At 39.5% G+C, this 138,915-nt stretch overlaps 7 protein-coding genes and 2 long non-coding RNA genes across 37 annotated transcripts; 6 read left to right on the forward strand and 3 right to left on the reverse strand.

Annotated features, from left to right (window-relative positions):
• Window positions 1-417: 417 nt before the first annotated feature.
• On the forward strand, window positions 418-12,257 carry LOC148677601 (uncharacterized). 15 transcript variants are annotated; one of them, XM_088599728.1, is made up of 33 exons: window positions 418-514; window positions 897-965; window positions 1,854-1,886; window positions 2,181-2,231; window positions 3,651-3,815; window positions 4,751-4,786; window positions 5,040-5,078; window positions 5,166-5,216; window positions 5,326-5,382; window positions 6,018-6,083; window positions 6,169-6,234; window positions 6,331-6,384; window positions 6,546-6,611; window positions 6,698-6,766; window positions 6,863-6,919; window positions 7,020-7,076; window positions 7,174-7,224; window positions 7,331-7,387; window positions 7,486-7,536; window positions 7,629-7,685; window positions 7,775-7,828; window positions 7,929-7,985; window positions 8,083-8,133; window positions 8,231-8,293; window positions 8,666-8,731; window positions 8,832-8,900; window positions 9,214-9,270; window positions 9,367-9,432; window positions 9,634-9,699; window positions 10,068-10,109; window positions 10,652-10,699; window positions 10,822-10,869; window positions 11,005-12,257. In XM_088599728.1, exons 2-33 carry the CDS (start codon window positions 912-914, stop codon window positions 11,878-11,880), a joined length of 2,700 nt encoding a protein of 899 aa, XP_088455854.1. In that variant the 5' UTR covers window positions 418-514; window positions 897-911; the 3' UTR covers window positions 11,881-12,257. The 15 variants fall into 15 exon arrangements, with proteins under 15 accessions (XP_088455854.1, XP_088455932.1, XP_088456182.1 ...); XM_088599806.1 differs by having other exon boundaries at window positions 10,655-10,699; XM_088600056.1 differs by lacking the exon at window positions 9,214-9,270.
• Window positions 12,258-15,285: 3,028 nt separating this feature from the next.
• On the forward strand, window positions 15,286-17,453 carry LOC148677602 (uncharacterized). The gene is made up of 5 exons (XR_015935652.1): window positions 15,286-15,429; window positions 15,772-15,819; window positions 16,221-16,265; window positions 16,713-16,763; window positions 17,096-17,453. It is a non-coding gene; the product is annotated as an uncharacterized LOC148677602 (long non-coding RNA).
• Window positions 17,454-19,518: 2,065 nt separating this feature from the next.
• On the forward strand, window positions 19,519-29,095 carry LOC148677603 (uncharacterized). Of its 2 annotated transcripts, XM_088600960.1 has the most exons (8): window positions 19,519-19,674; window positions 20,487-20,559; window positions 20,651-20,710; window positions 22,596-22,646; window positions 25,391-25,426; window positions 25,999-26,049; window positions 26,698-26,721; window positions 27,834-29,095. In XM_088600960.1, exons 2-8 carry the CDS (start codon window positions 20,509-20,511, stop codon window positions 27,996-27,998), a joined length of 438 nt encoding a protein of 145 aa, XP_088457086.1. In that variant the 5' UTR covers window positions 19,519-19,674; window positions 20,487-20,508; the 3' UTR covers window positions 27,999-29,095. The 2 variants fall into 2 exon arrangements, with proteins under 2 accessions (XP_088457086.1, XP_088457168.1); XM_088601042.1 differs by lacking the exon at window positions 26,698-26,721 and having other exon boundaries at window positions 19,520-19,674.
• A 2,826-nt stretch (window positions 29,096-31,921) lies between these two features.
• On the forward strand, window positions 31,922-49,553 carry LOC148677604 (uncharacterized). The gene is made up of 14 exons (XM_088601727.1): window positions 31,922-32,070; window positions 33,321-33,391; window positions 37,708-37,758; window positions 38,722-38,778; window positions 39,038-39,088; window positions 39,410-40,264; window positions 41,339-41,590; window positions 41,977-42,085; window positions 42,444-42,562; window positions 44,332-44,437; window positions 45,921-46,057; window positions 46,307-46,455; window positions 47,092-47,240; window positions 47,620-49,553. Exons 2-14 carry the CDS (start codon window positions 33,338-33,340, stop codon window positions 47,643-47,645), a joined length of 2,115 nt encoding a protein of 704 aa, XP_088457853.1. The 5' UTR covers window positions 31,922-32,070; window positions 33,321-33,337; the 3' UTR covers window positions 47,646-49,553.
• Window positions 49,554-51,826: 2,273 nt separating this feature from the next.
• On the reverse strand, window positions 51,827-81,924 carry uso1 (USO1 vesicle transport factor). 6 transcript variants are annotated; one of them, XM_088601344.1, is made up of 27 exons: window positions 81,678-81,924; window positions 79,119-79,205; window positions 74,806-74,870; window positions 74,615-74,691; window positions 74,128-74,139; window positions 73,145-73,195; window positions 70,870-70,970; window positions 70,275-70,377; window positions 69,854-69,909; window positions 69,612-69,732; window positions 68,872-69,050; window positions 68,421-68,561; window positions 66,606-66,694; window positions 66,055-66,209; window positions 65,046-65,251; window positions 62,213-62,233; window positions 59,047-59,157; window positions 58,792-58,910; window positions 57,483-57,664; window positions 56,487-56,608; window positions 55,910-56,048; window positions 55,464-55,630; window positions 55,166-55,234; window positions 54,986-55,072; window positions 54,127-54,243; window positions 53,366-53,581; window positions 51,827-52,829 (listed from the first exon to the last, which is right to left on the reverse strand). In XM_088601344.1, exons 1-27 carry the CDS (start codon window positions 81,741-81,743, stop codon window positions 52,746-52,748), a joined length of 2,943 nt encoding a protein of 980 aa, XP_088457470.1. In that variant the 5' UTR covers window positions 81,744-81,924; the 3' UTR covers window positions 51,827-52,745. The 6 variants fall into 6 exon arrangements, with proteins under 6 accessions (XP_088457470.1, XP_088457296.1, XP_088457387.1 ...); XM_088601170.1 differs by having other exon boundaries at window positions 54,971-55,072; XM_088601261.1 differs by lacking the exon at window positions 74,128-74,139 and having other exon boundaries at window positions 54,971-55,072.
• Window positions 81,925-86,042: 4,118 nt separating this feature from the next.
• Window positions 86,043-101,178, forward strand: g3bp2a (G3BP stress granule assembly factor 2a). 8 transcript variants are annotated; one of them, XM_088602093.1, is made up of 13 exons: window positions 86,046-86,304; window positions 88,442-88,552; window positions 88,798-88,879; window positions 89,946-90,119; window positions 90,412-90,502; window positions 92,850-92,955; window positions 93,268-93,448; window positions 94,263-94,364; window positions 95,112-95,214; window positions 95,859-95,918; window positions 96,094-96,222; window positions 97,103-97,230; window positions 97,806-101,178. In XM_088602093.1, the coding sequence occupies exons 2-13, from the start codon at window positions 88,458-88,460 to the stop codon at window positions 98,076-98,078; spliced, it is 1,524 nt and encodes a 507-aa protein (XP_088458219.1). In that variant the 5' UTR covers window positions 86,046-86,304; window positions 88,442-88,457; the 3' UTR covers window positions 98,079-101,178. The 8 variants fall into 8 exon arrangements, with proteins under 8 accessions (XP_088458683.1, XP_088458600.1, XP_088458440.1 ...); XM_088602270.1 differs by having other exon boundaries at window positions 86,048-86,304; window positions 97,103-97,221; XM_088602180.1 differs by lacking the exon at window positions 86,046-86,304 and adding an exon at window positions 86,550-87,400.
• Window positions 101,179-102,047: 869 nt separating this feature from the next.
• LOC148677607 (cyclin-dependent kinase-like 2) lies at window positions 102,048-117,891 on the forward strand. Of its 2 annotated transcripts, none has more exons than XM_088601950.1 (13): window positions 102,048-103,725; window positions 104,176-104,361; window positions 108,987-109,181; window positions 110,046-110,224; window positions 110,746-110,858; window positions 111,277-111,416; window positions 112,053-112,141; window positions 112,737-112,866; window positions 113,406-113,731; window positions 114,202-114,295; window positions 115,173-115,317; window positions 115,747-115,850; window positions 117,415-117,891. In XM_088601950.1, the coding sequence occupies exons 2-13, from the start codon at window positions 104,194-104,196 to the stop codon at window positions 117,472-117,474; spliced, it is 1,743 nt and encodes a 580-aa protein (XP_088458076.1). In that variant the 5' UTR covers window positions 102,048-103,725; window positions 104,176-104,193; the 3' UTR covers window positions 117,475-117,891. The 2 variants fall into 2 exon arrangements, with proteins under 2 accessions (XP_088458076.1, XP_088457984.1); XM_088601858.1 differs by having other exon boundaries at window positions 102,051-103,725; window positions 115,173-115,323.
• Window positions 117,892-118,486: 595 nt separating this feature from the next.
• LOC148677608 (uncharacterized) lies at window positions 118,487-120,778 on the reverse strand (the record flags this gene model as incomplete). Its single annotated transcript, XM_088621661.1, has 2 exons — window positions 118,487-120,056; window positions 120,661-120,778. Coding segments are annotated over 2 exons (1,002 nt in total), but the record flags the coding sequence as incomplete, so codon positions are not given.
• Window positions 120,779-126,888: 6,110 nt separating this feature from the next.
• On the reverse strand, window positions 126,889-130,711 carry LOC148677609 (uncharacterized). Its single transcript, XR_015925916.1, has 3 exons — window positions 130,291-130,711; window positions 129,757-129,792; window positions 126,889-128,469 (listed from the first exon to the last, which is right to left on the reverse strand). It is a non-coding gene; the product is annotated as an uncharacterized LOC148677609 (long non-coding RNA).
• Between the last annotated feature and the right edge of the window lie 8,204 nt (window positions 130,712-138,915).

Consider the following 138,915-nt stretch of genomic DNA (forward strand, 5'->3'; position numbering starts at 1 on the left):
AACGACTCTTATTGTTTTATTTTTATAATTTAGAGCATAAAAATTGTTTTAAATATATACAATGTTGGAGAGTATTCAAACTTTCAATTTTAATTTCATTAAAAGAAGATATAATTGATAAAACATGTAAAATAAGGAAACATCTCTTATCCATCAACTTGCAAAATATTAAACACACACTGTATGTCTGTATCTGGTAGAGCTTGTCCAATAAGCAGAATCTTATACTGTATAATTATACATAATGGAGTAATTTACATGTTTAATCCTTAGCTGAGTTCTCAGGAGTAATGAAATGTTAACAAAACTACAATTTGAACTGTGTCACAGCCTGTAAGCTAAACTGTGATTGGTTCCTTCCGAAACAGAACAGGGTTTAAATTCTGCCCTTCTCAGATAACTCCAATGCAAGCAGAAGAGCATAAGAGACTCTAAATCTATTTTATTTATTTTATGTAAACCCTCATTGATCTGTTTCCTGCTCTCGGACAGGCTTCGTATTCAACAAGGCAAGGTAATATCTAATTATACTGATCAGAAACCTTATGATTCACCTTCATGGTAACAGCTTTGGTTTTGTCATAAAGTATACTGAAACCATTAAGTTATGATATTAAAATTATTTCAAGTGTCAGTCGCACACATACTGTACATATGGCTTGAGTTAAACTAATTTGTTTTCAAAAGTCTAAATGTTTAAGTTAGTTCTGTAATTTCTTACTGTAAAATGTTTTATTTTAAACGAACAAGAAACCTGGCCAACAAGAAAGTAAAATTCTTAACTTTTAGTTTTATACACATGCATGGCCAGTATTATTATTTCTGTACTCAAAATCTTACCACCCTTACCAGAAGAAAATGGCACTTAATCAGGATCACAATGTTTTTCTTTTCAGGTGCAATTTTGCAGGATGAAGATTGCGTTATTGGTCCTGTGCTTTCTGGGCACATCGCTGGCCTTTCCAGTAAGTCTCACAATTGGTTATCCTTAGGTCATCTTTGTGAAACAATTTCTAAACAAGCTAACATATTAATCAATGAGGATGGGGTAAATAACAACTGAGCATCTGTCTATATAACACGCATACAAATAAGTGGCAAGGGATATCCTTTAGACCTGGAAACAAATCACTCAATTACAAGACAGGAATGGGCACTGGCTCAGGAGAGAAGAACGTTATACAGTGTTTACTGATGCTCACAGCCTTGTTTGAGGGGTAAAATATTTTTAGATTCTAAAACAATGCAATCTAATCTATATACTGTATATACCTGTATATATTTATATACTTACCCCCACCACATGTGTTCCTAAAGTATATTAGGAACACCTACTAAGAAAATTAGAGGTTCACACCTCTATCTCTTTTCCTTGCCAGACATTAGTGTAAACCTACATATGTTCTATTCAATATTATGTTGTTTACTATGCTCACTGCTTATATCATTGAGCTGCATACTTGGACAGGCTTCCAAGCAATAATTGGAATAGTAGTTTGCAATAATTTACACTTATAATTTATAATTTGAACAGGCATCTCAAACTGAAAGGTTTATGCAATAAAATGTGCTTCTTCACAGATCAGTCTGAGAATTCTTGAATTCTTTTCAGTGTTTTTTAGAACAGTAGGAACCATGGTTTTGAGCGTAGAGCTTCACACGGAAATGTCAAATAATTTTTCAAATATGCAAATCACAGTGTGTGGTGTAATCTCCTTTAAGTGTCAAAAAGAAGCCAAAACATCCTTCAAGTTTTATTAGCACTATAAGCATTTGGTAAATATGTCTGGATGACATACTGTAATTGGCAAAAGCATTACTTTTTGAAAACTAACTCTTTTTATGTTTAACAGATTGTTCCTGGTGCTTTTAGTGATAGTCATGAGGTAAACCTTGAAACTCTTTTTCATGCTAGTAACCCATTCTAAATTCCCAAATACCACTTATTTAAATGGAAAATACCTTTATATGGATAGAGCAATCAAATCTACAGAATTTATGCCTAAATCAACGCATTGCAGATGCTAAAGCTATCCGTAGCTATTAGCATTCTTTAAGAAGAAACATTACACATGCAATTTAAATGCTGGGTGGATTCGTGTTTTAACTGCAATTAAGGGGCTCCCCATTTTTGGCACACCACATTTTCCAGAGTGATGAAAGAAAGATTTCTTCTGCAGGCAAAGATGCAGCAATACAGATGGTACGGAGCACCTCAGCAACAGAGACAAGTGAGTACTTTCTCTGAGAGTGAGTAAGATACGGGAGAGTATTGTGGGAATGTCTTATGTGTATTGTGTAGTGTGGTGTGTGTCCTTGGGAAAAGCGTAGAAGTGGGTGGAGCTGATATGTTATGGGATCAAGTCCCTGCTCCAGACTCTGCTGTTGTACCCTTAAGCGAGGTACTTTATTCCAGTTGCTCCTACCCACCCAGCTTCTAAGTGAGAACCAGCATTGTTTGAGGTAGATATTCTGATGGACCGGAATCCCATTCAAGAGATGACTCATTCGCTCCCAGTGTGCTTAACACTACAGTAACTAGTTTAACCTCAGATTCAATGAATCACTGTACTCTAGTATGGACCAGATATGATATAGGTCCCAAATATGGACCATTATGGACTATTGTGCCGTTAATGTTTTTATGTATTTATTTTTCTACTTAAAATACATATGTGTTACAAATGCAAAGCCTACCACTAGCTTATGATAGAATAATTTTGAAATGCTGAACATAAAATATTTTATTTTACATGCTCTCACTTTTGTACAATACCAACACATCCTGAAGAAATATACAGAGGTACACTAAAAATAAACAAATGTGTCTAGGAAACAATGGCATTTGTTGTACGTATTATATCTATCAGTACATATCTATTAAGTAAAATCTGTTAAATGGCCTTGCCAAAGTAACAAAGTCTCTACTTCCTTAGAAGAATAAGAAGATTTTAGAATAAAATTTAAAACGTTCCTCCAATTGTGTGGATTTCAGTAACCCCACACCCCAAATATGTCTCTATTTTAATTAAATTTCATTTGGTATTGCATTTTAACAGTGACTTTCCTTTAATGAAATCAATCTGTTCTTTGACATGGGTCAGCAGGTCTACAACCCTGGAGATATTGTCAATATTGTTTTTAAAAGATCATATCACCACAAAAGCTTGTGAACACCCATTATCTTTAGGTACAGGGGATTAAATGAGGACACAAAAAAGAACCATTCTGTACTTCACAATAGAAAGATATCACAAGAAATATTTTATCTTTTATCTCACCACACAGTGACATACTTAGATCACAGCAAGCTTGCCCTCGTTTCTCGTCGCAGATTATGCAGCTCGCTGCTCAGCACATTCGATTTGAACTTTTGTCAACTCCAAACACTGCTCTGCTGTTTTATTGCCTTTCTCTCACCCGTGTACCCGAAGCCTCGCTTGCCAGGCTTGCTTGTTTTTTTTTTTGTTCGGCAGACTGGAAAGGACACAGAGTGTGGGCATTGGCGGCAGTTTTGTCAGTACGAAAGTCCGTCAGCAGTGTCGGACGGGGCGGGGCGGGGCGGGTACTGGTGCACGCCTTGTCCGTGTCGATCTACAGTAGATTGCTCCTGCTCAAGCTCCGGCTTCACAGTGTTATAAATATTGCAGATTTACCAAACCTCCCTGCCTGCACATCCATGGCTACAAGTTCTGTCACAGAAACGGGTCGCACAGCCCAGCCTACCGCAGCTGAAACAGCCCCTTTTGCAGCAGCCATCTCTGAAACAATTCTTCCGATCTCAGCCATATCTGCATGTGCCTCAGCATCCACAGGTAGAATCTGATTTGTGACAAAGAGCCCAGGTTGAGAAACAGTAGCTCTTACTTCATACTCTAGTTTTTTTATTATTATTATTATTTAAACATTAATGGCAGCAGTGATTATTCTTTCACCATTAATGGTGACAGTGTAGTACTCCTCCTAATATCTTAGGATTTCATTGCTAATAACAAAGTCTCAGGCATGTTTTCCAAGCTTTGTAAACAGCTAGTGTTTCATTGCACTGACGAATTAAGAACCTCATTTGAAACACAAAGTCAGTGCACAGCATCTAAACAAAGCAGTTTAACCATTCCACTGCTCATTTAGAAAGGAGTTTCAGAATATACAAAATGGCAATTGTATATTTCTGTGTGATCAGATGTCTTGGAGGTTATTTCCATCTAAATTAGAATGGAAAAAAAATGGAAACAAACATTCAAAACTGTTCTACGACCATAGCTAACTGAAATTGTTTACTGTAACAGTAAGCTTTGAAACACACCCTGAGCACAAATTAGATGTTAAGATATACTTTTATTAAGAACCTAAGAAGGGCTTACACATCATAAAGAACACGAGCTCAGCACGAGAATCATTTTGCATGTCCTGAATTTCTGCTATCTCAGCTATGTCTCAGCAACTTTGTGTCTGCAACCTGCCTAAAGCTCGCTTTGCAAATGCTTTATTTTTTTTTCTTAGCCCTACAGTGGAAAGGTACTTGTTCAAATTGCAAGGTTTGGTAAGAGAATATTTCATCCAAACAAGTGATTTATTATTTGAAAATGCTCTCTGCCCCAGGCATCGTATTTTTTCAAATGTGCCAACTTAACATTTGTTTTCTATATTATCCAATTCGCTGCTTTGCATATTAACACAGCACTAGTGTAGAGTAGCTTTAGACCTCATTTCCATGGACAGCAGTACATGAATAATTCCTGTTTTCCAGCAACAATATCCATTTGGAATTTCACCACAGCAATGGGTAAGCAGTGAAATGACCTACAGGAGCTACGTTTTCACTAAGTTCCAAGTGTTGTTTTAATCTCATTAACAAACACGATCAAGCAATATTTACTGAACGTAACACATCTTTACTAACATCACTAGTCCTATTATTCCGCATAAAAGACTCCCTGGGAATATTTGATTTCTGGTACCGCTCTGTTTTAGCCTTGTTTTTAAGTTGCTCCCCCCATCAGTATGCTTTTCTAAGCGTTGACTTATCTGTCACACAGGGAATTCCCTCATACGGAAATGCGCCTCAGATGATGCCAGTAAGTCCCTGCCTCAGCACAGTTTCCCATTTACTCTAGGAGCGTGCTTTCTCCAATGTTTAATTCACTCTTTCCCTCATTCCTCAGTTCTTCCCATTCGGATTCCCACAACGTCAAGCGGCTGTGCAGAGCTTCGAGGTGAGAGCCCTGTGGTCCTTACGATCCCCCCTTTCCTCCTTAACACCCCCCCACCGGACTCGGTTTCTCGTCCCAGCACCTCATCCCTGATCTATAACCTTCAATACAGGAAGAAGACTCGCCCCGTCAACCAAGACCACAGGCACCCCCGCAGCAGACCCCTCAGGTTACGACAGCTTTACTCAGTTGCTTGCCAGTGTAAAATTGACGGGATAAGGTTTTTGCACCAAAAAATAAAAAAAGAGAAATCTCAGGGTTTTCTGAGATTCGGCCATAAACGGATACCACTTCAAAAGCTTGACTAGAACTCCGGCCGAGTATAGGAGTCCTCCCTGTCACTTGCACTCTGTCTGCGCTCACTCTGCATGCAGTAGTTGGGATATGAAGCTTGCAGGAGGCTTAGAGTCTAAGAGGTGTAAACAGTAGCCCCGCCCTTAATAAACTGTGCCTGGTTTCATCTTTACACTGTCTCTGATGCAATCAAGACAGAAGGGGTCTCATTCCCAATGCGAATGTTTTTTTTTCCCTCTGCTGTTAACTCACATTGCTGTTACAATAGATACAATATATGAGCACGCAGAAGTAGCTCCATACTTATGACGAGTTATTTCGACGTATTTTGACAATGCTTTAAAATAGGGCATCGAAGCTTTCAACGGCGTATCGAACTAATTGTACTCACAGGCAGACCAATAGCTAGATACAGAAGTAGATACATAGATGTGTACATAAACTAACATAGATAATCAATCTTTCAGTCTTCCTGTTGCTTATAGCCTGTGTTCACCATATCCACTACAGATGTTCCCTCCATTTGGAAATGTGCCCCAGATGATACCGCAGGTCCCTGTTCAGAAGAGTCCAAATGTAAGGCACTCTCTCCAAAATAGATTTTTTTCAGTTTCACACAGCAAGTCTCCAGATCCAGGCCTGACATGTATTATCTCTTCAGGGAGTTCCCACTAGTGGAAATGTGCCACAGGAGCAACCACAGAGACCCGGTCTGCAAGGTCCTCCGGTAAGGGTAGTCATTCCTCCTCTACTGCTTCAGTCTTAACCATTTCTGTTTCGCTGTAATAAGTCATGTTTTGCTTTAACGCTTATTTTTGCTCAGGAACATTCTCCCATCCCCAATGTCCCTCAGCTCCCAGAACAGCCAAATCAAAATGTAAGTAAATTCATTTGATATATAAATACTAAATCCCACAGTGAAGTACTGATGGAGTGTGAACTTGCTTCATATCTAGGACCCTAGTGCCCCGCGCTTGAAGAGACTCTAAAAGCAAAGCTGTAATGAAAGATTGTAATGAAATGTTTCCTTTCACACAGGAGAGCCCTATCCTTGATAAAAGGCCACAAGCAACAACACCGAAGCCTGCAGAGTCACATCCCAATGTACATATCTTGCGAGCCTGTTTGTATTATTTGTTCTAATACTGTCAAACTGCAGTATGAATAACGTCAACCTTGCCTCCTTCCAGATGAAGCCATCCTACGGTAAAGTGCCACCGAAGAGGCCTCAGCAGCCCCCCCAACAACCTCGTACCGAAGTACTTGTGGCGCCTTCATCCTTTCGCCTTAAAACTGCGATTTCTTTATGTAACCGCTTTTTCTCTCGGTGCTGACCTTCCTATTTCGGCCAACAGGTCAGTCCTCCTCACGGTACCGCACCGGAGACACAGTCCCAGCAGCCTCGCCCCGAGGTAGTTGCCTCGCCACGCCCTGCTCGTTTAAAAATTCCAACATCTTTTCCGAGCTGTTTTTGCTTCCTTTCCTTAGCGCTAACTAAGTCTTCTCCCACAGTCCAGACCTTCTTACGGCCCGGCTCCTGAGTCAAAGCCTCAACAGCCTCGCTGGGAGGTAGCTGCGGCCCTGATTTCTATTTTTTCAATCTCGAATTTCCTAAAATATGCTCCCCCCCCCCCTCTTTGTGCTGACTTGTGTTTTTGTTTCACAGTTCAATCCCTATGGCAACGCTCCGGAGATGAAGCCACAACCTCGCCCTGAGGTAGCTGCTGTTCTAGCTTCAGCTCATTTGACTCGACCGATTCTCAAGATCGGCAGTGTTTTGTTGTTTTTTTTCCTTGAGGCTGACGGTTGTTTTATTTCCACAGTTCAGACCTCCTTTTGGTTCTGTCCCAGAGACAAGGCCTCAGCCACCTCGTCCTGAGGTAGTGGCAGCTCTTCATCCTGTCGCTTAAAACTAACGCCTTCTTAATATATTACGCTTACTCCCCTCTGGTCTTAACTTGTTTTTTCTGTTCCATAGTTCAATCCTTATGGTAACGTTCCTGAGACAAGACCACAGCCTCGCCTGGAGGTAGTTTCCTGTTTATGGGCCTACTTTGCAGACCTAAAGTTATTTTAATCTACATTTTATTTCCGTTACTGACATATATTTTTGTCCTGCAGTTCAGACCTCCTTTTGGTCCTGTCCCAGAAACAAGGCCTCAACAGCCTCGACCTGAGGTAGTGGAGCTCCTGTGTTCGTTTCCTATGTACCTTTTCCACAAAATATACTTTTTTTCATCCATACCGACTTGTTTTTCACCCCACAGTTCAATCCTTATGGTAGTATCCCAGAGTCAAGACCTCAGCAGCCTCGCCCTGAGGTAGCTGCTCCTCTAACCTTTGATTCATTTGGCTTCTGCCATTCTTAAAATTCATGACTGTTCTCTCCAAACTGACATATATATTTTTTTTATTTCACAGTTCAGACCTTCTTATGGCTCTGTCCCAGAGACAAGGCCTCAGCCGCCTCACCCTGAGGTAGTTGTGGAACTTCGTTGTGTTCGTTCCTAAATCTCGGTTTCTTAAAATGTACGTGGCTTTTTCCAAACCAATTTGTTTTGTTTTTTCCCAACAGTTCAATCCTTATGGTAATGTCCCTCAGGCAAGGCCTCAGCTTCGTCCAGAGGTAGGTGCTGGCCTGCTTTCATTTTATATTCATTAATCAAAAAGCTTTTTAAAATATATTTTTTCCCTATAACGAGACTTATTTTATTCACATTTAGTTTGGTCCTTCATATGGTGAACCACAATCAAGGCCTCAACAGCCACTACCACCAAGCCAAGATGTAAGCCCCATTTCTTGCAGTCCTTTAACTTTTAAACTTAAAAACTTTTGTTTTTTTATTATAAATAGTAAAAAAAATAGTAAAATAAATGCCAGAAATTGAGCACAGTACTGCTTCTAGTAACAGAATACTGCATAGCACGTAGTGCTGTTATCTGTTCTTATTACTGTATCTTAAGCATGAATTCTGAATTATACAGTACCTTTAAAATTAATTTGTAACTAACATATTTTCTCAGATTCTCTCTTTAATTAAGTTAAACAGGTCTGGGGACTAAACGGCAAGAGGAGAATGGTGTCCTGAAAGTTGCATGGGTAAACATGGGAAAAAGGAATACAGTGCTGAGATATCTCATGTCTGAATCTCACACAGGTTTATCCTTCAAACGGCAACATCCCTCACATGAGACAAGACCCCCCACAGCAGCCCAGCCCAGATGTAAGCAACAAACAGCTCCGCCGCTCTGTGTGACTCTAGTGTGACTCCAGGTGCTACAGATCTCTACAGTTTTGGCAGTAACAAACATTCTCCTCCACAGATTGTTCCCTCTTGGCCCAACTCAGGTCTGGCGAGACGAACGCCGCAGCAGCCACAGTTCATTCCAAATGTATGTTGTTTTCTTTCCATGGCTATCTTTTCTCATTAGCGTTTCTACAACCCTTTCCCCCTCCATGTTTATAAGCTCTCTGCACCATATTGTACAGTGGAAAACTGCAAAAGCCCGAATGCTGTTGTAGAGCGTTCTTTTTTTCGATGGCCCACTGCGCAGGTCACAGGTGTTACACAGGTGAAAACCTGGGGAGGGCGTTCTCCCCAACCAAGCCCGCCTTTTTAAATCACCGGGACCCCTGCCTTTTAGTCAGGCTTTCGTTTTTTACATGGTGTCAAAGTAAAATGACCAATGGTTATGTTTTGCACAGGTAAGACCATCCTACAGTAACGCACCCCAGCCCAGAACTCAGCAGCCAAGCCAAGATGTATGTTGTGAACTGCAGATCCTGCCTTAAACTGATCATTATAATTTCACTGTTGTCCATGCTGAATATGTCTAATGATTTATGTTTGTGACTCAGGTTGTCCCTCAATATGTCCCCATACCTCAGGCCAAGCCCCAGCCACCTATGCACCCAAGTCCCGAGGTAGGTTAATCATTTAAAACGCTTCCTTAGAAACTAAGAGCCAGATGTATTCAGGATACATTTAAGGATTCAAACTGTAAAAACCCCTTTAGCTTCTCCCCATTTATCTCAATCCTCTTTCCTAGGGTTTAGCACCTAAGCTGGAGAAAGCAGTTTAAAAACGAACTACATTAAAAAAATCTCTTGGTTTGAAAAAAACAGGTGAATCCAGCCATTGGAAATACACCCAGGCAGACACAGTACCCAAGACAGCAGCAACCACCACAGGTGTGTTCAGTGTGATATACATGAACTTTACTATCATGGATTTTTTTTTGTTACAGCTGTAGCTATCATTGGAATGGAATTGCTATTTTTATAATAATAGTTACTGCTTATTGATAACAGCCAAGATTCCCATTTCTTGAAGACTTTGTAATTAACTAAGTAAGCAAGCCACAGGTTAAGCACAGTTTATGAAAGGGTATGAGCTCTTATAGTTCCACAAGTTCTGAGTGAGATCATCAAAAGTATCTTCTGGCTTCCTTAATGGATCACGTTTAGCACAACAGACGACAAACCGGAGCTTAGCGGTGCCTTGGGTATTTCTCTCTTGTACATGAATCCTAAAGAAAGACAATTTGTTTGCTTTACAGTTCCCTCCCTTCGCATTTCAGCCACAGGCAGGACAGCAGCAGGTGAGTCAGTTACGTCTGAGAAAAGTAAGAGATGCATTGCAGTTCTGTAGCTTTGTGGTGTTGCCAGTTATTTCAATACCCGAGCATTTAAAAACCTTTCAGTCTTTTTCTTAATATAGACTTTTATTCCGAGTCTCTTTAACACTCTCATTTGTTAAGGATGAGAAATGCATTCAATGCAGTCCCTACTCTTGTAAATCAGTGGTACACCACTCCAAGGAGACCCTGTGTTTTTAAGACTGTTTCACCTCAACTCTCAACAAGCTAATTCAACCCAATATAGGCTGAAATGAAGCAATTACTGTAGCTGCACCCAGTTCTTTAGATGCTTAGGAGATGCCTTAAAAACCTGAAGGGGCACAGCTCTTCGCAACTGAAGAAATACACCCCTGATGAAAGGGACTTCTGAGGTGTTTTATTGTAGAAGTATATTAACTTTGCTGTCTCATTCTGGTCGAGACAACACAAGGATTTAAATTACTAATAATATAATTTGAGGTGAAGTACACAAATTAACATTCCCCAAATTTCTTTCAATTTAGCAGGATTTTCCGAAAGTCGTGTACGTGCATCTTCCACCAATGGCTGGGGTAAGCGCATACCAAACTGCTTCCCTTGCAGCCGAAATCGATCTGCGCATACACTCCAAATCAATCTATTTCGCTTTCGTACTTCGCCGTCTGTCTAAAATGACTTTTTAACTTTTTTTCAGATGGGCCCTAACACAGCAGCCCCCGCAGAGTCAGAGGAGGCAGGAGCGGTAATATTTTGAGTTTTATTTCAATGCGGTCAGAATATTTCAGTCGTGCCATATTTCCCCCCCTCCCCCTTAAGTGTTGATCAGGAACCGGATGATGTTCAGAACCTCTCTGAACCCGCCTCCCCTCTGTTCCAGCCTCAGTACGGTGGCTACGTACCATCCTTTTACGGCTACGGCCCCTTCGGATTCGGGAATTTCGGACGTCGCGCCCCCCTCTCTGAGGAAATAAACGAAGTCAACGAGAAGGAGTCAGAATCCCCTGGGAAGCCAGAAGCACCCGCGGCCACAGAGGCACCCAAGGCCGAAGACTTGCCCCCTACCCCCGGCGGAGTGCCCACCAACACGGAAGGGGCAGGAGCGGCGGCCAGCGCCAACGGCACCGCTGCCAACGGCGCCGGCAATCAGCCGGCCGCTGAGGGCGGCCCCAACACCCCGGGAAGCTCTCCGCCCAAGCCCGAGGGCGCCCCCGCAGGACCAGGCGGCAACACCCCGGCCGTGGGCCCCAACCTCCCCGGCAGGGGCGACAGCGGGCCGAACGCCGGCCCGAGCTCCCCTGGGGTTGCCGGCGGCTTCCCCGTCCCGGGAACGAACCCCCTGTATCCCAACCTCGATCCCTTCGCCGGGGTGATGTGGCCGGCTGGCGTGCGCAAGGTCACCCCCTCTCCCAGCGCGGGCGCCACCCAGGGCTTCGCGGAACCGGGCGGGGAAGACGCCACCACCCCGGCGCCCATGGGGAAGGGCAGTCCGGCCCTCAACATCCCCTTCTTCCCTTCCGAGGGGGCGAAGAGGAACCCTTCAGGGATCAGGAAACCCCCTGTCCAGGTGCCGTGTAACAAGGGGCCCCACGGGCCCTACGGCAACGGTGAGCAGCCCGGATTTGTCGATCCCATGAATCCGGACGCGGAGGGCATCATTCTAGCCGCAGCCGACGCCATTCACGGCGACAGCCGCGTGCCCTGTGTCGTACACGACAGCCCGGCTCAGGCCGAGGAGAATCACTACTATTACTAATGAAGAAGAGCGGGAGAGATGGAGATTTTGATCCGTCGCCACAGCGGTTTTTAAATAAATAAATACAAAACAACCTTAAAAAATTAAACGGCAACGTTTTTTAAGTGTGTCTATAATTTAAGTCATCGTGATGAAAATCTTCCTTTGCAATTAGCTTAAAGCGAAGACAAAGTTATTTTGCATGTTTTGTTGCGATTTTGATTTCTTGCTGTTTTTTGTTACTTTTTTTTGGTCTATTCTACCCTTCTTGGAATCAATATGTTTACTACAACATTACTGTTCATTTTTTAAATTGTTTAAAACAGCAATATTTTGTATTATTTTCTAAATGCATTGTAGTTATTCTGAATTAATAAAGATGTAAAACTTCATAAATACATCTGTTCTCATCCTTTTTTTTTTAAACAACAAACGTTATTGTGAAATTGTTTTTATTGGGTCTGCTTTATGATATATTTTTGAGCACAATGTTCTAAAAAATCATTTTTATAGAAAAAGTAAATAAAGAGCAAACAATTTCCTGACAACTTATATAAAAAATTGGATTTGGATGTTTTCAACATGTTTTAATCTGGAAAAGTTTGTGTTTCATGTTCAACATGTAAATAATGTACTTACTATTTACAACTTTTACAGTTTTACATGAACACATGAATGACAAATGCCATAAACTAGCATTCTCTAGCATGTCTCTTCACATAACTAGCGTTTTCAGAAGGTTCACAACATTTCTGGTATTATATTACAGAACACATTGAGAGACTATAGAACGGGCATTTTCATTGTGGTTTCCATCAATTAAAATGCTCAGCCCCTCCCCACTCTTCTGCGTCTCTCCAGAAAACAACTGGGACCTCCTTCACACCGTCAGCCACTGTCACACTGCTGTCTGATCGGTGGCTTTCCTTCTGTACCGTAATCAGTCAGTCCTCACAAGCATATTGTTCACCACTCACTGGGTATCATTTTCAGTGCCTGTCTCACCGTTCCTTGTATTTTTTGTTTACTTAACTTTTCTCCATACTTGAATTATTTTATATACAGTGTTTTTGCAATACATTTACTTTGTGTATAATTGTCGGTCTTGTAAGTCGTCCTGATTAAAGGCATTTTCTTAGCAAAACAATTATAAGGCCATTAATTATTATGTTAAATCCATAATGACGCATATTAAGGCTCAAATATGTTTCTATTAATCATCTTTGTCAGTTGCATTGCTCATTTTGCATGCCTTTAGGTATTTGTCAGACGAAAGGTGTTGAAACCTCTGCAGGTTAATTTGTCAGATACCGGACTGCACGTCCTCTAGTCATTGACTTAACCAGAGATACACACATAAATTACATTCTTTCTAAAACACATAATTGTTCTAAAGCACGATCCACAAGCTAGACACACTTGTTTGTTTACTTTTTGTAAGTATATTTAACCTAAGAACATTCACCCTTTCAAAATGCAATCATACTTCGTTAATGCTGCGTCTTTTCAAGGTATTAAAGATAACGGTCAGGGAAAGGGTACTAACATAATGTTTTACTATCGTATGTCCATTTTGGATTGTTGTTTTTTTCCGCTGAAAAGGTCACTACAGTCAAACACACAATAGAGGTGCCTTTAGTCCTTTGTCTTTGAATATTCTTAGGAAAATTAAAATATTGAACAACAACATGTATTCTGTGAAACAGGCATTAAAAGAAAACACATTAAATGTTGTATGTACATAATCCTGTCATTATTTTGTAATGCATTGATTAGCTTTCGAACACAGAAATATAGACGGTCAATTCAAGGAAATTCACAATTCAATGAAATTCAAATCAATAAGCTTATGATTCATTATTAAAGTTTTGCAATGTCAGTATGAAGGCTCATAAGGAGTAAAACTGAGATTTGTTTGGATTATTCCGACAACTGCCTGTTTTGTCTCGTCTCCGAGGTGCGACCTGTAACATATCATTAAATTCAGTCATAGTCACTGCCGGATGTTTGCTCACATTAAGGAATGAAGGAGTTTACATGTTGTAAATATAGCGTGGAAATGAATTGTATTGACAAGATCAGAACTTTCTTGTGTGATGACTTCATCTCATCTACGACTACAACTGTATATAAGCAGGATAAACAGCTAAAGAATCAGAGAAGAACGGCACAATTTCCAGATTGTTTCTAGAACCTGGATTTTTTTCTTCATTACAGATCAGAAGACAGGTAAGAGCTGTAGAAAAAAATGAACAATTTGGTTTTGATTTAATATTTTCACATTAGTGTGCTACATTATGTGAAAACATACAGCACTTAAAATTCAAATTAATCCAAATCATTCATTACCATAAAGAAGACAGTAGGATTTTGGTAATTTAACACTTATTTTTTATTATTATGTCCTAATAATTAACATTATGGCTTTGCACTAAACCTTTCTAATAATTACAGGTACTAATTTAATGTTCTGCACCTTATGTATCTAATCAGACATGTCTTCACATTTCAGACTTTAACCTCAGTTTTCATATTTGTGTCTTGTGGAAAACATGATAATTCTATCCTTGTGATCACTTATTTTCAACAAAAGTAAAAAGGACTTTAAATACCTAATTAATTACCTTATGTTCCTTGTCTGAACACATTACATTCACAGGAGAAGCAGGGCGACTTGTGCCACCAACAAGTGTGACATTTGAGATACTTTCCAAACTGCAAAGTGAGTGGGTGTTCAGTAAATGATAACCTGCCAGCTAACCTTAAAAAATAATCAAATTTCTATACTAAACTGAGAGGCTACATTACACAGAAATTTACATAAGAATAAAATATAATGAATACATTTTTCTAGATTTTGTCTATAATATAATAAAGTTGTACAACTTTCTATATTTGTCTGTGATTTCAGTTGCTTTTCTTCTGAATGTTGTGAACTTTGGAAATTTATTGACTACTTAACCTATTACTTAACCTATTAGAATTTATAAATCAATGCAAGGAAAACTGTTAGATTTTGATGCTGTGAAAACCAACAGTTTATCTAATGATTTACCATAAAGCCAGATTAAGAATTTAGAATACAAAACATGCTAGGAAGACTGATATTCTATATTTTAAATACATCCAAACATCCAGTTACAGTATGTTTTGCCTTTTACAATAATATAATTGATCTCAAAGCACCTAAATCTTATGTTAGAAATTAGGAATGTAAACCTTTTAGAAATGTATACAAAAAAATCTTATTCATATTTTAAACATCCAATGCCAAATCCATGATGTAAAATTTCTATTGGTCAAAGTTGTTAAAATAAAACCAAAAGTTTGGTGTGCTGATTATGAAAAAGGTGTTTTGTAAAAAGTTTTGTCTTCATTGAATTCAAAGTAATTTTCAATAAGTTACATATCTGGAGCTATGCATTGGCTAATTATTTCTGAGATTGTTGATGTATCGTTTGTGAAAAATGTCAAATTTATTGACATTGAAAACCTTCATCCACAGGCCTAAAGATGATTAAAGTACTGGTTCTGCTTTCTGCCCTTCTGTGTGCAGTAAGCTGTCTTCCTGTAAGTCTTCACATTTCTAAAGCAGCTCTTATTACTTGGGCCAGTAATATTGATTATATGGCTAACTAGCAAACAAGCCACATGACTAATTCTCTCACAATCAATTGGTTTTAACTACAGTATATCAAAATTAAGAGAAAAAACATGCAATTATTAACTTGAGATTAATAAATTGGATAATATGTAGGAAAATTGCATTGTTACTCCTGTTAATCCTGTGCATATTAGGTACACTTATAGTATATTCCTGTCATGGTTTTTTTTAAATCACTATTAATTGTTCTAAGAAGTGAATCCATGAAGTGAAACTAAACATGCTGTGTTCATCTTCGTCTGGTACAGATGTTCGACATTCTGCACCCTCAGAGACACTTGGCAAGCAGCAAGAAGGTAAGAAAATATTTTAAAAGAAATTTAACTTACATTTTGGGAGTATTTAAATAACTCATATGCAAAAAAAGAGTATGTTACATTTACTAAGTTCTAAAATATGTGTTTAGGAAAATAATTGCATATTCTAAGCATACCATTAAAATGAAAGAAACTTACACAATTGAGCTTTCAAAGTTTTGTTTTTATTGGGAACCACTTGATATTTCAAACATCTGCTCTAAAGAAAATGAAAAGTAATGTTCTACTGCATTATGATGCCTACACTCCATTACTTGAGTAAACAGTACACATTACATGTACACAGTATTAAACTAGGCTTCTTTTTATCTGTATAGAAGTTTGAATCTAAATTTTCAGTGTGCATTTTACCATTAATCTCCACATTTCTTTCCTCTAAGATTTCCTACATTCACCCTGTTCATGAGAAAACACTACACAATCACGTAAGTTGGCTATTTTGTGGGTCACAGAGGATTCTAAACAACAGGTAACAAAGTGACAGCACAGACAATTATGCAGCACAAATTTGATGAACCTCATTAAAAACATCTGCCAACACCTCTAGAAGCCTGGCTAAGAAAGAATTAATGAAGACACACAGGTCACCTAAACATGTTAATCAGACTCAGAAATATCAATAGGCTTATTTTTATTCATTTTTAAAATGACTGCACAGATAGCAAATACACCACATAGTAATTATCTCAGCAGTAGAAGGCATAGAACAAGCAATGAGCATAAATATTTATATCAGAAGTAGTTATTCAGTATCAATAGCTATTTGAAAAATAGGAAAATTGCTTATTAGTTATATTTTCATTACTTACATAATCTTGAATTTCGATCACACATTTCTTCAATGAGAAACATCTGCTTTATTTCTCCTTTAGTTTAGGCCTAAACACCATTTTAACAGACATTGGTCAACTTTAGGAGGCTGGGTGAGTTTTTCTTTTTTTAGGATTTTATAAAGCTCATTCCTGAAACTCTGTATTTAGTGTAGATCAAAGTTTTCTTTACACTATGTGACAAATCATCAAATAAACAGACAATACCTTAAAAATAAGGAGTTTCAAGAGAATCATGAAAGATAAATGAAGGTGATACACAAGGTTAAATTTGTCAGTTTATTATGAAATTAAAGCAGAAGAAAAAGTCAAAGTGAAAGAAAGTCAAAGTGAGAGTGTAACTTTAAAGTTGACTTTTTTAATTACAAAACAATAATATGTAACTGAGTGCTGTAATTGAAAACTTTTCCATTTTCTGTTTCCAGGAGATAATTCGTCGTCCTTTCCACCCATGTGTAAGCATGTTCTCTTTTACAGCAAAATGCTTAATAATATTTAGAACTCAAAATAACAATAATGATAATAAAATTGAGGGATGTGGAAACTCAAATGAAATTGTGGTTAACTGTATTCAGTCGTTGCTAATTTGATTTACTCCCATGGAAAGTAACTGGATGCCATGCAGATTTGCACTGCTGGTTCACTTTATAATATCTCATAGAGGGGAAGGAGAATGCCAAGATACTTAGATATCAGATAAAATTACCTTAAGTAGGCACTTCATGCTCCTAAACCCGTGGATAATATAACACTGCCGCAAGAATTAAAATAGATCATTTTGGTTACTGTGAGTGTGCGAGACAGAAAATATTTTTATTCAAACCATATAGTTTTGAGGTGAAATGTATCTGAACAAAGAGAACAAGTGTCTTTTAACTTTTGTATCTTTTATTAATTCTTCTTTCGATAGATCATATATATGGTATATATAATGTGCAGTATACGTCCGGTGGTGAAGTATTATGGAATTAGCACAACTGAAGAAAGGGGTGACATCTAAAACAACCTCAAAGTGCCAAAGAAGGTTTTGGAAATAATTCTTCATCTTTTATATTTGGGGGAGATGTCTGCACATGGCTTCTCTTTCCAAAGACAGGGCTGTCATTTCCTGATTAAAAGTGCAGAAAAATGTCGCGTTTTAACAAATGTTCGCTTCTTCCTCTTGGTTGACATTGTTGGAGCATCTGAAACATGTGCTGTATTCAGAGAGTGGTCAGGTGTATTGACTCACAAATACCGCACAGTTTTTCTTAGTATTTAAAATTGTTTTTGCCACGGGCTAACACTTTATTTTTATATGTTTTTATTAAATATACTTTTTAAAATATTAAATATTTGTCCTGGCTTCATTATAACCCATGCCTATGTACCTTTTCTACAAATATTGAGAGCACAGCAACTAGTAAAAACTATATTATGTACTGTAGAAGCTTTGAAAGCAATTGTCAAAAGGTGCTGGGCAATACATGAAAAGGATTGGACACAAAAACGAACATTAAAAAGCTGAAAACAAATACAGAAGATAAAACAAGCACAAAAAGCCAGTTTTCTGGCTATAAACAAAAGCACCCAATAGGTATGAATCCCTGATATGTTCACATCAGCTAGAGGCAATCAGAAGTCGATACAAGACGCCCAAGACAGAAGTGGTGTGACCTGCCGAAGCTAAGGTTCTGAAAATTCTGTAGCTTGTGAAGCGCAGTTTTACAGACTACTGCAAACAGAGGACTGCAACCGTCAATCCTCAGAAAAACAAACGTGTGAACCAGTTTTTCTGTTACAAACACAGACTGTATAAGATGCACCCTGGAAATATTTCTAATATAGAAATGTGTTTTACTCTTTTATTTATTTTTATTTACCTTCTTCATTTTGGAATTACAATAAACATGTAAAGTAAGTGTCCCCAGTCCTGGTCTTGAGGGGCTGGTGTTCTTACAGTGAAATGTTCTGTCAGGTGCGCTTACAATGAAAAATGGTATTTTAGCTCCCAGTTAGTAACACAGGAGGGCTAGTGGATACTTTCATTGCCATTGCTTAGTATTGTGTACACAACTCCACTGTCACTGTTAGAAATGCACTGACCAAATCTGGCTTTCAAAATTATTTTTTTTTCTCACTGAGCATTATAAGCCATAGAGAAAGAATCAACAAGTCTTAGACAGGAAAAAAAAATAGTAGCCAAATCACACACTTTATGCTGGTGACCAATACAATCCTTCTTTTGACCGCAATCACGAAGGGTATTTAGTTTTTACCATGATGTGGCTGAACTAAATATTCTTTCCTGTTTAACATGTTGGTTGTTTTTAAAATTAAATCCTTTATTTTCTGATTGAACTGTCCTTTAAATATCTCGTTCTTTGTCTCCTTAATGGAATACCCTTCATATGTTAGAGACAAAAAATACAAATGCTGATAATCAGAATTGATCTGGTTCTAAACTGCACTGCAAAACAATGTTCGACCTATTGATCAAAAAGTAATATTAAAATAACCAGTTTAACAATTAACTAATACACAGATTGACAATTATATTATTCTGTACGTAGGTTAAAAAGGCAGCAAATACTCTAGCCTGTGTGTGTTTAATATACAGTATACAGTATGTGTGCATACATGTCAAAATACTTGTGACACCTTTGCTAATATGAATCCCAATATGACTGATCTTTCACAGATTAAATGGTTGAGGTGACTGCTGTATATAAGACTCACTAAGACCAACCACAAGGAAAATCAGACTTCAGTGGTATTCCCCTTGGCTCTGCTAAAAAAAACAACAGAATGAAGCTTCCTTGGGAGATGGGAAATGATTCAGCTAATGAAATCATACCTATCTTTAACAAAGCATCACCCCCTGTTTCACACTCAGAAAACAGTCAGTTGAATGGCAGACTCCAGCCAGTAAGGACAAGGACAATATTCTGTAGCACTGGAAACCAATTTCAAGCATTGCAGCTGAGACACAGATACTAAAGGAACTGCACAGTCTTACATCCAGGTAATTCAGCACTGACACTTCCATTTTAATGTTTGTTTTAATTTCGGACTCAGAAATCTATTAGTCATCAATTGATTTTGTTTTTTTATCTCTGCATACAATAGTTAGGAACAGTTTACTGGTACTACAGAGTATTTATAAACAACTGTTTAAATGATACAGCTGATCAAACCAATCACAATTTTCTGAAATACTGGTTCAGCTTTGAAGTATAGATGTGCTTTAAACTTATAGCGCCTTCCAATATAATGGTTGGGTTTTGTTGTTTTGTTTCAACCAAGTCAATAAAAGGTCCAATACCAGTACAATTTGGATTAAAATGCTAAATAAATAATCAATTGATTTTCTTGTCTGATTCTTGTCCAGAATAATTCATTAAATAAACAAATGATGTGTAAATTCTGGAAAATATTATGGATCTAAGCTTGTTAAAGAGGAACATACAGCAATTATGTACAAGTGCAGACGTGCTTTAATTACATAGGAATTTCATCGTAATGTCTGTGTGAGACCAAAAAAACAGAAAAGCACGAACAGTATCTACAACTTTTGCCAAGAACGCAAACCGTAGATTATTGCATTTTCAGTATCCATTTGTACATAGAAGAATTTCTGCTGATTAGATATTCATTGTGTTTTTGTAGATTAAGCAGCAATAGAACATGTGTGATTTTATACTGCATACTGTACACATACAGTATGTTCAGAAGAGGCTGTTGTCATAATACTGGAATCTTGTGTGCTTCCTGTAAAATACAGATACACAATACAGATATGTCTTTCTGATTGTCGTGTGTTGTTTTTTCTTTTAGGGAGCTTTGTTGAGAAAACACAATGAATATTTTTTTCTTATCCAGTCTTTTGACCATAGCCTGTTCTTATCCAGTAAGTTCAACTTTTAAATATATCAGCTTCTTAACAGAAATGCCAGACAAACGGTGATGCGATGCATTTCATCATACATGGTTTTTTTTAGATCTTCAAGGGGCAGCAGAACAAAAGACTAGTGAAAAGAGACCATTCTGCAAGCCATGAGGTAACAAAGTTTATTTTGTGAATTTTTATTAACTTTTTGTCTATTGTGAACCTGCATACAGAGCATCTCCATAGTGATTTATTTAACCATATTAAAAGCAGCTCTAAGGAAATGTATTACTTTTGACATGAGATATGGTCTGTTCAAAGACACAAAACATTTAATAAATATCCGATACAAACACTCCTCAATAGTTCTAGAAGGTGAAAGTGCAATTATAAGCATAAAATATAGCTCTCTTTACCTAGCCTGCAAAATTCCCCTGTAGACTTTAAAGAAAAGTCTTTAAAGTCTACAGGAGCACTGTAGTCTACAGGATCAATAAAGTATCTATCTAAAATATAATGCATCACTATCAGCAAGACTTCAGTTTTAAACACAGTGTTAAAACTATTGGACCTAATTTATAATAGAATAACTAGGCCAATTATTTAGCCAAGCCGGAATCAAAACAAACTTACTTTTCAAAACAAAAGACGTGGGTTATTTAAACTCAACAAAGTACACTTAGCACGCATTGAGCTTAGAGAAACCATGAATTCAAGCGCTCACCTTGTGCTGTTCGTGCTTTCCAAGATAACGCAAGCTGTTTTAGGGCATGTCTTTCGCAGGGCTGTGACACGGTGAGGGTTTTTTTTCCAATTATCAGGCGACTGCCACCTTGTGGTAAATGGTATCATGGCTTTGTGGTACATAAAAACACCGTAAATAGACGAACCTTCTTTGCGAAGGTTCTTTGGATATGCAGCAAGTGCGAAAATTGTGGATTTAAATAAGTATTTTTTTCAGGGAGAACGTGTCCTCAAATGTGATACCTTTTAAGTAAGAAAAGTTTATTAAAATGTCTCTTACGCTCCAGTTCAGGCTAGCGTACCTACTGTAATTGAACACCATTTGCAGTTATGACAGAGGTGTAAATTTCTTGCTAATGGATTTTCTTCGTCTTTCCAACGGCCATAGGTCCTTCTATACAAAATATGTTATTAGGACCTTTTTAAGACACCTAAAGTTGTTGTTGTTGTTGTTGTTGTTGTTGTTGTTGTTGTTGTTGTTGTTGTTGTTGTTAAAATCATAATTTATTGTCAAAGTGATTATATATGTATTTTTAAATCATCCTAATTTTCATCTGACTTGATTTCGGCCAGCTGCTTAGATTCAAGGAAAGTTGCTACAGAAAATGTTAACGTGTTAGAATGTGTACCAGTTTCCTACACTAGGATAGATGGTTGTTTTTTTTTTGCCCTTTCATATGCAGTAAGAAGAGTCTTTATCAGTGCTAAGAAATATATTTTGTTGTTTGCCAACTATATGATTCTTGTCTGTTGAGTCCCAGCTTCATTACCCAGTCATTTAAATGCTCTGGTGCCTTCTGTAGCTGACCATCCGCCTTTATCTACTGTACCTTCATCCTTTACCTTCCTGTCCCTCACCAAAAGGTGGATTTGCATCCACACGACTGCAGCGCCAGCCGTTCGCTTTTCTTTCTAGCGCTGACGTTAATTGTAATCATTTTGCAAATTGCGCCCATTTCGTCTCATCACCCTGCATTTCTGTAAATCCGCTTGGATAACGGGGTCTGACAAATGCACGTATAATGATGATAATAGCCGTGTTAACGATTGCGTGTTTTCTCGGCGCACAAGCTCAGCGCAATACGGAGCAAATTGACCGTTTCCCCTCTGTACGCCAGCCGCTCCACATCAGAGTCAGACAGGTCTGTGTGTCATGTGTGAGATGAGCTCAAGCTTCTTGGTCCTACAGCCGGGCTTTCTGACAAACCGTAACACAATAAAAAAAAACATTTCTGTAGTGTTCTGATGTTTTTATTTGTTTGTTAATGTGTGTGCTTGAGGAAATAATGAGGTCCGCTTCTTTCCCTCTTAAGGTGGCCTATCTGTATCAGCTTTATCCCGGCGGACTACAAAGCCAGCGCCAAGTGAGTTAACCACCCCGTCTTTACAAGTAACGCAGATGGCTTTGGCCTTTTAATGTGTGTGTTTCTGAGCATTCATAACCATATTTAAATTAACCGAGTTTTGGGATTGCGAGACAAAGTTGTTAACAATGATTTTCTCCATTAATAATGTCCTTATGTATTTTAGAACAATATGACTTTTGTTGAGAGCAACTGTCTTAGCACACTTGGTTTTTGGTATGTAATTGTTCCAGGGATCTAAGAATCATGCAAGAATAATATTTAACAGAGAACAGCTCCTTCCAGGTTATTAACATTATATTAATGTGCTATTAATCTATTACAGGTCATAATGTACAGTATGAATGGCATTTGAAAACAAAAATTAAACCAAAAAAAACAGTTGTTGCTGTAAAATACATTTCATACACAGTATATAAGAATATAGGTGTATATAACCAACCAGTAATAACAGGAGCAGTGATCTCTGTTCACTCACTGTCAGATCCACACCCCTTTCTTCCCTTCTTCAATCTGAGCCAGCGCTGGTTTTAATATGATTTAAGAATAAGAATAATCGTTATTTTTTTATAGCCACTTTAAAAGTAGCTCAAAACTGAAAATCAAGGGTTTACAATGCCGAAGAAGATGCAAGGGACAAGCTGCTCTGAAGAAGAAGGGTTTGAGTCAGGGTTTGAAAGTGCTCAGGGACTCTAAAACCTCTTTAAACAAACCTACCTATCTTGACCAGGCATTGTGACGCTGCATTCTAAAAAGAGTTTTAAAAAAAGATCAGGATAAATGCAACTCCATGCTCTCATAGCTTGTTCCTAGCCGTGAGGTGGAGATTGCATAATAACAACAGACTCGCACTGTGTGTAAAGATGCACAGGCTAGACAGCACCAGGCACAGTTTATTATGGGTAATTCTATTCATTCATTATGAGTAATTGTATTCATTTTACATTGTAGTGTACAAAGCACAACTCTAAGCCTCCTGCAAGCTTGCAAATCTTAAACTATATATCTACAGGAGCCAACAAGTACATCATCGACAGTGGAACAACAGTAAAATTAACGGTTGTTTGATTTTTTTTATATGATTTTTGGATGAATCTGCCCATCGTTTATCAAGTCTCAATATAACCATTAGACAAACTTAAATCACAGTTCGCTCTGCTGTGATTTCTTTCAATCACCATATGTGAAAGTTTTTTTTTTTAATTTAACAGTTGCCATCTCTATTTCCATATTCATACAACAGGAGATTAAAAAGGTTGCAGTTCAAGGTGTTCTTAATGTTTCAGAATGATGGACAAGCAAAGCCTTTTTAAAACCTTATTATATACAGTAATGTGATAATGGAAGAGAGTGGCCTTTGGTGACCATCAAATTAAGTTTTTATTGCATTTTAATTTTTGAAACGGGAAAATTCACACTCATCCGTTCCTTGGGGGTATCTCCGGGCAGGGATGGCAAAAATAAAATGTTCCAAACCAGCTGAAGCTTTCTTCTATTTGCTTATTTTATTGAGTGAGTATTCATTATCCTCTGTCAAGGTTTTTTTTTCTTTTTTGTAAAAAAAAACACATTTAGATTTTTTCAATCATAAAATACACACTAGGGGGAGAGCAATCCTTTCCCCTCAAAAAAGCCTCTTACCCAGTTAACCCATCTTCCACAGTGTCTCCTCCTCCAGGTTTCTGTCCAGTACAGTACAGTATCTGTGAAATACAGACAGCCCCAGTGGAATCCAGTGCAATGTGGCTTTTTTGACACTAAAACCTCCACTGTCTCCCCGTCTTTCAAAAATATTCTTCAGATGAGCTTTCTGGCATCTCCACTGGAAGCAGAAATCTTGTGAAACTCTTGGATCCCTTTTTGTGTAGACTCTTATGATACAGCTGACTATTTCAAGTCAACAGCTGGCCTTAATTTCAGCAGTTTCTACCTACTGTACTTCCCAGCATCTACCCAGATCAGTGGTTTTTTCTCTCTGCAGATTCCGTTTGTCTCAGTAGAGGGGAGCACATTCAGCCTGTTTTAAATGTTTGTCAATATTTCCAAGGATACTCGGGAACTAGATGACAAAATAGATTTAATCTGGTTTAGCAACTGGTAAGAAGAGAAGAATTATTGAAGGAAATACCTGATACATAAAACAACTTGTGTTTTAGTGAAGTACTTCTTAACAAAAAAGACAATAATAAATAAGAAATAAAAGTTTTTTTTTAAATTAGTTAATGCTTGAATAAATGTACTGCAATTTTCTTATAACATACCAGTGAAATTAAAATGTTTTTTCTTTCTTTCTGCAGAATAATGTTTCTGTCTATTGCAATTTATGTATATACTTGTAACAATCAGTCTTTACGTCGATCTACAGTATTTGTGCCAATATAAGTCAACCATTGAATGTATTCATTACATTTTATTAAAACATTTATTAAACGTGTATGAATGTAATGAATGGAATTTCAAAATATCTATGTCATCGTAATTTGTAATTTCCTTGAAATAAAGGAGAATGCTCTATTTCTTAGACCAAAACAAAGTAACATTTTAAACAGAACTCTGCATTCTTTTATTTACAGCACGTGATATCGGTCTTATTGTTAAACCTTGTTCATGGTAAAATCACGCCTTGGTTTTGCATCATTTATAGTTTTTTTAATTACAGTTGGACAATAATAATTAGAGAATGTAAATATTTATCAATAATAAAAAGGTTTATTGGTTTGCTTTCTCTTTTTAACTACTCTCAGGTCCAGCCACTTGCCTCAATTGCTGGAGTAACACAAGTAAGTTTTATAAAAATGACAAATTATTATAAAAACATGATGAAACGTGTATACAGACAGTACAGTGTATAATATTTGACCACAGTTCCTTTAAAGAGACATACATTTACACAGCCATCTCAAATATGACATTTAGGTTTTAGGAGTTATTAACAGTACTGAGGAAGATTAAATTTCACTACAGACTATTTTTTAAAGAGATAAAAACGTCATCATGCTCCAGCTCATGTAGGAAACACGATATTTTATCTTACTTTCGGGTAATAGTCTTTTATTGTAATCCTACTCTGTAATCCCTTTCGTTTTTGGGGAATGAAAAATCTAACATCTTTATAATAAAATATATAAAAGATTTAAACAATGTTAAATGTGCTTGAGCACATTTAAACCTATTTATTTAACTTTAAATTATTAATAATGATTAGATTCTACCACTTTAAAGAACCTTAGTACAGTATAGTTAGATGCTAGTGTCATTCTAATTACAAGGAAAGGTGTTTGTTTTAATATTTTAGTATTCCAACAACATATGAATAACAAACAACTTTAATTTCTCTTTTGTTTTATTCTAGGCAGTGAGAATTTATTATCCTTATGGATATGTTCAGCTACACCCCAGAGTGGTAATTCTGATTTATTTTATAAAAGTAGTACTTCAGCAAAGAATAATATCTAAGGAGAATTCAAAGCAATTAATGAAATTAATAAATTCCAAAAAAAATAAATTCAAATAAGAAATGGTGCTCCGCTGAAAGACAAATGTTTTCCAGTACTGACTTATTTTCTATTACTTTTTTTGATATCTCATAATAGATGCTAAATTAGAATAACTTAGAATAACTTAGTTAAATACTGGAAGTATTTAGCTGTGGAGTTTTTCTTGGGTACCTGCGATCATACTCAGATACATTACTGTGTATTGTATTGTAATTTTCTTATGCTATTTTAATAATATATAAATATGCTGGAAACAATACTAATTTCAATCTTTCTCCTAATTTTAAAACCACCTCTGTCCCCAAAACTATACATTTATAATTAAATCTATGCAGGTGCAAAGCAGCAAATTACAGTAGGCTAAACATTTTTTACTAAAAAGTATTTATAAGCTAAGATCCAAAAGGTTTTAAAGACCTCTTTGAATTTTGAAATACTGTGTTTTTTCAATGAAATTTGAAAGTGGTTTGAAACTTAACAAATCATAAAAAAGCTGGTACTTTTTAAAGATGTCTTATGTTGTAGTGTTATAATAGGAATTTATTTTGTTGCAGGTCTATGGGTTATATCAACTTTATGTAAGTGTACATAATTGCAGTTGTGGCCAAATGAAACATTTATGCTGGCTGTATTATGTGGTTGCACAATTAGGTGAAACAAAATACTACCAAAAGTATTAAGATGTTTAAAATGTTTTGTGCAAAGGATGTAAAGGGATTAGTAAAGTCAAAACCAACATTTGACTCATTTGTCACAGTGTTAAAGCTGCGCTACCTTTACATGTACAGTACAGTATTTAACACAAAGTGTGGAAGAACAGACAGACGAAGGCAGTGAAGTCACCTAACCTCTTAGCACCTATCACAGCTGAGAAATCCAATCTCTCATTTCAGTTCATATACTGTAGATGGAAATTCACAGACAACTGTGGAGAAACGTTTTCATTTTCCCCCATGCAGAATCCAATACAGTACAGTTACTCATTATGACATTTTAGCTTCCATGAGGAGAAACATCCTGTGAATTGTTTTCACATAACTTTTATGAATTTAATGGGATTATGTTAAAGTAACGGTGCTAAAATGTATTTTCTTTAGACAGTTTTCATTTTTTTTAAACTGGGACGATGAATGTCTTTACGGAATAATTTATTACAACATAATATAGTATAGACTTCTTTATAACTGTTTTCTCACCCGTATTGTATATCTCCAATATTTCCTTGTGAATCTGATGGAATACAAATGAGAGATTGTGAACAAAATCAGAAATGATCAGAAAAATGTTTGTGTGTCTCCTATCGGTTCTGGTTGCTTGGGTGCTCACCCAGTGGAAGATGGAAGCTTTTGGAATGAGCGGCACTGCTAAGAAAACAAAGCAAAATCGGAGCTTCCTGCTGCTCAGACCGAAGACACGTCTTGCTTTGCTCGGGTTTCGCTTTGTTACACTTTGCATAGAATACAGGAGGGATTTCGTGTTGCACTGGATGACAAAATATGCTTCTGTTTTATTCACCTGATATGCATGTGTACAGGAAGGAAACGTTTCCTGAGGCAGACCTAGAGAAGCATGGTGTGCTTACATAATGGCAGAGACTGTTCAATTGCTCTTAAGAGACTGCATCTTTAGAAATGAAGCAGAACCATATACTTTCCAATGCCCCTGACTTCTTTTCTTTTACCCTTTATAGATCATACCTATAAGACCTGTTAGGCCCCCGATACATACAACTACCCCCCGGCCTCCAACCCCTACAACAACCGCAAAGCCAATACTGACTGTCAGACCACCAGCTCCACCTGAACGCACTACTGCAGCTCCGCGAACGACCGCCGTTCCAAGAGGGGACGTCTGAGCACATGTTGGACAGAAGACCACACAGGAAACCCTTCTGCTGGAACTGAACTTCTTTCTCTGAAAGTACAGATTTTCGTAAATACCTTTTCGGAAATATCTTTTCCAGATTACTTTGTTTTTCCGTCAGCACTGTCATTTTTTTCCTAAATCTTACGAATTTAGCTTGAAATATAATCAGTGTAATCTAACTAATATAAGTACTTAGTAAATCATATGAACTATTACTGGGTAATTTCGAAGGCACTAGCATTAGTACTATCCCATCTGACTAGTTAGTCCTGGATTACAGGTAATAAGGATCTGTGAAAACCTGGATAATTTAATAGATTGTTTGTTTAACAGATTCAAAGCTGTACATTGAAATTATGTTGTCCTGTATATGCCACCTATTACTAAATGACCTTAATAGATTTTTTAAAATGTTAATAAATCAATACAGCAATACAGCATCCTAATACTGTACGTAAAATTAGTTAATTAAATTTATGTTATGATCGTTCAAAATGGGATTACACCACAGTGTTATGTAAATGCAGTGTATATATTTATAAAGTGTACAATATTTTCTTACACAATATGTCTGGGAAGCTTGTTCCATATTTTCATAACCTTTTGGGTAAAAATGTGCCTCCTCTGTTATCTGTTTTAGTTAAGTTTCCACATAATTCCACTTGTGTACGCTGTAGTTTGTGCTCCTGCAGAGAACCACTGGGGTGATTCTGACACTGTCTCTGAGAATTTTGATCACTTGTATCACGTCCCACTATCATCATCTCTACTGAAGACTACAGTGGCTCAATTCCTTCAGCCTGTCAGTTTCAACCTGACAGTCCTCTGAAGTCCTCTAATTCCTTTCAGAAATGCACTTCTCTGAATTGATTCCAGAGAAACAACATTGTTTTTGAAATCTGTAGACCATAAACATAAAAAAATTCTAAAATGGGTATTTAGTGCATTTTACAATTTTAATATATCATCCCGTGATTTAAATCTTACCTATATATCCTAACATATTTGTTTGCATTTTTCATTGCTTCTCTGTATTGTCTAGAAGATGTAAATGATGTATCAAAATAAAAACGTTCATAAATGCTACCTGCTAGCTCAGTGCTTCCCACTTTCTATTTATAAGTTATGTTTTTGCCAGCTGTCCTTCTCTATATTAAACATTATCTGCCAGGTGTTTGCCTAGTCTTGAATTTTATCTAAATCTTTCAGAATTTCATTCACTGTTTCTGCAGTGTTTGCCAATCTTCCTATTATGTTATCATCTGCAAACTTTACTAGTTTAGTAACCATACTATAATGCAAACCATTGATATAAATTAGGAAGAACAGAGGTCCTAGGACAGATCCCTGTGGTACACCATTATTATCAACACCCCAGTTGGAACCTTCACTCTTATCTTTTATATTCACTAACCATGCATTTCCCCATGTGGCTAGGAAAGTATATAGGAATTCATAACAAAATGAAAATATGGATAAACTGTAAATCTCTAGGTGCCACACAATGACAGAGGGATCAGTGACATTGGTAAATACCTTAAGATTTGTAGTTGCTGCACTGGCACAACTATGAAAGGGTCAAGTCACAAAGAGGTCACCATCACAGTCTGGAAGCTTTCAAGTGGTTCAATTGGCTCACATTTAGAGAACAAAACTCAAACTCATTCAAAGTAAAGCAATGGAAATGAATGAATGGGTGCTGCCTGTAATTTACACAAAGCAGTAAAATGAATTAACAAAACCAGCAATGAGCACACCTACACTCTTCTCACCAAGTCTCCATCTACTCCCTGCACGGAGACTGGGACACAATGGAACAGATCATATGCCAGTAATGGCCTATAGCTCCATAGAACAGGACTGCTGATGTTTTGTCATTATTATTTTTTACACAGATGTGAGTACAGTGTTGTCTTGTATCAGACCTGCACCACAAAATTTGAACTACGCCCTTCATTAGCACGTTATGTGGCTTTGGGATAAACTAAATGTTTTTTTCCACCCCAAATTTGGGGGACTACTAAGTCATAGTGTATTTCAGGGTATATGCTCAAAAGCTTTGCTAAAAAAATAAATGAATGTTATGGCAGGCCTGCAAACCTTTAACGTAAGGTGAGTTAAAGGAGCCTGTTAATATGAAAACACAGTCAATATCATGAGAAACACAGCTTTATACTGACATAAAGATGCTTAACATGACCATCAAATAACAGGGGCCAAGGGATAGGTGATGCCTATTTTTCTCTACAGAAAATGTCCGACCATCCATCCACTCTTATTATTCCATTCAGGGTCATGGGGGAGCCGGACCTGTCCCAGCTAGCAATGGGCACAAGGCGGAGTACATCCCTGGATGGGACGCCAGTCCACCACAAGGCACACACTCACACAAACGCACACACACTCACACCAGGGCCAGTTTCCCCTGCAGCCAATTACCCCACCAGTATGTCTTTGAACTCCAGGAGGAAACAGGAGCACCCAGAGGAAACCCACGCAAACACAAGGAAAACAGAGGACACTCCAGGTCCAAGATTGAACCCAGGGTCCTAGTGCTGTGAGGGAGCAATGCTAAACACTGCACTACCATGCTGCCCCTAGAAAACATACATTATACATACATTATAATTCCCTTAACAGCACATAATAAAACAGAAGACATTCAAACTGAGACCTCCTGGGAAAAACTAAGGTTGCTGCTGGAAGAGGCGTTAGTGGGGCCAGCAGGGGGCGCTAACCCTGCGGCTCATGTGGGTCCTAATGCCCCAGTGTAGTGACGGGGACACTATACTGTAAACAGGCGCTGTCCTTCGGATGAGACGTAAAACCGACGTCCTGACTCTCTGTGGTCATTAAAAATCCCAGGGTGTTTCTCGAAAAGAGTAGGGGTGTAACCCCGGCGTCCTGGCCAAATTTCCCATCGGCCTTTATCAATCATGGCCTCCTAACAATCCCCCTCTATAAATTGGCTTCATTACTCTGCTCTCCTCCCCACTGATAGCTGGTGTGTGGTGAGCGTTCTGGTGCACTATGGCTGCCGTCGCATCACCCAGGTGGATGCTACACATTGGTGGTGGTGGAGGGGAGTCCCCATTACCTGTAAAGCGCTTTGAGTGGAGTGTCCAGAAAAGCACTATATAAATGTAAGCAATTATTATTATTATTATTATTATTATTATTATTATTATTATTATTATTATTATTATTACCCAATATCAATAGCCAGCTATAGCTCATTCCAGCAAAGGCTCTAGGAGGAGCTCTGCTCATTTTACAACCAAAGCAAAAGGACCTGAGGGACACGGTCATCACCATACATATGTTTCATCAAGGAAGAAGCAGTCTCTTTGTCACTCTAGATCTCTTCTTCACTCTAGAGATATGAAAATCGCACGATTCCCTACTTAAGAGAATAGAATACCTTCTTGAAAGTCCAAAAAAGGAACATGCATCACAAACCAATGTAAACGGTCGCAATTATTTTTTTCTCTTTTCTTAACAGAAAACACTTGAAACTCCTAACATTTGAAGCCTTATTTACTTCAATTTAAAGAACATTTAAGACATGATCACTTTTTGTTCATGCATTTCAAGCAACATTATGTTTTTTCTGTCTCCAGTTTTTTCCTAGGACGTCTTTGTCTTCACAGACAATCACATTTATGTCCTGTACAAATCTGGGCAGATTTTTTAGGAATGTTTAGCTGTATAAATTATACTATGCAAACCAGGCTGAGACTGGTTCTTGGTTCAAACATTAAACAGCTTAGTAGGCTTGACATTTATAATGGCTCGTGTGGTTTGCTCAGGCTACCAGTTATAATTAGGAGTAAATACCAGTTGTTCAGTTAATGGAAGTGTGGGAGTTTCTAAGCTAAATGGGAAACGTTAACACCTCCTGACATCACCAACCAAGCTTAATAAACATTAATTCTGTCTTGGGCTGCTTGTGGAAAAAAAAAAACAGAAGGGGATAATCTGCCTGAAGACAGGGAACTGGGGAATTCACCTTGGTTTTCAGGAATTGCACTTGAGTGGAAATTTTCCTTTTTGTCCCCACTGTAAGTAGTATTTACATTTTTCCTCATATTTCCCTTTTATCTTTTTTAAAAACAAAACCTGTATTTAGTGGTAGCATCTCAGAAAGGGTCCTAGGTGCGTTTGTGTAGCTGCATAGTTTCATTTCTCCTGTTGCATGTGGAGTTTACAGTGTGGCAAGCAATGCTTTGTACTGGGGTTGTTACTGCTTGGGCGTTGTGATGAAGTTTCAAGTTTCCTGAGGCTTTCGGTTTGGTTTCGTTATTCTTTATCATGATGTTCATTTCGTTAAAATTTGAAAAAAAAGTCACGTTTCTGGCATGCTTTGTGAACTGTGTGAAATATTTTTTTATTGGATTTAAGTGCAATCTGTGGCTCCACATTAATACAATAAATATTGAATTCATATTTACTGAATACAGTAACGGTTTAACACTCCTTTTCTTTTCCTATGTTCTGGAATTTCTGTTCCATTTAATCATTTGTCATATTTGTCATACAATTCCTGACAACTTAAGTTTCTAGAATTCAGAAAATAACACAACATTTTTCAGATGCTATGCTGGCAATCTTATATATATGGGAATCTTGAAAATCTTGAGCAGATGCTCTTATTCTATAATACAAAGCCAAACACTTAATACAGACTTTAGAATGGGATTCTGCAAATATTTTGGTAACAAAACTCTTTTCAAGGAAATAATGCAGATACTGCACAAACGAAAGGTGTACTTTGCCATGTAACTATTTTGACGTATTTAAAAAGATATATAATCACATTTTAATAATGAACGTATAATACGTACTATATACACTGCAGATACAAGAATGACAATGAGTGGATATGCTGTGATAACATCCCTTTGATGTTAATATTTGCGTTTTGTGTTCAGTCAGAAGAACTAAGGAGAGCTAACATTAAACACGGAGCACAATGTTGCACTACTTTCTTTGCTCATTGACCTCAGATTTGTGAGGTCTCCAGGCCCTGACAGTAAAGTGTGGCTGACTGAGCTGTATCCAAGATATCAACATTAAAAATAAATAAATAAAACAAATCACACTAGTTCAGTCCTTCTCACCAATGGGAATGGTCTCATACAAAAACAGATGAAGAGACAGCTATCCAACACATCTGTGATGCTAAAATATTAAGAGCCCTATATACAAACTACATTTAGAGAAAAACAAAAAAACATAAAAGCCGATTCATCTGTCTGTGTTAAATGACCATTAAGCACTTACAGTAAGTAGCATTTGAAACGTATTTCAGGGATTGACGCTGGAAGGATGAAGATGTTGGTCTTATGTCTTCTTCTCCTATCACCTCATCTCTCTTCTTCTGTAAGTATCATTTCTTTTTTACAAAGGACATGAAAGTGTTTAATGAATATTGTGTGTCTCACCTTTAGTATCAAGTGGGTAACTCACTGGGAGAAGTGTTTCGTTTTAGCAGTATACAATTATCCATTAAACAACATTCTGCATAATATCATGCTGTTCTCAATCACCAATATTAAAATAAGTTCTTTGTTGTAATGTATTTTCATCAAATTGAGTATTGGCACAAGCTACTTATTAACAATAGGGATATGATATTTTAATATGAATTAAGCAAATCAATAATAGCTTCAACCTCTGTGGTTTAACATTTACATTCCAAGGTAATAAAGTCCCATAAAATACAATCAGAGAACAGATTAAAGATTTTATAAAATGTAATAATGTATATGCCATTTAGTCTGTGCTGATTGTTATAATCCAAAAATGACCTTCAGGTGATATTCTTTATATTAGTCATATTGTGTAGCATTAATTATCATTGTCCTCTATAGTACTATGTGAATACATGTTGAATTGTATTGATTTTGGGAAACTTTTCAGTTACATTGTGGCTAGAATTTGGTGAAGGCTTCAAGGTGCTTTACTGACACAGACAGAAAAGGACTTTGGAAAAATAAGATCATCCCAATAAAACTGGAATTCATTATCTTCAATTTATTAGCAGATTTGTCAAAAGAATAACAATTAACTGTAGTGATAAAGTATCTGTCATCACAATTTGTAGATAAAATATGTAAATTGCACAAACATAAATATTTTTGCAAACATTGCATAAGTAGTAAAAGAAATGAAAAAATTCCTAAATGCTTTTCAGATATCTGCCAAGCAAACTTAATATACACAAATATTCAGGTGTTTATGTTGATTTACAACTATCTTCATCAGGTTAGGCATGGGATCAGTAAGAAAGCCTTCAGTGCTCAAACCTCAAAGATTTTGGTTTGTTAAGAAACAATCCAATGGTGAAGGCAGGTTTTAACTTGTTCATTCTGTTCTCTTCTCCTGCTTTCCTACTCAAATCGTCTTCGCATATTCTCTTCTTACTTTCTGTCTCCATACCTACACCACAAAATTGAATTAAACTACCTTTGCTTCCTGGACATTTCTGGAAAAACACAGTCTCACAAATCTAACCTCTAGCTCATTTGCGATCTGGTATCAGACATTTCAGATTTCAGACATTATGACTCCTAGGAGACCCTATTCTCTTCAAAAGATAAGCCATTGATGAATATAAAGGTAAACATATTCTTAAGATCATTGGACCCATAACAAAATCAAAGTAATTTGAAATTATGCAAGGCACCAGAAAGGCCTGGCAGGCTTTGGTCATTACTTTCAAAACTGTTCAAATAACTGTTCAAATGAATTGTACCTGAATATGTCTTAATGTAATTTTACACAGACACAGGTTAGATATTTCAGATCTCTTTAGTCCTAACAGACAGTTATGGATTTGGTTCAATTTTTTAAGATCCTGAAAAACCTTTGGACAAGCAGGACAAGCACGACAATGAAATGAAGGCTGCTCGGCTGTGATCACACTGGGAGGTATTTGCTGGTGTCCTGTTATACAGCAACAGCACCATAACTGTCAGGTCTTCGGATGTCAGCAGATGAGCTAATCTAGTCAATACAGGCAGACCTAAAGCACTCCAGTTCAATATGGTAATATTCCACATAATATCATCGAAAGATACTGAAGGCAACCTAAGCACTACATTGGAGCTTAAGGGAATTGATTTTATTCCAGTTCTAATATACAGATTCAAACTCTGTGATTCAAACTGTAGTCAACAGTACCGATACGAGAGGTCAGTTTGGAAGCTTTAGGCTCTGCAGTGTTTTTAGGTTGTTCTGAAATTCACTTTTAACAGAAATCACCCATTTACAATAACTGCCTCTGTCAGTTGGTACAAGTGCACTCCGTTCAGCAGATTGTATTGTCATGGCAGTATTGAAGTAAGCAAAAAAGTATAACTTTCAAAGAAACTACCTTCCGTTGAGTCTCAGTGCTCCCCTTGTAGGCAATGTACAGTAAATGTACTGTATGTACCGCAGGTAAAATCATTCCACTAGCAATATTAGTAGTGGAAGATGGATGGAGGAAACAATCCTCCTGATAAACAGTTTTCAGACGAAAGTCCAATTCTTTCAAAACCTTGACTCACAGAGGAAAACAGTCATTAGAGCTTACTTGTGCTGGCATTAGGAGAGAACTGTTGTGAAACTCATACACATCTAAACATGCTCAAGTTTATTCACAGATCATACCCCATAGCACCGTGTATCAGCCTCTGCAAAGCTAACCATCCTGCCCAAGTGGGCCCTCAGAAACAGTTTGACTCGTGTGTGTGTCATCAAGAAGCACCTCGCTTCAAAACCACTCCAAAGCACTGCGTGTGAAGAACATTGGCACCAGTCAACCACAGCACCTCTAGTTTGCATAACTACAGGCTGCACCAGCAGTCTGTGGCGAACACAGAACAGACAAGGGCAGAAGCAGAGGTTAATTGCATGTGCAGACATCAGGGTTGGATATCCTACAGAAAAAGAATGTGCAGCTCATTACCTTCGACTGATAAAGAGATTTATGACAATTTTTCATACTTATTTTAGTACCTATCTTTTCAGCACATCCCAAAATGATTTAGACCTACAGTTTTGGACTAACCTGTTGTTGCTAAAAACTGCCTGTAATTGCACAAATAAAAATCAAGCATACCTCATGAGCTGTCTGTCCACCCCAGTTACAGCGTATGTCAGATAATGGAGTATGATCTTGCAAATACTATAGTTAAATCAACCCAGTACTGAATATTACAAAAAATATCAGAGGTTCTATTTGACCAGGTTGTGGTATTTTATCATGAAAGCAGTAATGTTTTTAATCACCTTTCAAGAATTTAGCTTGCAGTGTTTAGTCTTGAAAAATGTCCAATTATTATTGATGTTTAAAAAAACGTATTAGAATGTACTCATTGCTAAAACATTCGGTATTGTTCCAATTAGTTCTTGTGATTAAGAGTGCTAGAAGCCACAGCTGTGGGTTAGGTGGTGAAGAAGTGACTCATTCAGTATAGACATATGCAAATCTAAAGCTAATGTCTCAGTCCCCTGCATTAAAATTCATTCTTTTTCCAGGCTGGTTTTCAATTGGAGTGGTAGCATTTTCAAAAGGCACATTCCTTACAAATCTTTCAGCATTTTTTAAAATACATACTTAGATAAAAAATTATGGGGCTGTTAACATTACATTTTTAACAAGATTTTTTTTAAAAAGAATAATAGTTATTTCCATTAAGCCTTGCAATACTATTTCCTCAATTTCCCCAAAAGTAACAGTCCTGATTCTGTTCAAGGATTTTTCTTTTTTTGTTCTGATATTTTTAAGAAATAAAAATTAAACTCATAGGATTTTCCTGAATAATGGTCTGAAAATTATATTCCCAGATCATTTACAATGGTTTAGTGAACTTTCAACAAACAGCCAAATACAATATATTTGACTCAACATTATGCAATTCTGATTTCTTTCAGTTACTTACTTGATCCTGAAGTATCAGATTCTATAAGAGCAGGGTACATCTGGGATAATAAATATCTGCTTTCTAATTCTTTTTTAATCATAACATTTCACTGTAAACATTATCCTACAGTAACAACTAGTTACTGTTTTTCCAATGGCTCATCTATAAATTTCACGTTGTAACAAAAAAACAACATGAAAATACACATACTGTACTTTTTGTATAACATCCTGATACACTGGTAATTCTTACAGCTATTTAAATGTATAGCAGTAAAAGTAAACTCACAGTGTTGTTTTTTTCTGAAATTCAGTCTCATCCCTTTAACTATAGCATACACAGTATGCATTACTGAGTTGGTATGTCTTGAGCATTTAAGTAGCTTGTTCACTAAGTCATTCACTTTTTTAATCATTATGCATTGCAGAAACAAGCAAAAATTAAACAGCCAAATGCTTAGCAATGTAACTAAAAAAACACTTGGTGCATTAGAAATATACATACTGCATCATGGTGAAATACATTTCTAATTTAAATTGTCAATTGTTATCATGTTTTATATAATTTTTGTTTTATAAAAAAATTGTGAACAATTGTGTGCTTTGCTGTGCAATTGTGCACATGCTGTTAAATAGTGATTGAGTCACTTCTGTTGAGGTTCATCACACATTTCATCTCAAGCTTTTATTCAAGGGGGGTTTCATAACTCATTAAATACATTTCCTTAAAAATCACAGCACCATCTTTTAGAATTGCCTTTCACTTCTTTTTTTCCCCTTTGTTCAGACATATTTTAACGGAATGAGTTCAGACAGCTCCAACAGTGATGAGTCCGGAGTAAGTATATTCAGCGGCTGACGCTTTATAGATTTTATTAACACGTTCAGATTTTCGAGGGATGAAGATGTTAAGATAAGTTTTGCATGATTAATAATGTGATGATGAATACACTGTGTTAATTGGGTTAGGGTTAATCCTTTAGGTTTCTAAATAACAGACATTTTTTATAATAAAGAAAATTATTATAGTAAGTTAAGATAGGCAATTGGATATACTACTTGTGGTATCTCTTTCTCAGAAGTTAACATCTGTCATATGTTGCCATTTTTTGGCAAATGTTTGATATGACAATAAAGGTCGTCCTGCTTTAAATCCCAATATGTATAATGTCTGCTGCTTTTCCTTGTTATTCTTTTCAATTTTCGCTTTTAATTTATGAAATACCTCGTGAAGTTACCAGCATGTTTGCATATTTCGAATTAATTCAATATGTAGTAAGTACGGTGTCTCACAGGAAGTGAAAAAACAACTTGAAGGTTAAAATGCAAAAGTAAATTTTGGGAGCTGCAGCAATAAAATCTTTCTTAAGTTATAAGCGAAAATTTTCTCCTTTTCTGTAAACAAGTAAACCCTCTCAAACATAAGCTTATACAACTTTCATTTTCTTTGAAATCTTTCAAGGAATGGCCTAAGTGATGTGTGAGTATCGTGAGAAAAGTTTGTTAAAAAATAACCGCATCCCATTTTTACTGAAACTGAAAACACAAGACGCATGTTCGAGGATTTTACAGCCTATTTAATTAACATTTGGTGTCATTTTAAAGGAATCTTCAACTAAAGAGGAAATCGTTCTCGTTCCATTTTGAATAGGAAGCCTGGAATGGCATAATTTCAATAGAACAAATAAAGTCATCTATAACGAAGATAAAACTTGCAAGTACTGTAGATACAATTAATAAGGACGGTATTGAAACTATCAGAACTTAAAGACTCTTCATACTTTGTGACATATCCTTTCAGCAGACATCACTCACCTACAGATTACCGGCATACTACAGGTATAGACAAAGTGCGCAAGTAAGTTGAACATTTTTAGTACTTCTAGTTGTGTGGAGGAGGGACGTTTTAAAGAATAATTTAATTTGCATTATTTTTCAATGCATTCTGTCATACTGTTGTCCTAACGTTCAAGCTTTAAGACATTTTTAATGACCATTAAAAATAAGTGGTGTCCCTCTGAATGTTAATGAAACAACAGAACTTGCAGAAACAAGATACTGAGTGTGAATACCAACTGTGATATAAAAATATGTCTATTTGTTCATTTATTTTACAGATGAAGAACATTTACCAACCATATTTGCTCAATTATTGGTGGTTTAATATGGTGTGTAGATCTTATTTCTTTAAACTGGGGCTCCTATTTAGAAAAGAAAAATCTGTGGATTTCGGTATTGATATTTAAACTGTAAATATGATACAGTCCGACTTGATCTTTTTAATCAATAAGATTTTAAGAGGAACACATTCCCATAATAAATAAACTAGCTGATCATACATCTAGTAATCAGATGTCTAGTCATGGTATGCCTTTACACGTTTTAAAGGATGTCACATTCTCAGAACTAAAAGTAATGTCCTCTTCTTATGTGGTTCCTTAATTGAAATATAATGGACTACTTTTGTTTATGCATTCCATTTGGCACAGGTCCCTTGGATGAAGACATCAAAAACAATTAAAGGATCTAAGAGTACAGCCAACAGAGACAATCCTGTAGCAACCATTCACCCACTTCCAGCCAGTACACCCCTAACACCTGCAGTCCGAACTGTAGCAACTACCACCCAGAAAAGAGGTGGCAGCACTACAGATTTGAGCAGGGATTTGAGCACTCCAGCCCCGGATTACCGGTTTGAGGAAAACAATTTTCTGGATGGAGAAATGGTCACACAAAATCCAGAAAATGACGAAGTTCGTGAATTCAAGGACGGCAATATTCTTGATGGCTATCCTGTGACCCAGAGAATGACAACAGTATGTGTGAAACCCAGAGACGGTAATGAGGAGCTAAAGGAACAGAGAGTTACCTCTGTGAAATTGAACCAAGGTCCTCATTTGATACCCACAACACTGAAAAACACATTGACACCACTGATGCCAAAGGACATGAATGATTCTGTTGACCTTCAGGAAGGGCCAGTTTTAGAAAACCCCAACTCTGTTCTCACACAGACCACAGTGGAACAAAATCAACGCAGACTGTCACGGACAAGCCAGAGTGATTCAGAGGTGACAACTAAATCACACCCAAGTACTGATACAACGGTGGGGAAACAGCATGATTTTCCATCGAAAGGTCCTGAGAGACACCTGGTAACACAGATTCCAACTAAAAGGACCCTAGAAGTCAGGGGTGACAGCTATGTTGAAATGGACTCTCTCAGGAGTCCGAGTCCAGAAAATAACTTAATGGGACTGACCAAAGAAGGATATTTAGGAAATGCTAAAAAAAATAGGAAGGCCAGGGAAGTAACAACAAGGAAATCTGCCACAATATCTAAGGTTAGTGAAGAAAAAAAACAGACTTATAATGAATAATGTTATATGCCATATGCTAAAGAAATAAAAATATATCTTTTTAAAATAAAAATTATCTTTTTGAAAGGCTGTAATATGGTTTCAAATGGTATATTCTAAAAAATTAAAGGGGCTGTGAACTAAAATACAACTGAATAACTCAATCCATATACACATATCCACAGAAAACATTAATTACAGTAATGGTAATTTACATGTATTAATTATTAATGTATTAATCGTTCAGAAGACCATTGGATGTCCCATTTTTCAGAATTTCAAATACCATTAAATAAACATTCCAAAAACAGCTTACAGATGACCTGTAGCTTTCTATAGAGAACTGGGACATCTGTAAGAGAACAAAATCAGGTCAACATCTCACAGAGGCTGTTATCACACAGCAAACTGATATTAATTTAACCCATAAATCAGGCTTCTAATGTATAAACATGCAGACATATTACAAAATGTTTGAGGGGAAATCACACCAGGCAGAAATGGACTCTTTTTCCAGAGGCGATAAAGTGTTAACATTATTGTAGACTCAGAAAACAAATACATGCTTGATCCTTTATTTTAATACGTATTTATTTAGAGGCTATTAGTTACTGATTCTAGCTGTACAACAAAAACAAAAGGCAGAGATGAAGCACATTGGCACTACATGTAATAATAATAATAATCTTTTTTATGGTAACATGTTAGGATATACAAAAATTACTATGTATCAACACATGACTTAAATAACTGATTAGGTCATTCCTTTTAAATTAAGTCACATTATATAGGCACGTTCTCCACCCTTCCAGCCCACCTGGTAATATGTTTAGAATTAAGAATAAGACTAAAAGCGTCAACGAATCATTGACCTTTAAAAGATGGTGATTTTGTTGTAAGAGTTTCTGTAACGTGCTTCTAAACACCAAATAGAGAAAAGAAGAAATCGACTAATAACTTCAAGTTCCACTGATATTCGTCCATAGAGAACAATCAAAGCTCCCAAAAGCTAAACTGGAAAACAGCATTTGCGATTAAATATTTTTTTCGATTTTACAGCTCGACTCTCCTACCTGGGACGCCAGCACAGCTGAAGATATGACAGACCGGGCAGAGTTTAAAGGACCTCGACGCAAAAAGAAAGCTTTAAAGGATGGTTCAGTGGAGACAGGCTTGTTCCTACTGAGGCATAAGAGAGCGTCCAGGGCTCTAAAACCAGATTCAAGTAAAAAAGACGTGTTGAACAGAAATGGAGACATTATCGATATGCTGAAAACCGCCGAATCTATGGAGTTAGTAAAAATTAAAATGGTATGTCATGTTGATTCACACTTTGCTGCTTAGGTTCAGCTCTGAAACCTTTGAATTTTTTTGAAACCTTGGAAATTCTGAAAAATGTCAAATTTAACAACTGTATTTCAAGATTTAATTAATGAAAGTGTTAAATATGCATTTAACTTAACGCGTTAATGTGTCCACAGCTATAAAGTGATCAGTGTATCTTTTGTATCATAATAATGCTGTTTAGATTTTCTGGTGCACCGTATTGAGTTACACAAACCTTGAGCTTTGTCAAAACAGCTTGCTAAATTGCTTATGAAAGTAATATAAATGAGACAGACGTGGTACGTACTGTATATAGGTTGAAACAGGTATCTCTTCCTTGACCTTGACGTTGCTTATTGTTTTAAATTCAGGACCAGGATGTGAAAATGGAAACACATCGCCCAGAATATGATATTGGTGGAGATTCCTGGGAACAGTTTTTCAATGAAAACAATGACTATCAAGTTGAGGAGTATATACGTAAGTATAACTTCAGTTTCTAATGTGATTTTCTCTTCAGTTATGTTCTCCTGCAGAAAGTCGTGTTCTTTTTGCAATCAAGTAATAACGGGATAATAAACTCTAGACTTTATTCACAATGTTCTCAGTTCTATACTGCAGTTACATTAAACTTTCAATCAAAGCCACTAGCTGCAGGACAATACTGGTAAGAAATTGAAGTATTAAGAACTGAAAGCAAAGTTTTGTCCATGTTTTTTTTTGTTTCGAAATGCTGTTTCATCTTCTCTGTGTGATAAAATGTCAATTTGGTGATGTTCTGGCATTCAGAAATGTTCAGTTATATTACTAAAGTCTCATGTGAAGTTCATCGTTGTAGACCCTTGTGAAAGCTACCACTGTCCACGTGGAAAGATGTGTAAACTCAATAACGAAAATAAGCCTAAATGTGTTTGCCAGGATCCTTCCACTTGTCCACCAGCTGGAATATCTGATCATGTGAGTTTTCCCATTATTTGTGTTCTACACCTGCATGTCTATCACAAGTTTAAAAAAACATATCTACCATTTTTTTGCAGCTTTAGAATCTCCTACAACTCCGTTTGGATCCTTATTTTGACAGTTAGTCTCTTTCCCAAGTCATAATTTGCTTCACTTATTTATTTTCATGTCCTAATCTAATCCATCTGATTTTTTATTGATGTTGTCCTGCATCTTTTTCTAGTCATACATGTTTTGCAGGGTACTCCTGGTTTTTGTTATGTGAAGTAATTGTCATGCACTGCCGTTTACTTTGTCTGTATATAATGAAAACACCCATACAATTTAAATACATATACTGAACCTTAACCTACACATGACAAATAGCAGCTTTATAAAAAAAAAGCACCAGTTGTTTTTTTTTTTATTTAGATGTTGTTTAAACTGCAGCCCTAAACCTGCATGTGCAAAGTGTAGTCACAGCTGAATCAGGACAAGCTCCTGCATCACACACACTGATACCACAATCCCTAATTATGAGCACTATCAAGTGCTGGGAGTTCTTCAAGTTTGAATTTCCCAATGAGCAACCAACTGGAGATTTCAAAGAGATACCATTAATGCTTTGATTTCCGAGTACATGCAATGCTAGTCAAAATGTCAATGATGGGGCATGTTTGGAACTTTCATGTGTATTGCTACAGCACAAGGCAGGTGGATAAGGATCATGCATCCTCATATTTCCTTCAGACAGCAGCTGCAGCAGTCACAGCACAGCCTAGCCACTGAAAAATAAATCTCTGAAAATGCCATTTGTCGCTTTCAGTAAGCAATGTGTTCACATCTTAACCACACCACCCCGATATACTGTACAGTATATCTCCAGGGTGCACACAGCAGTTAAGTCAACCTCACGATTTTGCCTAATTGACAAATCCAGACACCACTTACAGCAAGATGGTAACTCTATGCACGGGCCAGCATCTTGAAGAGGAATTGATTTGTTGGTGGTTTTGTAATGGTCTGGGGAGGCATAAAATGTAAGACGGCACTGTTGGTGATTATGGACTGTAGTCTCACAGTGATAGAATATAGCATCCCACAGAATCCTGTTTTAGTACAGTGAAGGGGTATTAGTTTACATGAAGAAAATGGTGACTGGATTGAGAATGTACTGTAGGGTTGGACTCACACTGGATATAGAAATTAAGTTGAGATTTAAGTACAGGAGTGAAAGTGTTTCCACTGGATGGAATCTTGTTTCGATTCAGGGCCTCAGTTGTGAATCTGTGACTCATCACCTGTACCCAGACAGGTGTAAACATTGACAGGACCCTCACTGAAGTTTTCTAGGAAGTTATGAATTGCTTCTTTCCATTGGTGTAGCTATTGAGGACTAATGTTTTAGGTCACTCAACGTGCAGAGTCCTTGGGCATACGTATGTGAAACCCTGTATGATCACCAAAACACATCCTTGGGAAAGGCCAGCTTCTACGTCTGCCATTACTTCATCTATCCAGATCCAGTATTGTTAAGGTATTATGCCAGGTGCCTATGTCATCTATGATGCCATCAGCAGAAGCAGGTTGCTGTGGAAACACCTGTGTATGCAAAAAGCACATCATTAGGTCACATCCAGAAACAAGGTGAAGGTCTGTTTTTGAGTCCTCTGGATAATATTCTGAATTTGTAGACTTTCAGCTTGAAATGTGACAGTTTACAACACAAAGCTACTATTTTAATTTCTTCGTCTGTTGTCTGCATTGTTTCCAACAAAACTTTTCAGGTGTGTGGCACAGATAACAAGACGTATGATAGTGCTTGCCACCTCTTCACAGCAAAGTGCCTTTATGGAGGTAACCTTCACCTGGATTACAATGGCCAGTGCAAGTGTAAGTTTCACTCCTTCATTGTATGATTTGAACGTTTTTGTGATTAAATACCAACAGAACAAGTAGAAGCTGACCCGACACTGAAAAAGAGTTCAAAGAGTCCTTCACCAGAAAGACAACAGAAACCAAAATTACCCCGAAAACGTGGTTTACACTTTCTCTCAGCAGCCTCTCTCATTTCTCCATTCCTTTGCAGGTTATTGCTTTCCAAAACTCGCCTGGATTTCTCGCCTCTGAACTTAACTTTAACAACCTTTTCACCTCCCTTCAACTTCTCCCACATTCACGTTCTTTGGTCTTCTTACATCATCCATTTGCTCTATATGTCTACTCTTCCCTACATACCTGCAAAAGGCTTCACAGCCAAACACAGTTTTTCTTCTTACTTTTCAGCATGAAATGAACCTCTTCTTGATCCTTTGCAGCCTGCAATCTGACAGAGCTACCCACTCTGACCTCTAAAATAACACGGTGCTGCAAGTGACTGGAAAAGAAACCTTTGTGTACAGCGGCCCTATGGATATATTCTGACATTCTTAAAAAGTTCATAACTTTGTATAAGCACCTAAATACTTTATTGGCAATTTTATTGATATTGCCTTTCAGATTTAATGTCACCCTTGCTGTTTCTGCATCTCCTGTCTAGACAAGGTCAGGCCAGGAAGTCTCAGTTTCAGTCCTGGACATGTGCATGCATGGAAACAAGGTCTGCATGGCATCTGTGCCTCAGGGTTGGAAGGTGACTGTGGAGAATGGCGTTTTGTGTCGGATAAGTTCCCGTTCCAATTCTGCTAGGATTTGGAGCTGTCTTTGGAGAGCAAAAAGCCAGTTGTTGCCTCCACGTGTCTGGGGCGATGCCAGGGCACCTGAACATTGAAATTGCCAGTTCTGTAGATATATCAACGCTGTGTGTTGGAGTAATGCGATGTGTAAATGTGAAGCTCGACTCGACTTGCTGCTGTGTGAAGTGTACATGATACAGATGCTCATGCTTTTGATCAGTACAGGTGGTATTACAGGGTGTGTATCTACAGTACATTTCTGGAAGGCCTTTTGACGTTGCACTGTTAAAATGGCCTTAAACATCACTAATGAGAGAGGAAAAGGCAACCTCACAGATACCAAGCTACTAATTGTGGTAGGGTTGCGATTAGTCAGACAGGGCTCTCTTGGCTCTCAATTCACAATGAAACTCCTGTGATTTACCAGGCACTTACAGACTTGTTGTGATGTCAGTGGAAGATGCACTGGTAATCCTCCCATAATGTGCTGTTGAGCAAGTAGTGATTAGAAAGCTGAATGGCTCTGATGAGTTGGTCAAAGGATCCTCTCAGCCAACCCCCTGTTCTTGTTATCTTAATTAATCAACTTAACAGCCTTTAAAATCGCAAATGTCTGAGGATTTAGACTTAGCGCTTCATGAAGAGGCATGACATCACTGATTGTGGATTAGACTCAAACTCCTCCTTTGTGCTTTGTGCAGACATTTCGCCCTGCCTTGACAGCGAACTGACCGAGTTCTCTCATCACATTCACGGCTGGCTGAAAGACGTTATGGTCCACCTCTACGAGTATGATCTGAGGAACCCAGGATACTTGTCTAAGAAGCACCGAATCATTGTAAGTATACACAGAATGGAGGCAGGGTAGTTGGTACCCCAGCTCCAGGAGTTAGAATGGCAGGACTCTTGTGAGCTGCCTGATTGACTGGCGTTATACAGTCAGCCAGTCAGCAGTGCATCCTCAATTTAATTTGTCAAATACGCCCAGTGTAGCTTAGTTTAGCTTAGCTTTTGGAGTCCACGTGGCCCACCTAATTGTTATACCAGCCTGCGTGTCTTCGCTGACACATCATCCATTCTAACGCAGGTCAAAAAGATCTACGACTTGCACGGGGAGCTGAAAGCTGGCGGCAAGCAGTTCAGCCGGCGACGACGGAACTTCGAGATCAACTACCTTGTGAACGTGTACCCAGTGCACTGGCAGTTCGGCCAGCTAGACCAAAGACCAGCCGATGGGTAAGAGACACGGAACGCAGTGGAGTCAGTTCCACCTATCTGCCCGTTTTCGAACCGCCTTTCTGATTCAGGGTCGCGGGGGAGCCAGAGCATCTCTCGGCAAAACAAGGGGTCCTGTAGGGATGTAAGCAGTCGCAGCGCAGTCCAGCGAAGGTTTGGGATGAGTTTAATTGTAACAAAAATGGCCACTTCCGGAGAACACTGAAGGAGACATACACGAGGTGTATTTCCCACAATGCCCCGAATTGCATCAGTTTTACAGATGTTTTTATAGTCCCAGTCCAGCCATGTTATAACCACGAGCGGGGTTGAAGAGCCCACATTTTACTTATGGTCCAGTGGCTATTCTTGATGATGTTGTCCCGCCTTTCAGCTATTTCTGTGCTGTCACCTACAACAGCAGGTGTCCATTCTAAAATTCTCTATAGCCAGGTCAGGAGACCAGGTCAATGACCCCAGGCCAGAGCCCGATATCTGCAGACCCACGCTGGACACCCCCTAGCTGGGATGCCAGTCCATCGCAAGGCGCTAATTTGGTTCATCACAGGATTGAATTTTGGAGTTTGCCGCCCTGTTGAATTTTTCGACTCTTCCTGAGCTGGCTTGTACCAGAGCTGAAGGGTGTCTCTGCCGCAGGTACCTGAGTCACTCTGAGCTCGCCCCCCTGCGCGCCCCCCTGGTGCCCATGGAGCACTGCACATCCCGTTTCTTTAAACAGTGCGACTCCAACCGGGACAGAAGAATCTCCCTGAAAGAGTGGTGCTCTTGCTTTGGAATAAAAAATGGTGAGCTTGGTTGTTTTCTTGAGGAATTCGAAGTTTCCTTTAATGTCAGTTTCTGTTTTGTCAGCAGATTTTTAAGTGTTTCTATGTAGAACTTATTTTTTTTTTCATTTCTGTTAAAGAATAGGAGTACAGGAAGCAGCACATACTCTACCTTTCAATGTATGCAATATATAATGGCACTATATGTCAAGTATGTTTAATAAATGGCACGTATTTTTTATTAGATTTTCTCATTCGTTAACTCTCGGCACAGATATTGTGGACTAGCTTTTCTTTCTTTTTTTTAGATCAACACTTATCTGTTGCCCTCCTAATTAGAATGTGCAACTCAAGTCTCATAATGCTTGATTTTTCTTAAACTGTATTTTTGTCCCCAAAGATGTTGGAAGTGACCTGCATTTCTGATACCCCATCCAGTTTGGTTTCCAGCAGGACTGATATCACTTTCGCCAACTCTGCAGATATTTAAGGGAAGGTCTTGTTCATTATTGTATAAAAACAAAATGTCCCGTATCTTTTGTGACGCATAAATACACCTTCCACTCACCCCAAATAATACAATACAATAATAATTCTTTCATTTAACTCTATAATTAAGAGCAGGGAAGATAAATCATTTGCAAAATCCTTAGGATCCAAGAAATCCTTTAGAACAAGAAAGTGCATGTTTTTCAGCTTCTACAGAACCATCATTAAGTCCTGTAGGCTGAATAAAGGGTGGGCTCAATTTCAGACGAGGATGCTTTCTGGGTTTTCTTCTCTCCTTGTTCCCATGGGTTTAGTCAGGCTGCTCTGATGTCCCCCTCCTCCAAAAATATTCTGGCTGTGGTTAATTGGAGTCTCTGAATCATCCCTTAGTGTCTTTGTACGAGCCCTGCAGTGGACTGCTTATCCATGAACTCTGGTTGGCCATGACCCTTAACTTTCATGAGGTAAGGGCCACCCAGACAAGAGGATTTCTGGTCATAGGCGAAATAAAGACGTGGACCAACTTAAAGTTTCTCATGTTAGAATGTATCCAATTTTCTCCCCGATTAAAAATGGATATTTTTGGCCAACCTCAATTAATGTTCCACATGAACTCTTTCACAGGACAGGTTGTGCGTTATCAATTTAATCATTTCACTCTCTAGATGTAGACGTTTTCAGTATTAAACAGTTATTTTTTATATTTCTGACAAATTAGAAAACTGGTGATGTGGAAAAGTGTAGCTTTTTCGTTCAGAAACTTCTTTGGCACAGATTGCAGAGAAAAAAAACACAACCCTGTTTTGGCATATGCCTATTTGAGACAGAATTTTAAAATCGGGAAGATGGCAGAAAACCTGCCTTTCTATTTCTTACAAAAAAGCAGGGGGAAATATCAAACACCTGTGAAAATAATGCTTTCCCTTTACCAGTCCCTTGTTCTGGCAGTTGAAGACACTTTGACTCAATCCATACTATAGTAATCTTAATATAGGTCCACAGTTTAAACACAATAAAACACATTTTAGAATTTGAATAAAGAAAGTTATCTGTGGTAAGAAAAAATCCAGGTCAACATGCTCACAATAAGCATAGTTTATAACACATTCATGGTCAGACCCTGATTTTAATACCCTGTTAGAAGGTGAGATCCTTCTTTGGGAGAGAAATGCTGTTGATTGGAGCAAAGGTCAATTGATAGCTTGATTTCTGTGGTGAGCTCTGCTGATGAAAATGGAAAGAAGGATCTACGGTATTTGAAATAAATAAAGGAAAAAGTGGGTACATGATGTAAATTATGCATTACAGATCAGTATATTTTGTGCGAAACTAGATGGTTTCTAATATACGGTACAATGTTGGTATTTTAAACATTGATTGCTGCCAGGCAGCCCATTCTGAAAAAGCCACACCACCACAACACTATCAAAAGTATAGTTATGAAAGGAACTGTCACACAGAGTTCACAACTTCTACAGAGTGCAGGCTCTGATGTGTTGTTTGACAATCAACAGGTACTGTACAAGGTACAATTGTATTTTTATAGATAAATCTAGAAAACTGTACTGCTCCATTATGTACCCACTTTTCTGTTTTCCATAACTTATATACTGTACATATGGTAAAAACATCATTATTTGTTTTATCTGATATAATTGTAACATTGTTTACTTAGTCACTCTGAGATAAATATAAATCGGAATAGATTGTTTTATTACTTTGATGCCTTATGATCACATGCTCATATCCTCTCAAATTTATTTATTCTAAATTGTGATCTGTTCTTTGTTCATGTGTTTGTATTTTTTTTCTACAAATCCCAAAGAATAAATGCATGCCATTCTTGTCTGTTTTCATTCTTGTTCTGTTACAGACTACTTCTAAATCAAGTACAGGAATTTGTATGTTCAGGGCGTGCTCGCGACACCTGACACTATTCGATCGCTGTCTCTGTGGCACCTCTCAGCTCGAATCCATATAACGCCTCTGCCAAACAGTTGTCAATTCCACTATGCCAAAAGGCCAGCCCCTGTTGTGGGAGAATTCAAGGATGTTGAGCACACTAGGGGGTTTATATCACTGCAATGGCCTCAAGGACAAAAGAATAGCCCCACTGAGCAATCAAGCTTTAAAACCAGTAGAACTGCACTGAAGAACAATGTAAATACCTGCTTTTATGAATATGTAAATAACTAAAATCACAGTAACATAAGCTGACATTGAGTCAATGTACAAGTAACCCTAAGGATTTGTGTTGGGTTGATAATCCCAGTACAGTATAACTGCAGTAAACTAATACACACCAGTTTTAAAGAAAAGCATACAGACCAGTAAGTAAATTGTATTTAAAAAAAAAAAGGTTTCTCAATAAAACCCCAGGAAGTTGAGCACAGTTCATCCAGTCCATGGATATACTCTTGACATTTTTTGAGAAAAAGACACCATTATTGGCTGTGGTCTCGAATTGTAGTCAGAGCCTGTACTTTGGTATTGTGTATCGGAAAGCCTTTAGGGAACAAAAATTATATGTCGTCTTCAAGATGCTGCTTTTCGCTTTCAGCATACTTAAAAGCTGCTTTGCATGGATTCCATTTCTGTGGCAGTTGTTACATAAAATAACAGTGGCACAGTGTTTCCTTATCTTCTGAAGGAGGACACTGTACAGGCAGGCAGAAACATAACAGAAAAACATCCCCAATGGCCATCATTAATCACTTCAGTTATACCTGCAATATGGATAGACTGCACTTTGGATACACCTCCCTTTCAGCATTTTTCAAGGGCTGAGTGGAGAAAATAACAGGAAGTAACAGGAATCCAGGCCATATTTCAACACACAAAAAAAAACCCAATGGCTTAACCAGTGCTTCTCCCCCAAAAAATAACTACATCGAACCTCTTGGCAGTTTGGGAAACAAAGAGGCAGCAGACATGTGTCTAGACGAAGGTTTGTGAGGTAATGCCGTGGTGAGAGAGAGCAAATGTTTTCTGGGGGCAGATTAGAACTGTTGGGAGAGTCTGTCTGCGTCAGGCATCTGCTGCCACAAATAATGGGGAAAGACGATTTAGGCGCAACACAGTGTAGCATCATCCAGTATGTAGTAACTATGGTAACAGAACTGTTAAAGGCGTGCTGGGTTACCTGGTGTTTCAGGTAGAGTTTACACACCAGGGAGGGATAGAAACGAACAACATTTTATCCCACTGGTAGTTCAAGAGTGAACCAGATATGACTGTTGGTAAAAGATTTTAAATACCCCCCGAAACCTTCAGTAACCACAAAAATAATAATGTGACCGAGTTTAAAGGGAATAGGCTTTCATCATTGCTGTCTGAACCGGGGAAATGAAAACAGGGCCTTTTCTGTACGGTTAGAGAGAAATTTAAACGGGGCAAGATAGTTTGCCAGTATAAGAAAAATAAATGTGCACAAAACATTACCCAGGTTAATGAAGTGCTCTTCATATTCATACAGAATTTTACAGCTATTGGTTGGCATCTGAGAAACAATCAGACTTTTTTGTAGCTCATCATACCATTACAAATCCACCTTTTATCCTAATAGCCTGTCCAGTTATTCAGAGCCAAGTTGCAAAAGTTAAAAATAAAATATGCGTATATCTTTTACCTACGGAACTTGCAAATGCACCAGTATGATGTGTGCCAGAGTGTCTAACAAGCATGTACTCATGCAAAAAATTCATGCCTTTTTCCTCCCAGTGGGCTTGCCAGCACAGCACTCCCATATCCTGAAATCAGATTGGCGCTGCACAGCACTTTTCAGTTCACACTGCAAGGCTAACCCTAAGAAACACTTTCAGAAACGTACTCCATCTACCCAGCCAGCTCTTATGAAAAGCTTTGTGCAGTGAGTGGAGCATAAAACAGAATAAAACATTCTAATCCGGTGAAGAACAACCAACACAAGCATGCTTTGAAAAGGAACGCTTCTCAGTATACACAAACGCTAAGCACAGAATTGCAGGTCTTCTTTGAGATGAAGAAACATTAAGCAAAACCACTGTAAAGCATATCCCAAACTCTTTGTACTCAGCTTCTTTCAGTCCTACTAACCGTGTTAAGCAACCATCAACAAATCTTCCCATGAGTGTGCAACGTAAACATCTCAGGATTTATTACTAAAACATGGCAGCATCTTAAATATTCACATTGGCTTCCATACAACTGTACGTCTTTAATTTTATTCCACTTGGCTTACCAAGTCAATAAATTACACAAATCATAAGATTCTGAGCTGCTACATCTTGCAAAAATATTACAAATTCTGCAAGCAAAAGGAGTAATTGTGGTACACCAAACTACTGTAGGTAAGATTAAAAGACAATGTGTATGCTGGTATTTAATTATATGGTATCAGCTCCTGAAAATCACCATTGAGGTATGCATATACAGAAATGCAGCTATTTAAAGGGAGAAGGCACAGGTTATGTACATTTTTCTCCCAGAAACAGCAGCCCCAATTCAAAGGATGCTGCCACTTCAAGGATATGTATCTGCCACAGGTACAATCAATAGAGCAGGATCATGGCAACCGTCTCTAATTTTTACATGACTGTTTGTTCATTTCATGGTTAACACAGACTTGCCTTAAGGAGCAGGCAATTAAAAAAGAAAACAATGCCATATTTTTCGGGTTTCTAAATGCATATGGAAAAGCATATTAAAACTATTAATATATGCCAGAAAAGCCCATTTTATTTCAGGAACAAAAAAAAAAAAAGCAAACTGACAAATTAATTGGCTGAAACTGCTGAAATGAATGCAGGTCTATAAATGGTGAGTTTTTAGTGTCGGGGAAGACGGTACAGTATAAACAAACACTGGTCAACAGATTTAACCTGTCATTAAAATTAAAACTCTAAAATTAAAACTGCGTATGGGCTAAGAAACAAAAATTCCTCGTAAATGACACGGTTTAAGAAACCACTCCAGTTGCATCTTCAGAATCCTCCTTCCTCTTCGTTTCGACATTGTGGTTCATGCTGCAGCAAAGTCTGTGACTTTTTCCATGACAAATTAATTTTCGTCGTCTTCGTCATCTTCCTCATCCTCGTCCTCATCAAATTGGTCCCTGGTATCCAGATCATCTTCATCTTCAATCTGTGTTAAGCAATCACATGATTAGCTGATGCTCTCACCCTGCTTTTTACACTACACTACATCAAACCCATTTGATCCTTCAAGTCGCGGTGTTAAATAATTTCTGAAAATTACAATAACCACTTGTACTGATATACAGAGGTAATTGTAATTACACAGAGGCACGTGTTTCGGACTACCGCATGTTTAAAGCACAAAAATCTAAAGCAAAAGGAGAAATAGGATAATTCAAGCTTAAAATATGGACATACAGAGTCTTCATTGATTTTTATCATCTAACACAAACTGACACTATGTGCCAAATAAGTCTTTTTTTAATTAGCTTGCTAAAAGTGAAATCATGAAGAGAAATAGCCATTTGTGAAATACAGGCTTTGGGGAAATGTTCTTTTCAGACATTAGGAAAATAGAAATAATATTCAAATTAGTAAGCTGTGTTTAGTTTTGTTTTTAATATACCGTATGTGTATGACTATGCTTCCATGAATGAGCATGCCGTTTTCACACAGAGCAAATCCAGAGTAAAAGTCTCGTACCGGTTCTCCCAAGTCCTTTAGCTTGCTTTTTAAAGTCTGAATTTTTTGGTCTTGGTCAGCGAGCAGCATGAGGAGATCGTCCTGCTCCTTCTTAGAATCCGCCACCTCCTGCTGCAGCTTGGCCTTCTCCGTCTGCAGGATGGCCACGGTGCTGTTCGCTTCTGCCAGCTGCCGCTCCAAGCCGGCCCTCGACTCCAAAGAGCTCTTCGCCTCCTCCTGAATGAGGGGACAAAGATTGGCGGTGAACAAAAAAACAAAAAAAGTTGTAGAAATCCGACCCTGGCCTGGGGTCATCACTCCTGGCTTGAGTGAATTTTGAACAGACACCAGCTGTTGTAGAAATAGCTGAAAGGTGGGATAACATTATCAGGAATAGCCACTGGAACATAAGTGAAATGATCACACTCTTTAACCCCCGATAACACGGCTTGACACGAGCTGTAATAAAACCCTCTGTAGCACAGCACTGTGGGAAATACACCTTGGGTGCGTTTCCTTCAGTGTTCTGTGGAAGTGGTCATTTTGGTTACAATTAAACTCGTCTCAAACCTCCACTGGACTGCACTTTGACGCCCTACGTTCCTACAAGAGAAACCTCTGAGATGACAGGTCGTATTGCAGAAACCCACACACGTGTCGCGGTCAACCCGGAGAGGGCATGCGAATCGTCAAGACGTGGGCCGGCAAGGTGTCCTGCAGGAAACCAGTCTTAGTCGACATTCGTTTACAGGCTTAAAAAAAAAAAAAAAACAACAACAAACCTTTAATTTTTCTGTCTCTCCCATCAGAGCCACAAGCCGGCTCTCGAGTTCTGCAATTTTGCCTGAATCTCCTGCTCCGTCTGTGCTGCCGGCTGCTGTCGGAACTGAGACCATGGCCTGCAAAGAGATTTCATATGGAACACAAATACATGAATAAGCACCGGCTTCTTTTATCGGCATGTGCTAGGCAGACAGCATTCTCCAGGGCGACTTACAAAATAAACAACGATACGTTATGCAAGCACAAAACGATCATTCAAATTCAGAAGAAAAAGGGTAAAAAGGCATGTGTTGGAAGTGCGTTGCCTGTAAATCAAATGTAATTCACATTAAAGATTATGAAGGAGATTAACTTGTCCTGTCCGTCTTATCCATCATTTCTTCACTCCCTGCACAAATCCATGAAAAAACCACACCAAAGCCTTTCCAAAACCTATACTGTAGCCCCAGTGACAGCCTCTTGCGTGAAAGTTACAAAACTATATTGTAGAACATCTTTCATTCATCTTCACGTGGTATTGTGTCAAGGTCTTTAAAAATAATGCAAGGTGGAGATTTTGCTTTTATTCACAGCTTTGCAGGATAAGAAGGACCTGAAAGCAGACCTTCACCTGAGAAGGCATCTACTTTTAAGGAAGCCGAAATAAAAGGTATCAATGTCAAAAGGGGCACTATGGCCTAAGGTTTCTAAAGGCACAACCCTCAAAGTCATACAACACTGGTATAAACGGAGAGCCAGCAGTCTACTGCAATCTACCTGATATATGTTCTGTGTTACGTTTATGTTAACTGGGAGAAATGAAGTTAATTGACCAGTAAAACAAGCAAGGGAAGGAAAACATACTGAACAGGTTTCCACCTTCTTCAACAAGTCTCGTCTCTCGGCCTGGAGCTGACCGATCTCTGCCGTCTGCGACTGGACTTTGCTTCGCAATGTTTCCAGCTCCTGTCGGAAGGCAAACCCATCAGGAAAAAAAATGTAAGATAAACAGAAATGTAAACACTATTACACAGAGATCCGCTTTAGAAATAGTTTTACCTTCAGAAGCTCTGCATTGTTTTCAGAACTTGTAGCTATTCCCTCCACAGGTGGTGCTGGTCCTGATCTCTACGATTAAACAAACAAACTGCTCACTGACTGAGTTTTTCAAAGCATGTCATGTTTTACAGCTGAAAGGAAACACATTAGTTGGTACTTTATTCTTAGCATGCTTTGGCAAACCCATTTGTCAATAATGTAAAGGAATTACTGGATGTGCATACCGGGGCTTTCAAAATACATCCACCCAGCACGCAAACTGACAGGTACCCACGGCATTTTAACACCGAGTTCCTACCAGTTTGTCGATGAGGGCGTCCTTCTCTCTCAGCTGAACCTGCAGCTCTGCATGCTGTTTCCTGAGCTCCTCCACCTCCTCTCGGAGCCCAGTGAGCTCTTCAGACTGCAGCCCGTTCACCTGGGCTCCTTCGGCCTGGGCGCTGAGCTGCTGAGCGCTGTCCTTCCCTAGAGAAAACCACATCACGTCTGTCTAAAGGACCTAACAGGATTTACCCACTCATCCGCTCTGTAAGGATGAAGGCAATGAGAACCAACAAACAGCACATTATATTCTGAAAATTAGACTTAATCTGTCATCTTTTCAGGATTAAAAAAACAGAATGGTACACTTTAAAAATGCAATTACAGGGGGACTAGAAATTTAAAACAGTGTTTTCAGTATTATTTTTAGACTGAGAAACAATTATTTCACTTAAGCAAATGAATGGTGTCTGAATACTGTACCTAGTTTTAGCTTCAGGACGTTGTACTGATCTTTGTGCTGTTGTATCTGCGACAGCTGATGTGTTATTGTTGCTTGCATCTGTTCATTCTCAGTTTTCAAAGATGACACCTGCTCTTTCAGTTCATTTAGCTGTGTATCCTGTGTAAGGAGAGCATTCACATAATGACACTTCAAAATTACAAAATGTCTATGAGTCATTTGTAGAAACCTTGATTCACACACACAAGATGTAAACACGTCAAATACAGTACATCCTCAATTCAACAGACTTCGCTTTGAGGGACTTCAAGCAAAATCTAGTCAGAAGATCCATAAGGCATATAAATATATCATTATTATCTTGTATTATTGTGTGTTCTGGAGCTGAAAAACAGCATTTATGATTTATCGTACATTGCACCCTCCCATTAGTCTTCAAACTGAAGATTTACATTACTTTCTGTGAAAATGAAATAATACTCTCACGGATTTCCATATAATGAAATCACAAACCTTAAAAAATTCAATCGAACACCAATTACCGATTTCAACACTTCCAGGGACAATAAATATGTGACTCTCTGCAGCGTGCGTTACCTGTTCTCTTATCAGTTCCTTGTACTGCGTCACAATACTGTCATGCTGCTCCAAAGTCTTCTTTACCTCCTCCTCTTTCTTCTCTTCCTCACTGGACTTGTGCACTGCCTTTGTGATAACACCTGGAAGATACAAAGCATTTTACTCCATTCAGCACAGGCTCAATACACATCTACATGGCATTTCGAACTCTTCATTTCAAATCCAGTGCAAAATTGTGGTCTCCATCTTACTTAATTAATCTATTGCTGCTCTGGAATGGACTCCAGAAGAAGAGCAGGCTTTCCAGGCTAAATTAACTGAATCTCTTTAGTCTTGTAGCCTTCTGTGTTCAAGGGTACTTGATTAAAAATAATCAAAAGATTTTCTCTGATACTATCAAAACCACAGAGTGGTATTTTCAAGATCAACAGTTAAAGGCGGACTAGAGGACACAAGTGAGAACTGAAGGAAGTTAATTTAAGACTAAACGCGGAGGTTAGTGCAAGTGTGGAACAAACTACCCAGCCATGATGTTGAAGCCAACAGCCTGGCTTCCTTCAAGACATACATGTAGCTGGATTAGACCAGCTACTGCAACCAGCTGGTTGTATGGTCTTGCTGCAACCAACCACAACAGCTGCAGTATGTTGGAATCTCCTCCCTTAAAGTCTCTCATGTTCCAATTAACAGGTATCCAACAATCAAGAGAACTATTTATTCACTTCTAGGAAAGACTGAGTACAAAGTTTAAAGCTTGCGCTTCAAGCTAAATGTCACAGGAACAGCAAAATGCTACGATTCTATTTTATATTGACAATTTAATTTAACAGTATAACAATAACAATAACAGATCTAGATGGCCTTAAATGCAGGGAACGCACTTTTAAAAGAAAATACTTGATAATAAAAGAGTTGGAAAACAAAATAAGGTGAAAATAGAGGGGAAAAACTCCTTCGAGACTCCTTTGAGGAATTAACGGACAGGGGACATGGGCAGCGATACTGCACACTCACCCTCTAGTTCTTTCACAAGTTTCGTGAACTCGTGGTCGAAGAGCATCTGCTCCGGGCTGGAGAACGTAGGCTGGGGCTTCTGAGCAGCTCGGGAGTACAGCTCATGCTTCGTGATGAAGCCCAACTTCTCCACAAAGTTCTCCTTCCCAATCCTTTTCTCAACAAGCTGCTTCAGTTTTTCTCTAAGGTTGCCGAAGGAGGAGAAGAAGCACGTAAAGCACAGGGCTTGTTTCAAAAAGCGTTCCAGCCACAAGATCAAATTCAATTTGTACTATACAATGTATAAAGCAGTGACCCAACAGAACATTGTCACCCAACAAGTCTACATTCTCATGCATTCCCGTTGAATTTGAAATTCACAAACCTCAGTAGAGAAAAGCAATTGGCACAGCAGTCCAAGTTCTAAATCAAACACTCTGTGACGTCTCTTGCCGACACAAGAAGTCACTCCTTCAAAGTTTGGCTGCACTGCACCAACTGCCCCAAAGTGTTGCCAGCCAGAATCTCTGCTCCCGCACCACACTTCGGTACAAACAGCCCTGAAGGTGGTATGAATGGTATCTTTTCCACTGCATCTATATTATCGCTCCAGCAGAGGCAGGGTATGTGACCCACAGGCATGTTAGCAAGTAATCCATTTTTTTACTTTTCCCTTCCCACTTGAAAAATGGCTAAACAGAGCTGACGTGTATGAGAAGAGCAATACATCTTTTTTACTGACTCCATGTGTTCATAGGCACCCAGCGCATTCAGGGGAGTGCTGTTTCCAGCACTCCCAGCAGCGCCACATGGGGAATCCCCATCACATTCAGCAAGTAGACAACAGGACAACAGGTTCTCTATCTGCACTTGAGAAGCTCATAACATAACATAACATCACTTTATGAGCCCTATACAATTTCTTGCATTAGGAATTCGCATACCCCAGCTTGCTCTCCATGAGACACGGACACACAAACAGGGAGAGAAGCTCGAGAAGCTCGAGTCACTCAAGAGGCATACAAATGCATTTTCACAACATTTACTGCACACTCACACTTTCATTTATGTCTTTGCAATCTGGGAAAACATTTTTTAGAAATTCATCCCAGAGAATGTTCATCTCTTCATCTGTTCGTTGATGTGCACTGCTCCTAACCATGTGGCACGAGTTGCAGGAAGATCCAGCTAACCATTCGACTGAAGGAAATCTGGGTGGAGTACAATCCAAACACACTTTCAAAGCCATTTCTTTTCCCAATGCTTTTTCTTTCCTTCCATGTAAAGGCCAAATGGCATGGGGGAAAAACAAAGCCATGAGGATACCCACTTGGTGTAGTTTTCCAAGGAGTTGTCATTGTAGTAGATGCAGATTCCCACAAGAAGCGCACACAGGCCTTGCACAAGCCGCTCATCCTCTCCGAGATTCTCGGAGATCTGCGCCGTGAGCTGGGAGGCGACGATAAGGATATATCACGCTCTCGGACAACACGTTTCAAGATCATCACGCAGCGCGCACTCTAAAAGAAAAAGCACACGCCGATCCGTCCTGGCTCTCCTTGCAGGAAAGCGACTGAAAGGATACAAATGGAATGTTGGCTTGATTGTGCAGGAAGTGAGTGACCGCGATGGGGCAGTTGCTGATCCAGGTGCAAAGAAGCATGAGCAGACCAACTCTCGTCTGGACCTTGCTGCCCTGGGAAACACAAGACCGGAAAAACTGGTAAGGTTTGTGCCACTACTGACCACTGACCACTCTGGTTTTCTTCACACTATACTGCATTTTCACGATCTACGGGGAAGAAATACTTTAAAAATGCAATAGCACACCACAAATCCATTTAACAACAATTACCGCTTACAATAGGCCAAACACGGGCCTTAAATTAGATCTAACTTTCTCTATCTAAAAAAAAACATAAACCAGACACTAGACAGTAGGCGACACATCTGAATCACAATTAATCAGAAGCTTCTCACCATTAGTAGTTAATATCAAATTATCAAAAAACACACCAACTGACATTACACTATTGCTTCAGGTTAGAAAATGAGCATGCATCGTATTATCCTGCAAGTTATTATTTACCATCCATCCACCGCCGATGCCAAACTTATTTTAACCGTCAAATTGGATTTTAAACTCTCAGTTTCTCCCACTGGAGTGGGCTGCAGCAGCTGATGCAAAGTCAGAGTCTAAGTCTAACTGATGCGAAGATGCTATAAATATACTAATTGCACCAAGAGATTTAATACCAGACTTAAATATGTTAAATGTTCAAATTTTCTGTGAAGCCTAAGACATGCAAGTTATTTTAAGACCAGTATTAAATAGGACTTTCTGCCAGACAAAAAAAAAACATTGGCATACTTACTCAAAATGTAAAATCAATCCTAGCTCAGTTCTCTTGTAAAATAAAACAAGACTTCTGCCTTGCTGTTATGAGAATCTGTGTAACTTCCATTTTCTAAGAACAGGCAAACAGAGTTTCGGATTCAGTTGAAATAATGGTTGTAAAAAATACACCACAAAAAGGAATCCATGCTGTTCAGACAGTAAAATTAGAAAGAAAAAATGCAAAGGACTACCTAAATATCCTAAATGTTACAGAGAAAGTCATTGCCAAAAACAAAATTAAAATGAGGCTCGAGAGGGGCAGCTTCAATCTATATTACGATGAACTGCTATGCTAGGAGGAGCACAGATGAAATAGAAAGAAAGGGATTAAGATATACTGACAAGGGGAAAAAAGGGATTTCTGTGGCCACAGGCATTCTCCTACGGGAGGAGACCCACCACTAAATGATCACTTCATAGTGATATTGTAATGTGCATTTTTTTAACAGGATTCATCAGCCTTTACAGGTTTAGAAGGCACTAAATCAGACAAACGAAAGAGCATTCCACTAGAAGAGAGTAAAATTGAGCACCGCTTCAAATCCACACTTACAGGTGTAGGTGAATATGATTATTGGTGTTAGAACATTGATACTGCTCGTTTAGGAGTTCATACTATAGATCTTATTTTTTACATTTGAAAAACTTAACTTGTGAGCTGTGTAAATGTAGGTGCAAACCTATTCTCCCAAGGGCATTGATAGCTTGTTCCTAGTTTTAAGTCACAGGGTATTAAGTCAGGTTTAAATATCATTGGTGCAACCAACCCTAAGAGACTCGGGGTCCCATAAAGACATATCCGACACCCAGATATCTGCAATTAAATTTGCACAGACGGATAATATAAGTAGGCAAGCATTCTTAGGTCACCTTTAGCTGCAAAAAAATATCCATGCTGAATTTCACAAATTCAAATGAAAAACAGTCAAACACGACCAATTAAGCTTTCATCAACTGATTCACAGCTAGTTTAAACACAAAAATCATTCGCATGAAGGGAAATTTACTTTCCAGAAGAAAAATCCTGGTCTTTTTCACAAATGTGCTGAAAGGAAAGTTCCTTTACGAAGTCTTTTCCCTGTGGTTTCGGAACAGAGTCCTTTAACTGCTGTGTCTGAGAGTCCAGCACACATTTCCCGAGGATTAGACAGCCTTTTCAGACAAATTCTCTAATCTCATCTGATGTGAAATAACATAATTGTTTGCCACCCTCCTGCAAAGCTGTTTTCCTGCCCACCACCAAAGAGTCAATGTCAGGCCTGTGAGAGGTAATTGAAGGAGAAGTTTTGTAGGCGTCTCTCCATGTTTCAGGACCAAGCACAAGGCACTGGAAACCAAACTAAAGGAGTTTCCTTTCAGGTAACAAAGTGTCTGTACCTGCAGGGGGATGGGGAATCCTGCTTCTGATTTCCAAATCATAAATGGGCCGAATTGCCTGTTTCATCGATTTAGAAACTCAACATCAAGCTGCACTCAAAGAAACGAGTACTCGTGTCCTCTGCTTGGTCGAACCATGCTGAAAATCAGGGCTGAACTACACTCACAAAAAGAAAATGCAAGTCAAATATGACAAAACTGCTACGTTGTGTCCAGTTATTGCTCTTCTGCTTTAATTGTGCTGTTGTAAGATATTACTTTGCATGATCAACTGATGTTTAGAGCAAAACACAGCACATGCCAAATAACAGAAATATTGCAAAATGCATGCAAATATTTCAAAAATGTTTTTTCTCAATATGCATGGTCTGATTTGCTTTTTATACTTTATAGTCACTAGCACACTAAGTATAACATAAGTATATTCCTAGCAGTGCATGGCACAGGTCTTTAATCAAGATAAAGTTGCCACGTTAATTTATGTATGAAATATTCATATGCAGTCATATGGCATGTTTAAATGATAAAAAAAAATATTAGACTTCAGCCTTTGATTTAGCATTCCAAAATTGAAATGATCATGGGAAGACTAAAATAAAATAAAAAAAACTGCCGCCTTTTCATATCTTACAGAGGAAGCAGAATTTTCAGCAGGAGAGCGATCTGTAATGGAACACTGCCCCCTGGGGGTCAGCAGGAGAAACAGCATCAAGTGTTGAGAGTCCTGTCCCCAGCTCCTCAATCAACACAGTCCACCACAGTTTACCCAGATCTGCCCTGTTGCCCCTCGGCAGGAACTCCCACTGAGCAGATCAGGTAAAAGCTCATTGTGACGGGTGAGTAAATCCGAAATGAAAAAAACAAAAACAATGGGTGAAATCAGCACGTTACAGCGTAAGGAAGCCAGAACCAAAATGGAGAAGCACCCTGCTGATGCCAAGCGAACGCTCACTGTGGTGTCCAGGTCATTACTTACCCTCCGGCTGATCTTATCGCCCTGAAAATCACAATGCGGAAAATTTCAAATTCAAAAACGTGGAAGAAAACTCACATCTGTGCTTTTTTTCATTCCCTGTCACAAAGGGTACTAGACTAGTCATTCCTGATGTGCACCATGGCTGCAGCATGAAAGATCTGGGCTTTCCTATTACCTGATCTGAGTTACCAATGGCCTTATCTTCCTGGGACTCGTACGTGCTGGAGGCTACCTGTCTCAATCATGAGGAATGTAAAAGAAGTAAACGTGAGCCACTAGTGTGGCCACCTGTTTCATACTGAACAATCCCTGTGTGAAGGTGCACCAGGTACTGTCCTAAGAGTCCCCAGACATAACAGGCACCTTCCAATTCCACATCTTAGTACAGTATAAACACAGCACTCCAACACACCGGATCCTCTCCCACTGAGCTTACTGACTTTTAGGTCTTCTTTAAACAGTAAGTCATTACAATAAGAAAACCATGTTAATTGACAGCTTTTGCACTGGAAGAATTTCTTAGAAATGGGTCCCTAAAGCCAGTCACACCTCAAAAGCCATGAGGAAGACTACAGCAATGACATGAGCAGGACAGACAGCACCAAACAGGATGTGGTCAGATCCTAAAACACCAGTGGCTCCCCCCTGCTCCTCTCTCTGCATGCTGAGCTGACATGGCAGAAACCTCCAGCTGTAATGGCTCTGTTTTGGTAAGAGATTAATGATCCTGGGCGCGTGCTGGGTTCAAATTAAAAGCCGTGTTCAGCCTTAAGGCACAAGGGCAGACAGGAGGATCAGAGCCCAGAATATGACAATGTTCATTTAGCAAGAATGCTGCAAGCTCATCAAGAGAGCAGGCTGCCAAGCATGAGCTCAAAGAGAGAAAAGGCTGGGAGGCACCTTGTGCTTCCTGCCATCTTACTAACCTCTTCCCCTGTCCAACCACACAACCCCACTGATTACACAGGTAGAAATGATAACAATCAGCTATGGGTCTTTTTAATATCCTGCATGTGCATCCGTTTCAATGGGGACCTGAACATAAAGCATAAATCTAAACCAGGCAAGTCTGTTGAATTGGTTATTGAATGGATTGCGGGTTACTGAGCCAGTCTTAACACAAGTTCAAGCCTTAACATGGGATTCAGAGCTTTGAAAATAAGAAGTCAAACAGCTTTTTTAACATTTACAACAATTTCCAGTAAAAGACCACGAGTTCTCTTTAAGATGCTGAGATGTACTGGGATAAAAAGCTGATAAAATGTTGAAAATGTCCAGATGTCAAGACAATCCCAAATGGTCTTTGAACCAATTTTAATTACGCAGGTATGAATTTATTTTTTTAAGAGATCACAAAAATAATGCTAATTGTTTAATTCTATTATTCAAATATAAACTGCTACTACAATACGTCAACATGCTCGTATTTAAGTTTATATACATACAATAAGTTATTTTCCCCATTCATCTCATACCAGGAATGGCCAGATGAGAACCTACATCTATGAATTTCATCAGACAATATAAACCTGGGATTTATTAGCAATAGGCAAATTGGGCGTTTATCGTGCTACAATACTATATATGGTTGTGGACATAATTATTACATTAGCAAGTTTCAATTTTGTAAATTACATATCTATAATGTATGTAATATCAGTAAATAATAAGGAATGACAAATACCCAAACCCAAATAAGCACTTTAGAGGTGACAATGCAAAGCCATAATAGAAGCATGCATGACAGCCTCCCAGCAGAACTGTGAAGAGGAGTTTGAGTTCAAATTCAGAATACCATCTGGTTTTCAAATGGACTTATCAGCCATCCCTGTGTTGTTTCATGCAGTACCTGCACTTTGAACCATCTCAGATAGGAAACTTGAACCTTTTCTTATGACATGGATGTGAAAGAGTGTCTTTACTTAACTGGTGATAATGCTTCCCCATTGAGGGAAACAGTAAACACTAAGGTGATACAATACTGTTCCCACATACTGCAATCCACCATGTGCTATGTGATCTGTATAAATCAACCAGCCAAAAGGCTCTTCCAAGACTATCACGGGCATACAGACAGAATCACACACAGAGAAAGAGAGAGAGCACAATGACAAAGTGCAAAATCACAGATAACCCTTTTAAAGGGGAACTGCAATGTTATTTCATTTTTGGGGTTAGAAAGAATCAGCACCTATGAGTGCATTTCAAACTGCAATAAAAGTAAAATGTACACAGGAACTTGTGAAACCTCCAAATTTCCAGGTATGTGCCGCGCCACGTTCTGCGATTCAGAACAAAGTGAATCAGTCCGGTGACAATGTAAACAAACAGGCTTGTGAACACATCTCTTTTAACCTAATAGAAATATTGCTTTCGAATTTGAGACTTTTTGGCCAACAAATACTACTTACTTGTTAACTCTGCATGCAGATCACATTAAAACCCTCCTGCAGTGAAATGTCTGCTGGACAACTTGTATTTATTCGCTCATACATTACAATAAATTAGTCATTACAGTGACTAGTGAGCAGGAAGGGCAGCATTACGGCGCAATTCATTGTTAACTCGAATGTGAGTTTGTGACAACATGGTGACTTGCAGTACTTTCACAAAGTTCGCGGTTTTGTGCTTAATTTGTCATTTTCTTCTGCAACGTCAATTAATTTATTTAGTTACCGAGATTTAATCAGCGGTCTGAGAAACTGGGACTGCAGTTCCCCTTTAAACGTTACAAGAAGAAACCCCCGGAGAAAGAAAGCTGGCACCCTCCAGTGCCGTGACACTGGAAGCGCGTCTTTAGACCCTGAGCGTGCGGGCGTCCGTCTGCTCGTACCTGGGAGAGGATATTGGTGCACTGCTGCAGCAGCGAGACGGGAGGGTTGCCCAGGCTGGTGGCCAGCTGGACTCTCAGCAGCTGCTCCTTCTGCGTCAGGTTGTCCTGCAGCGCATGGGCCAGCGCCACCGCCGCGCACCAGTTCGACAGGGAGTCCGCCGAGAAGAGCCCCCCGCACAGCAGCTGGCCGGCCGAGATCGAGTTGGCTTGCGGGAAAACAAGGCCGAGATCACATCAAGCCAAGCCCCGCGTACGGCGTCTAACACCGCGCCAAACGAAAGCTTTACTTTCCCCGCGCTGCCGCTGAGTGAGTGACTCGCTGCACCTGAGTCGAATCCCCTTGAGATACGAGTGAGCGAGCCCCCAGTCGTCATTCGTCCGTTAAGAGCACATTCGCTATTCCGCTACACGCAATTCTTCTTGTTATGGGAATCGGTTCAGTATGCTGTTCGGATCTCCGGTTCAAGTATACAAGGTTTTAGGTTGAAAAGTTAACTACTTATTAACCTTATTAATCTAGGACTAGACTGAATGTAGAAAAAACACTAATGTATAAAAGTCCTTTAAAAAACAATACAATGACACAAACAGTTAAAGGGGAGCACTACTATGTAAAAAGGTTGAAGACAATTTCTTGAAAGTAGGGAAAAAGCAATATATTGCTGAAAATGATTTGTTTTGCATGTCCAAACCCAATTTCACAATCCACATATGAAAAATGCCCTGAAAACCAAATTGACCCAAAAAACAGATTATAATTTTGGTTAACGTTATCTGAAAACCTTCCTTATTGGGTCTTGTTCCCACTTCGCAATCGTTCAAAGGGGTTTCCATTTCACTGAACACAAAAACTTCTTTCTATTCCAGTTCTTACCACAATCCAATACCACAGGAAAAGCTCTTTAAAATATATTTTGTAGCTCTACGTATAAAGACATTTTTACCTGTACTTTACATACATTAATTTTATACCACAGTTTAAAAAAAAAAACAGTCAACAGTTCCTCACCATCAATAGTTGAGGGCAACAGTGTGGCAACAATCTCTCCTTGGCCTTTTTGGTTTTTGTAGAGAAAGCACTGGAAACAGTAGAGGACCGCACACCGGAGAACAAACGGCTGTCGTTCATTCACCATGGACATCAGGAGCACGACAATGGCCGGTCTGCGGAGATCAGGGAGCCATGTTAGCACTCATGCTGGTACTGTGCTTAAAGCTGCCCTAGAAAAAAAATACTTTGCACAACCAGGGCTGAAGTTTCCCAGAAAGGGCCCAGTGCAAGTTAATCCAGTGCCAAGTGTTGCTATAATTTAGCCCAGTTTCCCCAAAGAGATCATGTGATTAGTTTAGTCCAATTTCCCCCAAAATGTTGCCTACTTAGCCCAGTTTCCCCAAAAAAAGTCTGTTGCCGTTTTCCCCAAAAGATTACGCCATTAGTTTAGCCCCGTTTCCCAAAGAATCAGTCACTTGTTTTGACCAGTGTCCAGAGAGAAATCGGCCAGCACTATGGAGCGGTTTGTTTGCACTGAACTCTTCAAAAGCACAAGAGGAATATCCCACCTGGGGGGGTTGGAGGGGGCGTTTACTGAGGCAAAGTAGTCCTGGTTCACCTGAGAGCCTCGGATGACCTCAGATACAGTGTTAATGGTCTGCACAGGGAGAAAAGGCACAGCAGAGAAAATATGATATAAGGTGTATCTTCATCTTCATAAATTAGACTATTTACAAAGAGTACAATGGAATATGATGTTTAAGTTGATGGAGCTCAGTATCAGCTGTGCTGCACAGTAGCTGTTCAAATCATTGGGATGAGACAATACCTTTCATTCAAAGATATCTCTAGATGAAGGTGGCGATACGATGACCAGACTCTATTTTTAATACATAACCAGTCATTATTCTGTCATAGGGTCCCACATACATCTGCTCTACAATAACAAGAGCAAACATAAATCCATTAACACTTAAAAAAATGGGAAACTGATAAACAGGATACAGAATTTTGCAGATGAAATGGTAAGTATAGAAAGGTACTGTATTCCTTTACAAAAACCAAAGTATGCTTAGAGCTCAGACTGAAAGGACACGCTGCATTTTCCAGCCCGTTTAATAATGGAATTTACTGCTGGAAATCAGGGATCAGACATGTTTGATAAATTGTCAGAAAGTATCATTTTCAGGTTCTCAAGTACCGCATTTAGGAATTTGGAACTTATTTCATCCACCCACTTTGCAGGATGTAAAAGCAATACTATATCATCTCCTGAAAGGATTAAAACCACAGTCCATTCAGTGGCCAATTCTGAGTTACAGATACAAACAGTAAGCGGCCAACTTTATTACAGCTTTTTCGGATCTGTTAATATACATAAATCAAAGCAAAGAGCTGTTAACCCTTTGCGATAGCTTGCAAAATAACAGTTAGACTCTTCTAAATAAAATTAAACCAAAAAAATCCCCCCAGGCTCACTGAAGGCACCGTAGGAGCTACATATATTCTCTTCTTGTGATACGCATTTTAAGTAGGAAAACAGCAATTAGAGACTGACACCCTTTTATTGCAGGTGTCGACTCTGAAAAGCACCTGACATGCCAGACGTAACACTTAATCTCCACGTGCCAACTTTGGGGTTTGTAGAAAAACTCTGTCTTTTACGACAACATACGACAATTCGTGACTTTGGTTACAGGCAGCATAGCACAGCAACAAGGGGATTTGCTCCATGTTCGCTTTTGCATGACACTGCCTTCATTGTCAAACACATGAATAAATTCTCCAAATGATTCTACACCTTGGCTCCGTCCTCTCAGTTTATTTTCGTCCGCTTTCAGATCGTGAGGGAAACCTGATCTTAAACAGCTTTTGGCTTTTCGCCTCCCCCCAGACATTTCTTTTGTTTTTGTTCTACAAACAACACGCACTCAGTGAGCAGCCTTCAGTGAAGCTCCACGGAGTGGTATTCAATATTCGATTCAGTATACTATGACACCAAAAAAGCATTAGAGAAAGAAACAGACTCTTGCTCACAAACTATATTTTGTTCATCTGTTTTACCATAAACTGATAAAACCATTTATGTGCTCTTATTGCTTAATCTACCTAAGGGGTGCGATGCTTATAGCTTTCTCCTCAGACTGGAAGATTTAAAAATGGCAGACTTTCAGGAAAAGTAACGTACTTTAGTTTTGTTTAACACCAGCACTGAAATGACCTACAGAAAGTGTCACTGTAAATGGTCCTTTTTGTTTTAAAGTGGACTGTTATCGCCAAGTTAAACAGCATAAATGTAAGTGCTTTGGAGACACCAAGTGCTGCAAAAGAGTACTCTCACTGAGGAAGATGTCCAGAGATCAGAAGAAAACAAAAGCTCATACTTCAGTCAGAATGTCAGCAGGGACGCCAGTGGCCATCAGGATGGTACAGAGCTGCTGCAGGAGACCACACTGGTACATCGCCTTCTGACAGCTGCTTGTAGCCCCCGGAGAATTGACTGGACAAACCATCACTCGGACAAGCTGACCACAAGAGTAAAAAGAGAAACAGCACTTCATTGATTACAGAAACAATCACAACCTGACTCTAATCTGCAGTATACTGTACTGAACCATCAGCACTTTGTACTGCAACGCACTGAGCTGCAGAATCACGTGTGTTCCAGTAGATGTCAGCATCAGTCTAGACAAGGGGCAGAAGTACAATATTCCATGATAACGCAGAAGTGAGCAAACACGGAGCCATTTAAAGGCTGGAGACGCCGAGCTGGGTTAAGGAATTCACCTTTCCCCATGTCTGTCATCTCTGTTACATGGGATGGGCCTCCCTTACCTGCAGCATGAGATGGAGATTGGTCACCTTCTGCGCTGACCACCCCGAGTTGTCGTCCCCCACCTCGAACCAGGGCTTCATTCGCTGGATGTAGGAGCCCTCTTTGAAGAAGTTCTGATTGGAGCTGTTGTTCCTCAGAAGATTCAGTAGCAACAGAAGGCAGTCCTCTACCACGATGCCTGAAAGTAATAAGAGTTTCAGGCTGAAGCTGGTCAAGTGGGTCCAATACACCAAGGGTAACGGCAAGCCTACAGTACAGAGCAACTCTCGGGGCCTTTGACCAACTTTGTATGCAAACGTCATTAATTGAGACTGTGACAGAGGGATCTTCGCCACTGTCCACGGACAGTACATTACACACACCATGACATTCAGTTGCCTGTCAGCAACCTAGCTTATGAGGGTACACACATGGGGCTTGGATAGCAGTTTCCCATTTCATATAGGCAAAACCATAACCCTATTTTACTTCTAAATCAGTTCCTGTTATTTATAGAGAAATCTGACATACACACACACACACTCAAGGATAACATTACGTTTTTATTTTATTTCTATCCGTGTGGAAAAAGAGCACCCTGTCTGCTTTCCTTTTTCCTCGTAGTTGTTTATCACTACTTGATTTTTAACACCACCTTTAAGTTGGAAATTTAGAGACGGTCTGAAATAAATGACTCATTCTCACAATGAGAAAAAGGTGTATGGCTTAATCAAATATCCCACTCCTGCCACCTGCTTACCTCCATCACTGTTACCCTCTTCAGTAATGATGTCAAGCAGTCGCTCAAAGGCATTTTCGAAAGCAACTATTTTTTGAATGGCCGCATTTCCTTTGGTCAGCTGTTGCAACAACAACAGACCCTACAAAAGAGAAGAAAAGAATACTTTTTTTTTTAATCGGGTGCCAGTGCCAGTAATTTTCCATTGCTTTAGGTCTTGGGGTTGAAAAAAAAAACTGCACACACTAAACTTAACTACTTACGTCATTTCGTATAACTTCTCTTGAGTCGGCTAATAAATCCATCAGTCTTGAAACACCTGTGCGGAAGGGAAAAAAAATGACAACTAAAGTTCTGGCAGTTCAAAAAATAATACTCTTACAGCAGTGTTGTTTTCTTGCAAACACACAGAGAAACTGAGGTTAAAAAACTAAGTATTTAAAAATATATTTTAACAAACTAAGTTTACATGTGTACTAAAACCATCTACCAATAATATGGCAGCCTTTGCTTAATAATGCCAAAGGCAAACATTTATGAAGGCAGAGGCTTGTGTGCTGAAATTATAACAGATGTACTGATGTTCTGCAGCATCTGTTTCTGTTGCACATATTCCTGCACATTTCTTTGCTTGAAGAGTAGCAGCATTAAAAGATGGAATTAAAACCTATAACCTGAACTAACCCATTGGACTGACAAGGATAACCCCTTGAACCTGAGCACACTGGTTCTTCAGCAGGGCCGTAAGAAGCTTCACTCCTGGCCAGCGCACATGGAAATCAAACTCCTGAGAAAGCACAATTCACAAACCGTCAATATTTCCACAGATGACTGAAGAGCTCTTAAATGACACCATGCTTCCTTATATGCAGTTTAAACCATAGTTGCTCTCGAATGTTAATGTGTTTCTCACCTTTGTCAAGTCATAAACAAGGTCAGAAAAAAGTTTTAAAGAAAAACAAAATGTACTCAATTACCAATGAGATAAAGCAATTTACAAAAGTCCCAATGTACTGTAACTGCGAAAAACTGGCAAAAACTAAAAATGGTCAAGAGACAGTGTATTAAAACCAAACACCTTACATGCCAGTTTAGTATGTAGACGAATACATACTAAAGAAAACATTAATATAATGAAAGATCTTGCATCAATACTAATGAAACTTTAATTCATTTTAATTAATATAAAAAATGACGCAGCCTAACACAGAAATAAAGTTTTAATCCGTTTTCCAGTGGCAGAGTGGGTTTAAATCTGCGGTGCCTGGTGAAGACACACCTCCAGAAGTGACAAGAGCAGAGTGACGTTCTCCTGTTCCTTAATGAATATCTCGGTGAACTGCACCCCCAGATCATCAGCTTGCTTCTGCGAATTCTCCTCTGCATCAAAACAAGAAAAAAAACAACACACTTGGGCAACAAGTCGAACAAGTCTTTTATATCCACAAGGACTAAACATGTTTTAACGGAGGGCAAAAATTAATAAAAGAGGAGGATAACAGGGAAAATATAGAAAAGAAAAACAGAAACGATCCCTTAATGCAGAAACCTGTGATATCAGTGAAATGTGACAAAACTACAGAGCAAAAAGGACAAATAACTATTTTGTAGCAGAAGCTAGAATATTAATGCAAGCAAGACAGTTTTTGAGTTATGACATTCCGTGTCACTTCAGCAAAATATAGTAGATTCTTGTTAGCAACAAAGTCTGTCCCCTAGAGCTATGCTGTTCTTAGTTTCATTAGCCGTTATCAGGATTGTCATTTCAGCAACAGTAGCCTGCTGGTCTGATTCTTAAAACAACTACTGTACGAAACATGATTTTATTCCATGTACTCCAAGTTCATGTTCCAATTGAGTTCTTACTTATATTACTGCTGTGTAAATGACAGACCATCAGGATTCAATCAGGAATGTCATGAGCATTAAAAATATACGTAATGCCTCCACTAGTGTTATCTACTGTTATGACAAGTCACACCAACGTATAACAAGTAACAGAAATTAACACAGCAGAGTCTGTGTGAGAAGAAACCAGACTTGTCATTTAACAATATTTAACTTGCATGAAATGTCATAGCTGCTAAATCTACCACATTTACCTCTTAAATCCAACTGTCAGATGTTCCTCATCATCAACATCCTTTTATCCTCTCTACACATCCATAAAGTCAAAAATATACCCATTATACTACAAACTACCAGGACTAACAATTGTTTAAAATAAAATATCCAAGATTTCAGCAGAAGGCAGCCAACATACTTAATGAAATTGAGTAGAACAATACAAAGTGTCTATGACTTTTGTACAGCATTGTATATATCAACAATACCCTTTCAAATGTGCACATTTTTGTGCTTTGAGATTCTGCACACAATCTTAAAAAAGGCTTCCAAAGCACTTTATTAGTATTTTGCCTAGGATTTTTTACTCAGGAGACTTTAAGCATTTGTTGACAAATTTATGCATTGTATACCATTGGAAGGAGCAAATGTCATTTGTGCTAACAATTCTTTTCCCAGAGTTTAGCGGCATGTTTATCAAGGATTGCCTTGAATGGATTTAACCTGAAAGCAAACTACCTGATAAAGTGTAGTTACGGTACTAAATTACATGTTTGTATCGATATTCACCTGTCACACAGTCATATGGCAGTTGGATCATTAAACATTCAAAACTTGCTCTTAAGCTCCAGCTACGTTATTCCTATCCCAGCAGGAATAACAGAAAACCATTCCCAAATAAAACAATGTCCTTAAATCCCTGTTTCTTTTACAAGATGTTGCTGCAAACAAGCATCTACCAAGCTGTGTTTAATGTTGCGTTTTATATTTAAAAACCTACAATCATGTAACACTGAAACTTAGAAACTTCAACAGAGCCAAAGGGCTTAATTTGTGCTCAGGCCTGTGCAGACAGAGAGTGTGGAGCCACCTAGACCTTTCAGAACGGCTCTGTCCAAGACAATGAAGGCTCGAGCATTCATTGCAGACCTTCTGAGCGGACTCAGGCCCTGATTATAGTCATAGCTCTTCATCCATTCTTAAAATATTTCATACCAAGACCTGGAAGCAGAACTGTATTTTGTTTTTAAAAAAACACATGTGAAAACTAACACGTAAGTATTAATATCTGAACTCTTTTGCTGATGCAAGCTTTTGACCGTCTGAGTGTAAGCAAACAAGCATGCTTTTAAGTTTAGGGGAGAGTGTTAAAATAGCTCTTATAGGGTGTGCCCACCACCTGTAAAACAGTATTCTTATAAGATAATCAGCAAGTATGAAACAAAACACACATCCGTTTTTTTTGAGTAAATGAAAACAAATGACAAAAAAAACTCTTAGTGATACTCACGATACCCATTTAAAGGTTAAAAACACAAATGTGAGTGAAAGAGTAAGGGCCACATTATTTTAGTGTGTTCAGACTACACAATATTCAGTGGTTAGTACTGTAGAAGTAAAGTATTGGTCTTGGATTAAAATGCAATTTAAAAGACCTTTATCCACTACTTTATGTGACTTTGGTGAAAGTCCTGTTGCTGTCTACTAACCCAACATAACGGATTTACTGTTTCGCTTTCCCAGACCTGAGGAATCTCCATCTGTAAAGACGAGAAGGGGAATGAAGCCAAAATCCCTTCCCACACTGGATGTTTTACAAAAATATTGGACTGCAAAAACTCACTGACTGCTGTAAAGGGTGAGTGGTCCATACTTTCCTTATATTCAATTTATTCGTCTGTAATTTACAAATCAGCACTTTTACAAAAAAAGACAATTTTAGTCTAAGAAATGTTCATGAAAAGTTCTGCTGAAAAAACTCTTTGGATAAAAAACACAGCACCTCTTATGGATTTGTTTTGTTCATTACAGTAAGACTGTATACAGTTCCGGTTCTAAGTACGTCAGGAAAATATCTTAAATTCTGATTAAAAATATGTGCAGGTATTAGCTCACATTCTGGGCAGTTCATGCCATGTAGACAAAAATCTGCAATGACACTAATTTCAAAGAGTTAACTAACATCTTTACAAATGAAAAAGTTTTTTGGTAAATGCGACAACTAGCTGAGGACTCCAAATTCTTTTTTTGGCTACATTTCTTATACAAGATGCTCCCAAGCTAACTGGAATTTTCATTTTGTTTGCCTCTACTTGTGTTCTTTACTTACACATTTCCAAGAGAGGTACTGATCAGATTAAAGGCTTAAAATGTATTTTCATTTTGCAAAGACTCTCACAGGTCTATAAACAGTACCACCTCTGGGATATATCTGCAACTTGTAAAGGTTCGTAGAGTATTTCGGTTTTCATTAACATATAAATGTAAAAACACTGATTATAATATCGCTATAATACTTTTATCATCCTCCAGAGAAATGTCAACCCACATAAGACACAAATAAATTGCATGCTTTCCTCAGAAATTGTCAAAATTTCAAATCCATGTTTTTATACAGAAATATAATTGGTAAAATTTGTAAGCAGTAGTGGTTACATGTTAAGAAGCATCATGCAAAAATAAATTTGATTACCTTCTGATTCCTCTGCACAATTAAACATGGAAGAGAAGAAAGTTGATCAGCGAAGAGACAATTGTTAACAAGACAAAAAACTTCAAACAAAGGGAAAAAAAATCAACCTGGAACTTTCCTAGCTGTTTCAGGCAAGATCATGTATCAGGTCTTCCCAAATTAATTCAATAAAAGATTTTTTTTTTTTTTAAATCGTAAGATATAGTGAGTTTTGAGATGCTAACAGAACAAAGACTAAATATATATGGGAAATGCTTCCTTCTTGATGTGTTTGAGATAATCATAGTAGAATTGGTATCAATAAAGCTTAAAAACATGATCGTTTGTGATTCTACACTTTACATATAATATCTTATTACATCTAATAATTACATCTGAAATGCTGCATATATTTATTGCATTTCATTATTTATATTTGGCATATCTCAAGCGGCGTTTTAGAACTGAAAAACTCTAATACAGGTTAAAGATCGAAAACATAAAATACCTGGTTCCTCCTCTTCATCATTGGAGATCATATTGTACAGAGTTTCCAACGCATATCCAATGATTTCTGAGTCTGATCTACAATAAAGAGAAAATGGAGTGAATGATCCAGACATTTTGAAGAAACATCAGGGTAAAATTGCAATTTTCTTTATAACTTCCAAACATTGCAGTAATTGCAATGTTACATACCTGTCTGCTTGTAATATGTTAACCAGGTGACCCATCGCCTGCGTACCAACTTCAAGACGATATTTCTGTAGGACAAAACAATTATTTATAAAGGGAATTTTGTAAAGAGCTATAATTGGGAAATTACCTGTTATGTTGTAGAACATTAAGATCTGGATATATGAGGGATGTTCACAATGTTGTGAAATTCAGGTACATATAAAATTATAATTTCTTTCTTAAATTAGTCACCGTTCATCACAAAGTACTCAGTCCATCTGTCCTTCCAATTATCCACTGACAGAACTCATCTTTATCCACCTGGCATCAGCGAACTTCAATTAAACATCATCATGAAACCACGTGCAGATCAGCACAGATTTCAGATGAGTAACGGCCACTGGGGTTCAGAGGGACAAAAATAATGATTCAACTATTCAGACCCATGTTGGCCAAAAACATCCAGTTACCTCTGACCTTGGAAATATAAGAGCACTGCCGTGCAGCTGAACAGCAACCTGATAGCATGCTTAGATATACTGACAAGTAGCGGCATTTTTGCATGACATAATAGCAATGCCATGAATTAACTGCACCCCTTTTTTGGGGTCCCAGAGAATGCTGACCATTATCTTGACCAGCTATGGTTGTAATGTGGAACGTCTTCAGGCTGGAATATGAATAAAAGATTACTTGAATGGAAATAAGATTCAGGAGATTTCGAAAAGGGTAGGACTTGCTTAAAAAAAGCAATAAATAAACTGAATAAGCAATCACAATAATGCATACAAACCATATGACATGGTATTTAGAAGGTTTCTGACATAAGTATTTCTCAAATCCACTATAGGTTTCCCAACCATACACTCAAATCTGATGCTCTGGCTTCTTCTAAGAAATGGCTGAGTGTAATCCCCTGATTGGTTAGCTATTAACAGCTTTAATCAAGATTGTTGTTTGGGTATATAGGCCAAAATGCTATAATCAAGAGCCATTCAAATCTTCTAGGTGCTCCTACTGCTCTGATTAAGTCTCTGTCTCCAGTTTCCATCATTAGCTACACCTTGGAAAAACCACGTCACTTTCTGGTTACTGATGATGACACAAGCTCTGCTGCAACAGAGTTGATAAGCTGGAACAACTGGACTTAAGGTCTCGGGTGGTAAGGTGTCTTTAATGCAGAGATTTACTATTTGGTAGAAACTTTTGACAGGTCAAGATATTCAGCAATAATTGCAATTCATTCCAAAAATAAATGCCAAAGTCTTCTGTAAGTCGGGGAGCTCTGATCTGTCAGAGACAGCACTTCATGTTTCCCGCATCACAGCTAGTTTTTGCGGGACTGGTGGTATCTGCAGTTCTGCAGACCCAAGATCATCTGCAATGCATTCCTCGTGCTAAACTCCCTTTCGTCCACCACTTCCCTGTGGAACAATGAAGGGTAGCTTTCCCCTGACAAAGCAATCGTGCTTCCATTCCTTCATCCCTGCACTGCAGTCCAGCGTCATAACACTCACTTCTCAATCGCCCTGGATAGAGGACAGCGTTAGCTGTTCACAGATGGTGACAACACCATGCAATCAGGTATAAATGCTAAAGTATAGTATAGTCCTGCATACTATATAGTCCCAGTAATGCAAATCAAATGCACTGTAATTTCAGCCTATAATGCAAGGGCAAGCCTGTGCATTTGAGTGTTTGGCAACCTTGCGAAATACGAGCGTAAGAAACAAAAGTCGGCCCTTCGTCTCCTCAGCTGCCATAGTCGATCCAAGAATTTTATCCAGGCTTATCTCATCCAGTTTGTTGAAAAAAAAGCCAAGTTATCCACTTCAGGTACGCCAGACTGAACTCCAGACTATTCAAGAGCAGAAAAAGGGCTAAAGGAGACCAATTACCACACCAGTGTATTTAGGTATGCATAACAGATCTATACTACTGTAACTGGCTAATCAAGTCCCCACAAATTCTGGACTTAACAATTCCATAAACTTGTGTATGTATTTTCCCCAATCAGGCCTACTTATGTTTCTGATATGAATGATTTGTATTGCATTATTGGGATTGTTTTGTAATGTTGGTGGCTGACATCCCACATTGAAGAGGAGTGCTGCAAGTCCATTACACTCATTTCATTACCTATATCTTATTGATCCAAAGACTTAGTCAAGCTGCCTCTTGAACAAAGCCACTAAATCAGCTTCTGCCTCACGTGGCTAGGCAGAGCGGTGGTTAAACATAACAACAAAAAGGTGCCTCCAATGCACTCTCCTTCCTGAAAGGCGGATCTTTTCCTCATACTCAGGGCCCAGATGTCAGGCCAGTTAGTCCAGCCTTTACCATGAGACTTGACTGAAGCACTGCCAGCGGCCGCATTTGATTATCAATAGCTTCATTTGCATTTGTAAATAGAATACCTGACCACACAAAAATAATGGTGACGAGGAAGGTAAAATATGTTTGAGGAGGCTAAAATAAATCACTTGCACTCTGATGTGCTGCTGTATGCACCCCCAGTGCTGACTGTATTATGGACAATAATTTGCACATAACAGGATCAGCACGTAGAAAATGTGAGATACGTAGCTCCTGTAGGTCAGCCTTTAAAGATAATGCTGTGAGCTCTCACTGGGTCTGCAAGCCACGGGGACCTCTGTCGCAAAGCATGCTAAAGACGATCTGACTCAAAACCCACCTCGCAATGTTAGCACTCAGGCTGATCACAAGCCACCTACAAACACAAACCAAATCCCACCCAGAAACCCCTGGCTGTAGGACCTAACTTCCGGTCAGGGGAGGGACCTTTGTTGGTCAGGCAAAGTGATGGACCGATAACTGACAATTCAGAAAACAATCACCAAATTATTCCTTTTGATTTTGCAAACTAAAAACTGAATTTGCAATCTGAAGAAGGACATCAGGATCTTTGGCAGCTCTCCAAGTATCTGTGAATTATAAACTTTCTGCCCAGAAGAAGAAAACATTTCCAAACGCAACCATCACTCTTAAACCAAACCAGTACCAAATCATAATCATCCAGGTGAATTTAGCAGATAAAAGAGCTAACTGGATACAACAACAGTCAAAACTACACCAGCTTTGAGATAATTTATTTTTAGTCTTGTCATCTAAGTACTTAAAGAGATTAAACCCATCAGGTTTTAAAAGCATATTAAAAAGTGCCAGATCACGTAGAAGTATTCAATCCCAGCTGCTTAAAATGAAAAACAGTTGGCAATTTGAAAGAACCACATATATGTTAAAATGAGGTCATTATTGTAATCAGACAAAATGGATCTAGGACTTGTATTAACATGGGGATATAATGTTTTTGGGGACATAAAGAATTATTTTAGACTCCAACTTGACTTGAGAAATCTGTAGCATTATTTCTAACGTCAAAAAATAAAAATAACTGAACACCACTGACCAATTCAAGGAATTATGCAGAACAAAAAACACTATGATAGGAAATCAATCACAAAATGGGCAGTTGCACCCTCACCCCTTTAGGTTTTAATAAACAAATTTCCATTAATGTCTGCCAGGAGAGAAAATGTTAAGACTGTGATTTCTGGAGATGAGTGATCCACCCATGCAGGTTACAGGCACTCAAAGTGCCTCAAGAGAGGAACAACACAAAAATGATGTAAAATATGTAAACAAAGGTTTAGACTACAATTTGTAAAAATGTATTTTAAACATTTTGAGAAAGGTTCAAGGTAAAAAATGACCTCATTTACACAGCTTTTTTTCCACATTATAAAATGACCTAACAACTCAATTTGTAATCTTTAAAATGATATCCGTGTTTACCAGTAATAGGGATATGGATGTCCTATTGTAAAGTTGGGTTTCCTAAATGGGTCCCCTATGAACCCCTCTGTCTCTTGAATGAATGGTCATGCAGAAATCCATCCCCAAATCACAACCTAAACATGTCTCCCACTGAGAAAACAAGATCAATGGAGCTCAAAATCAGAAAATAAAATCAAGACCAACAGGCTGCTGATTTAATCAAAACGGAAGGGAATGATACGACTTCATAAAGATATGGAAAACCCTTTGTTAACAATTAATAGTTCAAAGACTTCTCTTGACAATCAGCAAACAAGGTGAAGAGACATGTAAACTGATGGAAAATTCTGGTCAACACAAACGTTTATATAAGTAGAGAATGAAAAACAGTCACCATCAACTACAAAAATATGTCAAGTTGAAGAAATGTTTATTTTTTTGGAGGTTTCTTAAACTACGTCTACATCCGTCCATGAGTTCAGACTTTATATTATTATTATTATTATTATTATTATTATCTGGTCCTGTCTGCGTACCTTTGAAAGAGACTTCAGAGCCCGGACTGCATCCCTGCGGTCCTCCAGCAAAGTGGATGAAGCTACTCTGTCACACAGTTTTTGAATCTGGCATTTGAAGGGGAAAAAAAAGACAAAAATCAGTATTTTTCAAATCAATGCACAGCATTCCTCATTCATATGAAACATGAACATGCCCTGCACAAAGAACAACACACAATAGAGGCCATGTACTGTATATTACCTTTTACTATTTTTAAACAAGTACTAAAAGAGTCAGTAATAAGGAGAACCCTGATGTGAAACCGTTTCATACGTATAAACAACAAAGCTGGACCATACAAGTGACCTGAATCGAACTGAAATGAGATCACTAGAGTATGTCTCCTTCACAGTAAACAGAGTACGTTCAGCACCCAACTTTGGAAAAAATTAAAAAATGTCTGTTATGAATGCATGTGGACTAGAAGAATGTTGTAGCATATGATAAGAGCATACCATAGAACAAGATAAATGTCTACAGCAAATACTGGGACTTAAAGCTTAAATATATCCGTCAAGATTAATGACAGTATTCTAATAATTACATCAGAACATTCAAAAAGTACTGTATAACAGACTACGAGAAGTCCTGTACCCAAACAAAGATTTCAGACGTATCTTAAGATACTTTCTAGGGCAATGCAATGCACAATGCACTTCCAGGGGATCTTAAGACTGTTTCAAAGAGTTTTGTGCTTTGAAGGAAGACTACATCTGAAAGCCACATATGTCCTTAGCACACTGTGTTATTGTGTGATCTGGACAGTTTTTGCTTTGGGATATTATGTAAACAAGACAGTCAGTCTTCACTACTTTTTAAGAGACCTTAACAGCTGAAGAATGACAAAGGTTTCAAAAACCTGTCAATGCCTCTGTCAGCAGCTGATAGCATAAAAACAGGGCACACCAGTTTTAGTAGACAAAGCTGAACTGTTAAACTGGTTGTGTGTAAAAAGCATAACTTGTGCACTAAGAATTTGTAGCTCTAATCCAAATTCCTGAAGAGACAAAGACCCAAGACTCCAGTTTTCTACCTGTGCATGTGATGAGTTAAACGACCAAAGTATTTACTTATTTAGCATTGATAACCATTTCCAAGTTTTTAATCATTGACAACTCTTGGTTTTGTTGGTCTTCGTAACCAGGACTGAAGACCAGTGTGCTACGGAGACCCAGACCATCAAGATATTTTCCATTAAATAAAACTAAAACAAAATGTACATTTCACTGGTGTAAAGGTTAAAATAAATCTAGGATCAAAAGACACAATCCATAGCACAAAAACAATGTAATAACCGTTGTTCACAGACATGTGAAAAAAAAACAAGGCTAAAGTTCGATCATACTGATTAGGAAAGATGTTTAAAGTGTTGCTTAACGTGTTGATAACCAACACGCCTTTTTAAATTGCCGTTTTAAAGCTAAAAGGCAGAATCCAGCAGAGGAACGGGGACATGACATGAAAAGGAAAAGTAAACTCGTCATGCATCGGGATGATTCTGAAAATAGCCTACATCATAGCAGAGACAGCTGGCTGCTCAAATTCAGAGTTGTTTATCCTCCCAATTTTCTGCCGGAGCTGATAATGGCAGTTATCATGACCCAGACGCAAGCATGGGAACGCTCAGGCCGCTTCGGCTATTATAGTACTGCATTTTGCACCCAGGTAGAAACATGCAAGGTTTCCTTTGTCAATACAGATATGCATTTGTTTTCCAGCCACAGCTCGGACCCATGACAAGCAGGAGTCCGTCAGGAAACGATTCCTTCATCACAGTTACACGCGTTATCTTGAGAGCAGCTGACAGCGACCCAATCTACCATCGACAGATCCTCACGCCTCCCAACAAAAGCCTGAGCCGTACCTCCAAGCGGAGACAGGGGGTTATAAAGAAAATGAGGATAATATTGACTGGGAAACGATCCCACTAACTGTCACTTTGTCAACGCCATCGCAGCGACCGGGACTGACCTGCGGTGACAGGTGCTGTTATTGTTAAGACGTTTGTTGGGGGGGGGTCCCGATAAAAGCACCAGCAGGCTTATTTGAGATGAAGGAGAAAGCGAATAAGCATCGGCTTTATAGCGGCAATAAATCATAATATCATAACACCCCTCATTTATAAGACACGACAGAGCGAATGGGTTGGTTTTTTTTTCAGGTTCGCTGCTCCAGGCTTGATCCCGATCCGTCCTTGGGGCTGACTAGAGCCGTCCCGGTGCAAACCAAACCACCCCCACACTCCCACAGCTAGCTCCGTCCAGCCCGGATGCATCTTAGTCCTCATCGTAACACTTTTTCCTGCCCTTTTCCCTCCTGTGTCAGGCTGGAGAAATTACGGCGAGCACGACGCCCCCCCAACTCCTCCTCCTCCTCCTCCTCCTACCCACCAAGCCGACGGACACGCTGGTATACTCGCTAAAAGACCACGGTGCCAATCCCGACAGGAGCTGGGTCAGTCTCGACTCGACTGGGGCGCCAGACCCGAGTCCCCCACCACCCCAGCTCCTGCCTTTCCGCGACGTGACAAGACTCACCGTCTCTGCACCCGAAGGCTGCGGCCCGGCCGGCTGCCCTCCCATCACTCCCCGTAGGAAATTCATGTCTCCCCCCCCAAGCCGAAGCGCTTTAGTGTTATGAAAATGACCGGGGCCTCGGCTGGTTGTACTGCGATCCCAAGCGTTACTCCGATCCTCGATCCCTTTCCCCCCCAGACCGCTCTTGTTGTGGGACACTGACACACACAGCTACCCCGGAACAGCACTGGAACACCGCGCTGCGCAGGCGCGGAGACGTGGCGAAACGTGGCTGCTCACAGGGCCAGAGGTGATTTTTAAAGTGACAGGACCTCCTCCACCTTTCGGGGGGTCATGGCGCCCCATGGTTTTCCGGTTTCCCCGGCTGGTCTTGCGCAAGACGGAAGGCGATTTTTAAACACGGGATTTCATTTCGGTTCGTAACTATTACAAACAAGGGTTACTTTTTGACATTTTATTGTATTGTTTAGTAGAAAATTTGGAAAAAGAGCATTTATTTATAGTCAATTTATTAATCATTCTTGGTAAATTTCACATCCATAAATCCAAATGGTCTAATAATACTCCCCTTTTTAGTTCTTTTGAGGTGGAGCTGAAACATTATTTAAATTCTATTAAAAATGTGAGAAATAATAAAGCACGGAAAACATATGATATATGTAAAAAATACAAGTTAATCATATAACTTACCTATTACCTCTGGCGGTTAATTGTTTACTTTTCTGTTTGTGTTTGTTTGCTTATACCTAATTTGATCCTCTGATTGTATTTGTATTTGTAAATTATTTGCAAGTTTAATAAAAAATTCTTTAAAAAAAAATACAAACAAGGGTTACACTTGCTTATACAACCGAAAGCATGACTGTAGGTGGCCCTGATAAGCTTTCAAGTGGCACCAGAACAAAACCAGGATTGCAGGACTGGTTGCGAAAAAAAGAAAGCCGTTTCTGGGGTCCTCCTTAGACAAACTGAGAATCCCAAGGTTTCTGGACCAAAGAACACCTTTGTGACATTGGACGGTTATTAAATAACATTTGTAATTGTTCTTCTATACTTATTTTTTTTGCAGGCATTTGCTTCATTTAAAAAAAGGGGGTGTTTCATCTAACAGGTGGTCATTTCGCTATTATGACAGGGCTTTGCAAATTCCCTTGCATTGTGGTAGTTTGGAATTCAAAACAAAGGCAATAAGCAACACTTAACAGTCCCACACTTTGAAGCAATCTGTCAGTTGGTCTTAAAGGTGGTGCTTGGAAAATACCCAACATCAACAAAAGACTTGGTAATGAAAATCTTAACTTACACTGAAACACCTTGAAGAGATAGCCCAACATGCAAGTTAAACATGTGATGCATGAAGTGAGTTTGAGTGTTAATGTTTCGTCTGATATGTCAATTCATCATTTTGTAATGACATTGTTTTTTACAAGGATGGTTGAAGGTCACCAACCTTCATGTGTGCTATTGATCACACGGTGCCCCTATGTGAACAACTGTTCGCTTGTGTCCCCACTATTGGCTTGGACAACAGGAAGATAAGCAAGCAAACAGATCATCGTACTCTAGCAGATATAAGAATACTAGAATGGTTACAAACAAGAAGAGACCATTTTGTCCCTCTGTCTAATTCGGTTTTTCAGTAGCTAGCTGATTTGGCTAGGCAGCTTCTTGCACACTCCCACACCCCACAGCAGGAAGTGCCACCTGTTCTCTGTTTTAAAATGCACTTCCTGTGCATGTAGTTTCTATTTGTGCCTTCTGGTTCATATTTCAGTGTTGATTCTGAAGACTTTCATTCAGTAGTACTGATTTTATCTATGCTTTTTAAGATTTTGACGTCTTGAGTTTGGTTCTCTCATAATCTTCTTTGTTCCAGATTAAAAATAATGATTTTACCATTGCTGGTTGGAATCACAATGCAACTTCATTGCATGCAGCTTCTAACAAATATACAATATACAATTTCCAATGCACAGTAATTAAGTTTAAAAAATAAAATAAAATTATCAATCGTAATTTTTATTTCTGATGACAGTAACATCTTTTATTCTTTATTTATACTTCAGCTATTTGTATTTTTTAAGCATTTGAAAGTGGGAAGAATGCAAAGTTTTCAAACAACTCTAAAATGTTTTTGTTTTTTTTCATGCAAGCAACAGCTAGTTTTAATAATATGTCCTCAGTAATTATTTGGTTGTATTTCAGATTATTTCCTTGGGATACACAAATTCACATCAAAGCAAAAATTTACTTGGGCATGTCACAAAACAGGTGACCACTGCAATTCAAACGACCTCACCTAGGAGAACAGATGTGATATGTTCATTTCATATTTGACATTTACTGTACTTTTTCTGAAAATCTTCCTTCAGACATTTTTCTGAGAAATGACTATGCCCAGTTTGTTTTACTGTGAGCTCATTGTGTATACAAATTTTTCTCTTTAAACTTTTTTCTTTAACCACTTGTATTTTTTCATAAACTGTTTTAAAAACATTAAAAGTACTGGTTTCTTGTCAAGACTATTTAATGAGTTAGCTACTGTATGCACACCAACACACTGAGTTAAATGCCTTTCCCCTTGAGAGCCCTAAAGTTCGGAACTTCAGCTGTTTCTTGCTGTTTTATATGCAGCTCATTACTTGACTGGTCTTTTCTGCAGGGGTACATCTACCCCTTCCCCCTTGTTACAGATCCACAGTCCAGCCATTTCTTAGAGATGCTAGTTATTTAGAATTTAGCCATCTTTGAAACATGATGGTGGAAGAATTGTGCTTTTTACACAGATAATGTATACAGGGCAAAGTTTAATTTAAGTGTGCAGATCTGTGATTCTGTATGTTATTATTTGAGCCTTTCATAGAATACTTACAAATATCACATTACTTGTTATTGTGTTCTGTAATTGGCTTTATTTTTAAAGCCTGTCTCTTAAAAAAGCATGTGAGTAAAATTAAAACATTAATTTAATTAACTGCCATTGAACGGCCAGATTAAAATCTTTTATTTTAAAGTGTCATATTTTGTGTTTTTGCTGATAACTACTGCCCATTAGATACTTGCTCTTTCCTGATGTGCTTCATGCTCTACAGAAACTACTAACATCAAACAACACAGGTGGGTCTCACTGAGTTCATATGGATTATATATGTCCAGCCCAGAAAAAATAACTATCTGTGCCTTTTTTTTCTGTATAATTACAACCCTCCTGTGGGACATCTTTCACTCCCCTGTTTGTCTATAGTCCCCCTGAAGTTCACTAATTGCTGACTTTCTCATGGAATCAAGGTTTAAACACAGAGACACGGAACTCTAAAGTTCAGAAAAGGGCAACATTGAACCCTTGTAAACACAGCTGATTTGATTTCTTACCAACCTAATTGGTTAATTCAAGTCATGAAAGTCTGAGATGGAATAAACACAGCAAACAACACTAGAGCGATAGGGATGCCTACCCCTGATGGAGAATGTGGCATAATGCAGGGTTACCACATTAGAAGATTCAAAAACAGGCTTCAGTCGTGGTTCAATAGAGCTGTGTTTTGGACTAGACACTGTCATGAGTTAATTATCCAGAGACTGTACGGAAACTGCAGGTCCTTTGGATGTTGCTCTGTCAGAAACGTCCTGAGAGGAGAGGGAGGAGTCTGAAGAGGAAATTCAAGAGACACAGAACTGGGGAGGGCACAGGAGGAGGCTCAAGAAAATGTAAACAGAGGAACATTAGAGAGAAAAGCTACACAAGAGCTGACAGGAGAGACACTGGCTGACACAAGGCATGAAGTTCAGCAAGTGGCTTAAACTGAACATTGGAACCTCGGAGTCAAGTTGTACAATCTATGTGTTACCGTTTTCTCTCTAATTTGCATTCAGGTCGTTTTTTAAAATCTGATTGTACCATTTTAGAATTGCAAGCAAATGATTTAATAGGAAGTAGTGACCAAGACAGGGAAAAAAAAGCACAGACTGCAGCAATAGCAATACTACATGATGATACACAAGTAGAATAATTCGTAGATAATAAATGTGTACAAGAATGTGTCTGGCAGATAATAAAGCTTATTATTACTTCTGCTTGTTATTTGTGTGCCTTGCTTTTGGTTTAGTTAATGTCTTATTCTAAATCTATTGTTTTCACACAGCGCTACATAATGAATTTATTTGCACTGTTTAATTTATTTATTGTTTTAAAGCGAGGGACTTCTGGATAAGGACGTCAGAAGTAAATATTAATAAATAATCGCGTAGTATCGGAGGGTCTTTGTGACGTCATAATCTCGAAGCGCTGGACCGGCGGCGCGGGAGGCGGGCGGGAAAGCACTCGCTTTTTGCGTCACAATAAGTATTGTCCAATGTGAGGTTTTTATTGGTTTGTTGAGTGTGACGGGGGTTCCCTGCCCCGGAGAGCAGGGGTGAGACAATAAGATAGAATCTATCGCTTTAAATCCCAATCTCTGATTAAACAGAGATCATAGAGTCCTAGGGCAAGGTGGGGGGAAAAAAATCAGAAATTAATCCGTTTTCCCCAGAGAAATACCTGTTTCCGTGTTTAACTGACTAGCTTTACCTTCAGTATTAATCGCCATTCTCTTTAATCACTGTGTTGATTTAGGTAGGTGTTTAAAAGGTAAGTTCGATTTGTTTTGCCTTAATTTGGGTAATTTTTGTTATTCTCCCGTGTTTTGGTGGTTTGATATTAATCACTTCACCTTATTTTGTATTTGTTTTTGGTTACGTAAAGATGGGGTATGGCGTGTGCATTTTCTAACATGAAAAAGGATATTTAGCACATTTGGATTTTTCTTCTATTTTTCAGACCAGTTCTAGTGAAAAGGGACATTCTTGGTATTTTTTTTCCAATTGTGTGTCGTTTTGAAGAGCTCGCGTTGCGTTTGAGCGGCGAGATCAGAAAAGGCCTGTGTAACTGTGTACAGTAGCGGTGTTTTTTAACGTGATGTCGAGCACGCTACCTGCTGGCTTTTCGTGCATTATCTTTGTTTACACACCTCGCTAAAAGACCGAAGAAAAAAAAACGTTGATGTACACCCATCTGGGCGCGGATTAACGTGTTATTTTGTGCACTTGGCGGGGCTGTTGATTTTAACACAAAAGAAACGACGCCATAACGCGCACCGCCATGAGCCCCCGGCCGGTTTCACTATCGCTCTTTCTCGGAAGCGCGACTGAAGCAGCCCAGACAGCCGCGGTTACACCTCTCGTGTGCGGCAGCGGCCTCGGCTTTTCGCACAGGAGTTGACGGGTGCTGGCGGCCAGTGTCGTGTCCGACAGTCTTGCTGCGGGAGAAACGCTTGTTTTCAGACTGTTTTTTTTTTTTGACGCGACCGACCTACTACTACATGCACATTGCGTCGCTGCAGGACGGCGGCTCTTAATGAAGGCCGCGCTGTACTCCTGAGAACTTAGAAAAGACCCGAGCTGACTGCTTCCCTCCTCCGCATCCGCGTACGGACTGTCGTGCAACGGGGTGACACGATTTCGTGCCGTGGTGCCGGGCCGAACCGTGCAAATGCGATTTCGTCCCCGTTGCGCTGGAGGGCCTTCCGCCGTTTCCCAGCGAGCCTCCCACCCGGGTGTGCGGGGGATCTGACGAGCGTGGGGCAGGGGAGACGTGAAACATTGTGGAACATTAAGAAACCACCCGGGAAGGTTCGGGTGGACTCGGGATCCAGCGCGGTGGAGGAACGAAACACGCGTTTTTTAAAGTAATTCGTTGCGGGTGGTTGGTTTTGTTAGCGGTGGTGGTGTTGCGCGGAAGTGTGTCTGATGGCGCAGTTGAACGCGGCTAAGGTATTGCTTGCAGGAAGTTGGCAGCGTTAGGCGCCGTGGAGGCGCTGGTTATTACCTGCTCGCTGGAGTTAACACGACTGTTGGCCGTGTGTTCGTGAGGGGTGCGAGCGAAACCCGACGGGACGTAGCTTATTTGGTCAATAGTGTTGGATCACGTTGTTTCACGGAGGACTAACCCTGCGGCATCGTCCTGTATCTCTCCTCCTCTCGCCCCCGAGCTTGACGGTCTCCATGTGCCTGAACGGCATCGATGAGCCGGGCGTAAACAACTCGTTTCATTTTGCAAACGAAAGGCTGGGGTGATACATTTTTTAAGGATTGGACCCACATGCAGCTGTGTGCGGCAGCTTAATAGACGGCGCTCGATTCGGCCAAGAGAAAAAAAACACGGGTTGCGCGAATTTCCACTTCCAGTTTTTCCTTTACCTTTTTTTTTGTACAGGTCTGGGGGAAAAAAACACTTTTTTGTTCAGCATTTTTGGCCTTTTTTTCCTCAATTTATAACCTTATGTTGCCCCCACACCACAATTTAGTATTAAGGTTCCCTGCATAATTCATACAGCTGTCTACTTGTGTGCATTGGCCTTTACTGATCTCCAGGGCGCTATGATTTTTGTGCATCAAAAGTAAAGTATGTTTGGGAAAAGGCATAGGAGGTAGATTTGGAACTTGTGCCTGTATTTTGAAATTCTGAGGCGTCATAAAAAATAAATGATCCCCCCCCCCCACTCTCTGAAAGAAGTGGTGGGGAATATGGAATATTTCTTTGTTTTCTGTGAACAACAGAAGGGCATCTAAAAATGCATCGCCGTTCTTGTTCCATGGACCCTTGCATAGCTCTGATCATGACCTGCTGCACATGGAGGAGGTTGCTGTCGGCAGCAGTGACCTTTCGCAATGATTAACTTCCGGGGCCACGCTGAATTCATTTCCCCCTCCCCCTGCTTTTCTTTCAGCACGTTTACCAAAGAAATGGTGATGGAGAAGCCAAGTCCCCTGCTTGTAGGGCGGGAGTTTGTGAGGCAGTATTACACCCTGTTAAACAAGGCACCAGATTTTCTGCACAGGTAAGGGAGAAGGAGTTCAACCCCCTCGTAGCTGCAGTCCAGTACCGGCCAAAGGGAAAGCAGATCGGTTTTGCTGTTTTGTTTTTTTTATATTCCTTCCTAGTTTCAGACTTACTGTGCAAGTACGTGTTGGGAGATTGCACATAGGTTTGAACACGCCCCCTGTGCTAATTTGCGTGGCTGCCTCGGTTTAGGGTTTGCCATGCAAAATGATCTCACCTGTGATCCCGGCTTTTCTGCTTTAGGTTCTACGGGAGGCACTCCTCCTATGTCCACGGAGGGTTGGATTCCAATGGGAAGCCGGCAGAAGCTGTTTATGGTCAAGCTGTAAGTTTTTATTCCTGTGGGAAATATAGCTCAAACATGTCTGCATGTGCTCCGTGCATAAGCTCTGATGTTTGTGCACAAATACAGTTCCAGATTCAGACTTGCACGTTACAGTTCTGCTGCTTAAAGTGAGGCTGAGAAAGGAATTTACTGTCTTAAGGAAGAGATATTGCAACTTTAAGGGACAATTGTCCGTCTTCACTTCTTGGTGAAAAGCTGTGCAGTTGAGTAGGTTGTGCATTTCAGCAATTTATTTGGCTTATGATGGTTGAAAATCTTTCCAGGCTGCATGAATGCTTTGAAGAAACGGTTTCAGAAATGCAATGAAGCTCCAGTGTGTGGTTTAGGTATATTTTCTTGTGAAAATGAATGCTTGTTACAATCTTCAGCCATCAGCCAAGGCAGAAACACATTGTGGGTTTTTTTTTTTTGCAAGGGTCTTTAAAGATATGGTGTTTTTGGAAGCTCGTGGGTGTTTTTTTTTATTTTAGACAAATTAATCTCCAGCAATATTTAATAAGACAGTTTGCTCCTTTAGCAGTAAATATGGCTGGAGTCTGTTGTAGTGATTGCTGGCTGCCTCCTCGTCGATTTTTATAGCACTTTAATGCAAGGCTTGTTGGCCAAAAAATGTTCAGTACGTGAGGGAGAGAGGTAAGTCAAATCCTCCATCCCAACCGCCTTTGCTGCCACCATCCTTGAGGATTTTGGGGCACTTTTCGCACCCCGGTATCCTGGCTAAATGCCATCCTGGATTTGTCTAATCTGACCTTCCTGAAGTTCCACCTTCCTTCAGCTGGTGAAGTACTTGCCCATTGGCCTGATCAGCTCTGTAGTGGGATTGTTGGCTTAGAACACATAAGCCAGGGGTGTCCTGCATTGACGTGGTGGATATATGAAATATGAAAGGTTCTTTGAGATCCTCTGGGAAGAAAAGAGTTGTATACGTTCTGGGAGTGATGATTGCGCCTGTGACTGTTTTATAGTCTTGACGACTTCTCGCTTTCCTGAGAAACTGTGACATGCCACGCAGCCAGTGTGTGTAACTGCGCGCTTGCCTTTGTAGGAGATCCACAAGAAGGTGATGTCTCTGCAGTTCAGCGAATGCCACACGAAGATCCGGTACGTGGACGCCCATGCCACCCTGAGCGACGGTGTGGTGGTGCAGGTGATGGGAGAGCTTTCCAACAACGGGCAGCCCATGAGGAAGTTCATGCAGACGTTTGTGCTGGCTCCTGAGGTGCGTTGGGCTCTCCGGCGTCAAGGTGCTCCGAGCGATTTTTTTTTATTTTATTTTAAGCCGTTCTTCTCACGAGTAAAATGACTGCACGCGGTTGCGGATTCGGGAATGTTCTCTGTTAAAACGCCAACAGGGTGTTGTTGTTTCATCTTGACAGCTTGGCTGCAGCTGGTGCCTGGTGCTCATGATGTGCATTGCCTTTTTTGTGTTTGCCTCATGTGGTGGTGAATTTTAAGGTTCAACAACAGCGTTGTTCCCTGTTTTTAATCGACTTCTATTTTTGTCTGGGCAGGGTTCTGTGGCCAACAAGTTTTATGTGCACAATGACATTTTCCGTTACGAGGATGAAGTTTTCGCAGATTCTGAGGCTGAACTTGATGAGGGTAAGACCCAATATAAAAGCACTGCCAAGCTGTTTAAGCACTTTGTTACTTGGGGAAGAGGATGGATCAGTTTTTTGGGGTTTCAAGTATTTACTTAAGCATTTAAGTCCTTTGGTTTCAGTTTATATCATTGGTGGGTACAGCGTGTTTATAGCACACGTTGGGCCCCTGAGCAAGGCCCTTAACCCCAACTGCTCCAGGGGTGCTGTATAAATGGCTGACCCTGCGCTCTGACCCCAAGATTCTCTCCCTGTCTGCGTCTCATGGAGAGCAAGTTGGGGTATGCGAAAAGACTAATCTATCCTGTAATGCGCATGTTTTGATTTTTCTAGAATAGCCTATAATTGATGCGTTTAATTTTGCTTTATTTTATCCCACCTTGAAAACTAATCACAATTTTGCAATTTAAAAATACTTCTGCTAGTACATTTTGATGTGAAATCCTTAGAACCCTGTCAAAGGCAGAGGAACGTTTTATCCCAAAAGAGTTAAAATGTACTCTGCTCCTTTGCTGTTAGTTCAGTATGACTGAAAAGGTATTCGTCAAGACTAATTACTCACTCCCACTTTCAGAGATGGTGTTGATGGTTCGACTGCCTGCATGTTCATTATTTTTGGACATAACTGATGAAACAGCTGTCAAAATACTGTGGTGAAGTGTCGAAGGAGATCATTAGCATGATGGCGAAACTGCATAAAGCACACGAAGCTGTAATTTCTGCACAGATGTTCTCTCATTTCTGCTGCCTTCAGAAACAGTTAAAAGCCATTTTCTCAAACAGCAGAGGAATAGAGAGGGGTATTGGGAAATGTGATGACTGAAGAGAAACTGATCATCTTATTGAGTCTTTGTAAATTCTTGAAGGATTCTGTTTTCACGTGTCTTGAGTTTGTAGTCTTCAACAATGTTTTCTGCATGATAACTAGAATTTTCCCAGGTTCTGTGACAGTGCTGCCACATCATAGCTTGGTATGGTTCTGGAGAGGGGGGGCATCTGTGTGGAATTAACATTGCACTCCACGTGTTCCTGTGGATTTTGGCTTGAATGGTCAGGTTTCTTCCTAACTTCCAGGCATCCTGACGAGGTTTTATTTAGCTATTCTAAGTGGCCCTGTTGACTAGCATCCTGTTCAGAGTGAGATGAGTCAAGTGCCATCAGTCCTGCCTGTGTGCCCGGTAGTTCTGGAAAATCGATATCGCTGCGACCTTCTCCAGGACAGGCTGCTTTCTGGTGACTGGGTGATGGATATTCCTGGATATTTGAACTTTGGAATTATGCAGCCCAACTCAGTAGCTTCTGTGACAATAGGGTGTGTAAAGAAAATATATATACAACCATGCAGGATGCACTTTTAAATTGCTGTGTACTATTGAGCCACTGCTGATTAATATTTCAGGTCTAGGTTGTTGTGGAAAGTGTGTCCATCAGTGAATATTATGTTAGTATATAGGGGTATCTTGTGGTGTATGTTTCCTTGGAACATTGTAGCTTTTGGCCTGTGTGAAAGTCAGCCTGTACCTTTTTACAGTGATGCATTTAATTGGTGTTAAATGGAGACAGGCCATAGTGCAGCACACATTCTCTAGCTGTTTTCTGGAAGCGTTTGGCAGAAAATCCTGCTTTCATTACACAGGCTCCGTTATCGTGGAATTTGCACACAAAAAATGGTTTTGCTTTCCAGCAAAGGCTATATGCAACACTATTTGGTTTTGAGTTGCTTCTGTTTTTGGAAGCTCAGTTTGATTTTGATTTTCAGGTTGCACATGCGTCCTTGTTCTAGTTAGATCTCCTGTTTCTATCATTAGGCATCCCTCTATGTTTTAGAAAGCTGCTTATTCCTGGCAGGCATTGTGGCAGTCTGGAGCCTGTCCCAGATTGGGTGTATGGGGGGGGCTGTGCACTGGATGGGGTGGCACAGGAGGGTAGGAAGAAATACAGGGAGACCATGTAGCCTCCAGTCCCAGTGCTCCATGGGTTGTGAATTGGCAGCTCTAGCCTTTTTGTAGTGTTGGTCTGAAATATTTTTTCCTGCCACGTCTCCATCCTAAGTTTCCCATAATTGGGAGTTAATGGGACTCCCAATTAATGACTGATTAGGTGTTAGTCGTTTTGTTTGGTTGTCATTTTTTAAGTTGCATCGAGTTCCTTTTTAGTGCGTGGTCTTTATTACAGCAGATATGTAGATAATATTTATGCGCATGTTTCAAGACGTTAGAATGACACCATTACATTGATGGCAAAATCATTAGTGCAACTGTCCTCACATCTCCGCATGTATGTCAGACAACCTGTTGCTATACCTTCTTTTAATATGGAAGATTCCCCCCCCCCCTCCCCCCCATTAGAGTCTGAGGAAGAGGTCGAAGAGGAGCAGGAGGAGAGACAGCCTTCTCCCGAACCAGTCCAGGACAGTCCCAGCAGCACGACCTACTACGAGCAGCATCCTGTTACGTGAGTTTCTGACGGCTGCGATTTCTGCAGGAAACTTTACCGTATCGTCCGGGGGCACAAACGTGAGCCCCGATGGGCGGCTTCCTCAGGCGAGGAGTTTCTCCTGCCGTTAAATGTTTTAGACTTTCCTTTGCACATTCATTTCTACTGGGCGCGTAGCCTCACGCAGTTGGTTGGGAGTGGCCGTGTGTGGAGCCCTCTCGTGCGAGAAAGCGGCAGGCCGGCTCCAGAAACGTGCCCCGTCCCGAGGGGAAGGGGTTTGCCCAGAGAGCGGGGTCTCGAGAGCCTGACGCCGTCGTGTTGTGCCGACAGTAACGGGCTGGAGGAACCCCTGGAGGAGCCAGCCCCGGAGCCCGAGCCGGCGCCCGAGCCCGAGCAGAAGAGCGAGGAGCTGAAGCCCGAGGCTGAGGAGAAGGTCCTGGACGAGCTAGAGGAGAAGTCACCCTCTCCGGCGCCCGTGGAGTCGTCCCCTAACCCGCAGGAGGCGCCCAAGGTTCGTTTCTCACTTGAGCGGCGCTTAGGCTGAGGCAGGATAGGGGGCGGTGGGGGTTGATGATCTCGGCTGAGAAAACATGTAGTTTAAAGTAGGGAAGTCGGGTGGATTAGGAAAATCCTGCCACTACTTAAAGCGCAGTGCGCCTGTCGCACCTTCTTGTTATAATTTCACAAGTATTCCTCAGTTTTCCCTCACAGAAAACCAGTTTCTCTTCACTGTCAAATTAGTCATTCTGTTAACGCTGCGTGTGCAGACAGTTCTCAGGTCATTGGTAAAACAGTGCCGTACTTCTGAAGTATTATTACTGTATACATGACTTTAATGTACATACAGGCTGTACTGATATTAGAGAGGGCAGACGACCATTTGTAACTACATTAATGAAAGTAGGTTGTACAGAGAGGTCTTTGCCTGACTTGGAGACAGGCACTCATTTCCTTGTAATTCCTTGTAATTTAATTGGTGTGATAATGTTTAACAGTGCCCTTACACATCTCTCTTTATGCTTTAAAAAGACTAGGGTAGAATTGTCAAACTACACTTTCACAATTCTAAATACTCTGTGAAGTAAATTAGCCCAGATGAAATCTGCTGTAATTCCAGTCTCCTTGAGGTTTCTGTATCTCTTTATGTCCACTTTAAAACTGTTACCTGTGCTTAAAGGACTTAGACCCCCTAAATTTATGTACAGAATGTAAAAAAAAAGTATGTACGTGCTGAAGTGACGTAAATTAAAAAGAAACAAAAGTGTTGTACATTTAAGGGGGTTTACTTTCAATATTAGTAGCATAGTTTGTTGCATTTCCTGCAGGCTTTCTCCTGGGCCTCAGTGACCAGTAAAAACCTGCCTCCTAGTGGTACAGTCCCTTCCACTGGAATACCACCCCATGTTGTTAAAGCACCAGCCTCACAGGTAATCAATCTGTGAATGGATTGGCTTTTCCTGTTTTTTTTTTCTGCCTGCTGCAGCCAACACGTAGTGATTTCTGTGGGGGTGGGCTTGGCTCTGTGCTGTGCCTTTCACACGGTGTCGTAATGTGCATCTCAAGAGACCCTCCGAAAGAGCATCTGTGACAAACTCCCCGAAGTTGCGTTTCCACGCTTTTCCTGTCCGCGGGACCTTGCACACAGTTGTCTCTGATGTGGGGGGGGAATGCTTCACTCGACTGATGAGGGAGCCATCTTGTCAAAGTCCGGGTGCGCCAGTCTTGTAAGGTTTGTCAGTTCTGATGTGAAACGCTAGCCATTCAGGAGGAGTACAGTACGAGAAAGGGGTAACATGGCCAGGTTGTTCATCTTACTTACCTAATGCTTGCTTTTTGCAGCTAGGCAAACTTGGTTGGGGGTTCTACTTAATGCAGTCTGGGGCTAACGTTTACCACCAGAACCAACTTGATAATAATATATACAAGCGCCAGACATGCTGTATAGGCCTCCCGCAGACACAGTGAGCTTTAAAATTGATTTTAAAATGTAGCTTTTTACTTTTTAACATTTTTTGACACACAAGTCGCACCATTCTGTTCTCCCTCCTCTCGAATAACTGTTTGTTGAAGTTGCGGAAGTGTCCTAGCCCTTTTTTTGCGAAACCTAGACGGCTCGGCTCTTTTTGCGGGGGCCGGCGTCTTGAACTGTGCCGTCTTCTCGTGTGCATTTCCAGCCCCGCGTGGAGAGCAAACAGGAGACGCAGGCCCAGCCCCCGCGGGTACGCGATCAGCGCACCAGGGAGAGACCCGGGTTCGTCCCCCGTGGGCCCAGGCCCGGTAAGAACCTTCTCGCCTGTCGTTGTGCGTTCCCTTGAAGTTGTGGAAGCTCTGCCTGCTCTTTTTACGTTTCCGGACTGAATTTTTTTTTGTCCGCGTGAAGTAAAATTATAGTTTTGGGGGGCGTCACCGTCCTCTGCCGTCGGGCAAATTTGTCCTAAAGTTGGGGGGTGGGGGAAAGTATTTTCCAAACTGTGGTAGCCTCCTCTTTTGAGACCCGAGTCCTCAAGTGGTTGGTGTTCGGAAACATTTTTGTTCAGCTCGCGGCTGGCTGAATAAAGAAAGGATGCCGGTGACTAACAGCATGTAAAGAGCTTTTAGTGAGCTCATGGATTAACAGTTTAATGGGCTTGGCTCTGCCAAGTCTTCAATGACATCTGAGTTTCCTGACTGTGTTCCACTAACTGCAAACATGGCTGTGTTTTGATGTGGCATCATTCACTCGGTTACGTGGTGTTACTTGAGAGAGGCGACACAGGAAATAGGAATCCGCAGTGCTGTTTGCTTGTGGTGAACGTACGGGCCTTAAAACACATTGGGTAATAAAGTTGTCTGAGTTGAAATCCATGTTGTCCCTTTTCAAGGTGGGGCCATATTTCTGTACATTTTATGACTGCCATGATTTATCTGTCGTTCGTTGTTAGATGGTGTTGCATCATCAGAAACGCAGGCCGGAAAACCTCACTTCAGCTTCATAAACAAAGGTAATTGTAACCTTTGACCTAGCATAGCTTTGTTGTGTTTCAGTCAGTAGAGCACGGTCTGGAAACTCGATTTTTGCAGTTTTGTTAAGCTTGGTAGGTGGGTGGGGGAAGCTTAGTTTTGGCTGAAAAAAATGAAAGAATCTGCTAATTCTTAAATTCCTTTTCCTGTGTTTAGGAAGAGGAGAATCTGAACCCAGTGAAATGGATAACAGAAGGATTGTGAGATATCCAGATAGCCACCAGCTCTTCGTTGGCAATCTCCCCCATGATATAGATGAGAATGAGCTGAAAGACTTCTTCATGAGTAAGGCATACACTTGAACCGTCTATTTTAGTGGCCTTTTATCTTTGGAGAAATGTATATTGAATTCAAATGCTGTTATGTTAATTTAATGTAAAGCAATGCATTATTGTGGTAAAAAATGTTTGTCGTGCAAATTTAGATCCAAGCATTTGTGTTCCAGTTCTGTAACATCGGATACAAATTTGTAGGAAGCTGAAGTGAGTTGCTTCTACTGTAAGTTTAAATTGACGAGACTTACAGAACGGTGAAATTAGAATGGCATTATTTAACTTTAATATGCGGTTGCAGATGTTATTTATAACTGCATTCCAAAATTTATCCACAACTCTTCCAAATGCAACTCTTGTTATACAAAGGCGGTCCGGGACAAGGAGGATGCGTAAGGTACACAAGAGCCTCTTGCATATCAGTGCTAGTTCTGAAGTTGCTGTGTTAATTGCTTTACACAGCCATCTTGTTTTGTCATGGCTCTGGACCACCTCTGGATAAAATGAGTTTGTTTACAGAGATGGGGAGCTCTCAAACCAGTGTGCAAAATTTGGAAAAGGCCAGGTGTTGCCATGAATTCAGTTCCCCCATTTTACTTCCCCAGTACAGACCTGAAAAGATCTTAAATGAGAACATGGTTGAGCCTCGAAGAAAAGTCATAGAGCTGTTTCTAGGAGTTAAAACAATTTTAACAATGTTTGGCTGTTACCTTTGTTATTTAAGCCCTCCAACCCCTATGCCATTTTTTTATGAATATGCTTGAAAGTGACTTTAATATTATGAAATCTGTGGTTGTAGATCAAATTGTTTTTTGCTTTATGTATGTTACTATGACTATACTGTTGTATAGCTTTAATGCCAGACCGTTTCCATGTTTCTCTTGTTTCCATAGCATTTGGAAACGTAGTGGAACTGCGCATCAACACCAAGGGAGTCGGGGGGAAGCTTCCCAATTTCGGCTTTGTTGTCTTTGACGACTCTGATCCCGTGCAGAGAATCTTGGGTGCAAAGGTAGGAGGGGCAAGTATTGACAGATTTTCTCTCCCCCTTATTCACACGGGTGAGACTGGAATACACTCCACTCCACTTTTCACCTCCCTTGGGGCATAGCATTAAACGAGGATTTTAATAACTTTAGGTGTTATCACTCAGCCATCGGCCATCTGAAATTTTGCCTGTTGTGGCTTTAGTCCAGGGGTGTCCAATGCAGGTCCTGGGGTGCCACAGTTATCGAGAGGGTTTTATCAGTAGCCCTGCGTGGTCACAATGCAAAGATCTGGATAGTACCTCCTAATGAAGTAGCAGAGTTTGCCTGGTTTGCTGGTGAACACGATGGAAAACCAAGGTCCTTTGGCTCTCGCTCACCAGTGTTGGGGCCTCCCCCCCTGCTTCAGTGACTGAAGGAAGGGGCCACAGGTAATGCAAAGGGTTGTGGGAGAATGGAACGAGCTACCCGTTTGTGCTGTTGAAGCTGGTGCCCTGGCTACTTTCAGGGATCTAGTGGATGAGGCCCTTTGACCACGTATGAAACGGGCTCCATGGGCCCAGAAAGACTGCTGTTGTAATCCCCTCCCTTCGCTTTGTGTGTCCCACAGCCCATCATGTTCCGCGGAGAGGTGCGGCTGAACGTGGAGGAGAAGAAGACCCGGGCCGCGCGCGAGAGGGAGACGCGCGGCGGGGACGACCGCAGGGACATGCGCCGCAACGACCGAGGCCCCGGGGGACCACGCGGCATCGTGGGAGGAATGCTGCGGGATAGGGATGGGAGGGGCCCCCCCCCGAGAGGCGGGATGGCCCCCAAGCCAGGCCTGGGCTCCGGCAGGGGGGCCGGCCAGGGCGAGAGCCGCTTCCCTGCGCAGCGCCGCTGAGATCGCCACCTGCAGTTTGGAAGTAGTACCACGTTCTTCATCTTTGCGTTCTCGTTAACGAAATCTACATATATAAATATATATATACTTTTTTTTTGGCTTTGGAATGTGACAGCCCGTCAACCATTTCTTTGATGTGACAAAAAAAAAACGCATTCGTTTTTTTTTTCAACTTTTGAGCTGAACGTCCTTGTCCGGTTTCTCAAGGGTTCACAAACCTAATTTATAATTTAAGAGGAAAAAAAAAACAAAAAACAAATCTGCAATGTGAAAAAGAGGGACTGAAAAAAAAAAAAGAGACTTAACTTCAATAGTACAGCCCGGCGTCATTTGGAGAAGAGATTAAAAACAAATGCCTCAAGTTTAAAGGGGGGGCTGCTCTCTGAATCTCTCTACTGCACATTTTGTAAAATAGTAATCTGCCCATTACTGTTGGAAACAAGTGGTGCAAATTTGTGCAATTGGAAAGCTTGCCGTTTTTTTTTCTTTTACGAACACTTTGCTTTAAACGGTGGAAAAAAAACCATTTTGCATTTATGCACTCATCAATATGCACTAATGGGTACTCTTGTCATTTTACATTGACATCTGTGGGACGAGGCAGGAGAACACCCTACAGTTGTCTCTTCTTTAGCTAGACAAATAACAGGGCAGGACCTGCTCCCTGCTCGCTGTGACCAATATACTTTTCACATCTTAACCCTTAATTAACTATGCTTCAGTTACTGCTGGAAAAGAAAAAGAGTCTTTATTTTCATGTGAATTAAATTAATAAAGATCGATCCTGGACTTCAACTGAAAAAAGGATAACCTGAACACTAGGAGAGATTGATGGCTCACTTTTATTTTTAATTTAATTTTTTATTTACATGGTTTCCTATCTGCCCAACTGCAATACAGGGATGGCTGACTCTCACCCCTTCTAAGAAAGACCCGGATCACAAAATAAATGTACAGCAAAATCAGATCTTACTGTATGTTTTTTTTTGTAAAGTTGAAAAAGCATGATGGTGCCTTCTATTACATCATTCCAGTCTCACTTGCGACATTGTGCAGTGTGTTGCACAAACTGTTTTGAACGCCAAACAGCTGCAGTTGTGTAAAATCATTGACGTTTCTCTTAGTAAGTTGCAGTATCCTTGTGAGACAAAGGATTGCTGGTATGCATTGAGTAAAGTGTTGGACATTGTCAATTTATTTTGAGCTAAGGAGAATTGCTTGGATATATGTGCATTGATTTACACATTTGTTTATAGTGTGTTTCTGGTTCAAAGGATAGTAGCATTTGGCTCAAGAAAAGGTGCCTAAAATTAGTTTTTTTATATATATATAGTAAAATGTTATGAGCTTGAAAAATTTCCAATGTACTTTTTTTCAAGTGCTTTATTGCAGCTAGGCAAGGATACTGCATCTTTGATACCAAGGAAAAGTGGCTTTATAAAAGGTTTACTCAAAAGCCTGATTGCATTACGATTGCGAGAGGTCGACCCAGCCTGAATGCAACAGAAGGTTAATGTTTCAAGTCAGCACTTCAGTTACTGATGGTTGGGCAGAGGAAAAGAAAGAGAATTGCACTGTTTGTGAAAAGCCTTGAACTTGGACTGCATGGACCCGAAATAACTCTGTTGCTGCCTCGCCACGCAAGGGAAGGGGCGAGCGAAGTCTAAAGTGACCAGTTCGTAACGCAATCCAAACAACTGCAGAAGGACTGTTGAATCGCGGACTGAGTCTCTCTGTAGCACCGTCTGACCGTGTCCGATTGCAGTGGAAGGTGATTCCAGGAGCACTTCGCCCCAGTTTCAGCAGTGGTTGTTCCTGAATTCTGTAAACCGATTTCAGACTGGACATCAACAGTTTTTAAGTGTTAAAATGCCACTGGCAGTTTTTTTTTTGTAGTTCTCTGTACAGTTGTACTAAAGGTTGTGGCCTCTGTGCTTATCCCTTCTTGCCCGGCAAACGCACTTTCCTTTTCGGCCCCTGCTCATTTTAATGCTGGTTCTCAAGCGCTCAGAAGCGCTCCTGCCCACTGTCTCAAGACAGACGTCACTTGCAGTGATCGGCGAATGGGAACCGGAGTATCTTAATGCCGCTGTTTGTAGCGGAAGACCTCAACAGGTGGTGGCTCGCAGGGGTGGGGTGGGCGAATTGCACAAACAGGTCTTTGTTTACACAGGATTGTCACTCTTGCTGGCTTACTGGTCCTCTACTGAACTGTATTCAGACATTTGTTAAGATGTAGCGGTTTTTGAAAATGACTCTTGAGGTCTTCCTTGTTTGATGGTAGTCTTGCACTATTTCCAACATTTCTGGGACACAAGTTCATTTTCCATAACACTCCTCTTTTGTTTTATTTTGGTTTTTTTTTTACATTTCTTTGGTGGCCTAGAAGTAAATATACTTGAAGTTCCCATCAGGCAAGGAAGGGAGTAGGTTTTGTTTTCTTCAATTATCCCTTTCTTTCCTCCCCACAATGCTGAGCTCGATCCAGTCTAATTTCTTACGGTTCTTGGCCTGACAGTTTACCACGTGGTGAAAAGCCTTTCTGTTTCTGGATCAACCAAACTCCACCAACACTGTGGCTCAATTTCTCAGCATTTTGTGTGCGATGATCACCCTGGGATTTTACATGTTAAGAAAGGAGAAAAAAAAAGCTGAAGAGCCATCATGCTTTCTGGCTAGTTTCAGAAATGAATGCTTTGAATTTAACTGCATCAAAGAAGTTTACACGCGGTTAATTTGGTTTTCCACCTCCTGCTGGGTGGCTTGTCTTTCCCCCCCATTTCTTTTTAAGGAAACCTTCTAAAGCAAAGGCTGTAAACTTATTCCACTTGCAAATGCAGTAGGTGGTTTGTAAGAAAGCAGTACAAAGAGCAAAATGTGTATCATTCCAATCCTTGTCATGTTTTCAATGGAATTAGATTACCTTCTTGGCTTTAGCAAGGTGTGGTAGACAGTGGTTTGCCATATTAATTTTCTGTGTTAAAGCATCTTTTTTTTTTTGCTAGTAGAAAACGTGTTGCAGGTGGAGAGTTTTTATTTAGTTTTCCGTTTTGAATGTGTTGGACTTAACATACAATAAACTACTGATGTCTGCATCATTCAGCACTGTCCTCTTGTCTTGAAAGGCAGCTTGTCCTCTCTACAGCCTTCTCTGGGAATTCAAAAGCTGACGTGTAATCAAGATCGAGTAGTGTGTAGTGATTGGAAGTAGCGTCATGAAACAGGTGTATGTAACTGGGCTAAAATGTGTGTTACTCATTTTTGAAGTGTGCTTTAAACATTGTTTTGGTAAGCGCATGGTATAGCATCATCAAAAGTGATTATAAACCCAGAAATGCGTTCAAACATTTCCTAGAAGAGTCCCCTTTTACTGTTTTTTTTTTTTTAAGTTCTAATTAAGGGCTCGGTTCTTCCGTCGACAGTCTTATGTTTTTAAGTGGGGCTGTTTAAATTCTTTTTAAAAACTGTTTCATTTGTACATCGAAAACCGAGTAACATGTTAAAAAACGGAATTCCCCAGTCAGATTGCTTAAACTCCCTGGGGAGGTCAATGGCCGTTGTGGTCTGTTTTGGGAAACAGCGGTATTTGGAACAATTGTCTCTTTAAATCTATAATTTCTGTTCTCCGTCTTCAGTCATTAATTTCACATTTGCTATTTTTTGTGGGAACTTAAAATTGATTGTGTCCAGAGAGACTATTTCTCGCCGTGATCAAACGTTAAGGTTTCAAAGCTTTAAAGCACCGGGTGTATTAGTGGATTAAAGATCCTCGGATTATTAGGGTTTTGAAATGTTTCACATGCTTTTCTGTGTTCCCAGGCGTGTGACAATCCAAAGAATGCTTATGATCACCTTTAATAGCACTTTAGAAAAGTCGGTCAATCCATTTACATCCTTCCATTGTTTAATTTATATTTGGTATAAAACCTCCCATGATATTGCCTTGCAGTTGTAAAGCATAATTAAATCTGCAAACCATGTTCATTTACCCTGACCAAAAACTGAATCCCCAGATCTTGGCGATAACAAGCAAATTTGGCATTTGTGAGACCACGCCTCCGCTGAAATGCAGCCATAGACAACAAACAACCTTGAATGTACTGTAACACAGAATCAAAGACGCGACAAAGCAATTATTTTCCAATCTATTTCTGGAAATATTTATCGCTCGCGTGTAAAAATGTTTTGAGTTCTAATTAAGTGCGTTTGGTTAAGATCTTCTGCGAGAGATAGTGTGTGCTTCCTCATACTGAAGAAGAAATTGTCATTTCCATGTTGATGTACAGTATCGGATTATATGTAGTATCACTATGCTGTTTATTGGTGCCTGGGTTTTGAATGTGTAGGTGCGTAAGAAGTCTTGCAGTTTAGACCTCAGTCTTATGGAAACGTTTGGGCTGGGTGCAAGTTTGAAGAAAAACCAGTATTTTCCAGTCGTAATCCGTGATTTTGACACACCTCAAATTCAAGCAAGGTGTAAAACGTATCACGTTTTATTTTTTCAATTTTGATATGGAAGAAAAGCTATTTGGAAGGGTTAGTTAAGCCGACTAAAACCCGAATGATTTTTTTTCTTGCAAATGCATTATAAGAGTTGTTTACAAAACTCTTATTAAATTATTTTTCTTTTCAGCGTGGGCATATGGTGAATTTGGTGGTTTTAAGTCTGAATTCGGATTGAACGGAAACGGAGCGTCGAAATAAGAAACGTTAAAAAATGCAACAGAACGAGGGCCAGAATTTACAGTAGCTTTATCATCCGGTTTTGTATTACATATTTCTCCTAACGGAAAAAACAAATAGCAGCATATTGGCTTTCGACAGCTGTACCGGTTGCACAGTGGGTTCTTGATTATGGTATTTTCTTTTAAAGGTGGGTCGCTAAACGTTTTAGCACTTGCAACTGAAAACAGTGCTCTGTAATGACAAATGTTAAAACGCCCCCGGGCAGGTGGAAAACGGCATTCCTTTACAGGTGGGTGCAATTGGCATGCTTGAATTGTGCCATCTGGCGCTGCTGTCCCATAATGGCCGCTGCCATGATATTAAGTCACCTGGGTGGCTGCTACACTTCGGGGGCGGACGAAGCGCGTCCCCTCCTGTGTAAGTCCTTTTAGGACGGACATAGATAACGAGGTGCTAGCATCTCCCGCCCAGCTTTTTTGTTGTTGTAGTTTCACAGTAAAGCCACGTTGGGGACATTGGTTACTCCGGCAGAAGCCCTCAGGAGGCTCGTAGCAGCAGTAGCGGCGACGTAACGTTTTTTTTTGTGTACGGAACGGGGGAGCGGTTGCCGTTGGTAACGCCTCGGCCGCGGCTGCCCTGCGGCTCCTGCCTGCGTCTCCCTGCCGAAAACAAACAGGCGCTTCCTCCGCCCCGGACCCGAGTCTCCCCCCGCCCCCCCGCTGCCCTCCTGCGGCTCTCCACGTCCACTCGTGTGCGTCCTTTCGCGGAGAGACGCGCCCGCCCTGACCGAGACGCTTTCGCGACCGAGTTTTTGTATTTGGTTTTTTTTTTCTTTCATTAACGCTATGTAAGGATAAGCTGTACAGTTTTCCGAAACGACAACAACAACAACAACAAAAACACACACAAGAGTGAAGATTGTCTGCATCTTGATGGAGTGAGTGCGCCCCGTCCACTGCAAGTAAGTCAAGTGCCTCACTCTGTGCAATCAATCTGGGCAATGAAGCAGAAAGCCCTCAAGAGCCAACTGCATGAGGTATTTAAAAAAAATAGTCGCATGATTTCGCATAACGGGGAAAAAAAATGAACGGTAAACTTTTTTTTTTCCCTAACCACACGATTGCCCTTCCCATTTTCTAGTGATTGTGGTTTTAAAGCTTTCTTAGGGTGTGGGGGGGAGTGCGTTGATTTTATCCATAGACAGCTTTCCAAAACATTCATCAGTAGTGGCAGTTTGTAAGTTGTTGATAAAAGCTGTTTCCCCACCGAACTCGGTAGAAAATAATTAAAAAAAAAGGTGGTCATGCTCATTTTGAGCTCCACACGACAGCAGTTAGCATCACCCGCCTTAGCTGCGTGGCGAGAACACGAACCCACGCGAGCGGGACATGTCCACTCTTCCCCACGACAGCTGGTGTCGGCAGGCGAGATGGACAAGTATGAAAGTCTGGGGCTCGTCGGGGAAGGCAGCTACGGTATGGTGATGAAATGCAGGAACCGAGAGACCGGGCGGATAGTTGCGGTGAAGAAGTTTCTGGAGAGCGACGATGACAAAACGGTGAAGAAAATTGCCATGAGGGAGATAAAAATGTTGAAGGTGAGTGTCTTTTCATTTTTTTGGGGGGGGGACGGTTTTGATTTTTGTGACGCCTCGGCAGGCCAGATGGCTTTCACGTCAAGACACATAAAACTTTCTGAAAATTGAACGCATCCTGCCTGGCATTGTGATCTAATTATTAATCCGATTTAGTTAATAAATGAACATGTAGCACTTAATTTGCGTTTTTAAGAACAGCTCATAAGAACTTAATAAAACGAGTTGATTCGTGACTCTTATCTTCCTAAGTTTTAAAGCACGTTTCAGAAAAGACCCAATATAGTTTTTTTCCCCTCTGTGCTTTACAGTACGCTTATAGCATGTAGGTTTTCTTTAATAAAGGTAATGTTTGGCTGAGCTTGGACATCTTTCTTGGGACTGTTCTGGATTTAAAGGGCGGTGATCAGGTGTCACCCAACTACACGCTCCACAGAAACGAATAATGATGCGGTAACGCAATGCCTTAATAAACACATGCAAAGAACATCGATCTATTATTCCTATGGGAGCATGATGTAAGAGCTTTAAATGCTTCAAAGGGCAAATTGCTCCAAACCTGTGCCAACAGCTGTGTGTATAAAAATAAAAACTTTTTTTTGAGGCAATACAGAACTTCAGAATTGGAGGTCATTTACTATATTTCTTATGAGGTTTTAGAAGCAGGAGCATAAGCATAGAATTGGCACCAATAAATCGTTCAAGCATATAAGAGTTATGATAATTGTCTATATTTCTTCTTCTCAGTATTAACCAGGATTTTATACTATTGCGTGGGATTAGAGTATTGATTTTTTTTTTTATAAGGGTCTGAACCTTAATGGGGGTAGTAATGTTAGAGCTAAAGTTATTGTTTTTTTTCCTTGTAGAATTTGAGATTCCAATGAAATAAAAGCAAGCAAGTTACTGCTTTCATTGCTATTTATCATCCACTAGATAAGAAATTGATTTGCAGAGTCAACAGACCAATGTCTGTATTTGACTTCAGGCCACATAATAATCTTGCCGAATGTGTTAGTCTACTTTTTAATATCCATTGCTTTCTAAAGAATTGTAGTGTCTTTAAAATAGTTTAACATATTTGCTGATAACTTAGGCCTGATAACCTATAACCCAGTATAAGGCCAAAGCTGAGTAGTTGAAGACAGTAGTCTTTCCCTTTTGATAATGCTGTGGCCTGATTTTTTTTTTCTCATGGCCGCAGACAGCTGATCGTGGGGATGGTTGCAGAGGAAACTCAGCCAAGCAGTCTAGACCCAATTGATTTTCCTTTCATAGACTCCAAGACAAAAGCCAATTAAGACACCCCTGAGTGTACTTGGAGGCCAGAATCCTTGTGCAGCAGGGATCAAAACCAGTATCATCCTAGAGATCATTAAATAACTTTCATTTTAGCACAACACTCTGTTTAATTTGGCAGGTTCTAATACCATTTCTTTGATTGAAATACTGAAATTAATTGAATGTGTAAACAATTAAATGCTGCTCCTTTTTAAAGCTGAATGAGAGTTAGGCTCCCTTTTTTTGCCCTTGTGTAAAACGAATGCATGTTCAGTACTGGTACAGTACTCATCAAGGTTGAGCTACAGTACAGATCATGTTTGACCAGCAGTGCTCAGTGTTGGTGAGAAATGGTACAAATCTAGTGGCTGGCTGGGGGTGTTAGACTTTTCCTGCCATCCATAACCATGTCTTTCCTGTGATTAGCATTTAATCTGCACAGTTTCCATTATTCCTTTGGTGTGTTGGTGTGAATTGGCTTAACTGCACATCTTGTAAGAGACCAAGACTGTTTGTCATTCCTTGGGGTCAGTTTGGGTGTGCACTAAAATGTTATGCTGACGACCGCTGGGAATTGCAAAATGAGGAAACTGATTTGTAAATGTACATTTTAAAGAAATGGAAAAACTTACAACTGAAAACAATGAAAGAAAATGTCTTAAAATCACTTTTCTTTTTAGGTATCAGGCCAAAGACAATTTGTGTTATCATTATTTTCACTTCCTGTCCCTTTCATAGTTTATATGGTATACACTTTTTGCCACAGATAGCTTCATAGGTGAAGAGCAGCTTGATGAGTATGTTACATGAACTCATGCATTTGGGCCAGGGAAATCTGTCACCCTTTGGTATGGGATGATCATTTATTCAATACAATAAGATAAAGTAAAAATAGAATAGAAACAAACAAGAATAAAAACATGTTCGGCATTGGGGGAGAGAAAAACAAAAACTCCCATAGGAGTTTATTAAGCTCTGGGGATCCAAAGCTTCGCAGTTTGCCCCCTCTCCAAGCAACAGCAGAGGGTTCAGTCAGTTTTAAGAAGGTATCTCTTGTCAGAGTATATATCATGAAGTCGTCAGGGGCACCACTAGAAACGCGGCTCTTCATAAGTTTGTGTGCAAGCCATGTTACAATGTCTTCTCGGCAACTTTGATCAGGATTTTTTTTAACATGTTTTACCCCCACAGTGGGTGAACAAGCCTAGGCAGGTTCCAGAGCTGCAGTTAGACGGGCCTTCACTATAATTTATTTTAGACTGGCAAAATTAACTCACAGGGCTGTGTTTTTTTACCCCTGGGGTGTTTTTTAACTCCTTTGTATTTTAGTAATGGGATATATTACTTCTGTTGTCTTATCACTTTCACAGTTTTGGCTGTAAAGGGTCAATGGGCTCAGGTATGTGCCTTTCATTATAAGCCTATGAGGTGTTAAATAATGAACAGTGTTGTTTAACGGATAGACGTCCTTTTGCTTGATATTTTTTAAGTGTTTGTGTTAATTAATGACCTGCTGCTGAATACAGAAGCACCCATCTGGACACATTCAGGAAAACAAAATCTTGAGCTTAAAGTGTTTTTCACCAGTGTGAATATTAAACAAAATTTAAAAGTGGGTCCCCTCCTGTATGTGAAATGCTTTGGGATGAAAAGTGCCATATGAACACAAGAAATTATGGTTCCAATCAGACACTACCAGGTGAGTACGAGACGTGCTGTGAATATGAAAGGGCACAGGAGTTCAATCAGACACTCTTAGGGGATGGAGAGGAAGAACTGAGTGTCACCGGCATGACGTGAGCAGGAGGGCTCATGGGAGGTAACAAGAACCCAAAGAGACCTTGCTTGTGTCGAGGGAGAAAAGAAGTGTCCCGACACTTACACAAAAGAAACACAGTGACGTGAAGTGATGCATTTTTGCCTTGCTTACCGTGCTTTACGTTTTGTGCTATGTACCCTGTATAATTTATTTGACAAAATTCCATTTTTTTTTTAAATAAGATCAATGACTTTAGAATGTTACACCTTTATAACCTGGGTACTCACATAGGTATTTAACAAACTGTTACCTTTGTAATATTTGTCAAATCAATAATTCCGATTATTATTTTTGTTGTTGTTTTACTGGCTAGTTTCCATTGCCAAGCTCTAGTCTATCTAGGTCTGTCAAGCTCATGCCTGTCACCCACCTGGCATCACTCCCATCCTCCCTTGCAGGTGATGAGCCCACACAATGGCTCAAGTAACCATTTTGGGCTGAACCTGGCCAGGTTACATGGATGCTCTCTAACTCTTCCGCTCGTGAAGCCAGGAGATCCCAGTGTGCCTAAACCCGGCAAAGCTCTCTCAGGTTTTAGTTCAACCATCATGGGAGGGTAGTTCTTTTTCTGGCCCCTCACCTCAGACCAGTTTGCCAAACACAAACTGCTTGGAGCACAAAACACCTGACAACATAGCTCTTGGCTTCCTGGGGCACCCAAGCCTTTCCACCATGTCATGGCAGGGTCATGAATCAATGCGGATGCTGTACCAAATGGTGGTGGAGCAGGAGCTGAGTCTTCAAGCTCTCAGTTTTATGGTTGATCTGCGTCTCTTTCCTCACATACAGTCACAAGTTTTGGGTGGTGACTTAAAGAATAAGATCACAGGTACAAGTGGCAGGAGTGGGGTTTCTCCATAGCGCTGCTGGGCTTACTCTCTGTGACTGGCCGAGGAGCTCGGCAGTCTGGGAAGATCTTGGGGTCGAGTCGCTGCTCCTCTGGATCGAGAGGAGCCAGTTGAGGAGGTTTCCCAGGTGCCTCCTAATGGAAGTGTACCGGCTACGACCGACCCACTGGGAAGACCCCCTCGGGGAGACCCAGGGCACACTGGAGGGATTATATCTCTCGGCTGGCCTGGGAACTGCTGGGAGTCCCCCAGGAGGAGCTGGAGACTGTTGCTGAGGAAAGGGAAGTCTGGTCTGCTCTGATCAAGCCGTTAATACCTCGGGCCTCATGAGGAGTAGGCAGTTAGGTAATGATGATGACTGTTCTACTGTCTTTTTTTGTAGAAACATTTTTTTAGAAATAAAGTAATGACAGAACCAGTGTTAATTTGTATGTGTATGATATCCCTGTGTAAAGGATTATCATCCAACTAGCTTGGGTGATTTATCAGCATCTGATATTATTTTGTGGATGTTGCTGAGATACACAGTTCCCTTATCAGGTTTGAATATGTAGTGGCCTTTCAATAAAGAAATGGGATTATTTCATCATCTTTTTGCACAGAAAACCTTTAATATCCTGTTTAGCTAGTATACGTTTTATTGTTAGTGATTGGTGTTATATTCTCTCGTTTTACTACAGCAACTGAGGCATGAGAACCTGGTCAATCTTCTTGAGGTTTGCAAGAAGAAGAGAAGATGGTATCTCGTGTTTGAGTTTGTGGACCGCACTGTATTAGATGATTTAGAGCAGCATCCTAACGGATTGGACCACAGCAGAGTCAGAAAATACCTCTTCCAGATCCTGAAGGCCATCGCATTCTGCCACCACCATAATGTGAGCTGCAGTGCATTTGGCTACACTCTGTCTGAATACTTGATACACATTTACTTTCATTACAGATATTGGGAAAACCTTGAGAACTTTTGTGGTAGCTACCTGTAAAGTCCTCTAAGGCATAAAATAACCCTCATATACTATTTGCCTGTTGTTGACTTATGAATCTTACAATAGCTTTACTTAGTTGAGAGTTTTGCTAGCTTTTTTTCCAGGAACGTTTTCTGAAAAGTACATACAGTACAATGTAAAAATGCTGTTGAATCTAGTCCGACAATGCAACGAAAAAATGGACATGGCAAAAAAAATGGTTGTTATTTACACTTAACCATTGTGGGGAGCGAGGCTAAAGAGCAGTACAGTCGCTCACTCAAATGCAGGTGGAGCTCCACGATCTAGGCGTCTCAGGTTTGAGTGTGGGTCGTGTCACTAGGCAACTTTGACCAACCTTGACCAGGATTCCCCAGATTATTATGAGTGGCTGTTGATTAACCATTTTTGTCCCACCCATTTTCGAAGTGGTCTACATTTTAAAAACATGATTACAGGATTTTATGATGCATAGAATGTCCTCTGTGTCCAAAAGCACATTTTTGTGGTATAATTAATGCAGATCTACTGATCTATCCAGTTTTCGTTTCCAGTGAAAGAAAGAGAATAACAAATTCAGTGAAGCAGTGAGAAACAATCTAGTTACTTAGTTTACCATCTGTTGCAGGACATTGTGCCTTTCACACCGTCCTAATTAAGATTATGTGAGGAGTTCTGATGCCATTGGACCCATCTTCAGGTATTGACTATGGCAGTAAGCATGATTGAACGCAATTTAGAAAAAATAATTATTATATGCCTTTCTTGTTGCAGATAATCCATCGGGATATAAAACCTGAGAACATTTTGGTATCTCAGTATGGAGTTGTCAAGCTGTGTGATTTTGGATTTGCGAGGACTATGGCAGCACCTGGTGAGGTCTACACAGACTATGTGGCTACACGTTGGTACAGGGCCCCTGAACTGCTTGTGGGAGACACTAAGTATGGCAAGTAAGTCAACAATGTTGTGATGAACGTGCACTGTATTTAAATCTGATACAGATCTCTGGCTGTATCCCTAGGTGACTGTGACTGGCATTCACACAGTGATAGCTCACAGTTGAGATACCACCGCCAGGGTAAGTATGGGAGCAGTAGGTCAGGACTCTTTGGACTTCTCTGACATCTTGTAGCATGGGTGGGGACCTTCATGTTTGCAGTGATGTCAGTGAGAGATGCGTGGTTTCTGCTGTCACGGGTCTTGTAGCTGGTCAAGTGACAAATGACTCTAAAGTGGGTATGTTGTAGGAGCAAGTGTACTTATCTCTTAATAATAATGAATAACTTTTATTTATAAAACACCTTTAAAAACCCACGGATGCTTCTTGTTTTAGGATTTTTGGTTTATATCAACTCGACTTTTGATGCCATTTGACAGTCTGGAAAATGACTGCATTTTCAATCATGTGTCGTCTGGTGTGTTCCTTCCCAAGTATGTTGAAGTCATGCGATTGGTACTGCTTATTTTTCAGAGCTGTGGATGTGTGGGCAATTGGTTGCCTGTTTGTAGAGATGCTTACAGGGGATCCTCTTTTCCCAGGAGATTCTGATATTGATCAGCTGTATCATATTATGAGGTGCTTTGGTGAGTTAACTCAAGTCTTCTGTGCCTTTTCTGGATTTTTTCTGTCCACAGACCTTGTGTTTCCTGAAGGATTGAAAATAAAAGGTATCACTTCAGACTTATGATCTTTTTGACTTAAGACATTAAAAATCAGGAAAGCTATAATGGTAAAAACTGCTGGGGGTAAATCGATAAGATTTGGCATTTATGTGCACTCTTGAAAAACATGGCTGTCAATAGTATTTTTGGATATCCAAATGGTTTTAATATAAATGTTAAATGTAATGTTTCATGGAACAAAATTGGATCCTGGAAAAATGTTATAAATTACTAAAAGCTGTTTTTATCAAAACAGCATCTGGCGCAGTACTTTTTTCAAAGTAACTGACATACATTTAAGAGGACATTTAACATGTACTGCCAACTTCTTTTTTTTTAGGTAATTTAACACCAAGACATCAAGAACTGTTTTACAAAAATCCCATTTTTGCTGGTGTGAGACTGCCTGAAATTAAAGAGAAGGAGCCTGTTGAGAGACGATACCCAAAGCTTTCACCAACAGTCTTAGACCTAATAAAGGTCTGTAATAAAATAAATACACTTGAGTTTTCTTACAAAATTGTATTCTACAATAATTTCAAATGATGATAAAGAGTTTTGATATACCTGCTTATATATACCTGCTTATTATCTTAGTACCAGATTTCACACTCACTGAAATCGATTAATAAAATGCCTAACATTGGAACTCTTTTAAAATTTAGGATTAATAATAAGAAAAATCATCACAAAAAATTTTGTAATTGCTGCAAGCACATCACTTAAATATGAAATAGATCTGATGAGTGACATTATGGTTTTCAGTCCTGTTACTGGTACTGTACATTTTCACAAGCCAAATGGAATACAGTAACATAATGCTTCTGGCAAATGGGAAACAAATCTGGAAGAAATAATAATTATAATTGCTTACACTTATATAGTGCTTTTCTGGACACCACCACCAATGTGCAGCATCCACCTGGATGAAGTAGGTAAACTTCAGGGTTCTGTTCAAACAACCTTGTCATTTTAGGTTTTCTGTTCTGTGAATCTATTTCATAATCCCTTTTCCGTTAAATTAAAAATCTTAGAATGTCCTGTTGACCCACACATCTTGGTGGTGCTTAGGATCTTACCAAAGTGTGTTGAACCATTTGAATTCTGCCCCTGCAGAAGTGCTTGCAGATTGACCCAGATAAGAGGGTTCCCTGCAGTGACCTGCTTCAGCACGAGTACTTCACTAAAGATGGATTTACTGAAAGGTAAGAAAAACCTGCTGCTTTATCCGAAGGCCAGCATCGTGTTTTGCACGTTCCTGTTGAACAGCAGAGTAGAAGAAAGGATTGATTGCAGCAGATGGCAATGTTGTACTATCATCTCTTATAGCAAAATTACAAAGCATTTCATGCCCATCCTTCAGTTAAGCCTAAATTTTAAGTTTTTATTTTAGTATTTATTATGATTTCTTAAGATGCTAAATATTTAAATTAGATCTAAAAACATCTTTAAAGTTTCATTGACCTCAATAGGAGTGTCTTTGAATAATGCTCTGTCATTTCACTTGTGCTCAAATTTCATCCTCATTTAAAACATCTAAAATATGAAATAACCTATAAAATGTCAAATGTAATATACGAATGTAAGAGATTACTTGCATCAGTGAATGTTGCCTTAATGATTGTAAACTTGAGGTTTGAATGTAGTTGTCATTCTCTATGAATATAAAGTTAAAAAATATATTAATTCAATTTTAATTTTTGTAAGTTATTTGGAAATGCCTAACATTTTTTCTCTAAAAAATGACTTACCAATAGAGAGTCACATAACTGATAGATATACACATGGTTCATTTGAAAGATTTACACAGGAGCTGAATTTGAAGATTGAGAAGCACCTAAAAGAAAACACTTCTTTGCCAAAAATGTCCAAAATGACAAAAAAGGAAAAAGAAGATTCTCCAGTGGAAGAAAAGACACTAACACAATGGGTGAGTTTAACATTTCAGGTTTCTCATTAAAGCTTTACCATGCAAGAGGAAAGATCAGTGCACTTTCTCTAATCCCAGTATGAAGAGAGGTCACATCTTCAGACCCAAAGGAGAAAGTTAATGAAACTAGTAGCAGTTTATTCTGTAATGCAGGAATTTGAACATATTAATCGCCTACTTTGCATAGAATAAAACTAGTGTAGGACACACTGATGAACATTAACTTGGTTTTTGTTCAGTGATATCAAGTTAAACTGTTCGATAAAATTGGCATATTTCAAATTTCTCCAGGAAGATAAATTGTGTTGTAATCCACGTGATTAAAAACGTTCTGTGATTTGCATTGCCTTTTGAAGTTTTACAGTTGCTTCACAGTTATGCAAATATACCTTTGAAATAAAATACAAAGCTGGTACAAAATATATTTTGTTTCTGAAAATTATTCAAAGCTTATCTTTCCTATATTCCACTCACAAAAGGTTGAATACTGTATGTGTTAATCCATGTACCTCTCCTTTCTGTTCTCTTCCCTTTTTCAGAACTCTAATACCAACATAAAAGTCAAAGAAAGTAAACCTGACTTTAAAACTCCTAGGGGAACAGACTCCAGATCAGACACCGAAAAATCGGAGAGACTTTGTACCAAAAATGGGAATGAGGCATTGGAGAAGGCTTCTGAGAGCCTGATGATCCACAGCAAAACTTTGCCTCCATCTATGAAAGATTTAAACAGTAACCAAGATCATTCTAAAACTGGAGCAGCACCTGTGAGACCTCCCATTGCACAGAACCCCTCCTCCATCATTACCAACAGCATCAACCTGAGCACAGTGGCTGGGCCTGTAGCAGGGCCGCCCAGCTTCAGGTACAACTGTTTGCACGGTGACATGTAACATACTGTATCAAGTCAGGAAAATGCGATGTACATACGGCACAACCTGTTACAATGGAAAAGAATCCCTGCTTCTCTCTGAACTTTTTAATAACTGCATAATGTTTTTTATGAAAGAAAATGTTAGTGGTCAACTAAATCATTTCCATACCCTTTTCAAATAAAGAGAATAAATGATTTCAGCAAATAATGTCTGCACAAATGACCATTGAAGAGACAGTAATTTGGCTAATATTTGCTGCTCTTGCAAAATTAAGTGTACATTAAATAATATTTTCACGATTACTGTACAGGGAAGTATGCTGTGCTGCTGATATTGTATTTCCGAGATGTGGATTATTAGAAAATAAGAAAGATTACAAAGGAAACAGGGACATTTACGGTTTATTTTTTAATCATTCATGAAATGTATTCTCATTCATTTTCAATTTTTTTTTTTGAAGGTCAAATGACAAGGTGAAGAAACATATAAACGTCTTCAATAAAAAATGCCAACAATCGTTGTCCAACCACTGCACTGGAAACCTGGCTGCACGGGTATACTTCACTAAAGTACAAGAGTATACAGTATATGTAAAAGTCTGTGATAATGTAATAAACCAAGAACACTCAAACACGTTTAGACTGGTATCATCCCATACGGAAATGGCTCTATTCTCAGAATTTTATAAACCACAAGTGCTGGCCACAAAGTAATTACTTATTAAGGGCAGGAAACAGGCAAAAGCGATAAATTATATCCCTCCCCAGTCCTCATTCCAGATTAATTATCTATTGTTGATCTCAGGATTGGACTTGTCTTTTTTTATTTTAAGAAATCAAAACATTCTGTTAGAAATTAAAGATTTCGTATGTTCTTATTCCACAACTGAACTGTGAAACCTCATGTTGAAATGGGTTTTAGAGGCTTGGTGCCACTTAGAAGGATTTTTTTAATTTTCATTTTTTAGCAGGTATTAGCAAAAAAGCAACAACAGTTTACCTACTGTAGTATTATGATGTCAGTCATAAGTATCAAACTAAAATTGTTCAGCCATTTGGTGATAATGCTTTTCAAAGTCTTTTTGCTACAGTTTCTTGAGAAATGTGAACATGACAAGCATCATTGTCATAACATGAAAATCTTGTGCTGAAGGTTATTTTCATATAAAATATTTTCAGTTATTTAAATTGTTGCATTATGAAAAGGCTATGATAACTTCACGGATTAATTCAAAGAACCTGAAAGGCTTGTAAAGCAGAAGTGAAGAACTTCATTAATCCTAACTTATGTTTTCAGTAGCGACTATAAGAATACAGCATTCTCGTTTAAGACGTTGACCCAGTTGAAAATATTATACAGTATAGATGTAATTGCTGGAAACTTTAACAGTCTTCCTAACTGACAGTGTGTTATGGCTCTTCGTGGCTTTAGGTTACCTCTGAAAGGAGCATCATTCACGAGCGCTCGGTTCAACCTGATCGCACAGGAAATGGGACCAAGAAAAAAGGAGATTTCTGCAAAGCTGACGTTCACCTCCCAGAGCTCAGGAATAGCCATTTTCCAGACCTAAAAGGAGGTGAAGGTACACGTCACACACTAAAGTATAAATATTATATGCACATACTAGGCATACATTTTGTATCATTATGTCAAACAATAACTTCAGTCTGTAATTTTTTATTTCTCCATATCAATTATTGTTAAAAGACAGCTAACGATCACCTTTTCTTCTCATCTCACCAATGTACGTCTTTATAAGACAACTTTATCAATATAAATGCAGTATAATTTTGGAGAACAGTGCCTGTGCCTTTCATTCACTACTGGAGTACACTTCAGGGCAGGCACCTTTATTCCTTTGGTCAGTAACATTGATAGTTTTCAGTCGTTGACAAGGATCTCTGAGTAAATGACATAGGCTGCAGAACTGCGTTGGTTAAGAAAGTAAATGAATGCTTATGGCATTTTGATTGTTCAGAAAAGGGAATGCTTATGTCTCCCACAGGCAAACATTCTAAACACTTGAAGAAGGAGCACAAGAAAGTCCCAGAGTGCCGCATTCCTTCTATAGCTGCCATGGACCTCCATTCTAATGGGGCTTTGCAACAGGTATGATGCAGTATTTGAGGCCCACATGCAAAAGTTGACATGATTACTGGGCACTATTTCTCATGACACATCATAAAACCCCCAGCTAGGTATTTAACCGGACAGTCTACGTTTTTTCTTACACCATCTTAATATTTTTCCAAGACGTTTCCTATAACCCATTGTTTATGGTTATTCATCTAGTTGTGAAAGGATCAGAAGCAAATCCCTGTCTGCTTCCATCATCACATTATAGCTTTAGTATTGTGATGTTTCAGTTATTTCTATTGTATTGTAGGAATCTCGTAGTATGTACTGTATATGCTATGCTATGTGTACAGTAAGCTGGGTGTATAAGATATCTAGTGTGCCTCCAGTATATACAAATACTGTATGTACTGATAAAAGGCAGAAAACATAAATGAGACCCAGCAGGATTATCCTGCTTCTGAGATGATTCTGCTTCTCTTTTTTTGTACATGGTTTGGTATTCAGGTTAAGACACAACACAAGGGTGCAAGGTAGTCTTAGCTTAAATCGGTATGATTCAAATGCTAATGTTAACTACACAAAGGAAAAGAGGCACTAACTGATTCCATCATGAATTTCATAGACCTCCATCAGCAGGGATGTAAACAAAGTCAGAAATTTCCCTGTCAAACGGGTAATAAGGCCTGTCATTTTCCCGGTTGTAAAAATAATGACTTAGATTTAAATAACTTTATTTTTCCAAGGATTGTTAATATATACTGAGAGGTCTGGTTCCAAATACTCATGTTATATTTCTAAGGCTTCCCTGTGCATTTACTCCTGAATGTACGAGAAAGGTCTTTACAGGGCTGGTTTATATCCAGCCACAACCTCAGACTTACAAGGCTTTCTTATTCTTTTCACTTCTCTTCTCCTCGTACCTCTGTTCTGGAAAGTGCGCAGGTTTGCTCTGGGGCACATAGCAGATATAACAGGACAGTTTAAAGAACTGGACTGTGCTAACGTCACAGACCATGAATTGTGATCTGGGTAAGCCCCTTTACTGGTGTGACAAAGAAGATGGTACATTTCAGCAGCGTGTTTCAATGTAGTGTGAACTGCTGTTCGAGAGCCATTTCCCTCAATGCTTTCATAGCAAATCAGAATATTTTAGATTACTTAGCAGTAACGTAGTGCATTTCACCTTTATGCCAATTTCAGTCTATCCAGACGCAAATAGTTTAATGGTATTGACCAGGAGTGAAAGCTGGTGGTACTGCCTCTGAAATGAACCACTACCATGTTGTTGGTTGCAGGACAGTGATGGATTCAGTTTCATGACTTTGTTACGCATTTTATATATGAAGCAATATTACTGGCAACATCAGGACCTGAAATTTAACTCCATGGTTGACTTTGAGTTCAATAAAATATGTTGGTTGAGAGGAAAATTGACAGGATTTTTAGGGGGGCAGCTATATTCATGACAATTCTATCTTATATCAAGAAGTGAACACATTTATTCTGTTGCTCTGGAAAATGTTTCTGCAGAGTTTGCACTTGATTTTCCAATTATTCTGAACAATTTTTATTTTCCATTTCCTGTCTTTCTCAGATTTCTGGAAGTTCAATCCGTGAAGCCACAGAGGCCAATTTCCCTCATGTTGAGTTTTAATATCGGAGGGGAGTGTCGATTTCATGTGATCAACGGGTAGCACATACACCTGCAGTGTATGTCCCTATGCTGTATTTATTTTCAGGCAGCTTCAGTTTGACTTTTTAAAAATTGATCTGCTTCCCCAGTGTATTGCTTTCCATTCAAAGGCTAGTTCTGCTGCAATATTTTGTTTGCGTGGAAAGGATTATTCAGAGCATAAAAAATAGAGAACCATACAAATTAAATCTTACCATATATAACGAGTTAAAAATGTGAATGTACCCAGACCTGTAGATAGTCAGTTTGAATTCACAACTAGTGCAGTTTATTTTAGTTCCATGTATGCTATTGTCTCAGCAGTGATCACTGGGGAAGAGTTGTATAAAAATGCAATATGTCCATTCTACTTTGCTCTTTATACAAATAAATGTAAAAATACAAATTTGGTTGTGCATTGTTTGATAAATCTCATCATTGACTGTTTTCTTTGAAGCAAATGTCTAGTTTGTTATTAGAGTGGAGACAAAAAAAAAAACTTTGAGGGCACAACATTACTGCTTTCCTGCACTCGTCATAAAGTATGCATACTGTACTAGAGACCAACAATTTAATTTAAAACAGTGATTGCAGTGGATGTTGTTACCACATTGCTACCATAACTCCAAATGCGATACTTTATGTCACAATACTGTATAACCCTAATGGAACTACCTTTTTATTGTATACTATACACATTTATTAGTAATTGTATATTAATAGTAATTAGAAACCAGCTGATTATATTTTAATTTAGATTTTTTAAATATTTTATACATAGTGGTTTAAAAAATGTATTTTAAAGCAAACATAAAAAAGAGGCAAGTCAGACATTTTGAGCAATGATTTGAATGACTTTGTTGCATACTGTGAGTTGCATTGTAGCTGATAGAAGTCTGCACTATATTAAAGCCTGCCATTCAACAGAAAGGCCCCTGATTTACTTAGTACAGATGCTTCATGCACTAGTGTGTGATTTAGTGAAATGCAAATATTCTGAAGGGAGAGAAAGAAGGTTTATTTTATTTATTTTTTTCTGCAGTATTTAGGAAAATGCATCATAAGAGCAATTCGACCAGAGATCAAAACATAGAGTAAAAGTGTTACATGGGTATTAATAAATCAACATGCTAGTTCAAGGATTAGAACTTTAATTATTTGCAAGTGGATTTATTTAAAGACACATTCATTATTAGCAACAAAGTCATGTAATAGTTTTAAATTTTTTAAATAATAAAATAATTTACATATAATTTGTTGAAACATTCATAGTGTTCTAGTATTTTGCATTCCTAACACCAGTTTAAGAGCACTAGCAATTCTGAAATGACGACATTCAAATAGTTTATGGCTTATAAAGAATTTTTATAGAAAAGAGGGAGAATCTATAAGAGAATGGATCTGAGATCTGTAGAAAACAGCCTGATTTAAATCTTACATTCATAGATGTTTACATTAAAACAATACGTGATAAAAAGGGGACTTTTGCCCCTAAAACAATTAAATACTTGTTTTATTTCTGACAGGTAACACTTTGTGAATGTTTTCTTTGAAAAGTGTAAATAAAAGTTTCACCTTAAAGACATTTTAATCTACGGATTTTAATAATATTGTTAAATCTCAGTGAGAAGTACTGCAGTTCAGTCGTTCTGTGTTGCTTGTTGCTTGAGAGGTGTGTTTTCAGGACTTGACAGTTTTCACTGCGGCAGGATTCGTCTCGCCTCCACGTCCTGCCACGAGCTCTCTGATGGAGCGCGACAGCGAGAAGGCCTCTTTGTCACTGACGACGCTACTGTCCTCCGGGTCAGCTTCCCTCTTTCTCCTTTTGCCCTCTTCAGATGACCCTGAGCCTAAAACCCTGCCCAGGCCGCGCACCAAACCTACGTTGCCCCCAAGACTGTTGCTGGAAAGAAATCTGCTCTGAAGGGCTAATTTATTGATGGGAACCAGCCGGTTGGTGGGATAAAACTGGTTGGTGGCCCCCTGTGTGCCGATGACTTGTTGGTTGGGGACTAGCCCAGTCCTGACACATGGTCTTCTTCCTGGGGAATGCCCGTTGATGGGGGTCTGCGTTTTAGGAGCAAGAGGAACGACGGGAATCACTCTGCTTGATGGCACAACACCAGTGTTTGGAACAAATCGGCCAGCGGGAATCTTTGCACCTCCTGGAAGGATTCCTACTGTTAAAACCCTCCCAAATGTGGGAATAACGCCATTTGCTGGCACCAGCCTGTTGCTGGGATATACTCCTTGCAGGGGAACTAAGCCATTAGTAGTGTCATACCGATACACTGCTGGTCTGCCATTAGCTGGATTATAAGGGAAAATCACATATCCTCCATAGGGGGCCCGAGGCCTGTCTGTTACCTGGGGGGGCAATTGGGGGTTTGGCAGTGAAGCTCTTCCCGCTTTCGTTGACTGAACGGTTGTTGGTTTTGGTGTGGCTGGGGGGTCGACGGTAACAGGAATAACCTGACAGGGGCTTCCTGTGGAGTCTCCATCTATTACATTGGTGTCGTATCCGTTCAGCCACGCGTCATAGCCGTCCGCGCGCTTCCGAAGTCCTGTGGGGAGATCAGCAAGAGTAGCTATCCCACAGAGAACTAGTGATACACAGACTGACACATATGTCAGGTGTGGGTGTGGTCGTCAATGAACTCCTTGATTGTTCCGCAGGTTGTCCACGTTGTTTTGTGTTTGTGCTTTGGTAATACACAGCGCTAAAGGAGTCGCACACTTCTACCAGGGTGACAGCACTTGAAAAACCCCAATACAATATCTTATATGTATCTATATCTTGTCCAGTGCTGATATTACCGTGATCATCTAATATGGAATATGTGGTTTTAATTTCATAATAGCTGGACTGTCGATTTCAATAAGATAGCAGTTTCACAGGCCATTGTACAGTCTTCCAAACTTGACAGGTTACAGATGCGGAATAATTGACTAATTCTAACAGAATTGGTCTAGATCATTGATATAAATTAGGACGAACACTGGTTAAGAAACGAGAAACAAGTTAAAAGCAAGAATAGGTCATTTAGGTCACTTTGTTTTTCAAAATTTAAAACCTCTGCGCGCACAGTTTTTATTTTTAGACAACCTGTCGCAAACAGCATCTTAGAGGAAAAGAATTTGCATCGGTGAGGACCAACAAGCACTCACTGTGTCGGCACTTCCGCTGTGCCTTTCCCTGCTCTTCACCATTCAGCACAATGCCGGGGTGCCCAATGCTACTGTGTTCCTGATCTGCGATGGACGTCTTATTTGTACCTGTGAAGAGCAACAGCAGTCACTGAGGACATGTGCTAGTTTATTGCACAGTAAGTTACACACCATGGAGCCTCTCTCCTCACATCTGACCATCTTGTATCACTTCTTTAAACGGCCTGAGAAAGCAGGATTTAATACATGGTTATATATGTGGTGGATGACAGAAAATGATATCATCTATAGTTTAACAATTAGTTATTGCAAAATGGATTTCTAGCAGTGATACACCCCCAGAAAACATAATAATTAGTAGAATTACTGAAAGTAATGAATGCTCATTAACCAGGTCTGTTTAAAAAGAGATACAAGATTTTTTCTGTTTAGTTCATTAAGCACAAGATGCTAGTTAGTTTTCTACATATCCGTGAATTGTTTTAAATAAAAGTAACACCTGATTAGAATCTGTCCTGCATATCTCTTCAAAGGTGGAATCTGGCAATACCAGCAATGTCCCCAGCTGATACAAATTCACTAAATCCTAGTGGCCCTGTGTAGCTTATCACAGTCATGCACTGGTACATTATTTCCAAAGAATGACATGAGGAACCTGGAGCACATCCTTCACACTAGTCAGACACTTTAACAGATTTATATCCGATCACAAAGGCAAATCGAACTGCTCTGTATCAAGATTTTCCAGTAGCTGCTAAGAACTGACCGTTAAAACCTTTATTCACTGATTGAAAGAGCTATTAGACATTAAAAATGTCTGAAAATGATCCACCTGTCTAAAGCATGAGCAAATCAGTTTTCCTAGGCTGTGAATAACAAACTCTGAATAGAAGTGAAAGAGAAATAGCCACTTTGATCTACCAATGCTGTACATGCTTTCGAAAAAAGTATAGATATTTATGAGGGAAGCTACTTTTACTTTTGAAACATGACATAAAACATCTACTCAAGCTTGAGACATGAAAATAAAAGATCTCTGATAAACAGCACCTTTGGAATCTCACTATGGAATTAAATCTTTTGTATGAAATATTTACATTAAGCAACCCAAAAATAACTAACGCTTTTTAAAGACGGAAATACGTTTACTCAAGAGCATTTTTAATTTCACTTGCCTGCAGATGGAGCAGCAAAAGACGAGTATAAAAGAAAGAGCATGAAGAGAACAACATCTGCTCTGTGGACATCCATCATTACTGCAGTAATATGTCAGGTGAGCCTGGCTGGGGCTGTTTTAAAAGGGGTGTGGATGAGGTGTATCTACCACCCCATAATTAGTTTTCGCCTGCTTCTGTAAAGGGATGCACAACGTGTTTTATCCAAACTCTTTGTTGTTCCAGACATTTGACTGCGTTCCAACACTTAGTAATGAGTGATCGCAGAATTTCAAGGATGTCTGAAGAGAATGGTTTGGATTTGTTAAATATAGAAGCACAGAGCAAGAATGCTGTGTGCTGTTTGATTCGTCTGCCTCTTCCGCAGAGCGCGTTAAAATAACTGCAGGACATGGAACGTGTAAAGCACAACTCTTTTGATCGTTACAAGTACCTGACAGAAAGGTTTAGCATCTTTTTATCAATATTCACACATGTTGTTTCCTTTATTGTAAAAATAAGAAAGCTGATTTACAGTAATAAGCATTTGAAGAAGAACATTCTATTCACAAAATAAATTCATTATTTATTAGTAATAACTTATTAATTGTAAGTCATGAACTGAAACCGAATGTGAATTGAAACATCTCTCATGAAACCTGTCTAAACTTGATATTGGCAGTAGACCAGACTGAGCCACACAGGTTGGATTTACAGTAAGAAATTACACTATTTATTTTGTGACAGACGTATGACACATAAAAGCAATAGTATATAATATTTCCCCAGGGCTATGTTTCCAGACTGCCGAATTGACTCAAAACACCTGCAGACTACTAATTGGCTTAGTTTGTTGTTGTGAGCTTTGGCATAATTAAAGTCTTACTATGCACCCATAGAGACCCATAGAGAAGGGTTCCTGAGCGACTCAAGGAGTGAATATGATCAGCGGTATTGTCCAGACATGGTCTGGGCAGTATCATTAGTCCACCATGACTGGGATTTCGGAAGTGCAGGCTCTCTGGCGCTCTTAGTAGCCAAATGGATTTGGACAGATTGAATAGACCAGGACAAAGGAAATTCATGGGGGATGCCAGGGAGGAATTGGTATTGTCAGTGAGAAATAAATCAATCTTTCATTTGGTCCTTACTCTCCTGTAAAGCGCTGTGGAGTCTTCATAATGTGAGATGGTCGACGGTGAGACAGTGAGCGTCCCCAGTCCTGAGCTTCCCTTCCCCTGAGTGCAGGATCACAGTGATGAACAGTGTTAATCAATGATTGCCAATTCTACATGGGGAAGGTATGAATGAAAACATCTTTTGTGATTCCACTTTTAGTTTCAGAATGAGCAGGGTTTGTTAACTTCTGGAAGCACTGGTATCTTGAGTTCTCACCTACTTTGAGAATTTGTGTGCCACACAAAGGCTCTTTTCAACTCACAAGCCTGTCCAAAAGGGCTTTTAACTCACATGCATAACTGAAAAATGCAAAATCAAAGGATAAGTAGTGTTTATGTTGAGAGATAAAGAAGACCAAAACCAACCAGTGAGGGTAAATGTTCAATAAACATAAAGTGGTTAGTTCAGTAAACATAAAGTGGTTAGTTCTTCCTGAATTTGCTGCTGTATCAGATAGCACAGGCAAGCTCTAGGCATTAATACAGCAGCAGTCGGCACCATGTCTTTTAAAATAATATATTCCTTCCAGTATGTGCAGAGCGTACCCTTCCAGAGTGAGTCACGGCCTGTTTTGAAAATGGATACTATTCAGTCAGCTTCTTGATTGTAGGTTATTTATCAAACAAACTCACAGGTGACATCACATTCCTGCAACTACTTTGTCTCACCTTGTGTTTGTGTTTTACATAGGTGTTACCATGGGATTGAGAGCGCCGGTGTCTGCTTTCACAGCTAACTGTCTACTGTTTGGTAACATATCCTTCTGCCATCATCACATTTTCTGTAATGAAGCTACAATGGAGCAGACTCGCTGTTTATTTTTTCATGAATTTGTCTCTTGGAAAACAAAAAGTTGATCTCATATCTGTCTATGTTTCATTTGGGAAAAAAAAGAAGGGTAGCCTCAGTCTGATTACAAAGTTAGCTCCTTATAATGATTGTCTCCATTATAAAGTCTGGACATAACATAAATCTTTTATGTTCATTCTTCTTTGTGAACTTATTATTAAAACAAAATACCACAGATTATATTCCAGGCTGAACTCCACCCTGGGTTTGCACATTCTGGTTTACCTGAATTCAACTGGTGATGCAATTTCTCACTTGTACTGTATGTCTGATCCACTGTGCAGTGGGGGTGCATGTCATCAGAGGGGGATGAAATTGATTCCCTTCTGTATAAAAAGTGCTTTATTTATTTACAGTGAAATCACCCCAAATATGCAAGGAATTATTATTATGATTTATTCTTTATTATGAATCATTATTATGATTATTATTATGATGTTGACTATACTATGTCATAAATAGAACCACACTGCACATTTCTGTGCCGGTTAATCACTCATTCAAGCCTCTCTAGAAGACTGTCCCAAGTTAAATGTAGGCATTGCTCTATAGCTACACTCTGTTACATTGCATAGCATGAATGTAGGCAAGGTTGCAAACCAAAGGAGGCCAGTCAGTCCATCCAAGGCCGGGCTGGATCCGAGGGTCAGGGTATTGATTTCAACAGCAAGGCTGGGTAGCTTGTTCCATACCTCCCCCACCCTCAGTGTAAGGATATGCCTCCTGTTCTCAGTTTTAAATGCACTTCCATGTCGTTTCCACCTGTGTCCTCTGGCTTGTGTTTTGCTGTACTGTAGATCCCAAAGACATCCACTAGGTTAACTTTTGTCAGTGCCCTTGAAGATGCAGTATAAGAGGTAGCTCGACATGCAGGTGCATCTGTCCCAGGTTAGCCCATTAGACAGACAGAGGGTTGGGACAATACTGCTGGAGTTTGCTAGTGAGTAAAGCATATAGTCACATACTGTAAAAATACCTCAGCTTCTACCGATAGCTCATTTGAATGATTACTACTGAGCACCTAAAGAAATTAAAGCCATCCTTCAAATGTATAACTTGAATTGTACCAGCTGGAGAACAGTACAATAATAAAGGAACACTTTTGAGTGGAATTGTAAAGGAAAACATTGAGCCCAATGAAAGGGTTGTTCTTTGTATCTATCTGTTTGCTCTGTTTTTTATTATTAAGGAATCCATCGCACTAGTGTTGAAGAGAAAACAAGAGTGCCAACATTGTCCTTTTGCTGTCATGCTGTCTTGAATACTGGCATTTTTCACTTCCATTTTGCCTCAGCATGGGCTGGCGGTGTCTGTTCTTGGTGCATCTCAGAGCCTGTGGTAAAACTCTCCAGCTACACCACTGGAAGTGAGACGTATGGATAAATAATTAAGGAATTATTTCTGCTGAAACCACTATAAGGAGTAACTAATAAAATTATTGTCAACCACAACAATAATGTATTAATCATTTGATTAAAAAAATTATGACACTGATGCATCTGCAAGTTCCAGGAACAATATGACTCATATTGAAAGGTAGATGACGCTTGCTCTAAAACTATATTAAAATAACAGTTATGGCAACTAGTTCTGTTATCCATTGTGAATTACTCCCCTGCAAGGCCAGGCTGGGAATCCTGATTAATTTGTCCGAACAATCCACACATTAGATGTTTTAGATAGACCAACACATCATATTCACTCATCACCCATGTTAATAGTTCTGCCTTACAGCTCCAGGTTCAGTTCAGTGGCCTGTCTGTGTGGAGTTCACATGATCCTCCTTGTGTTTGCCTGATGTTTCTCCAGGTACTCTGGTTACCTAATTGTTCCTTCCAGGATGTGAAGAAGAAGGTTTATTATTCTGTGCTGTTAGGAGCTGTTCTGGTACCTCTCTTCAAAACTGAATATGGGTTACAGAGACTTGCTGTATGTCCGAAATGAACACTTAATAAAAACATACAAAAATGAAAAGGTCACTTCATTATTTATGAAAGGACAGATATGATTATGTGCACCCAAAACAAAAACATGAAAGGGAGGTTACAATTACTAAAAGAATGACTTAAGTCTCAAGACTGAAGACTGAACTGCTGTTACCATAACACTTCTTAAATCTAAACCTTTGCTTTCGCAGTGACTACCTCCAGACATCTGTCTGTTTCAGCCATTCACACTGCTCTAATTTTTATTTCATACCAGGAACATTTTATTCTTTGGGTCCAAGCCAGTCCTGCCAACATTCTGAATCCATATTAAAGTACAAACACAGTGGAAAAACAATTAAACTGTGTACAAGATACAAGTAATAGGTTTATTCCATGCTGAAAAGAGAAGAGAGAAAACACAACGTTTTGGCTGTGAAGCCTTCTTCAGGTGTCTGAAGAACCTGAATGTTGTTCCTTTGCAGACTACGCATGCTGGCGCAGCTACCCTCCTGTGTACAAGATATCCTTCTTAAATGAAAACAGACCTTCGCTTTTATAACTTTTAGCTTGACATCACTGCTGTATTTAGAGTTCGAAAGAATAGTTTCTAGAATTTATTTGCAAGAAAAGCAAATGTCTACTGAGCTCGGGAAACTCCTCGTAACGCAAAACAAAACACAACAACCATGGTCACAATGTAAATTACAAAAACGTTTTCTTACATAACCAGCACTGTAATAAAGTGAGATGTATAGTCAAATCTGTAACACCTTATCATAGTTATGTTTTTAACATGCCTTCTAAGGTGAAAGTATTAAATATGCAAGATACTTTGTTCTATCAAAACCATTGGGATCACAGATTGTTTTTAGGATTTCGCTGACAGCTATGTCCCACGTACTGCAGGGAGAAGCAAGAGGACCTCCTGACGCAGATATGCGCCCACCCAGCAGAGCTCTTGTCATTCATCTTCTGACACACTGCCAGCTCCACAGAGGTTTACAAGAAAATTAACACCAATGAAGCGATGCAATTCTAACCGAATCTCTGCTTGTATTTCCACTTATTATTAACATATGGCCTTGCCCTTTAAGTTCTCTGTACTCTGTTCTCTGTTCTTTTGCATCCTCACTGATAATGTAGCTGGTCCTGTACAGTCTCTCTACATCTCCACTATTACAGTTAATGAATTTACAGGGGGCGACAATCACAGCCCATGCAATACACGTAAATACACCTCAGTTCTTCTTTAGTGTCTTCTGTCAAGAGGTTGCTAAGGAACCCTTATTGCTGGTTTTTACATTTTTTGTCTCCTGTCCCAAGAGTTTGTGCAGGAAGACGGATGGGATAGATACGTCGAAAGAAAGGGGCTTTGACAACTGTTCCTTGGGGCAGTGCCTGATAGGAGCTTGGGTTTGGTTGTCTGTTTGCTCGATCCTGCGTATAGGATCCTGTCCGGGATCCAGCTCCATGAGTACCAGCTGCTGATCCTCCATTGTGCATCCAAACTACTGAGGGTTGATTTGGTCTTGTCAGGAATCCTGATCCACCTGACGGTGAACCACTAGCTGGAATCTGAACCATCATTGGCTGTCTGGGTTTAGATGGTGAGTTGGAGCTGGATGGCGAGCTGGATCCAGAAGAGCAGGTTTTAGTGCCACCTTTTGATGCCTGATTTTCAGCTCTTGATTGAGACCTACTAGCTATTGGTACCTGAATCACTAAAGGCAGGTTAGGTCTTGTCTGGGATCCTCTTCCTGAATGGAACACTGAACCAGTGGAGGGTAGCTGCAGTACCAATGGCTTACCTGAACCTACATTTGGAGAGTACTGTACTGAACCACCGCCAGGTAGCTGCAATACCGCTGGTGGATTTAGTCTGATTGGAGGCTTGTTTTGGGTGGGTTTTAATACTGTACCTGTACCATGAGGCTCGACATTTGCATTTTGTGGCGGAAGATTAGGAGGTTTACCAACAACTACAACAGGATTAGTATAAACACCCTTCTTGCTACCAGGTAAAGCACCATAGGAGCTCCAGTTTATCCAAGAAGGATACTTTCCTGGATCAATATGAACTGCTGTGGGTACTTCTTCCCCGGGTATTGGTGCAAGAGGAGAACTCTGAGAACTTTCTTCCGTTTTTGGAAGACTGGCTGCAGAATAGATCTTTTTGGAAGCCAGATCTACAATAATTGGATACATATAATAGCCACGCCCAGAAGGGGGAGCTTGGGTGGGAGGCGTGCGAGGTGTGCGAGGTGTGGGAGGTGTAGGAGGTGTGCGAGGTGTGGGAGGTGTGCGAGGTGTGGGAGGTGTAGGAGGTGTGCGAGGTGTGCGAGGTGTAGGAGGAGTGCGAGGTGTAGGAGGTGTGCGAGGTGTAGGAGGTGTGGGAGGTGTCGGAGGTGTGCGAGGTGTAGGAGGTGTCGGAGGTGTGGGAGAAGGTTTCGGTTCTTCTGTAGCCTTGGCTGTGGTTGTCGCAGCAGTAGTTGGAGCAGCGGTGGTGGTGATGGGAATGCTCTTTGTGGTCTTGGCCTCTGTCTTAGTTTTATCCTGGTCTGTCTTAGACGGTGCCTCGGTAGTTGGAGATGGGGTTGTGATTTCATAAACCTGGCAGGAAATTATTTGATCATCGTCTTCTGGAGGCAGCTCAAAGCCCTCTATATAAGAGTACTGATACTCGGAACGTTTCTGCAGCCCTGCAAGATAAGCACCATCAGATTTTTTTGCCACATCTGTAATTATAATAGCAAAGTAAGAAGGATTACTTTTAGAGAAACATATCTTTAGCTGTATCTGGACCTTGAAACTCTATGACGAGTCTCCAGTCTGTACCTTTGAGAGCCCCAATACAGTAAGTCTTAGAGGTCACCCCAAATCATCTATAGCTAATAGTTGAGAACACTTGAAAGTTACTAATCAATTAAGTGATTAATTTGTCCAACTGAGAGAACTTTGTCAAATTAAGAGAACTCTAGCCTTTGGGAAATGAAGGGTTTTCTACTGTACATGATATCTAACTGCTCAGTGTAATGAATCACTTGCTTAATAGTTCAAATTAAATTGTCCTATGTCTTTTGAAATTTTGAATTAGTATTTTAAAGGTTACATGACAAACCTTCAGGATTTTGGGTTGTCCAGAACTAGGGTTGGAAACCCATTTTGAATAACAAATTGGCACTGTAATTTGAATTACAAATTAACTGTGCTGTTCAGCAATCGGATATTTCCATCTGCTTATTTAATATAGTAATATATTGTTATTAATATTTTAGTAAATTAAAGGGAGACTGCAACTTTGACCAGTTCAACAATCATGATTCATTTTCTAAATCCTGAAATTTATGAGAGACTTATTTAGTGCTTTCCAATGATGTGCCATTTTGATGAATAACAAGTGATGTATACTGTACATATGCTTTCAAAGTGAACATTTTTAATCAAAACATTATTGTTCAATATGATCACTTTTGTGGGTGAAGAAACTTACAAAGAAAAACAAAAAACTAAAACATAAGGATTGCATAAGCATTCACTCCCTTGAGTGAATTCGTGGTAGAAGCAACAGCAGAAAGTCTTAAAATATCTCTCTACATACCGTACTATTTTTTAGCTCCACACAATTTTGCCAAAATGGCAAACGTAAAATGATCAAGCTAGTGGTAGTTTAGCCTCTTGTCATCTGTGGTCATAAAAGCACTCTTTGAACAATATATTAGATTCAGTACATTTCTGTAGCACCACAAGCCCAGAAAATGTAATTACATAATATATATATATATTTAGGCGACTCACAGAAACCACAAAGTGATGCACACACAGACACCAACCACCACAGGTAGTAACACCCATCGAACAGATTCAGCATGATACTTCATTTCTTCTTGTATCTTGGTCTGCTACCGTCTTGTGAGATTTAACCCTTGCTACCAATTGTAAAAAGAATGAAATTTGAAAGACAAATTTTAAAGTCTTCTTATACTCACGGCGTAAACGCTTTCTGCAGATTTTGATAGTCTTCCCTATAAAATGCAAAAGAACTGATTTTAGGAAAAAGCAGGATAAAAACTTTCAAATTATTAATATAACTAGATTGAAAGAATATTATTATCATCAGTAGTCCATGCATTAACATTACTTCTAACAATAATAAAAACATAATATTCCCACTCAAGTGTTAACAGGTTTTCTTTCACTTGAATAAACTGCGTTTTTTCTGCTCACTATAAACTACTTTTATCACTACTTACTGTATATGAGTTAATTGCATGAACAGAGTAACACAAGATATAGAACGCAAATCATGAAAACCTTTTTTTTAAATGACAACTTCTTGTCCTTTAACTAAAGACGAAAACTTTATATTGGGTCAGACTTTTTCAGTGGGGTTTTTCAACTCAGTTTGATTCCTCCCCCCCCTATTAAATTTAACATAGCATAAAAATTATTATAAATAAAATGACAGTTTTAGGTGGAAGACTACAAGTGTTTCTGTGTGAAAAAGCAGAATTGTACTGTACCTTCTGGGGCAGCAGGAACCAGGGTAAAAATAACGACGAAGGACAGAACTCGCAGAACGGCGTTGAAATCCATCATTAACTGATGTGAAGACCCGAGAGCGAATTCGCTTTTAAAAGATGATTAACGTGAATCACACCCCTTCCCAGTGCCAGCATTTGTTCATCTGAACACATTGGGGTTTTTTAGAACTCAAGAATGTGCCACCTCCACTCTTTCTTTCATCATGGCCTTCGGGGGAAAAACTAGGGCATGCAAACAAATGAAGTTAATTAAATCGAAGATATTTCTCTTTCCATGTGTGCTTTTAGCTTCCAGGTTAGTATTAACCTCAAGGTGCTGTGCTCAGTGACTGAAGTGCAGAAAGTGTGGGTTACCATGATCATTCATCAAAATACTGGTATTCTGTGAGGCATTGTTAGTTTCAGCTGCTGTAATGATTAATTCAACCAAACCTTCAAAAGCAAAAGGGAAAGCTAAACGTTGTCATGCCCCCGGACAACAGTAAAGATAATTGAATTCACACATTTTTCAAATACTGTCAGAAAACACCTATTTTACAAAGTTATTGCTGTGTATTAACTAATGTTAATTACTGTACTTAATACTTCATAACAAAATTAAATTAATTTGATTTTAATAAGTCCTAAGAAAGTTGACTTGCACTCTCCTTATGCTGTATATTCTAGGGTCAGCACTGTAGCAGAGCTACTACTGACAGAACAGGTTAATGATTTCAGACCTTTTCAAGGACTGGACTGTTCAGTGTAGTCTATCAACCTACTGCACCAACATGTAAGAGAGATCACTTTATTAGCCATATACAATTTCTTGCATTAGGAATTTGTCTTTTTGCATACCCCAGCTTGCTGTCACAGCTTGCAGCTTGCTTGAGACACACAGGCACACAGACGGGGAGAGAGAAGCTTGGGGTCAGAGTGCAGGGTCAGCCATTTTTACAGCACCCCTGGAGTAGCTGGGGCTTGTTCAGGGGCCCAACAGAATAGGATTCCTCTGCCAGCTCAGGATTTGAACTGGCAGCCTTCCAGCCACAGGCGGAGATCCTTACCCACAGTGCCACCATCCCACCCTTGGGAAGAAGCCCAAGCACCAGAGAATACAAGATAGCACAAGATCTGGCAAACTCCACCCAGAAGTTCACCACAGCCTGGAATCAAATCAATTTGAATCAACCCAGAGCTATGGTGCAGTGGTAAGTATCTCCATGGCACCATGTCATTATACTTTATGATATGGAACGTGAATGATCTTCATTACAGAAGTGTTCGGATATTGTGTAGATATATTGCTTTTTTTTGTTCACAGGGATTTATGTACTGTATATATTCACATATATTCAGGAGCACACTGTACTGTAGGCTATAGCTTTTTTCTATCATCAATCAATTTTTTAAATCAATCCATTTGACATTAATTGCTGGATACCTGGATGCACAATAGAGAAATGAGTACGAGCTGTACAGAGGGTGCGACCGTTGGCAAGTGATGTCAGAGTAAAATCACATTGCTACTACACGCAAGGTTGGAAGATTGTATCGGTGTTACCAACAGGCTGAAAACAGAGATGATCAATCCCGCTAATGCCAACATTGTGCTACCAAGATCTATGAGTTACCAGTCTGAACTATAAGTTTTGAGTTACCAAGGCACTAGTCTACTGGTAATGGACACTTCTGTACAGTATGTAATGACGGACTTGATATACTTTCTGATTTTTCAGTACTGAACAAGAATAGACTCTAGTTGATGCAGGTTGTTTGTTAGCAGACAATGTGTCGGTTTAATACAGAAGTGTTCAGTCAGTGTCATACTGTATCTCCAGAAAAGGCAGGCCAGAGATTTACTTTGTTTTACAGAGTTTGATGCTGTAGCCTATGAAAACACATTCCAGTCATGTGAACCTTGTGTGTTTTTCACTGGAGAACTAAGCAGAACTTCTTGCAAACCGATAAAAACAGTGGAGGCATCAGTCAGGTAACCTGTGTGTTGGAAGATCCTGGGTTGCCAAGCCAGCATTCCACGGGTACGATGGATTCTTGATCGAGCAGAATGTGGACCTGTCAGTGATTCAACAGAACGAGAACTGGAAAGATAGACAACCGATAACAAAATTCAGTTTTGAAAAAACCCCGATATAATACATGTGCACGTTCAATACATGTAAAACGAATTAGAAGTAGTAGGATTCAGATTGTTACAATTAACAAAGCTTCAGAAGCAGTCAAGTAGACTATTTAGCCACAGCATTTAGAAGAATACTAGGCTTTATCGTCGAAAAAAGCTTTACCTTTTGTTTCGCTTGTTGATAAGTTGATAGCATTACTCCTCCCTTCGGGGAGAGGCAAGTCTGCACAGCTCTAATGAGCAAAAGGAGAAGTATTGGTCGACACACCCTGTGGCTACAGGCATGAGTCTGCTCCATCAGAGAGCGAATTATCCTGAGGAACGATTGGGAGTTTACAACAACTAAGTCCTTCACTTAAAATACACCCAAAAGGCCTATTTATTATCTGCACTGCTGAATTATGTTGCGATAGGCAATTTCTGCAAAGCTTTACTTTTGTTACAAACTTTATCTGTAAATCCTGACATAATAGAAGACACCACATGAAACTTGGCCCACGGGAGGTTACTGCTTTCTAGGCTCTTGACACAAGGGAATTGGTGCTGTAGAGTGAAGGGATTATTTTGTTGACCAGTGCATACATCAGGATGCGTCAGGGTCATCTCATCCGATTTCGTCAGATGAAATCATATTTTATATTTCATAATAGGACTTTCATTATATTTGTGACAAGACATATTGTTCATAAGCCACTGATGCAACTTCTCCAACAGCTGCTCATGTCCGGTGTTGTACCCATGGACTGCGGAATTGTTCATGTAGTTCCCATCCATACAGCTGCACAATAAACTGGATCATGTAAATATAGGTCAATAAATATAACTTGTATCACGCATTTGATTATGGAAACAATAATTAACACTCAACTAGGGGATTACATTTAAGGTGATGATATAGATTTAGAAAAGGTGGGTTTTGTTTAACTAACTTGTTAGAGATCTTTAAACAACCAATGTTGAAATTTTAAAGTTCAATGTGGGTTTTCTGTTCTCCACTTAATTGATCAGAAACACACCATAGGTGTAACTTTGGAAACTTGATGATTTGCAGCAGCTTGTCTTTAAAAACCACTTGCTTAAAAAAAACACTATTGTTTCACTCCCCAAAAAGGCAAAAGTGACATGCCTGAACAATTACCGCCCAGTAGCATTTACATCTGTGGTGATGAAATGCCTGGAGAAGCTGGTGTTGTCACACATCAACTCCTCCATCACAGAGTCCCTGGACCCCTTGCAGTTCGCCTACCAGAACAACAGATCAGTGGATGATGTTGTCTCCCTGGCTCTACATACAGCCTTGGAACACCTGGACACTAAGGACTCGTATGTGAGAATGCTGTTTGTGGACTACAGTTCAGCATTCAATTCCATCATACCCAGTCAACTGGTGACAAAGCTCGGGGGATTAGGACTGTGCAACTCTGTCTGCAACTGGCTGCTGGACTTTCTAATCAAGAGACCACATGTGGTGCGGATAGGTAATAAAACATCAACACCACTCACCCTGAGCACTGGAACCCCACAAGGCTGCTGTCTGAGTCCAAGGTTGTACTCCCTGTTCACTCACAACTGCACAGCAAGACACAGCAACAACCGCATCATTAAGTTTGCGGATGACACCACTATAATAGACCTGATCAGCGATGATGACGAGTCCACTTACAGGGATGAAGTTGTACAGCTGCTTAGGTGGTGTCATAGCAATAACCTCGACTTGAACGTAAATAAAACGAAAGAGCTAATAGTGGACTTTCGGAGACACAGGCCACACACTCACAGCCCACTCAGAATTGATGGAACGGAAGTGGAAACAGTCACCAGCTTTAGGTTTTTGGGAATAAAGATCTAACATGGACTGTGAACACTGACTCTATCTTGAAGAAGGCTCAGCAGCACCTTTATTTCCTGAGCTGCCTCAAGCGATGGGGGATGCCAGTACCTGTGTTGGTGAACTTCTACCGCTGCACCATCGAGAGCGTCCTCACCAACGGGATCACCGAGTAGTACAGCAACACGTCTTCTCAAGAAAAAAAGGCACTGCAGAGAATGGTCAATATGGTCCAGAAGATCATCGGTTGTGGTCTCACCGAGATTAAACAGCTCTATGAGGACCGCTGCCGTGGTAGAATTCTGGCCATCACAGAGGACAGTCACCACCCCGGGCATCAGTTCTTCACCCCACTGCCCTCAGGCAAGAGATATAAGAGCATATGGCCACTTACAGTACCACCAGATTCCTCAATAGCTTCTATCCACAAGCAGCGCGATTGGCGAACACATTTAGCCATGCCCCTCGGATCACACCTATACCCTCTACCTCATTATGATTTCTTATTTATTGCACATATCCAGTCATTGTTTACACGTCTGCATTGTTTACATTCAAACTGTTTACTTGTTTACTTGTACATTGTCTACTGTTTGTTTGTATATTGTCTTGATGCACTGTCTGCACTTTGTGTTTTTACACTTGTTTTAACAATCGAGAGACTTTCTGTAAGTAAGAATTCCATTGTACCAGTACATGTACCAGTTACACATGGCAATAAAGTTCAAGTTCCAGTTCAAAAGAATTCTGAAGCTAAATTGCAATGTGGCTCTAAAAGGGTGTGATGTTTTTCTTCGGAGCTTGTTCCTAGAGTTACTGATACAGGTACCACCTGTACTTTTGCATTTACATGCATGTGCCCAAACGTGTGTTTAAAAAGACTGAATCACGTGTCCTCCAGCTAAATTGAAGCCACAGGTTAGTCAGGTAAAATACTTTCAAGTGGAGAAAGCCTTGCCTTGAGAACCCTGAATACTTGCATGAGAACCCACAATAATAAGAACATCTTCGTATGTATCAAATGGCACTTACTCTATGACCACACCTTAGCCTTACCTCATCTTGTAGTTGTATTTTAAAACAAGCCAATTCTTTTGGCTTTTTTGAAACGTTATGGAATCAATCGTACACTGTACTCAAAGGAACAATTAAAGGTTTATTCCATGCTGAAAAGAGAGGAAAAGAAACACAATGTTTCGACTGGTGAGCCTTTTTTCTCTTCTTGTCAGCTTGGAATAAACATTTACTTTTTCCTTTGCAGCCTACGCATGCTGCCTCAGCTACTGTACCTACTTGATATAGTGCACTCTCTTCATACCCACACGTTTGGAATCGCAAGTTGGTCATTCTGAATTTATGAATGAAAGACAGCATGAGAGATGAATAATTATGATTATTACAGATCACGTATAGAAAAAATAATTTCAACCCAAAAACTTCAAAAGCATCAACCCACAGGACAATCACAATTCATAGGTTAAAAACCTGAAGGTGGGTGTACTGAAGGTAAAGAAAGGAACTGCTACAAAGTGAAGCATAGGTTATTTAATTTGCAGGTGCCGAATGGCCTTATTCACACAAGTGATAACCAGAGAAAATAATAATTCCTCAAACTTATATAGTGCTTTTCTGGACACTCCACTCAAGCTCTTTACAGGTAATGGGGATCCCCTCCACCACCACCAATGTGCAACCCCACCTAAATGATGCGACGGCAGCCATAGTGCGCCAGAACGCTCCCCACACACCAGCTATCAGTGGGGAGGAGAGCAGAGTAATGTAGCCAGTTCATAGATGGGGATTATTAGGAAACCATGATTGGTAAAGGCCAGGAGGAATTTTGGCTAGGATGCCCGGGTTACACCCCAGCCAAATTGGCCAATGTTTTCCTGAAACCCCATTAAGATTTACATCAAGGCAGTTATGATTAGGTGAATGTTTACCACACAGTTAAGGGATTATGAACTTGGCAAAAGTAAGAATTAACTTTAAAAATCAACAAGGACTTGTTGAAGTGAACTAACCTTATTTTACACACTCATATTTATTGGTAGTCGAATTCTGGGGGAAAGGAACTAAAAATATAAATGAATACATCGCTCTCCCAACCCTGAAAGAAATCTGGCCTACATTTGTAAAATGTGAGACACAGATTCCAGTAAACTAACGAAGACTTAATGAATGTGATTTTCCTTCTGCACATTGTTTATTGTCTAAATCTAGTGGTTGATACCTGCACATTAACTCTTACTGATATAATGTTCAGGTTGCCCGTTGTTGTTGTGCTCTTTGTCTTTAAAACTCCCTTCATCTTTTGTTTTGTTGCACAATAACAAATCGCGTACCTTATACTCACGGTGTATAAGGACAAGTTAGCCCTGGGACAAAAATTTGTTGCCTGTTTTCACAGAGACCTTCACATAGATCAGACCTACTGAATGTCTGAGTATGGACATAAGGTTTGTCAGTTTAAGTGTTGAGCTGTTCTATCTATATTCAGATACACAACACTGTATACATTACTAAAAACAGCTAGATCTGAGATGCTATTTTATGGTTTTCAGATCTGAATTATTACAAACTCTTTTTCAAGAAAATAATACTTATGCAATCAAGAAGCAGGTTTAGACAACAACTGCAGAGTTGCCAAGGTCTAAGGTACAGTGGAGACAGATGAAGAAATACTTGCTCACGAGCAAAGGTTTTCATTGTCTGCTCATTCTTTACTGGGATACCTGTGATTTATAATAGAAATATTGCTGAAACATAGTAAAACGGACATAATACCTCCTTAGGACCACTTATTCTCCTTCATTTCAAGAAACTGGAGGATGTGTGCAGAATTTGCCTGTGTTTCCAAAATAAAATACAGAGACCTGGACGTTTGGGAAGTGATTCTGTAACTACTGCCCCCACCCAAACGCATCATGGAAAGGTGCATCCAGATAATAAAGGTGCTAAAGGTCAGGAGGAAGTCAAATCCTAACTCGACCCTTTCTGGCTGCCTACATGTCTGTGTAAGTATTAGGATTGTAGCTTACCCACTCACACCTTCATCTCTCACACCCCTCCTCCTCATCCTCACCTCAGCCAGTTGAGTGAAGCCAACAAATAAACCTGATTCAAATTAATTACTTCGTCTTCATTAGGGTTCAGCCAAACAAGTGAAACACTTTTTGAGAAGAACTTACAGGTGTCTCTGCAGTAAACCAGACCTGCAATTAATCTGAAAAGACAACCGAATACATTTTCATATCATACAGTGGTTCCCCACACAACAAGAGCACAACCACCAGCAGCATGCCTGTGAGATTTATGTATTTTATTTTATATAACCAATTTCCAGATAAAAGAACTATTATTAATAGTCTGTCTAGCAGCGCCACCACATGGAATGAATTTGTAGATGTTTTTTAATTTAATTTGTTGTCTTTAACATATCCAAAATATTAAATATTAGAAATGATTATTTCACTATAAATAAATATGGCGTTTATCTGCATTGACCAAATGCAAAAAAACTTCATGGTACTGTACAATTGCACGATATAAAAGCAATTTCTTGAATATGAATAAACTGAACTTCGAACAGAATAGAATAGAAACAATGAATCTAATCCAGTATGATGTTTCACGTTATGATGTAATTATGCACCACGGTGGTGCAGAAAAGGAACTTTTCCTGGTGTGTTACTGATGAGGTTTCTTTTCAACATATTCCCAACCACACACAATTTGTTAGACATACCTTTACATACAGTTATCAAAGCATACCTGCATCACAGCTTAAACCGTGTGTCCTTATCTTTCTTGACTCCAATGAGTCCAAAAAGAGTTATAGAAAATACCGTTTAAACTTTCCCGACAGCTCATTGCAAGCATTTTAATTAAGTAAAAGTCAGAGGGACTTGACAGATCAGTGCGTTCATTTCTAAACTGAAGAAAAGAAAAATATGACCCGCTTTCCATTGTTTAGGCATTGTATTAATCGGAAGACTGAGAGAATCTGTTCATTTCTCTTTTTTTTTGACAGCTATTATTATTGCAAGAAAATGACATACTGTAGCTGTGGGAGACCGCATCGCCTATCCCTGGCGTCAGCTCTGGAGTAAATCTAGCTCATTGGGAATAGGACAGTGAAGAAGCACTGCATACATCGTTAAAACGCGCGTTGCATACAATATGCTAGCGCTCAGCCTTTTTCGAGACTTTAAATCGGAGCCATGTTTTCCCTTACGACTATCGGTCGGGAGAGCGTTTCTTCAAGCCTGGCCCGTATGTTTTAAACCCTGAAAGCTATTTTTCTTCAAAGCAGAGATTAAGGCCTTAATTACCCTCAAGATGCGTTTGTGCTAATCGATTTAGCAAAAAAAAAAAGACCTATAAACCGTTCTGTTTTGTTTTTAATGCCATGTGATCGGGGGTGTTAAGGGTCTGTGCCAGTTTTATTAACAGGGCCCTGGTATCCCATCCCTGGAGAGAACCGGCCTGCAGTAGTGAAGTTGCCTAGCAGCGGAGACAAACATGCATAAATAGTTACGCAATGCACCTCCTTGTTTGAAGAATAAATCGCTGTAATCTGTAAAATCTGCCCATTTAAGAAACTGTGCATTCAGACTACCCAGCTATTGTGCTGTTGGGTAGATTGGACTTC

The sequence above is a fragment of the Lepisosteus platostomus genome, chromosome 1, assembly GCF_059453375.1.
Source record: "Lepisosteus platostomus isolate fLepPlt1 chromosome 1, fLepPlt1.hap1, whole genome shotgun sequence".
Classification (NCBI taxonomy): domain Eukaryota; kingdom Metazoa; phylum Chordata; class Actinopteri; order Semionotiformes; family Lepisosteidae; genus Lepisosteus; species Lepisosteus platostomus.

Excerpts from the sequence above, each read along its gene's own strand:
- LOC148677603 (XM_088600960.1), top strand. The coding sequence starts at position 20,509 with ATGAATATTTTTTTCTTATCCAGTCTTTTGACCATAGCCTGTTCTTAT. Across the intron at positions 20,711-22,595 it reads ACCATTCTGCAAGCCATGAG|GTGGCCTATCTGTATCAGCT; the intron begins GTAACAAAGTTT and ends TTCCCTCTTAAG. Across the intron at positions 22,647-25,390 it reads GACTACAAAGCCAGCGCCAA|GTCCAGCCACTTGCCTCAAT; the intron begins GTGAGTTAACCA and ends AACTACTCTCAG.
- g3bp2a (XM_088602093.1), top strand. The coding sequence starts at position 88,458 with ATGGTGATGGAGAAGCCAAGTCCCCTGCTTGTAGGGCGGGAGTTTGTG. Across the intron at positions 95,919-96,093 it reads CTTCAGCTTCATAAACAAAG|GAAGAGGAGAATCTGAACCC; the intron begins GTAATTGTAACC and ends TCCTGTGTTTAG. Across the intron at positions 96,223-97,102 it reads GCTGAAAGACTTCTTCATGA|CATTTGGAAACGTAGTGGAA; the intron begins GTAAGGCATACA and ends TTGTTTCCATAG.
- LOC148677601 (XM_088599728.1), top strand. The coding sequence starts at position 912 with ATGAAGATTGCGTTATTGGTCCTGTGCTTTCTGGGCACATCGCTGGCC. Across the intron at positions 966-1,853 it reads GCACATCGCTGGCCTTTCCA|ATTGTTCCTGGTGCTTTTAG; the intron begins GTAAGTCTCACA and ends TATGTTTAACAG. Across the intron at positions 6,385-6,545 it reads CAGAACAGCCAAATCAAAAT|GAGAGCCCTATCCTTGATAA; the intron begins GTAAGTAAATTC and ends CCTTTCACACAG.
- uso1 (XM_088601170.1), bottom strand. The coding sequence starts at position 81,743 with ATGAATTTCCTACGGGGAGTGATGGGAGGGCAGCCGGCCGGGCCGCAG. Across the intron at positions 66,695-68,420 it reads CTGCTGACATTCTGACTGAA|ACCATTAACACTGTATCTGA; the intron begins GTATGAGCTTTT and ends CTCCCTGTGCAG. Across the intron at positions 56,609-57,482 it reads ACTTGTGAAAGAACTAGAGG|GTGTTATCACAAAGGCAGTG; the intron begins GTGAGTGTGCAG and ends TGTATCTTCCAG.
- LOC148677604 (XM_088601727.1), top strand. The coding sequence starts at position 33,338 with ATGAAGATGTTGGTCTTATGTCTTCTTCTCCTATCACCTCATCTCTCT. Across the intron at positions 42,563-44,331 it reads CAGCTGGAATATCTGATCAT|GTGTGTGGCACAGATAACAA; the intron begins GTGAGTTTTCCC and ends AAAACTTTTCAG. Across the intron at positions 46,058-46,306 it reads CTAAGAAGCACCGAATCATT|GTCAAAAAGATCTACGACTT; the intron begins GTAAGTATACAC and ends ATTCTAACGCAG.
- LOC148677607 (XM_088601858.1), top strand. The coding sequence starts at position 104,194 with ATGGACAAGTATGAAAGTCTGGGGCTCGTCGGGGAAGGCAGCTACGGT. Across the intron at positions 104,362-108,986 it reads GGGAGATAAAAATGTTGAAG|CAACTGAGGCATGAGAACCT; the intron begins GTGAGTGTCTTT and ends GTTTTACTACAG. Across the intron at positions 115,324-115,746 it reads AGACCTAAAAGGAGGTGAAG|GCAAACATTCTAAACACTTG; the intron begins GTACACGTCACA and ends TGTCTCCCACAG.